The following is a 141942-nucleotide window of genomic DNA, read 5'->3' as shown; positions in this document are numbered from 1 at the left end:
AATTGAAATGGATACGTTTCATTGTTGCTTTATGCGACTGGAGCCTATTTTCACCATCAATTTCCATAAGATTGGTGTGTGAATAGGCCAATACTTGGCACCAATAAACATTGGACAAATGAAGTGAATTTTACTATTTATGATAGCGAATGGCGTAGTTCTAAACGTGTGTGATAGTTGATAGTTCTTAAAGGACCCCTCAGGTTTCTATCTGACAAATCGGCTTGGCTGCTGAGCGATTCGTGATGTTGCTGGTGTGTTCTACCCATGATCCAACAAAGGTTGGACAGTAAGTGTTGATGAATGAATAGCCAGACACATAACTAAATACCCTCACAACCAATTCCGTAACTCCGGAGAACGTGTCATTAGATAGTCCCAACTTGATTAAGCTTCCAGACAATTAAATATGAATCGTTTTAATGAAAGAAGTTGCAACGTGATATCTCGTTGTAAAACGGATCCTTTTTGATAATTTATACGTGTTTGTCATGTGCATCGCGTTATGCATCCGTTTTATCAACCATCTGCAAACAATATGGTGAGACTTATTTAACAAATACATATCATATTCCTCCCGAATGTATTGATATCACTTAATCAATACAAATGGATTAGAAGAACAAATTAATAAATTGCTAAACCATCGTCTCTATCAACACCGCGTGTTAGGAAACGAGATAAAAAATGTGACGTGGATCCCAAACAGTGGTTTGAAATATTGTGACGCCTTCCGCGTGAAGTGTAGAAGAACAACCTGCAGAAAGCAGGCTGCTTCTTATCTTAATACTTAAGTCACGCTCTGTCATAAAGATTTTGTAAACGTTTTGTAATCGTCAAATGTCGAATTCCCTTCCACTGATTTATCCATCTGAAGTAGAAATAAAAGAGACCAGTCACCGCCTCATTTATTTCATGTTTTGACCTATGCACAAGGATTCAAAGTGGCAATAAAATATCCACAAGATTGTATAACAAGGGGGATGACTTCACCTTTCCAATAGTCAACTTGCCCTTTATGTCAAGCAATATTCCTGCAACTCCAGCCTTTGGTGTGCACAATTTGAGTACAATCGAGCATGATTTCAAAGGGCTTTATGCGACTGCTCCTCAAACGTTTTTGAACAGGGTTACAGCATTCAAGGCCTCGGTACAGCTTTGAAAAGGCTTTATGGTAGACATGTGGAGGACCAAACGTATGTTCCATGCAATTCCCTATCACTATAGGATAGACATTCATAATCACTTTCTTATGATATGGTCTGACTCGTACAGTGGACTCTGCTTTATCCGATATTTTTTTACAATTATGGAAAGCAATTTGTCGCTTTTACACAAAAGTATAAGATAGATCGAGATTGCAGTGGTGATTGAAGATCAGTGTGAAAGTATAATTGAAAACATAATGTAGCATGTAAGGATGAAATGTAGTATTGAGAATGAATGATGTGTTCAATGAGATGAGTAGTGAATAAATATCGCTGAGGATTCATTGTGTATAGGGATGACTGAGGTTTCGTAGTGTATTAGGATGGCTGACGTATAGTGCATAAAGATGGCTGACGTATAGTGTATAAGGATGGCTGAATTTGTGTAGTGGATAAGGATGGATTAGGTTGTGTAATGTATAAAGATGGCTGAAGTAGTGTAGTTTATAAGGATGGCTGAAGTAGTGTAATGTATAAGGATGGCTGAAGTTGTATAATTTATAAGGATGGCTGAAGTTGTGTAGTGTAAAAAGATGGCTGACGTGAAGTGTATAAGGATAACTGACGTGTAGTGTATAAGGATGGCTGAAGTAGTGTAGCGTATAAGGATGGCTGAAGTGTAGTGTAAAAAGATGGCTGGCGTGTAGTGTATAAGGATGGCTGACGTACAGTTTAAAAAGATGGCTGACGTGTAGTGTATAATGATGGCTGACGTATAGTGTAAAAGGATGGCTGACGTGTAGTGTATAATGATGGCTGACGTTGTGTAGTGTAAAAGGATGGCTGACGTTGTGTATAAGGATGGCTGACGTATAGTGTTTTAGGATGGCTGAAGTTATGTAGTGTATAATGATGGCTGACGTATAGTGTATAAGGATGGCTGAAGTTGTAAAATTTATAAGGATGGCTAAAGTTGTGTACTGTAAAAAGATGGCTGACGTGAAGTGTATAAGGCTGGTTGACGTGAAGTTTATAAGGATGGCTGACGTGTCGTGTATAAGGGTGGCTGAATTTGTGTAGTGTATAAGGATGGCTGAGGTTGTGTCGTGTATAATGATGGCTGACGTTGTGTAGTGTATAACGATGGCTGACGTGTAGTGTATGAGGATGGCTGACGTGAAGTGAATAAGGATGGCTGACGTTGTGTAGTGTATGAGGATGACTGACGTGTAGTGAATAAGGATGGCTGACGTGTTGTGTAGAACGATGGCTGACTATGTGGCGTGCATAAAGATGGCTGATGTGTAGTGTACTGATGGTTGACGCTGTGTAGTGTGTAGGGGTGACTGACGTGTAGTGTATAAGGATGGCTGACGTTGTGTCGTGTATAAGGATGGCTGAATTTGTGCAGTGTATAAGGATTGCTGAGGTTGTGTCTCGTGTAAAGATGGCTGACTTGGTGTAGTGTATAATGATGGCTGGCGTGTAGTGTATAAGGATGGCTGACTTTGTGTAGTGTATAAGGATGTCTGAAGCTGTGTAGTGTATAAGGATGGTTGACGTGTAGTGTATAAGGATTGCTGAAGCTGTTTAGTGTATACGGATGGCCGACGTTGTGTAGTGTATAAGGATGGCTGACGTTGTGTAGTGTATAAGGATGGCTTAAGGTGTGTAGTGTATAAGGATGGCTGACGTTATGTAGTGTATACGGATGGCTGACGTTGTGTAATTTTTAAGGATGGCTGACCTGGAATGTATAAGGATAGCGGACGTGTAGTGTAAAAGGATGGCTGACTTGTCGTGTATAAGGATAGCTGATGTGTAGTGTACTGATGGTTGACGTTGTGTAGTGTATAAGGATGACTGTCGTGTAGTGTATAAGGATGGCTGACGTTGTGTAGTGTATAATGATGGCTGACGTATAGTGTAAAAGGATGGCTGACGTGTAGTGTATAATGATGGCTGACGTTGTGTAGTGTAAAAGGATGGCTGACGTTGTGTATAAGGATGGCTGACGTATAGTGTTTTAGGATGGCTGAAGTTATGTAGTGTATAATGATGGCTGACGTATAGTGTATAAGGATGGCTGAAGTTGTAAAATTTATAAGGATGGCTAAAGTTGTGTACTGTAAAAAGATGGCTGACGTGAAGTGTATAAGGCTGGTTGACGTGAAGTTTATAAGGATGGCTGACGTGTCGTGTATAAGGGTGGCTGAATTTGTGTAGTGTATAAGGATGGCTGAGGTTGTGTCGTGTATAATGATGGCTGACGTTGTGTAGTGTATAACGATGGCTGACGTGTAGTGTATGAGGATGGCTGACGTGAAGTGAATAAGGATGGCTGACGTTGTGTAGTGTATGAGGATGACTGACGTGTAGTGAATAAGGATGGCTGACGTGTTGTGTAGAACGATGGCTGACTATGTGGCGTGCATAAAGATGGCTGATGTGTAGTGTACTGATGGTTGACGCTGTGTAGTGTGTAGGGATGACTGACGTGTAGTGTATAAGGATGGCTGACGTTGTGTCGTGTATAAGGATGGCTGAATTTGTGCAGTGTATAAGGATTGCTGAGGTTGTGTCTCGTGTAAAGATGGCTGACTTGGTGTAGTGTATAATGATGGCTGGCGTGTAGTGTATAAGGATGACTGACTTTGTGTAATGTATAAGGATGGTTGACGTGGTGTCGTGTATAAGGATGGCTGACTTTGTGTAGTGTATAAGGATGTCTGAAGCTGTGTAGTGTATAAGGATGGTTGACGTGTAGTGTATAAGGATTGCTGAAGCTGTTTAGTGTATACGGATGGCCGACGTTGTGTAGTGTATAAGGATGGCTGACGTTGTGTAGTGTATAAGGATGGCTTAAGGTGTGTAGTGTATAAGGATGGCTGACGTTATGTAGTGTATACGGATGGCTGACGTTGTGTAATTTTTAAGGATGGCTGACCTGGAATGTATAAGGATAGCGGACGTGTAGTGTAAAAGGATGGCTGACTTGTCGTGTATAAGGATAGCTGATGTGTAGTGTACTGATGGTTGACGTTGTGTAGTGTATAAGGATGACTGTCGTGTAGTGTATAAGGATGGCTGACGTTGTGTAGTGTATAAGGATGGCTAGAGCTGTGTAGTGTATAAGGATGGCTGACGTTATGTTGTGTATACGGTTGGCTGACGTTGTGTAGTGTATAAGGATGGATGGCTGACATGCAGTGTATTAGGATGGTTGACGTTGTGTAGTGTATAAGGATGACTGTCGTGTAGTGTATAAGGATGGCTGACGTTGTGTAGTGTATAAGGATGGTTGATGTGTAGTGTAAAAGGATGGCTGACGTTATGTAGTGTATACGGATGGCTGACTTTGTGTAGTGTATAAGGATGGATGGCTGACATGCAGTGTATTAGGATGGCTGACGTTGTGTAGTGTATAAGGATGAATGGCTGACGTTGTGTAGTGTATAAGGATGGCTGACGTTGTGTAGTGTATAAGGATGGATGGCTGACATGCAGTGTATTAGGATGGCTGACGTTGTGTGGTGTATAAGGATGACTGACGTTGTGTAGTGTATTAGGATGGCTGACGTTGTGTAGTGTATAAGGATGGCTGACGTTGTGTAGTATATTAGGATAGCTGAGGTTGTGTAGTGTATAAGGATGGCTGACGTTGTGTTGTGTATAAGGATGAATGACGTTGTGTAGTGAATAAGGATGGCTGACTTTGTGTAGTGTGTAAGGATGGCCGAAGGTGTGTAGTGTATAATGTTTGCTGAAGTTGTGTAGTGTATAAGGATGACTGACTTTGTTTAGTGTATAAGGATGGCTGAAGCTGTGTAGTGTATAAGGTTTCCTGAAGTTGTTTAGTGTATAAGGATGACTGACGTGTAGTGTATAATGATGGCTTACTTAGTGTAGTGTATAATGATGGCTGACTTAGTGTAGTGTATAAGGATGGCTGGCGTGTAGTGTATAAGGATGGTTGACGTGTAGTGTATAAGGATTGCTGAAGCTGTTTAGTGTATACGGATGGCTGACGTTGTGTAGTGTATAAGGATGGCTGACGTTGTGTAGTGTATAAGGATGGCTGACGTTATGTAGTGTATACGGATGGCTGACGTTGTGTAATTTTAAAAGATGGCTGACCCGTAATGTATAAGGATAGCGGACGTGTAGTGTAAAAGGATGGCTGACTTGTCGTGTATAAGGATGGCTGATGTGTAGTGTACTGATGGTTGACGTTGTGTAGTGTATAAGGATGACTGTCGTGTAGTGTATAAGGATGGCTGACGTTGTGTAGTGTATAAGGATGGCTAGAGCTGTGTAGTGTATAAGGATGGCTGACGTTATGTTGTGTATACGGATGGCTGACGTTGTGTAATGTACCGATGGTTGACGTTGTGTAGTGTATAAGGATGGTTGATGTGTAGTGTAAAAGGATGGCTGACGTTATGTAGTGTATACGGATGGCTGACTTTGTGTAGTGTATAAGGATGGATGGCTGACATGCAGTGTATTAGGATGGCTGACGTTGTGTAGTGTATAAGGATGGATAGCTGACGTTGTGTAGTGTATCAGGATGGCTGACGTTGTGTAGTGTATAAGGATTGATGGCTGACATGCAGTGTATTAGGATGGCTGACGTTGTGTGGTGTATAAGGATGACTGACGTTGTGTAGTGTATTAGGATGGCTGACGTTGTTTAGTGTATAAGGATGACTGACGTTGTGTAGTGTATAAGGATGGCTGACGTTGTGTTGTGTATAAGGATGGCTGACGTTATGTAGTGTATACGGATGGCTGACTTTGTGTAGTGTATAAGGATGGATGGCTGACGTTGTGTAGTGTATAAGGATGGCTGACGTTGTGTAGTGTATAAGGATGGCTAGAGCTGTGTAGTGTATAAGGATGGCTGACGTTATGTTGTGTATACGGTTGGCTGACGTTGTGTAATGTACCGATGGTTGACGTTGTGTAGTGTATAAGGATGGTTGATGTGTAGTGTAAAAGGATGGCTGACGTTATGTAGTGTATACGGATGGCTGACGTGTAGTGTATAAGGATTGCACAAGCTGTTTAGTGTATACGGATGGCTGACGTTGTGTAGTGTATAAGGATGGCTGACGTTGTGTAGTGTATAAGGATGGCTGACGTTGTGTTGTGTATAAGAATGACTGACGTTGTGTAGTGTATAAGGATGGCTGACGTTGTGTAGTGTATAAGCATTGCCGAAGTTGTGTAGTGTATAAGGATGGTTGACGTTATGTAGTGTATACGGATGGCTGACTTTGTGTAGTGTATTAGGATTGCTGACTTTGTGTAGTGTATTAGGATTGCTGACGTTGTGTAGTGTATAAGGATGGCTGACGTTGTGTAGTGCTTTAGGATGGCTGACGTTGTGACGTGTAGTGTATTAGGATTACTGACGTTGTGTAGTGTACCGATGGTTGCTGACGTTGTGTAGTGTACCGATGGTTGACGTTGTGTAGTATATAAGGATGGTGGCTGTTGTGTTGTGTATAAGGATGGTTGACGTGTTGTGTATAAGGGTGCCTGAAGTTGTGTATTCTATGAGGATGCTGATGTTGTGTAGTGTAAAAGGCTGGCTGACTTTAGTGTATAACGGTGGCTGACGTGTTGTGTGTAAGGATGGCTGAGGGACTGTTATGTATAAGGAGGACTTGTATGTTGTATATGAGAATGGCTACGATTTACTTATACAGATGACTGCGATAGAACTGAATAACTGTTCAAAGCTGCGTTTAACCAACCCACTCCTACAATTGTACGTAACCAGGAAAATTTGGATTGTCTTTTTTCGAATATGCTGTGGCCTTTATCAATGTCGATATGCCGTAGCATAGCATCTGAGACGTTAAGAGACTGTGTGTAACTGTCCTTGCCGGATTCAAAAGCCACTGTTCAAAGGTGCAACATGCACATATCTGATGTGTACTTGAATGGTTAAATGTGCCCTGGATGACACTGAGTGACATTTACGTCAAGTATAAGGTCAATGTTTGCGTTTCAGTTTTAGATTTAACTTTATTTTAAGCTTCCTTAACATGTAATCTCTCCCTCTTTAAAAAGGGTTCTGCTCGATTCATCAAACTCCCATTTTGAAATTATAAGAACCTACATCCATTAAACTGAAAAACGCATCTGTTCCTTTCAGTTGGTTTACGAGGATAGGTTATGATGGAATTGGTCTCTGAACCATTGCAAGGTCCATAGTGATCTTGTACGAGAGGACCATTTAGACCTCAACACGGGGGTATGTTTGGGGAGATTGTTGCTTTTCTTCATATGTCACATGAGAAAGTTCTTAAAGAAGAAGGTGTACATCGAGAGATGCAGTTTCTAAATAGGTCTGACTTTTTCGTGTATTAATTAAGAATGAAAGTCCAATTCTTTATCAGATATATTTAGCAGTTGCACACATCAGTTTGAAATGTGTCGCTTTTAATTATGTTCAACAGAAACTATGGACCAGTAATTATGATCAAATAAATACTGATTGAATCAAACATGAATATTTATCAATGTGAGTGAGTATGGTTTTACGCCGCTTTTAGCAATGTTCCAGCAATATCACGGCGGGGGACGCCAGAAATGGTCTTTACATATTGTACCCATGTGGGGAATCGAAACCGGGTCTTCGACGTGTCAAGCGAACGCTTTAACCACTTAAAATGCTTGCTTTAATCACATAACTAAACAAGGCTCTTGTAACTGCTAAGTAATTGTTACTAAAACATTTGTCATAGTTTTTGAATACTTTCAATATAAATTCACCACAGCAATACACAAGTGCATTCTCATACAATATTTGCAAAGGTTCTGGCAAAACTGCGTGAATCTATCACACATTTCGAGAATGTATATCTTTAGGGAATCGAATTTGGTACATTATGATCAAACATTGTTCAATATTCAATTAGGAAATCCGACCGCTTCTTTTTTGAATATTCAAGGCAATGTAAGGTGCGTTTTAAGCCGGGTTGATAGACAGATGTGTTTTGATCTCAGGTCATCGTAACAGCTTCATGTGCTAATTGTCTCAGCAAATCAGACGAAGTGTTTTCCTGGGATGATTGGCTATCAGATTTGAGTGTCAACACTGAAATCAACTCGCTGTCGTAAAACTTAAATTGAGTTAGCGTGATGTTTTCAAAAGAATTTTTGTTAAAAGCCGAACCGGTTCTTTGTTTTTGAGGAAGATTATGACTTGTGCATGTGGTTTTTTTTATTTTGTGATAAAATCAAACTTCAACCAAACACTGTGAACCATTATTAATCATTTACATATACATGCCAATGAAAGTTCCATATTTTAAAACAAACCTCTTGGGGTTTTATGAACACGATACATGCTGCTAATGCTTACTTCAACATATGTTATGATATGATAGGAATTACAGGCTTCACGTAACGACACATTTCAAAGTTCAGATGATTTGAGAAACCCTTTATCAACCGTTGTTTCAAGCACGTGCGAATGAAATTATTTTTTGTCAGCATCTTTCATGGGTTAGCTTCTGGGACACCACCACTTGGAAAGAAAGTCTTCACTCGTTCAACTGATGTAACCAATGCGACTTGTGTAAATTACATAATATATAGTGAATGCATTAATGTTCTCTCACACACTGTATACCTGTAAGGTAGAATAGGCACATGCCCTACACAACTTGAAGAATAAAAGATTCTTATTGTTATATAATTGTTCGCTCGTTTTAAGAATGAGTGAGTTGAGTGTAACGCCGCTTTGAACATTAGTCCAGCTATACCATGGCGTGTCAGCTTAATGTGCGAGCCCATAGTGATGCAGGTTTCAGACGTTTACCACTTCGGTGAAACCCACGAGCACGGGTATGGTGCTGACAAACCTAGAACCGTAATCGAGGCGAACCGGGAGTCGAACCAAAGATCATAGATTTCTGGAGTGTCAAAGGGACGCAACTCAGCGAATTGTGGCGTCTTAGACGACAGAGCCACCCGTGCCCCATCCTATTCAGACCCCCCAATTCCATCAGTTAACTTTTGGTACCACCACTTGCCAAGGAAACGTTCATCCTTTTCCGAATCCTCATTTAACCTATGTCATTAGTTCACCCTCGGTACGCCCGTTTACACAGGAAATGCTATCTTTCAGAAACGTCGCACTTTATCGGTTAACTTTTGGTGCGACCACTCAGGAAAATGTTCCTCTTTTAGCTAATATTTCATTTTTCCTTGATTTCATGTCCGACCATTTAAACATGAAGTGCTTACGATCAAGAGCGTCAAACTTCTTCAGGTGGCTGTGTGTACTGCCACAAGATAGAGGTGACTCATGTCGTTCTTTTTCACCAGTTGAAGTTTGACACTCCCACAGAGACAGTAAATGTAAATACTGACACTGTCGCGGAGCGATCACGTCCTCCTTACATCACCAGTCCTTGCTGGTACAGTCGACTTGGCAGTATATACATATATCTCTTTTTCATGAACACCAATACAGACGTGTGCATTATATCTGATCAGTTGGCTTATTGATTTGGAATGTTTCTTTGACAATTGGGATCGGTAATGCTCAACCAATTTTCTTTTACAATTATATTTTTTCACTTATGTTTGATGGAATCAAATACAAAACTATGGTTTAATTGAGTCCAAAAAACAGATCTTTAGCTATTAAAATAATAGTAGTAAAAGTACGAGCAAGCCCCTGGCCCAAGATAATATTTTACCAGATTTGTGTCATTTTTGTATGTATATCTCCTATATAACATTTCGGGTCGAAGACTTGCTCATGTTGAAATATTGGATAAAAGCAACAAAACCCTTCGATGATCATTATAAATCTCTGCCAAAAAGATTGTACGATTCCGACTATATCATAAGAATGTGTTTTGAATCACCCATGGCACCCGTCACAAACACATGCAAAGAAAAGCCTCTTGAAAACCTAAAAAATCAGCCTTTCACAAATTTTATCCTTACCGATGCATTTAGTGTGTTCTCAAAAGTCTTAATTTGCATTTGTTATAATGAGCAAAGTCTTGTTCTCATTCATATGAACATTGTCATTGCTCAGTTCTCAACTTATGCAGATCCTATGGGCCAAATATGACGGTATCCTTGCACGTACTTTATTACCACTGACCTGTTTTGAACAAATCCATTATCAAAAACGGCCTAGCAATTATTCAGTATGCACTAATGTGTGTATTGGTCAATTATTATAGTCGTTCTAGCACACAGGCACACGACTATTCCACCACAAAAATATTATTCCACCAAATGCTCTTGTTACACGTAAAGGGTTGAATCCACCGTACGAAACAATTTCGTTCATTTAAAAAAAAATTAAAACTGCTTGAACATAGTTCAAATTCGTTATCAACACGGTAACCTAAAAGGCATATTATGATAGGTGGATTTCAAAAACAACTCTTGCCTAAATAAACGTGGGCACACGATTAAGTTGATGCTACATAATTACTGAGATAAAGCGATCCTAATTGCTCGGTACCACCAATAATCGATCGGGTAAATACAAGGCTGAGCAATGCCGACAAGGTTTAATATGAGATGGCAAATTGTCATTAACAGTCCGGGCTTTGCGTAACTTGTAATATGGAACCAGCAGGCATGTGATGTGACTTCTGATGTGTGTGACCTCCAAGCGTAGTCACGTACACCTGGGGAATTTACAAGCTTGCTAAGAGAGAGAGGTCAAGGCATCTCCTGCCAAAGGGTTTGGAAACGAAATGGCCTTCGATTCTGTATGTAAGATTCATTAGTGAGTGAGTGAGTTGGGTTTATCGCCGCTTTTAACAGTATTCCAGTATATATCACGGCGTTATGATTCAATAACCACAAGACCTATTCAATTAAATACTCATGAAATTTGCTTCGGAATATTTTCAACACACCTATCATTGTTATAACATCAATTTCCCGTATAATGTAACTATTTAAATAAACAAAGCGCATAATTATATAACATTCCTTCGTATGATACCGTACACATGTTGTTTAAGTGGATAAAGGGTTTAGACATCGTCGAGGCATAAGTACTATTATATTATAAATATTTTGGGGATAGGACATATAGTCAAGAAGTAGGCATCCCCAGAGGTACCAAATGCGCTCCCCTCCTTGCTGGTCTGTTTTTCTATGCATACGAGACAAACGTAATCCTAACTGAACTGGCAAAATCAAAACAACAGAATTTGGGCAAGAAGTTTAACTTACCTTCAGGTATATCGAATCTGACATCGGTCAACAATGGTCAAACAGCCAATTCCCTTCTATTGATTGACCCACCTGGGCTATGAATCTAAGAGACCCGTGAAACCACCTCATCTGTTTCATATTTAGATTAATTCATAATGATTAAGGGTGACAAATAAACTATCCACAAGACAGGAGGGATGACTTCAACCTTCCAGTAGTCATATTCAAGCTGATCCGGCCTTTGGTGCCTACGCTTCACAAATATTGAGATTCAATCGAGCATGTTCTTGCTACGAGTTTGGAAAGAGTGTCATACGACTCTTGCTCAAAAGTTGTTTGTTCAGGGTCATAACAGTCAAGGGCTTAGTGCAGCTTAGTGGTAGGCATGTGAAAGACATTTTTAAATTTGACGCATCAGTGTCCAAGATTATGTCCGATGCGCTCCCCAATTTTGACTTGTCCCATATGTTCCCGTGTTTTTTCAAGTGAAACCTTCATCTTTTAGTTGAAGCAGAATAACGAGGGGTACATGGGGGTTTATGTGTCCTGCGTTAAGTTTTATACCTCGAGCCGGACATTGGGTTTTATGCGTCCTGCCTTTGGTGTGCCCATAAAACCCCATGTACCCCGAGTGATCAGCTTCACCGAATTTATCTTACCGACATGTTTTAATATGACATTCAGAACAAATTCAACATTGACAGAAAACTGCTGTTCGATTGAGCTGAGGTTAGCTTGCGCTATGTCACGTGACTACCATTGACTCGGGAAAAGCGTGCGGCGTTTGCTTTGAAGCGGGATATAAGGGATTTATTCTGCCACTCAGAAATCTACGTGGAGCCTGACTTTCTCGTGGCGGGGTATACGAGATTTATTCCCCCGCTGAGAAATGTATTCCCATCCAAGGCGAGATACACAATATCTTATCAAGATCACGTGTACCAATCAGATCCCATCATTCTGACATGGAAGTATGATAAAGCATCATCATTATTTGATAGTGATTCATAAAAATGACTCTTCAATGGACTCTTCTTTAAGCAGATACTTCTTATCATCAAGGAAATAGTTTTAAATGTGTCGCTTTTATTTATGTTGTACAAAATATATGGACCAGTAATTATGACCAGATACATAATGATTGAATCCAACATGTATATTTATTAGTGTGAGTGAATATAGTTTTACGCCGTCATACGTCATATTCCAGCAATATCACGGCGGGTGACACCAGAAACAGGCTTCACACATTGTACCCTTGTGGGGAATTGAACCCGGGCCTTTGGCGTGACGAGCGACCGCTTTTACCACCAGGCTACCTCACCGCCCCTCTGTTTATATCATTTAATACTTATCAATGTAATTACAAACTGTTATGTAAGATTATGGCAAGTTGTGTAGACATGTAGACCAATCATTTTAATAAAGAAATGAACATATGTGCGTCTGACACGCGTAATTTGACAAATTCTATATAACCAATGATGATGGTGATGATTTTATACCAGCTATAGAAGCGTTCTTTGTAATAATCTCTGCAAAATTGTACATTACGAAAATAACTCTTTAATGTGGGTTTGTTCTTGTGTGGCAAATCCATCTTTAAACTTGCCCAAAAAACTGATGACTTTAACGCAGATCAATTGTTCATAGCCTCATCAAAATTGAGTCAAATCGGCGTTAAACCCTACTTACGTACTAACTTACTATACGTACGTATACTTCATTTGAGGTTACTAACTAATGTCAACAACGTGAATATCAGTTCTTATTATGGACAGTGGCTAGTATGCACAATAATCGAACCACCCAAATTGATTCCTCAACTTAATTAATTCTTCTTTATTGTACTTCAGTAGTTGTAACGCCAAACAGATTTGACGCCAAAACTTTAACATGCGTTAAGCAAAAGAATTCGAAAAGGTTGACTACAAAGAAAGTGATCGTAGACAACAGCAAATCTGACAGAAACTTGAAACAAATCTTTTAAGTCTTAAAATGGGCCGTCGGGAATATATGGCGCAAAGTCCGGTAACTCTTAGAGTGGGAGGATTCCATATCCGGGGGCAGAACAGTTGAAGTCTCGCGGTGAATGTGAAGCCAATAAAACGTTATGTCCCATGCGGTTAACTTGATTACAGATTGTGAATCAAAGTCGGAGTCGAGATGCTACATCTTCAGCAAAATGATTCTAATTCGACTTTCCCTGGGGGTGTCGCTCACTCACGGCTTTGTCTTGTATCCACCAGAGAGACGCCAATATACAGACGGGCAGCGTGCATCCTCGCTACTGGACAACGTCTAAACGAGTAGCGCTTGTTACACAACTAATATTATCAATAAATGGTATTACGAAATTTAACGACTGCACGTATCTTTGTAAGTTGATTTATTAGCCTAATGGTATATATGGACTCTGATGAGATGGTCTTAACAGATAGCAATTGGTTTGAAAACAATGAAAATGATTTTGAAAGCGAGATACTCGCTTCTCAATAATTGACTTATATTTAAGAAGTCCCATCAAACATTAATATCCGGTTATTCGACGTATTATGCTGTCTCCATGATTACCATGCAAATGTTATACATGTTATGATATTTTGTGGTAACAATCACTGACCCCGGGAAAAAACAGGGATTCTTGACCCAAACCAAACAAGACATGAGCAATCCAGAAAAAAATTAAACAATTGATTTGAAGATTGAATCTGACAGTGCTAAATAAGTGATCTTGAGAATGAGTGCGTTTGATTTCAGTTATATCAAGGCGTGTTAGCTTTATGTGAGGCGGGTCTTGGACTTTGACAATTTGATAAAACCCACAAGAACAAGTACGATGCTGATACACCTAGAAAGTAAAATCAGGGTGAATTTGAGATTCGAAGTTAAAATTGGGTTTTAACACCGCGTTCAAGATTATTGCTCTGACATAGCGACGTTACGTTTTGATTAATATTGAAACCCTGTATACACCTTGAGTGTATATATGTGACAATTGGTATGTCTATAAGTAACAGATGCAGTGTCCGAAATAAGCGCCTGCCGTCGGTCCATGGCAAGAAGATATTGTGTCGGGACCGTAGTTTCAAATTTGTTTGGGCCCTCATTTGTCACAATAAGCAGCAGGTTTTTTCTTAAATGATCATGGGGGCTTGAAGAGATTAGTAAGGACCCGCAGCTTCTAAAGTTTGTGGGTCCTGATTGCAGCCTGTCTTTCTTCTAAACACTGAACAGCTGGTGTGTTTATATTTGGCAATAGGTGTGTATAAATATTTAACAAATAGTGTTCACTACACGTATTGAAAACACCGAAAGGTGCCATTTTCAAAAGATGAAATGGTTATTCTTATGTCAGTGCCTGGGCATTTTCTAGGGTTAATATTGGTTGATATTTCATACTGATAAGATCCAATGTCGAAGACGTACCGCGTGTTATTGAATCAACATGGGACCTAATGCTAGATGAAACCCTTCACGATACGATCGCGTTAGGCAACAATCTGAATGGACGGCTAGGCCATTTGTCCGCCATTATAAAGTAGTGAGGATGACACCTAGTACTGAAGACTATAAGAAGGCGGGAGCCTAGCGGAACTAATGAAGCGGTGGACAAAATTAATTCTGATAGTGAAAAATAGACCGAGCAGCCTTCAGAGTCGGTTGGACAGTCGACGCCATTTTCGCAAAAGCCCCATCAAATATTTACTCTCTATCACAGAATTCGCTAGAAGAGCACTCAAAATTTTCCGAGGAGCCACATGGGAGTGCATGACTTAGAGTGCTATTAGAAAGCATTTTGATCATGGACAGACAATATGACGTCATTTCCAAAATGTCGTCTGCCATTACGGCAGCAGACGATGTAAACGAGGGTCGTGTGCACTTCAGTGGCAAAGAGATACTTTTAGATATATCTGGCTATTGTAGAATATGTCAGATGATGGAGATGTTGGTCGGCCCGCATAATTGGGTATTGTGTAAATGAGACTTTGTTTTACGTCCTGCCTCAAATTAACAGACACGGAAAAAAACAGAGGGCCTGCTTCATCCAGGCTGCAGTGTCTTCTGCCAGACAGAACACCCCTATTGGCCGATATTTGTCCGTTGAAATGATTATTATTTTGTCATTAAACATATTGTGCCGAAGGTGGTCAAGGTTTTATTTTGTTTTCTCTCTAATGACATCAAACATGGTCAGGATAGTTTTATTTAGGCCTTTTGAGATTTGATATACACAGTTCCTAATGCACTAATTTTTGCAACAAGCGCCAAGCAACTTATCTTTATTAGCCTGATACAAATCTGCAGCCAGGCATTTGCGAAGCGGGTTAGAATATTTAACTCTATCGTACAGTGCAGGCAAATAACGGCATTTCGATTTCTTGCATTGTTCTCATTTCATCCAAAACCCTCATTTACAAGCTTAGTTTTTCATTTGTTTTCTGGCATTTGATGCCACTGACGCCACTGAAAATTACCCGTGGCCATATTTGGTGTATAAATTTATTACATTTTATCAAATAATGGGTAGGTTTCTCGACAGGATAAAGCCAAGGGATTAAAACAGTATCCGTTGGGGTAATACGGATAAAGATGCAAATATAAAAAGTCAGGTAGGTACTGCTCTCAGTGTTCACAAACAAAGATAGCCATGGCGTCGCCTTTTTCAATCGGCGATCGAGTCGGAATTAACCAACGGGAGTGGGGAGAAACTACGGGGGTAATTATTATCATTATCAAAACAATAGTGTAAGATACTGAAAATTAGTGTCTGCCCGGGACGTAGCTGAGTCATTTTACAAGTTTGGACAACTATTGAGAATTAAAATGCGAAATAATTTAGCGAGGACACTAGGCTAGCGGGATCCATATCTGTGGTTGTAGACCTCTGCGGCTTGGGGCCTTTCCTCCGATTTAAGACAGTTGGATTTAGCCGAAATATGCCCGAATTGTTACCTTGTCTCATGTTGTCGCTGTGTATACATCTGACTCTGCACTTCGCAACGTTATGACAGGATAGGCACATTGTAAACAAACGTAACTTCTAATAGACTAGGATTAGAGTAGCTACCCTTTGGTAAAGGACAGTTACTCTAGCGGACGGACCGATGGATTGCCGCGAAATGCAAGTAGAAATAATATGTGGGGTAGTTGGTATTTTGCCTCTCTGTAGTAACGCCACTGTCTAAAGCCCCCTTTACACAAGGCTGCGACCTTTGTGCCACCTTTGAGCGATCAAAAACTGGCCAGGATGCTCCATGGTCGCCTAAACCCAGAAAATCGTGTTTGTATGTAACTGCTCCAGCAGTTGTTCAGCAGTTAGTACTCGAGTTGCTCAGCGTCGGCAACCACAATGAAACACTGCAGGTACACGCATTCTATTTATAGGCATGCTGAAGAGGCACTACAGGTAGCTCAAAGGAGGCAGAAAAGAGGCATAAGCATTGCCATGGTGTCTCAAGGGTTGCCGTGGTCGCCGAATAGAGGCATGGCAGTCGCCAAAGTCATCGTTCAATGCACGCTGTTGATCGCCCAAAGGAGGCACAAGGGAAACAGAAGCGTCGCCCATGATTGACGGGAAAATATTTCAGCAGAACGCATCTGTTACCTGGCGACCACTGTGCCTTCATTCTGCAACAGCGACAATGCTTGTGCCTCCCTTCTGCCTCTTTTGAGCCACCTTTGAGCAACCAACCTCCTCCGCGACCTTTGTGCGACTGTTTTAAACATGTTCAAAAATTGACGGCGACCATGGCGTTCATGGCGATGCCTGAACCTCCTGTGTACTACATTTGAACGACCTAGGCAACCATTCTGCCTCCTTTGAACCTCCAACGCGACCTGGCAAATTTTTTGGTCGCACACGGGAGGCACAAAGGTCGCCATCCTGTGTACAGGCCCAATAAGAAACAGGTTTCAGTTGGAACTATATTGATAAGTGTCACGGTAAGACTGACAATTCACTGACCTACTCGGGTTTGTCGCCAGGAATACAGCTCTTGTGACAATCTGTGTAATGCAGAAGGCTACAGCGTTGGGGCGTCTTCACATTCCCAGAAAAGTTCTGGGTGGGTTCGCTGCCTGTGCTGCAAGGGGGCAGGGGACCTGAGCCTAACCAGCCTGACTATGCCAGGATCACACAAACCCTCTTTGCTGCATTTGTTTTATAATAATAATAATAATAATACATCTGAAACGTGGCAAGGTAGAAGAGGGATGATCAGTCAGTTTACTTGGAGGAGGAGTTATTGACCATGGAAGGTAAGGCCTATACGTACTTAGGGATGCAGAATAGGGACAAACTCCAGATACCCAAATCAAGTTCAGAGCTTAACGCTCGCAATAAAGTAAAAGCCACAAATACTTATGCTGTACCCGTCCTTTCATATTCTTTTGGTGTTGTTGATTGGACGAAACAAGAAATTCAGGGTATTGACACCCTCACACGAAGAATCATGTCAGACAATAGATCCCCCCACCCTCGCTCTTCCCTCAATCGCTTATATTTACCATTAATTACCATCATTATGGGAGGGCGTGGTTTGATTAACGTTGGGTCTCCTCATGATAGAATTGTTTTGTGTACTTTTGCACACATTTATTTTTCTGATCATCCTCTTGTGAAGCATGTCAAGACTCATGATGAAAACAAGGCATTCCACAGTTCGTAACCGTCAATGTGTGATTTTGCATCAAAATGTAAATATGAAATGTAGATTATGCAATGAATATATTGAGACTGTTCAACACATGATCAGGGGATGCCCAGCTTTGGAACAAACACTGTATCTTTAGCGACTTGATGGGGTGGTCCGATCCTATCATTACCGTCTTCGCCATACTTGTGGTTTTGACAGAGAGGTCCATCCATGGTACGACTTAGAATATGTAGAGGGCAGCATGGAAAATGATAAATGCAAACTTCTTTGGAATTGGCCCGTATTACACCCTCAAACCTATCCATGTGAATAGATCCAATGTAATTATTCCGTCCTTGCTTCAGACACGTACAGTGGTGGCTGGGGATCTATTCTAACCCAGAATCCCCACGAGGCAATTGATAAAACTTTGTCAGTGACACATATATTACACATGTCAGAATCAATAAATCCCTCTTGAAATGTAGTTTAATACGGTAAAAAATCCTCACAAACGGTAACAGAACGTAATTTCAACACATATGACTGGTGTTCGACCATTATTCAGAATGTATTAAAGACTATGAAAGATTGCGCGAAAATAATGACAATGCGTTTTCTTTTAATCGGACGATATTGTAAACACCACATATATGTAACTTATTTGAGAAACATTTTGAAAATTATAAAAGCTGAAGATATACGGTTTACGACAGAAATGTTCATTATATACAGTATAATCCACTGTACTGATAAATAGTTTACATTTTCATGATGTTCTCATATAACTTGACGGTTCAACGAAATAGATTGATACGTTTGTTGTTTGGGAAACTTCACGTCGAGAAGTTTAACAGTAATGGCTGCCTTTCCTGTCACCATATATCCATCCGCGGACGTTTTGAACTATTACGCAATACGAGTTCCTGGAGTGTGTTGAATGGCGGATGCAACTGGTATATTGTGTGGTTTCTTTTCAGGATATGATTGCCACTTTAGAGACAAGTCAACAGATCAGTGTATCAAGCGATTATGTTGGTTTTTTTTCTTAGCTTACATTCGGATTGTCTGAATAATATAAAGATCATCTGATCCGTGGTAAAAATAGGTCTTCAGCAACCCATGCTTGCCGTCAAGGGCGACTATGCTTGTCGTAAGAGGTGACTAACGGGATCGGGTGGTCAGGCTCACTGACTTGGTTGATCCATGTCATCGTATCCCAATTGTGCAGATCGATGCTCTTGATGTCAATCACTGAATTGTCTGGTCCAGACTCGATTATTTTCAGATTGCCCTCATACAGCTGGAATATTGCTGAGTGCGGCGTTAAACAACAAACAAACAAACAAAACAAGCAGATATAATATTAAATAAAATTAAATGATAACATATGTATTGGGTTGTATTTGATATAATGATAAACAAATTTCTCATGGACGTTGTGGTTTACCTTGATCATGCTTCGAGGTTTATCAGCACAATACTCATGCTAGCTCACTCACTCACATTGTCAAAAACAATGTATATGTCATTGAACGGAGTTTGAACCAACGAAGGAAAATATATAATGCATTAACGTGCAAATTTTAGAAACTCAGAGCCAACGGAATTGTTATCGAGTTACTAACGTCTTCCCCTGGCGTTTTAACGTTAATGCCCATGCATCTCATGTTTATATTGGGCAGGAAATACATAAACAAGCAGACTCAGAAATTCACTGCTGTATAGTAGCGTATTACTGAAAACAAAGGCTGTAGTATGACCTTTAGAACACATCATTTACTGTCAACAGAAATGACACAGTCAATAGAAATGAAAGCGCACATTGGACACTCGTTCAATTACTGCAGTGTCATATTATCTTTCATATTGCTATTATCAATGCTTTTGCTGGAAGTATAAAAGTCCAGCGTCATTAAGCAACTCTTATAAGCATTGGTCTGGTGGACTGATCAAAGCAAGGTTCACGACTGATGTGTTGACTGGTGATAATAAATAGATGTGCGATAGATTTCAATGCATTATGAAAGGAGGCTTCATACGTTACAGAGCCTTGTAGTCAAATAAAGCACAAAGCTGTTTTATAAATATACTATGTGCTGAAATATCGGTTCAGGAAGTGACTAGATGTGTACAGACACTGAGGAGGAACAAATCACCTGGCCCTGACAATATTAATAATGAACATGTGATGTTTGGTGGTGAGCTGCTGGTAGGGACGTTAGCACTATTATTCAATGCTATTATTAAACTTCAATACACACCTGCAGCCTATAGACACGGGGTAATTATAACTATTTATAAGGGTAAAAAAAGATAAATAACAATATTATAGAGGTATTACGCTAACATCTTGCCTTAGTAAGCTTTTTGAGAAAATTCTCCTGAAAAGATTAGAAACGTGGACATCCCGAAATGCCTGTAATTTTCCCGATATGTTGCAGTTTGGCCTTAGGAAGGAGCACGGTGCTGTCATGTCGCTATTTACCCTCATCGAATGTGTAGAAAGTTATGTTAACAGGGGAACATGTATCTACACAGCATTTCTAGATAACGAGAAAGCTTTTGATCGAATATGGCACTCGGGTCTCTTTGTAAAACTCTATCATCTTGGTATTAGAGGTGAAATGTGGTATCTGTTACACCACTGTTATACTTCCATGTATGCGTGTGTTCAGTATAAGGGCGAGCAACCTGATGTATTTGCTGTCAGACATGGTATAGGTCAGGGTAGAGTTATCTCAGCTTGGCTTTTTCTTGTGTACATTAATGACCTCATAACTGAGCTTCGGCAGTTAGATACAGGAATATGCATATATAATGTTAGTTTACCATGCGTGTTACTTGCTGACGATACTACTCTAATCAGTTACAGCCCTAAAGGTCTGCAAACAGTTTTAGATACAGTTGTGAATTAAGCATCCAAATGGCGATTAACTTATAATGCATCGAAAAGTAAAATTGTTGTGTTTCATAAAAAGAAGCTATTATTGTGTACGCATGCTTATCACTTTAGGAACTATGACATACCTATGTTTGATTATGTAAAATATGCGGGTGTTGTTCTACAAAGTAATCTTTCTTTCAAATTATATATTGAAGAGAGCTGCACAAAAGCAAGGCGTACTATTAATTCTCTCCTCTCTGTTGGTCTAAATAGTAGTGACTTACATCAGTGTGCAAGTATAAAGATATGGAAAAGAATGATCTTAACAACAAGTTTTTATGGATGTGAATTACTACCTCCTCTGCATGGTAAAGATCATGAATTAGCTGAAAGCACCAAGCGTTACTTTGCAAGGATTGTACAAGGTTTTGACAAACGTTCCCCCACTGATGCCACTATTGCTAATCTAGGACTTTGGAGCATGGTTGGCTATATAGATAAACGTAGACTACAGCTGCTGGGGTGTCTCTGCAACAAACTCATGTGTCTCAATTTGTAAAACTGTTTTCTGCGCAACAACTTCACTCTATTTCTTTCATAACAATAATTTACACAGTTTATGTTGAGTATTGCTTTCAACAGCCAAGAAATATAACCTACTTCAATGTATTTCACTACTTTCGCACAGGGGAATTCCCCGCGAAGACTAAGTGGAGAAAGATTGTGTTAAATGAAATAACTACCCACGAGGAAGAAGTATGGCAATATAAACTGTCATATAGAGCCGATCTCGATATTCTAAAATTCACACAACACTTACTCCTCATGTGTTATACAGCATTGTAATGTTATATCCAGATTTGTGAGAAGAAATATAGTATGCAATAAAGATTGGACCCAGAAGCAAAATATCAAAAGAATGTACAAAATGTAATACTTTTGCTCATGATTATTATCACCATGTCATCTTAGACTGTGAAGGTATACTTTCAGAGAGAGATGTATTCTATTCCACTCGAATTGATAATCTTGATGTTGAAATGTATGTTAAAATAGAGATGATGGAAGCACTCTTTCTTGGTGCAGATAACAATGACATTGATGTTCGATTATTGTGTTATTTGATTATTGAATAACATAATCTTGAAGTTTTGAGAATCTTCGGATTTATCTGGAGGAAATAAAGACATTCATTCATTCATTTATTCATTCATTCATGCATTCATTCATTCATTCGTTACAGAGCCTTGTAGTCTGATAAAGCACAAAGCTGTTTTGTAAATATAAGTAGAATATCTGAATGTACACTACACGCAAAAACGAATACGGCAAATGCAATGTAGTGCAGAGAATTCTCTTTGGTGACTGTGAGATTGATATACTGAACAGCAAAAGAATCGTCACCATGGATAGATATATGAGAAACCTTATTTGTCCAAACACTGTAAACATACTTTGAGACATATTAAAAAGATGAAACTTGGCACAACTGATCATCAAGTTTGAAATGGGCGGTCTTTTTCAATTTATCTTCCCTTCACTAACCCGCTAGGTGCGCTGACCCGGACGGTCCAACCTTAAACTGACGGCGCATGTTGTATGCGCGATACGAGCACTACATGTTACTATGACGCCTATAGACACTTAACTAGTATAACCTTCACCTCTGTCGGCGACGGTCACGCTTGTGTGTGGACAATATGTCTTTTCGCCTAAACAATGATTTATCTATTGCCATGTCCGGAAATAAATGTTCCTTAATTTAATGATACATCAGGGATGACCACGACTGATTATATTGTATAGTTTACCACTAGATCGAAGCGATGCGGTGAAATCAGCTGATCGTTCATCCCAGGTCGCTTTGTTGATGTTTTGCAATCGGTACTGAAAGTGTTGCCCTTGATGTATGAATATCACACTTTTAAAAATTAAGTAGGATTTGTATACGTTCCTATATCTATGTTGCAGCATCGCCGAGCAGGCTACATCATATGCATGCATTTCAGTATGTACAGCGGTGAGGCGATACGGTACGCGAAATGTGAAGGTCTCTTGCAACGTTGCCCGTAGCCTCAATGTTGTGAATATTGACAGGAACACATGTAAGTATTTGTCAGATATATAACAGTGAGCAATGAGAAATGTTCTAAAGAAATTAAGAGTAACAGGCACTGTAACATTACGTCATCAACTAGATATCATGATACAATGTTCAAAATAAAAGAAATGGAAATCACTGAAATCTGTTTTGATATTTAAGGGTTAATTGGTTTAGTTGTTTAAAAGGATTTTATGTATATGAATGGTAGCTGTTTGTTGCCATATACTACCATGATTATATTTCAATATGATCAATGAAAGATATATATTTTTTTGGCCTTTTTTGAATTTTACAAATTAGAAAAAAAATTCAGACACAGAGGACCCTATATATTAGTTAAAATACATATTCAAGAGTATTTGTACCAACTACAATTTTTATAAAATAAAACAATATATTCATACTAATTGTCAATCTCTATAATGTTGATTGTATTAACAGTGCAGTGTCTACATCCAGTTTGCATTGACAATAATCATATGATTGTGACACAGATAAAGCTGATTCTTAACTTCCATTAGGCCTTGCTTTTTATGTTTCTTTGTTCTAAACTGATGTTTCAAATTCCAACATAAACAAATTATTAATGTTATTCTTTTTTCTCTTCACACCAAAAGATATCTGCATTGCACAATGACTCTTATTATTTTATTTAATATCTTGGCATACATGTGCATGTGTACTAGTATTTGATTACACATGCATGACTTTGTAGCAGGCATCTGTTTCTGAACTGAATATTATGCTAATAAAGATAAGTAACATAAAAAAGTATTCTATCAGGTTTGGAAAATCAATCAATTCATTGTGAAAACAATTTCAATTTCTTACATAAGGTACTTTTATCTTGATAAGATCAAAATAGATCCAAATTTAATTGAGGAGATTAAATTATGCAGTCTAATTCATTTCAGCCAGTATGTCTAAAATCCGGTCCCATTTTTCAGGCAATAATAAATGAATGAAAATTTAAGAAAAAATATACCTTGCCTGAGTGAATCAGTCAATAGGCATATTGACTGAAATTTTCAGTCAAAATACATATTGGGCCTGATTATAGACACTGACTGTAACATATGTAAGTATAATCTGTTATATGCAAAAACAAATAACATAAATAAATCCATTTATCTACATGGAATAACTTTGGGGTTTAATTTGCATTTATTTAACCATCAGAAGATTTGATGATAAACTTTCTAAGTTCATATTTGCTATATGATGGGTCTTGAAGTATTGTTGAATGAAAATCAGGATACTTAGATACAGCAGGATAGTATGTGGGTTTGAATTGGAAATAATTTGTCACCATTAAAATAAATATAATGTTACTAAAACAAGAAGATAAAACTATGATTTAGATCTATTTATGCATCATACACATTTTGTGGGGTAGTCAGTATGATTTGATGTTTGTTGGGACAAATCTCTGTAATTTACTACTATTTTAAGAGCATGAGTATCAGAATTCTGTAAGAAATGATGAATCAATGAATTAACACCAGTGATGACGAAGAGCACTTGGGGGACACATGTTATAAGGGGCAGAATAATATGGGTAAATCTCTTATTTCAAAGTATGATGACTGGTATGTATATTGCGACTGAGTAACTGAGTGCTTAATATATGCATGGTAGATGTTCATTTGGCCTATTTCTAAAAAATAATATAAATTTAAATATTCAGATGCAACTTTAATTTTGATATAAAAAGTAACATTTAAAATCAGTTGTTATATTATTTTGAACGTTATTTCTTCTTAAAATATTTGCAAAGGCACGGATGTATACTTACTATATAGATCATTGGTAAAAGCCTGTCAAAGATCTCTGTCTGCTGCCAATGTTGGCGTATCACTAATGTTATTTAATTGAAGTCCATGGTAGTATTTGTTGTGATTTGAATGCTTGAATTGTTGTGGGAAATAACACAAAGGCTGATAAATAAAATGAGTTTGCATTATTTCATCGATGCAATATGTTAGCCCAGACTGACAGAATGCCTCGCTGTTTTCTGACGTAGAAAATACCGTGGCAATATATCATTTTTCATGACGTTTTCCCCGCTATATTCCATAGTGACAATTCGTCTTGAAGTTGAAGACTCAACATATGTTGATATTATAAACTAATAATCACTAAAAAATATGTGCTAGTTAAAAATATTCAGTTGAAAACGACCGTTTTTGAACGAAGGTGCAACACGATAACACTTTAGCTTGGCTCCGTCTCTACATGTCAGTAGTTGTCGCAGCGCGCATTGATCCGGGAACCAGACCGGAAGCGACAGTTTGGACAGTCGCTAATATCATTTCAAAAGGAGAGTTACTGCCCTTTGGAACAAAAAGATCGCCCATTAAAGTGTCAAATATTCTTAAAGTGAAACACAACACTAGTCTCTGAGAAAATGGCATCACAAGTCAGTATCTCGTGTGTCCGCCATATGCATTGATGACTGCCGTGCAACGTCGATACATGGAATGGATGAGGCTGTTGATGAAAGCCATAGGCACTTGAGCCCACACTCTGAGGAACGCCTGACGCAGTTCAGCTGCAGTTGTCGGCCTTGGTCGGACGTACTTCAGCCGTTTTTTTAATCTTCTCCCACGGGTGCTCAATGGGATTAAAATCGGGACTGAGGGCAGGCCACAGCATGGTTTTGATGCCATTCTCCTGGAGGAGGTCTCTTGTTGCTCTCGCAGTGTGGGCACGGGCGTTACCATGCTGAAATTCGTAGTTGGTCTCAATGTACCAAGCTGCTGTGACAACATTGCCTCTCCCTGGACCGATGTTCTGGAAGACCACTGGGCCGACCCTCTGTGCAAGACCACCCCACACCATGTTGCTCGGACCACCCCACGAGTCTCTCTCAACAACACAAGCATCCAAATAATGTACCCCACGGCGTCGACAGTCTCTCTCCCTGCCATCTGCTGTTGAGATACAGTAATGGCTCTCGTCTGGGAAGAGGACACTTCTCCACTGCTGGTGGCGCCAATGCTGGTGCTGTGTTGCCCACTGAAGACGGTCCCGGCGATGACGTTGTGTCAGAATGGGTCCTCGGTGTGGCCTAGGACAGTGGAGGTGTCTGCTCGTCAGTCGTCGACGCACGGTGTCCGCACTAATGTGTCGCTGGTGTGCCTCCATGGTCTGTCGAGCAGTTTCCACAGCAGGAACAAAGCGATCTTGAAGATGCTATCTCACATTCTGACGATCCTGGCGTCGGATGGTGACCCTTGGTCTTCCACTACGTGGTCGGTCATCAGTTGTGTTGGTGGTCTGGTACAGTTGCTGGAGCGTGTATATGGTCCTTACGTGGACTTGAAATGCATTGGCTACTTGCCGGGCGGTTTGTCCAGCTTGAAATCATCCAAGGGCTTGGTGTCGCCGATCTCTTGTCAATCTTGGCATGTGGTACCAATTCAATAACGAATTAATGTTATCCGATTTGGGTGGATTTTTATAGGGCAAGAAATGGGGGAACGCATGTGCATTTCAATTTGCACGTAACTCACGTGCCTAGGGTTGCCATGGCCGTTGCCCTGATGCGTTTGAGCGATCGGTTTTATTGTCATCTGCTTTGTGTTTTTATCATCAAATTTCATTTTTCCGGACAAGGTAATGTTGAATTTTAGAAACTTTGACAAAAATTACCCAGATATTTAAATGACATTTTTTTATGCAATGTTACTTGGGGTGTACTGTTTGTGTTTCATACTCTTTTTCTTCATATTTTCATGTTTGATATATATTTTACAATTTACACGTATCTAAATGTTAATGTTTTTTTATTGGCCGATGTATTGACAGAATCCTCGCTGGAATATAAAAAGGCCAGTGATCCGATGCTCCAGCCGCCAAACAACTTCATATGCATTAAATCGAGCATAAATCCTTACAAACTACCTTCAGTACACCAATGACACCCCAAACCAGCAGATAGGAAATCGAAGCATTTACAGTTCACAGCAGTGGAATACATCATACCTCATCTCGAAGTACAATAGCACATACACATCCAGAGTTCAAGCTTTGCTATATCAACACCACACGGGATGACTGGTATGATAAGGATTTCACCTATTGATTAACTGTTACATTAGGCATGAATAAGTAAACTCAGGTCATTACTGCAGTGTGGTCTTCCCGGTGCCTCGTAGGCTATGTACTGGTGTTAGTGTAGATAGAAACAAAGTTGTCAATTGATTGTGTATTGCATACAGAATGGAGTTAAAGGGATTCATTTCATGAACACGGTGTGTGTGTTGACACATTGGTGATCGATGACTTGACAGAATCACTGCATCCGCCAGCAGGGTATGATCCTTACATTTCAATATTATAAGCTCGATAAACAAATGCAAGAGATGTGCAACTGGATTGTGAATGTATGTTTGGGTGGTTGTAAACAGGTCTTTTAACCATGGAGATCAAACTGTGGTATATTTCTTTGAACTTTAAAAGTCATTAATTGTACTTATCTATTGTGTTACATTGATTTGCAAACAGCATTATTACAGTAACACATTTTGAATGAGTCTATTTTCTGATTTTTCAACAATTATTCTTTACCATAGCAATTGGGTATATAAGCTGAGATGCGAAAGAAAGTATACCTGTTTTTTATGTAATTGAAAATTGAAAGACCCTTTGTTTAATTGTATTATTCATCACTCATTCCTTCAACAGTTTGTATAAAGTAATCGGCTGCTGGGTATTTGGGGGTAAAATAAAATTGGTTCAATGAAGACTGGGGTAAGAAATGAATTTGCAACCACATGAAAGCAAATTTATGGATTTTCAAAGATGAGATTTCTAAGATACCCATTAGCAGTTGTGCACTGTGTGTAATGTTGCTGTTTTTTGTTGTTGTTTTTTAAATTAAAGTTTTTAAGCAGACAAAATTTTAAAACTAAAACCTTGGTAAGTATTCTTTGAGTGTTAACTTAGCGCCAGTACATTCCATGTGTTGGATATAAAATCGCAAACTTAAGATATTTTCAATTAAAAAAGCAAACATAAGATAAAATCTTGTGAGAGGTATAGTTTCTTTTGCTCGTCAGTTTATTACGAAAACCTAATGCCCTGGCCAGATTGCTGTGTTTCATTTGTATCCGAATTGCATTTGGTTTGGGCCCAACTGTATGAATTTTCAAAGAGACGACACACATAGAACCTATGCATGCCACCATTCTATCAAACGTGCACATAACATTTAGGATCAACATACTTTCCAATAAGTGACAACGTCAAATAATCAATGTCAATGAAAATGTTACTCGATGTTTATTAGGAAACTAGAATAATTTACAAACAAACTTTTCAAACTGCAACTGCTGTGAATATATATTTTATGCGAAGGTATCATCATTGTCATCTTTTTCATTATAAACAAGCCTTGTTGCTACGACGTGTGTAGATCAATATTTACTAGTCATCTACAAATGATAAAATATAAAAGTGACTTTTTTCAAAGTTTTTTTTTCATTCTTTTGTCTTTGCATTTTGCGATTTCTTTCTTGAGGCACATCAGTCATTCCAAGGCTTCAGGAGCCTTTGATTACTGTCAGGATTGTATGTGTGTCTTCTTCGTCATTATGTTATTCATTTAATATTATTCACATAATATTTTTTTTCTGTTTTAGGTTTGACAAACGAAATTACGTTACAGTGCCAAAAGCAATGTTTGTTTTCTAAATTGATGAGGACTTTCTCATTTCATTTGACATTTCCTTTTATCTAACGTCATTTTCTTCGCTAATATTCCTCATCGAACAGTTTGAATTTTACAGTATCTTACGACAGTTAAATGTTTCCATTGGAAAACACATTACAAGGAAATCCATAAAAAGGGAATTGTCAGAAAGCATTAAAAACATATTGACTTCATAGATTATGTTTTGGAATTTGCTTTGCCTCAATCTCAAATATGATAAAAAGTGTGATAACTAAACCTATTTAAATGCTTGTACATGGCGTCATATTGACTGGCTCTTAAAATGCATAAATCACATCAAGGCGAATATTGCTAACAAACAAACGCTATCCTCACCCTAGGCTCGCAAACGATTTTGTCAACTGTAAATCCTCTTGAGAAACGAATCAGTTTATGGTGAATCACATACAAGTTTAGGACGGTAAAAAAGTTCAATCTGTTCGATAATATTTGTTTCATCATCTTTTATGGTATTCGTGTAAGTATAGATATGTATGTTTGTTTCATGTACTTCACTCTATCTTGAGAAGAAAATAGTAGTATCGTTAATCTCAAACAAGAAAAAATTGAAAAGAAAGAAAATATTGTTTTTATTGGTATTTTGAAAAGGTACAGTCAATGTGTAAAATGGCAGAAATTTGCACTCAAACAATTTACAGAACGCCTACATATTTCAGTCATTTGTAAAATGACTGAAATATGTAGGCGTTCTGTAAATTGTCCATTTATATTATGATAACGAGTACCAAACATCTTGATGTTTGATTTCACAACCCAGTGACTGAAAATGACTGTATAAAAGAAATAAAAGGCAGGGAACAATAATCCAAGCATGATTAGTATATTATGATGTTTTAAGCCTAAAATTCCTGAAATGGTTTTAGTCAATCTGTCAAATCAATCGAGATATTTTTCAGTCAATTGTAAAATGCCAAAGTTAATCATATTTTACACATTGACTGTAACATGTACGTGTATAGTCAGTTGTATGTTGACAAAACATTTCACCAAGCTGTAATTCACACAAAACTGCACTTAGAAACCATTAAAAACAGTACCTGTAATGTATTGATAGTTAACGCGTTAGGATTACGAACAAACCCGCCTGATAATATTTTATATACTTTTTTATTAATCAGTTCAGTTGAAATTGTTACTTATTTCCCATAATGACACATGAAATGTACTCTTATACTTATAGGTGAATGTTACATAACTATACAAGAGAGAGTAAATTACAGTTGGCAGGTCAGTGTACAGGTATACACATATCAAAAGCAGGTCAGCAGATGGCGACACTAGCAGGCTACATTTGCCATCTTTATAAGGGTCTTCATTAACTTACTGCGCAGCTAAATCCTTACAACACAGTGGTCGGAAATGCTCATGTTCAAAATAAAGATAAAATATTACCTAGACAATGTTTGTCTCCATTTTCTGTCAAACTGTCTTATTGTATTGTCTTTGTGTGCAATTGATTTCTCTATCTGGAATATATCAATAAAAGTTTTCATAAAGTTTTCAAATGACAATTTGTTTTTCTTAATGCTTGATGCATGTATACATACTCACCACCAAAAGAAACGCGAACCATAGAAACATGTAGAGAAGTATATACGTTAAGAAGAGATGTTTCCAAAGTGTACCAATTAATGACAGAACTAACTAAATCAGTTAAGTGTTACTACAGAGTGACTGTATTCTTATCACGATAAGCTGCACGTGATTTCCAAACTTCACACGCTAATACTGCTTGAGACAAATGCTGCATCTCGAGTCATGGATCTGTGAGGTCACATCTGATGTGTTCATGAGCGTCGGTTCACACAACATGCCAGTATGTTTGTGCATCAAACCAATCTCATACCTCTTGAATTTGAGTAAGTCTTTATATATCAACCAACATGGATGGTATTCTCGTTTCTTTTGGCGGCGAGTATTTTTTTGCATGCCGATATGATGTGGTTTGAAAGAATGTTTGTGTTGTATCCAAGTAAAACAGAGCAGTTTGTAAATGTAAATTGTTTTGTAAATTTTGTATTCAAAAACATCCACTTTGGGCCAAAACTGTTAACGTGCTCTCAATCCCAATATATATGAAGCAAGGACTCAGTATCAGTTTCACAGAATGAGCATAGAAGATCATCAAGAATGTTCATTCTTAACTTTGTACATATGATGCGATGAATAAATTAATACTGTAAATCAAGTAATTTTACATCTTTTGTACATCTTCTGTATAAATACATCTTTCCATAATATATCCATACAGAAAGAAATCCATCAAACACAGTATGTGTACTTGTATTGAATGGAATGGACCAGGCGTCGCACAAAGTCCTGTGGGATATCTGTCCATATCTGCTGAAGCATGTTTTTTAAGTTCTTGGCGTGTCTGTGGAACACGTGGTTGACGTCGAAGGCGCCGATCGATCTCATCCCACATGTGCTCGATTGGTTAGAGATCAGGGGAGCGAGCCGGCCAGGGGATGACATTCACGTTGTTTTGTTGAAGAGAATCCTGAAGTCGAGCAATATGAGGCCGGGCGTTGACATGTTGAAAGGTAATACCTGGGCCATGACGACGCAAAAACGGTAGAACAACGGGGCGGATGATCTCGTCGCGGTAGCGCTGTCCATTGAGATTTCCCGGTACACTCGAATCCGTCCATCGCTGTGGGTGAGGTGAAAACGAGACTCGTCAGTGAATAGAACTTGTCCAGTTGTCTTGTCGATTATTGGTTACGCGTGGCCTGCCACTCCGAGGATGGTCTCTGACTGTATTCGTCTGTTGCCAACGTTGCCATAAACACGCACATGTTTTTATACCCATTCTTGGGTAGTGAAATGCATGGGGCTTGCATAATAGTCAACTTTTGCATGGAATGCATGCTTTTCTGTAGCAGTTGCGTTTTTTGTGACTTGATTCCATACATGTACTACAATATTGAAAACCAAACTTTACATGTTTGAAAAATACACTAAGTTATTGGTGTCACAGGAACATTTGTTGTTGAGTAGTTTATGCCCTACGATTACTAGCAAATCCGCCTTATAATGTTTCCAATACTTTCAATTCAACTGTCAACATAAGCCATACCACTCAAATATCTGTCCACTTCGAAAGGTCCGAGTCGGATATGACGCATCAAATGTAGTGTGATGCTATCAATTATACGTTATCCCCAGTGTTGGCCTCTGGTCAGTATGACTGTCTTTTGATAAATAACTACAACAAATTCATGTTTTAGACGAATCGCTAATACGAAAAAACATGAATTTATTTTTAATAGATATCATACTCAGTTTCTATTTTAGGGAGTATCATAGTATATTCGTATAAATTCATAACCTCCTCTCATATGATTTAACTGAAATATTGTTTCTAGTAAATGAACCAATATATAATCTAGATCTGATCAAAACATCTGTTTGAAGAATTTATCTTTGCTCTAAAACGTTATAATCTTACATGGGCGTCATTTTAATGCTTCGGCATCTGTACAATTAATAGGCAAGATTAGCAAGAAAAACCTAAATGTAAAAGTGAAAACCAATATTGGAAAAGTCAGAACACTATGTGTTCACAACATAGCCATGTTGGTAACTTTAAGCGTCTCTGTATGACATCTAGAATTTGCTTGTTCATAGAGATATGCGTTTTAGTCTCTTTACGCTTTGCAGGCAACCGTTCTTGTATGTTTAAACAGAAGTTGAAATCCGTTTATCATGTTTCTCTTGGAACTTAAAGCAGGTGTAACTCTAAAATTTTGACCGGTACCTATGGGAATATCTGAGTCACTATTCTAATGCGACAGAAATTCAAAATGTAACGACCAGAGAGAGTGTCAATATTTCGTAAATTCACATGTATTTTGTGTTAGCTTCATCAATTTGAAACACATTTACATTGTAATGATTGTGCTTGAAACTGTCCGAATTAGGCATGTAGCATTGGTATAAAAATGTTACCTGTAATACGTTACAATGCATTAAATGTTACTTTGAAGATCATACCTCTTGTAATAATCGGTTTAAGGCATTATCCGTTGAAAGGTTTTATATAAATGTGTTTAAAACTCGCCATCGCATTCTCGGATAAGCACTTAACGCTTTTTACTGCTGAAATCATACGAGACAGTCAATGTTTTGTACAATCTGGATTAACCAGCTGCACTTGGCAACGTCAGCGGTGCATCTCGGAAGCACTTACAGCTTGTATCCATGATCAATTTGCAATAATGCATTAATCGTTGTCGAGTCAAGTTCAATAAATTGCTCAAGTCACGGTTATTAAACATCGTTAGTTACACAGTTTCAGCTCCAGTATAAAGGGGATGGGTGTTTTTTTACCCATAAAATAGAAAACTTTTCGCAGTTTTTGGTTTTGACACTAGTGAAAGGATTGTTTAGCTTACTGTTTCTGGAATAAAGCCCTAGATTTATATTTAAGGAGTGAAAATGCACAAATACAAACCTTTTCGACAACCAATGGTCAGAAATCAATGTTCAGTGATCGAAAACTCGTGTAAGGATACAATATTGTCCACTTCACCTGCCTGTAATGTGTATTAATACGGCAGGGGTGTATCCGACCTCTGCATTAAGTGATTGCTTTATCAGTAGTGGGGCGTACTTAAAGGGACGATGAAGCTGCTCAGTGCTCGTAGCGTGCTATGGCCAGGCCCATGCGGACTGAAACAATGAGTGCGGTTTGTGATGCCAGTTTCCATCTCCCTACGGCTACTGAAAGGTTTTAAGGTTGAATAAATTATATGATTTTTTTAAATAATAGGTGAATACGGCCTCGGAGGAAACTTGTTTAAAAGAGACCTAACTTTTAAATGAATGTACATGAAATATTGAATTATTTTTTCTATATTGTATGTTTATGATTTGCTAATTATATACACATATCACTTCTTAGCGCGTAATCGTATTCATGTTTGTGGTAGATGGTGAGGAGATAATATACAATGATGACAACGGAAGAGCACACGCCGCTAGTGAAGGTCAAGGGCACATATTGAGAAAATGTCAACTTCAATTTCACCTCTCTCGCTGTGTGCGTGCGTGCGTGCGTTCGTGTGTGTTTTAATGCAATATGCAATGCGTGAAATTGTATAACTCGTTGTGTTTGTCTGAGTGAATGGTTTTATGGTATTAATTATGTTCCGTACAAATTATCGTACGGTAAAATCGGTGTGGAAAAGCAATGAGAAGGAACTGTAATATTATATGAAAGTTTAAACATTGATCATTAATAGCTTTTGTTATTGAGAAAATAATATTTACTTTACATACAAATAGTTAAATGTTATATATTAGTTTTTTTACAAATATGTAGATTTGAACGGGAGAGTAGATGAGTAAAGGGCTGTACAGTACTTGACATTAATAATAATATTATATACTTCATGTTTATCTACCTTCATGAATGAGCGGAAGATTTTAAATTTTAATTTTTGGCATTCAATATGATTTAGCTTTTTCGCGTCAGCCTGAGTGTAAATAATCGAGTATGCCCCAAGCAAACCAATGGTTGGCAGCTAGTATGAGCATTGATTCATGCAATCTGGTACGATGGCGCATAATTACCGACCTATCTCCACTGTCCTGTTCTTTAACATGTGTTTCTGACGGGTGCCACCTTTTCGCGAACACCTGGTATCATTACTATTTGATACTGAGTCATTAACACATGCTCATGGTAGTCGAAATCGTACAATCGACTCTACTTTATGCAGAGATTTCTATTGGATATGGACCGTGTTTTGTCGCTTTATTCACGCCAAACAACACTCTAACCCGGAATCCCAATGGGCTCTGAACTAACGACTTTTTAATTCCAATAACACATCTCCATAATATATGACATCATAACGACCATGCCTTAGACATTCATCTCGCATGTCATCAACAGAATTAGCCCTGAATTGGCTACATTGTTGATATTTTGATCGTGGGGATATGTGTGAATGTGAATGTTTCCATTAAATATTTAACGTTGGCATGCTTACTACTTTATGCCATAAGCTGTGTGTATGAAAGATTATATTGATATGTCCGCCTGGCAAATGGATCAATGGACTGGACCGCCCCTGTAGTTTAGTGGAGACATCGTCAGCACGAAGAGCTTGTATGTGCTTCGATTCCCTGTTCGCGTCATACCAAAATATGTTTAAAAGGTGTAAAACCTGTAGACCAAGTGTTCTTGCTGTGAACTGTATTGCAAAAATAGGTGCACACATCCACTCACTGTCTGTCCATCTGGTAAGTATCAGTGACAGCTCCAAACACATCCCAAAGTGTATTTCAGTGATTACATCTCTGATAAAATCAGGTCGTTCAACAACTAACTTGTCTAAAAATTCTAATTGCCTAACTTGAGTGTCTCATTGCCCGACCTGAGTCTAATCACCGTGCCTAGAACCCAACATTCTTCCAGCTTGGACCCATAAGGCTCTGTCGACCTCAGGGTACCTGTCTTCCAGATAATACTGAAAAGTGAGTGAGTGAGTATGGTTTTCGCCGCCTTTAGCAATATTCCAGCAATATCACGGCTAGGGACCTCAGAAATGGGCGATACTGAAAAGATGGTACTTCTTGATACCATGTAGGGGTTCGGCATTAAAGGCATAAAACAAGGACTTGTCGACTCTGGGTCAGTATAATGTGTCAGTATAATAGTGACGTATCCAGGTTCAACTGCGGTATGGTATCTCAGTGGGCTGGCTCTATAACACAAGTCCTGACTAGTGCACGCAGTCAATCGAAATATAAATGAAATGAAAACGGCACGTTGAATGTTAATTAGCTGAGGTAAGACTTGGATGTCCGTTAGATATACATACTAGTTACATGTTAGTGAGTTAGCACTATAGAACCGGCATAAATCCGGACCTGAATAAGCAGATACTGTAAACACTGACGTTAAACATCATTTTACCACCCCTCTTGGTTCCGCTAAAAACAGATTCTGATCTTTTGTCTGCCAGCACCACACCATTGGCTCTAGGGTTTTACTAAACTTGTAAACGTCTTAACCCTGCGTCAATGTCATTCAAGTTTCCCGTTGATCTGATGCTACGTGATATAACTGAAATAAGGTTAAAATCGGCGTAAAACCAACTCACTCACACACTCACTCCGGTTGGTAGGTATTGTCATGTGGGCAGCTGTTGATTCAGTGTGGAGACTTACACAATTTGCTAAAGGCAATGACATATAACCCGTCCGAGAAAAGAGGAATGAATTATACTGCTGTTTCCGACAAACCAGAGAGCATGGCAGATTATATTGACAAGGAAGATATCCATTTAAGTATTTAGTTTGCTGAGGAGGATAATCAGCAGAATGGATGTCTGATGACCTCGATTCGATGGATTCCGTGTTAGCGAAGCATTTCCACTTGAGGGAATCTTATCCTTCCAAGTTTCTACAGGGTCCCTTGAGCTTCATATCTCTGAAACTCACGCAGCTGAATCGTGGCATGCTGGATAAACACAAGGACTCCAGAGGTAAATTTAATATGTCAAAAAGCAGCCTCTCCACACACGCCCGCGGGGTAAAAGGCCGGGCGTTCCTTTATGCCTTTATGATCTAGACATTCGAATCTCAAGTGACGCTAACATTTTACAAATCTGAATTGAATTGATGTTCAAAGTCATGCTGGGACAGACTATGAAATATGAACTATCAACAATAAGAACAGTTATTTCTGAAAGTGCAAAGGGTTGCGTGTTTTGACAATCACCTAACGAAAGAAGGATCACAGGAAGGATAAGGTCATGGCTCCGCGGTGTACGTTTTGCAATGACGTTGATGGCAATATAGAAATATGTTGCGCACCGCTTCATCACAGCCCGATGGTGTATATCTAAGAACATGAAGCATATATTATATATTCTTGTATTTTTATATATCGATGGCTTTGCACTTGTCGCTACATTCTTCAAAAGACTACCCATATATTCCTGTCATCGTACCCCGACGGTGTAATCGTTGGGTATCATATCAATCACTGAATAGTCTGGTCCAAGCTCGACTGTTACAGGCCGCCAATGAATGCAACCACTCACTCAGCCACTGTGTTAAACAACAATCAAACAAAATAATCTAAAAGAATTATTTTGATAACATTGGTTGGTTGGTTGGTTGGTTGTTTAAGTCCAGCTATATGACGGCGGTCTGTAAATAATCGAGTCCAGAGGACCAGACAATCCAGTGATTGACGTCATGAGCATCGATCCACGCACGATGACATGCATCAACAAAGTCAGCGAGCCTGACCACCCCATCCCGTTAGTCGCCTCTTACGACAAGCATAGTCGCCTTTTACGGCAGGAATGGGTTGCTGAAGACATAGCTATTATACCCCTGATCTTCACGGGTCTATTTTGTTAACAGGTAGATCGGAGGTGGTTAGATCGATATACAGGATACTACCCGAAGATGTTGTACATGTATTATGAACACTTTCGTAAAATAGAACAGGTCTTCAGCAACCCATGCTTGTCGTAAGAGGCGACTGACGGGATTGGATGGTCAGGTTCGCTGACTTGGTTGAAGCATGTCATCGATCCCAATTACTAAGATCGATACCAATGATGTCAATCGCTGGACGATCTGGTCAAGACTCGATTATTTACAGATCGCTGTCACATAGACGTCATATAAGAATCAAACAAGTTCTTCTACTTAAACATCTCTTGAAGAAGGTTATTCAGAAAGCGGCCTGATATTCATTTTTTGTGGTACGTCCAGAAATACCGGGTTCCCTTAATATGTTTCTTGGCTCTATATCCCCATTCAGTGCTCGTGGGTGATAAGTAATAAGCATCTAAGATCTGAATCCAGATTTCCTCCAACATCAAGCTGACAGGCTGACACAATGAAATACTGTCCAAAGCAGCGTCTGACCCAGCTGTCTTTACTTCTCGATTAGTTCCTTCATGAGCTTGACCTCACCATATCCATAACATGCGTTTTATTTAAGTACAGAATAAAACTGATAAATAAAACTGATATAACATGCGTCCCCTTTCTTATCTACATGTACTTTTCATAATGGGTTTCTAAAGGTTTGAAAAAAAGGTCTCAAGTAAGGTTTTTTTCTAAACCAACAAATATTTAACATTTTGCTGATTATATGATCTTGTTAACTCCGTGTGATATAATTTACATACTGTTCAAAGCTGCGTTTCACGCGACTCGCCCACCCGTGTAGTGTTTTAGTTTTGCACTCAGTTAATGGTCAACAGAGGAATAACCTACAACCGAAATATTGATTCAAACACCGTGGTAAACAAGCAGTTGACAGTAATGTTGACACAGGACACAATTGTCAAGATTAAATGCTTGGTAAGGTTTGCCTTTCTACCCCAGGGGGTTGCTCTTTGTCATCTGCTTCAGTCAGACAACGGAGGACACCTCGGTAACGCTCTTACATAGGGCCGTTCGGTGCAAAGTTCGTGTTCCATTGTGCAAATATTATCAATTAAACTCAATTGAATTTATGTTATTTTTATGAATCAATACTCTGACCGATTCTCTGATAGTTATAAAGTATTTCTTTAGTGTATGCGAAGGCATACTTGAATATATCTGATAACCTTTTAAAATGTTTACTGCCAGTAAACAGATATTTGAATGCGATGGCAAGATTGCATATGTCTGATAACCTTTTAGAATGCTTACGACATGTGTTCTGATATTTTAACAAGATGAAATGCTTGAATATATCTGACAACTATCAGAATGTTTACTACCTATGTGCAGATATTTGAATGCGATGACATGATTGTATATGTCTAATAATTGTTTAGAATGCTTCCACTTGTTTGTAGATATTTGAATGCGATGACATGATTGTATATGTCTAATAATTGTTTAGAATGCTTCCACTTGTTTGTAGATATTTGAATGCGATGACATGATTGTATATATCTTATAATTGTTTAGAATGCTTCCACCTGATTGTAGATATTTGAATGCGATGACATGATTGTATATGTCTAATAATTGTTTAGAATGCTTCCACCTGATTGTAGATATTTGAATGCGATGCATGATTGTATATGTCTTATAATTGTTTAGAATGTTTACTATCTGTACAGAGATATTTGAATGAGTTGGCATAATTGCATTTGTCTGATAACCTTTAGAATGTTTACGACCTGTGTGCAGATATTTGAATGCGATGATATGCTTGTATATGTCTGGTAATACGTAGGATATTTTAGAATGTTTCCAAGTATTCAGACATGTGAATGCAATGGCAAGTAAATATATTTTCCTTGTTTCATACTGTCTACATTTTTTTTTTCTCTCTTTTTTTGGAACGCCAAAAGTAACGCATACAGTAGATGTCGACTTCTTCGGGGAAACACACGGGGACGGACGTGGTGCCGATAATGCAAGGATCGGGTCGAGGATGCGAAGCCACGATCAGTTATAAATTTGCAAAAAGTATATGGCGCCGTGTTAGGGTGTGGTGGTGTTTGTTTACCTTGGTTTCAACCCTGCGAAATAATATGTTCTCTGCTTCTATGTTAGCGTAAAGTTATCAGTGATCAGATAGTTTGTTAAAAGGTTAAGCGATCTGAACCTATCTGGAGAACGCCTAGAAACCTATTCAAGTTCTCTGTGTTGAAACACGCGACGACATTACTACAAGAGACCGACAGGGACAACCAGGAAAGACGAACACGCTTACGTTTCTCCATGTATACCAGTGTCACTGTAACTGCCTGTTCTGACAGATATCCCAGGCCCAGCTCTGCCGCCACAATGTCCAATCGATTCAGATGTCCAGTTGACCGTTGTTGACTTGTTATCAAGAACAACGCCACTGTGCCATCAGTCAAAAGGCACTGTTTGCACGTGAAGGGAGAATTGATTAATTTTACGCAGACAACGATATAATGTAAACATTTTAGTCTGATAGATATTTGACAGATCTCAAGTATCATGTACCACATTCCTGCTTGAATCAAGACACGAAAAAGAGATATACCCCAGGGACAATTTAAAGCTAAGTGTCGAAACTTTTAATTGCGGCAAATAGATTAAAGCCCTCGCAGACACTAACTTCGCGACACTAATATTCGCTACGGGACTGCCTTATTCACCCAGGGTTTTCTATATCCGCTAAAGGTCCGCAGCAAATACCAGCGCCACAGTGAATACGACTGTCCGCCTTTATGTGGTTGTGTTGAATGCTCCATGCGCGTGTTTTCTGATACTTTGAAGCTCATTACATTCCTGTCAAGTTGATATTGTGGGCGAGCAAGAACAGGAATGATTCTGTTTTGTACAGGTCATTTCGGCCCACGTCAAATAGGCTCGCGCATGTTGTTATGATTTTGATGGGAGGGAATTAAAAAGAGATCTTAGAAATTTGGTGTCGCCAGTTACAAGATCTCAGTTAAGCAAAGGTCACTGATGGCAACACTTAATTTGCATTTTAATCAGACTCCAAAAATAATTCCCTTATCGGGGAGCTTTTCCGCGAATGATTTGATGTTACAACGTCAACTTTTTCTGAATCCGAATATATCTGGTAAAGTAAATTAATTAAGTAACTACATTGATACCTTCCATACTCGCTTGATACCTTCCATACCCGCTTGATACCTTCCATACTCGCTTCATACCTTCCATACTCGCTTCATATCTTCCATACTCACTTCATACCTTCCATATTCGCTTCATACCTTCCATACTCACTTCATACCTTCCATACTCACTTCATACCTTCCATACTCGCTTCATACCTCCCATACTCGCTTCATACCTTCCATACTCACTTCATACCTTCCATACTCACTTCATACCTTCCATACTCGCTTCACACCTTCCATACTCGCTTCATACCTCCCATATTCGCTTCATACCTTCCATACTCGCTTCATACCTTCCATACTCACTTCATACCTTCCATACTCGCTTCATACCTTTCATGCACGGTCTTTTCACTTTTATACTCCGGCGAAACCGCATTATCAGTGGTTCATAGTGGGAAAGTCGCAATATGGCTGAAATAATGCCGACGTGACGTTAAATTTTAACTCACTCATTCACTCATAGTGGGAAAGGGTGGTCACTCTAATTTGAATCGGGGGCTGCCTTCGTTGTTTTCGCATTTGCGATAAATAAACGCTGTACATTCGTCTTGGTCCAGCTCTTAAATGGCCATCTGATCCCTACGGTGAACCGTATTCATTATTACAATGTTTGAATACATTGCATATTTATCTTTCCACCCTTAACTTGCAGAAAATTATAAACGTTGCTTGACAATGAAATTAATTACTCGTAAATATTAGTTTTGTCCAAATGTGGATCCACTTTATTTTCTGAATAGAAATGGCTGCAGGTGGGCTCACGATTTAGAAAGTTATCAAATGTTATAGTTAGTTATCATATGTTATAGTTAGTTATCATATGTTATAGTTAGTTATCATATGTTATAGTTAGTTATCAAATGTTATTGTTAGTTATCATATGTTATAGTTAGTTATCATATGTTATAGTTAGTTATCAAATGTTATAGTTAGTTATCATATGTAATAGTTAGTTATCATATGTTATAGTTAGTTATCATATGTTGTTAGTTATCATATGTTATAGTTAGTTATCATATGTTATAGTTAGTTATGATATGTTATAGTTAGTTATCATATGTTATAGTTAGTTATCATATGTTGTTAGTTATCATATGTTATAGTTAGTTATCATATGTTATAGTTAGTTATCATATGTTATAGTTAGTTATCATATGTTATAGTTAGTTATCATATGTTATAGTTAGTTATCATATGTTGTTAGTTATCATATGTTATAGTTAGTTATCATATGTTATAGTTAGTTATCATATGTTATAGTTAGTTATCATATGTTGTTAGTTATCATATGTTATAGTTAGTTATCATATGTTATAGTTAGTTATCATATGTTATAGTTAGTTATCATATGTTATAGTTAGTTATCATATGTTATAGTTAGTTATCATATGTTACAGTTCGTTATCATATGTTATAGTTAGTTATCATATGTTATAGTTAGTTATCATATGTTATAGTTAGTTATCATATGTTATAGTTAGTTATCATATGTTACAATTTTTTTATCATATGTTATAGTTAGTTATCATATGTTATAGTTAGTTATCATATGTTACAGTTCGTTATCATATGTTATAGTTAGTTATCATATGTTATAGTTAGTTATCATATGTTATAGTTAGCTAGTTATCATATGTTATAGTTAGTTATCATATGTTATAGTTCGTTATCATATGTTATAGTTAGCTAGTTATCATATGTTATAGTTAGTTATCATATGTTATAGTTCGTTATCATATGTTTTAGTTAGTTATCATATGTTATAGTTCGTTATCATATGTTATAGTTAGTTATCATATGTTATAGTTAGCTAGTTATCATATGTAATAGTTAGTTATCATATGTTGAGTGTAACATGTACATCTTTGTAGGTTGGATTAGTGCTGATAACCTGTTCTCATATGTCGGCCTCTTTCCCCACGCTATAACAAACAAGTGGGCCCATATTTGTATAGGCCAACTGCAAAGCTTCATTAGGTTGGTATTATGCTGATAGGCAGACTTTTTAGTCAAAGTGATTTCCAGTCATATATGCATGATCGAAACAAGTGGCCCCACTTCATATATTAGGTTGCTTAATAGGTCGCTGACCTTCGTTAGCTTGGTTTACTTATAACTATTTTCTAACATGTGGGGCCACTTCTACCGTCGTATATAGTGAGTGACTGAGTGAACTCGGTTTAACACCGCTTTTAACAGATTCCAGTTATATCATGGCGTGCCAGCTTAATGTGGGAGGAAAGTCCGAAGTGATGCAGGTCTCAGACGTTAACCACCTCGGTGAAACCCACGAGCACGGGTATGGTGCTGATTAACCTAGAAACATAATCGGGGCGAACCGGGATTCGAACCCACAATCATAGGTTTCTGGCGTGCCCAAGGGTCGCAACTCTGCACAGCGAATCGTGGCGCCTTAGACGACTGGGCCACCTGTGCCCCCATATATTGTGAACGAAACAGGTGAACGCACATTTGTAAATCGCTGGGCTTAATTGGGTTGACTGAGTCCTTTAGTGGGCTCACATTTTGTTATATTAATGGTATTTATGATTTATGTCTTTATACATTATTTAGTGTGACGCCACCTGCAGGATAGGCTCACAGAGTCTATGAAGTTTGAATAACGTCATCAGCTGTTTCCTCTCGTTCCATAAAAAAGTTTTGCAAAAAGAGCCACGACGCAAGAAGCTTACTTAAAAGTAAATTTCGAGAGACAATAGCACTTTTGTTTTTTTTATTCCAATATAACACATCAGTCTGATCATAAATGTCGGTTGCGATATGAACCTGAAAATTATGTATACACTTGAATAGAACTCGGATATGATACAAGCCTATGACCGATGACCTCAATTTTTTCCGGGTAAACTGTTCAATAAAAGGAATAACTCGTGAATATTAATGACCCCATGACCTATTGCGATGTTCCTAGAAGTGAGTTTTGCTGTAGTTTCAACGCATTTGTCCGTTCTAATCCAATTAAAAGTCACGATACTTATTTTAAATAGGCAAAATGATAGTTTCTTTAACGTTGTACACATTCTCTGCAGCTATAGCTAGTGCATGTACATGAAGTTTCCAATGTGGACCCACCTCGAACTGGCTCCCTGGTCTAACCAGCGACAATGCGGTTTCACCCATACCCCTTTGATACCCTTGTATACTCGTTATACATCCACCGTACTCGTTAAACATCCACCGTACTCGTTATACATCCACCGTACTCGGTTTACATCGACCGTACTCGTTATACATCCACCGTACTCGTTATACATCCACCGTACTCGTTATACATCCACCGTACTCGTTATACATCCACCGTACCCGTTATACATCCACCGTACTCGTTATACATCCACCGTACTCGTTATACATCCACCGTACTCGTTATATATCCACCGTACTCGTTATACATCCACCGTACTCGTTATACATCAACCGTACTCGTTATACATTCACTGTACTCGTTATATATCCACGTACTCGTTATATACATTCACCGTACTCGTTATACTTCCACCGTACTCGTTATATATCCACCGCACTCGTTATACATCCACTGTACTCGTTATACATCCACCGTACTCGTTATATATCCACGTACTCGTTATACATTCACCGTACTCGTTATACATCCACTGTACTCGTTATATATCCACCGTACTCGTTATACATCCACCGTACTAGTTATACATCCACTGTATTCGTTATATATCCACCATACTCGTTATACATCCACCGTTCTCGTTATACTTCCACCGTACTCGTTATATATCCACCGCACTCGTTATACATCCACTGTACTCGTTATACATCCACCGTACTCGTTATATATCCTCGTACTCGTTATTCATCCACCGTACTCGTTATATATCCACCGTACTCGTTATATATCCACCGTACTCGTTATACATCCACCGTACTCGTTATACATCCACTGTACTCGTTATATATCCACGTACTCGTTATACATTCACCGTACTCGTTATACTTCCACCGTACTCGTTATATATCCACCGCACTCGTTATACATCCACTGTACTCGTTATACATCCACCGTACTCGTTATATATCCTCGTACTCGTTATACATTCACCGTACTCGTTATATATCCACCAAACTCGTTATATATCCACCATACTCGTTATTCATCCACCGTACTCGTTATATATCCACCGTACTCGTTATATATCCACCGTACTCGTTATACATCCACCGTAATCGTTATACATCCACCGTACTCGTTATACATCCACCGTACTCGGTTTACATCCACCGTACTCGTTATACATCCACCGTACTCGTTATACATCCACTGTACCCGTTATACATCCACCGTACCCGTTATACATCCACTGTACCCGTTATTTATCCACTGTACCCGTTATATATCCACGTACTCGTTATACATCCACCGTACTCGTTATACATCCACCGTACTCGTTATACATCCACTGTACCCGTTTTACATCCACCGTACCCGTTATACATCCACTGTACCCGTTATATATCCACCGTACTCGTTATACATCCACCGTACTCGTTATACATCCACCGTACCCGTTATACATCCACTGTACCCGTTATATATCCACCGTACTCGTTATATATCCACTGTACCCGTTATACTTCCACCGTACTCGTTATACATCCACCGTACTCGTTATACATCCACCGTACCCGTTATACATCCACTGTACCCGTTATATATCCACCGTACTCGTTATATATCCTTCTTTTCACGTTTTGTATCCTTTCATACTCATTTGATACCCTACTATACTCGTTTAGTATCATTGATTATTATCGTTTCATATTCTTCCACGCTCGCAATCGTTTAATTATTTACTGGTTCGATAATCTTCCAAACTCGTTTGATATCCTTAATTCCATATTCGCGTAGTGCACTGTCATACCAGTGGATAGTATGCATAATTGTTAATGTCCTTTCCAACTTGTTTGAAACTTTTTTGATATTTTTTATAATTTAATTATCGCTTATTTTGGGGTCCTTCATATTATAGTAGATGGTCACTGATCATTGTGATTCGTAGCTGATGTGTTGAAGTTCCCAACTTAGGAAACCACGGTTTAATATTCTAGGGGTGGGGCCCTGGGAATATTTTGAAAGAATGTTTATTTTTCCAGAAAATACTGGGAAAATGCGTCATATTACTTTAAGTACAAATGTTCTCAAGACAAAAAAAATATCCAGAAAAATATGTTGCGAAAACAAACATAAACTTATCACTTCTTCCTTTCAGAGAAAAGGCTTATGTCGTGATTCAGTGAGCGAAAACATGTTTTCCCAGACAAAATTCGCAACTTTCACGCATAGAAAAGCAACCAATCATACACTGCCTCTTGAGGTCACATTACCGGGAGATATTGGCAGATGTACAGATTGTTTCATTGACTTGCACACCGGCGCACTTATCACTCAGATAGCTCCGCTGAGGATACACATGTCCCTTCCCCGGGAGCACTCGGCAGTGTGAAACCTGGGATTAAAACAAAGATTACAGTAACCGTAAAAGTTTGCTGAATTTTGAAAAAGTTCGACTGTCAATAAAACGACATGTTACCTATTTTGTGGCGAGTGTTCGTGAAATATAATCTGCTGGGCAAAAGACTATACACATGTTTGATGATGTCATTATGACACAAACAAATATTAATTGTCAATGCAAGAGAATAACCAGTCAAGATTATCTGCCGAAAGAGATTAAAATTCAGTGTTAAGGTCCAAATCGCTGAGTAAATTATATAAGGACCACTGGAAATCACACACATAAAACATGAGTATTTATTGCCTGACGCCGCACAACAGCACTCCTGCCATGCGAAGGCGGCTCGTAAAAAATGCTTTCCGATGGTGATGTGTTTGATACATGCATCATAGATATATTTTAGATCTTTAAATTTCAGTGTGTCTGATGCTGATTTAAGCCTAGTAACGTTTTGATCACGTTTATAACGTTTCGGTCGAATTCTATTTTCAACGTTTACTTTCATTTGCTCAGCAGTTGACTTTCGATGAGCTCAAGCTACTGACTGTCATGACGGGAGTGACAGAGCATCTTATCAGCGCATGCGGGTTGACAGTAAACGTAAACAAGCTGTTAACATAGAAAGGTCAGTTCCACCTTTCTATCATCCATAGCGTAGGAGCTGGCAAGGGCTAGACTTATGAAAATATATATATTTCAATTTTGCAATATTTACTCAAAACCAACCAACTGGGATTTAGTTTATGATTTCATAACTGGTTGTCAATATGACGTAAATTTGTCAAAAGAAATCATAATGGTAATATCACCAGGAAAAGATTACAATTTGTATTCCGAACCTTTAAGATTTCCACACAATTGAATCCGGTAACCATTGTGCCATTCTTCTAAAGATGTATATTTCGCTTTGACAGCCCACCGGTTAAAGATCAAAGTGTGGACGCCTATGTCGTAGAGAGTGACCAAAGAGTTCATTTGTTCATTGCACCCTGGGGGTGAAATGTACAATTGATCCACCTGTCATTATGGAGTCCCGGTGTATTATTTATACGCCAGCAATGTATTATGATTTGACAGATACAGACACCGAACATGCCAATCATATATGTGCAATGTACATCAAAGACGTCAATAGTTTTGGGATTAGAGGTAATCCGTCAGTTCGGCCCACCAATGAATTAATCAGCGATGTTGCTCCACGGTACATTACCGCAATCTTCATCTTCAGAGAATGGGACTTGAAACTGAGAGCAGTTAAACATTACGCCAGGCGGCGCCATGTACAACCGGGGATCGCACGTTGTGATCTCTGATGGCACCGTGAATGTAACTTGACGTTAGCCGTGCATGGGCAGACTCGGCGCCCCACCGGTAAACATTGCTGGGCGCGTGTGTGTTACGTCAAATAATTCTTTATTGAATTACTGAAATAGAGATTTCGTCATTCCAATTCTAAACTACAAAACACAATTATTGGTACTTTTATTGCATGCCGTTTGGACAAATTGTGCCATTAAAGGGCGGTTGAAACCCACGGATATAAACGGAGGAACAAAGGAAACTTTTTTACTGTACTTCTTAATTGATTTTGTCGTATGATTATTTTTCAATTGAAAATATCTCAAGTGAGTGATATTCCCCCTCAGTATACAAAATCTTGATCCGCGGGGATCCTGTGGTTCAGCAAAGCGGTAAACTCTCCTCCGACATCAAGCTGGCGCCTGTGATTTACATGTAACAGAAATAGTGTTCAAAGCTGCGTTAAACCAAACTCACTCACTCAATAGCAGTGTGTTCAGAGAAACAGGACCGCCCCCATGGCTTAGTGGTGGCAGCGTCTGCCCGGAGAGCGGAAGGTCATGGTTTCAATCTCCGGCCGTGTCATACCAAAAGATATGTGTTTTTACCTTGCCTGGTTCTCGGCAGTAAGGGGCTAAAAAGGGACCGTCGTCTCGGTGTCATTATACTGGTCTGAGTGGGGTATTCATGTTAAACTGCGGCATGGTATCTCAGTGGGCTAGAACTATAAAATCGGCATTTGTCCGGACTAGTATATGCAGCCAGTCACACACACACACACACACACACACACACACACACACACACACACACACACACACACACGTTCATGTACGTCGTTATATTCTAGTAAGAGCAATTATCTTGAATGCAACTTTAAAGTTGAATTGTGGGCCAGGCCATAGTTTTATCACAGTTAAACCAACTGTATACATTTAACGCTTAGTCCTGAACCCGTTAATCCAGAGCGATATTGTTTAGAAGTCTACATATCTACAGAAATGAATATCCCAAACACTGATTGGTTAATTCAAAAATTTGCTAATAAAGTTTCAACGGGATTTCGCTGTATATGTATTTAACCTACCTTCGTGATGGACAGGCACCTGGACATGGGTCAGTCACAGAGATTAAGACATTTAAAATAAGTCGTTCAGCATGGCGTCCTTGTTAATGGGCACCAATCAATCAATGGTATCATAACAATCACATTAATAGTTGTATTGTTCTAGCACTGCTTACAGTAATCAAATGGTCAGTAAATGCTTCAACATATTGTAACTACTTCTTGTCCGAGTGCATCTGTTCTCTCTGAATGGAATCACAGACACCGTATGCAAAATGCTCCACTTAGCGTTACGACTGCCCTAATGCCCTTACACAGCATGGCCACAATACTAAAATCTCTTTAAGCAAGGGACCTTGTATTTTCCTGACTCTATACTAGGATTCCTCCCATTAGAACAACATGTCAGTGTTATATAACTGAACACTGCCGTAACACTATTCTTCAAATACAATCACCTACCGTTACAGTCGTCCAAGAACAATCATTGAGAATCTCTTATCTAATTTTGTAAGGTCAACGCAAACTACTTGTTAGGGAATGAACGGCTGCAAGTTGATTGTGTTGATGCTCAAGGCACTGCCTTGCCCGGGACCAAATTACATCAAGGAGCTCATCAACTGTTACCAATAAGGACACTGTAAGAACGTAATGTAATTTACTTTGTTTTTTGTCTCAATCTGTATAGTTCACTGGATCGTGAGGGGCGGCCTTTTTAAACCACCTTACATGTTAGCAGCCACAAGTCACTTTGGTACAATGTGCATCCCCATCCCACCCTGTGCATCCTTTATGAAATTCCAGGGCACCGTTCCTCAAAGCTATCTTAGCGCTAAGGTGATCGTTACTCCCATACTTTAACATAGACTTACGATCACCATAGCGCTAAGGTGATCGTTAACTCCCATACTTTAACATAGACTTACGATCACCATAGCGCTAAGATCGCTTTGAGGAACGGGGCTCTGGATCATTCTCCAGACGATGTCTAGACGGTATTTTCCAGGGTATGCACTGAAATGTGGACCAAACCGCCACGGAATATACATGATGTCCTTGGCATTTGAACTTTCAGATTGCTAAAGGCGTTCCGTTTTAAGCGCCTCTGAGCAGATGTGAGGATTGACATATATATTGCTATGCAATTTCATTAAAATCAGATCTTAGTGCTCGCTACCGCCACACGTAGATCTTAGGACATCCCATCACAGACCTTTCATTTGACCAATCAGAGTGTCGCTTACGAAATCGCGAAAATGAACATCCGAAAGTGTTTTGTAATCACGCAGCTTAGAAAAGGTTAACACCAGGCATTCCGAACGACAGCTATGGGCTGTACGACTGATTCTGCCAAAACCATCGTCTATCTCTCGCTTCATTGGGATAAACATTTGAAACTGAAGAGACTTTCTATTACCCGTCGGAGGAACTGCCTTAAATCTCGGCCATCTTTTAGACATGGCACAAGTTTCTTTTGTCAGAATATTTTTGGAAGCTACTCTGGAATGGAAGTCGACAGTTTGAAACGAGTGCCGTAAAGCTCGGGAAAGCTGTTGTCTTATTGGCTAATATCGACTTCCTGTGGAAATATAAATTTCATTGGATAGTCAAAGTTCGCGAATGGTCTTTGTGACATTCTGACTCGTGAATTTAAACCCAGAAATATTCAAGACTGCACTGATTGGAATGCCTTTTTTCTTCATATTAAGTATCTTTTGTATTGAATTCCTTAATAGATTTATGAATGTTTATCAGAACAATTTTCATTTATTTATGGTTTTTGTTCGTGTTTCTTTTACCTTGGGTGTCCTTTTGTCATGGCGCAAATGCAGTTAACAGTTGTGTGCAGGTCTCCCTGTTGTGAAAGTTAACGTTCATGTAGAAAGAGAGTGCCGCGGCACGTTGTGCAAACTCTCTCACTCACTCCTACCCACCAACCCACTCACTCACTCACTCATTCACTTTTACACAGTTTTCCAGCTAACCACAACAAACTTCTTTTTTCTTTTCTTTTTTCATTTTGACTGTTTTTGTTTACCGCAGAGAACTTTTCGAAGAATGTGAAGACTCCTCAACACTGCAGTCTTCTGCATTACCCAGAGTGTCAGAAGCGCTGTATTCCTGACAGCAAACCCGGGTACTCTCCCAATGTCAGTCAACAGATTGGGAGGTACCAAACCTAAGGCTCCGAGAACAATGGGGAGTCGGACAACTTGGTACTTGGGATGCAAGCGTGCCATTTCGAAAGCGAGGTCCGCATATTTGCCATGTTTTTCCTCAATCTTCTGAATTACATAAGTGTCAAAGAGGACAGAAAAATTCATTATTATTATTATTATTATTATTCATTGGAGGGTGTTGGTTGCGGTTTGTCCTGCAATACACTGTGCAGAATCGTGCCAGTATTTGGATGGACAGCTGATCAGGTTTCGAATCCCACATTTTTCCTTATTATGTTCATTGATATGTAAGCACCACACCAAAGTGGCAAATTACCTGCTACACTTTTCTATAGGTGTTAACTTCAAATCAGTAAAATTTTAATTGACACCTATAAGCACGAAATCTCAGCAGTCATGAATAGTCCCCCCCCCCCCCCCCCCATCACCAGTACATACGAGACTCTTCCGCTCAAACAATTTCTGGTTTTCATCATTTTACCAACACAATGTAATTGACAACACGCACCTGTGCGTGTGCATGGACAAATTGAAGCATCAATATTCCAGATTTCACGAGGACATGCTGATTTGTCGTTAGCGTCATACCTTAGGTGGGTCAGCGCAAATTCCGGTATCGCCCAAACTCTAGCAAGAATGATATCTATTTACCCTTCAAATACGATATGAATACTCAACCGGCCTGCATGCTAGATGTGTTTTGTGGGATATTGTCAGGCCATATCATTCACAACGCAGTTAGTGCTAAATACAAATCCGTATCAATCGTTAAACAGTCACTGATACCACACTAATTACTCCCAGTGGAGAAGTCATTAGATCTGAAGAACATTTTACGCCCGACAGTAGAATTAAATGCTCTATTGTTCAGTTATTCGTTCTAAATTACGAACCGGTCCCCTGAGTGACGTCAGCTAAGGGCAACCGTGTGTTGATCCGGTAAGGGATTTCGTATAACGCAAAAGTAGTACTTGTAAGAAGTCCCAGTTGATGAATTAACAATGTATGATCTTAAATATAGTGTACTGGATTATCTTTGGACTAAGGAGTCAGACACGTTAATATCTGGGACAAAACGTGGCATATAATTTGAACCACTGTAGTGACCCAACAATGAAAATAACTTTCCGAACTTTTAGATGGATAAGAATTGTAGTGTGTGTTCTCTACATTACCAAAGCTCTTGATTTTTACTCATGAGAAGAAAATGACATTTACCATTTTTAGCATATTCAAACATTAATCGAAAGGTAATGTCCTCTGGTGTAAGATAGCTTTTGTCCCACACTGTAGAGACTGTCATTCATCCGATGGACCATGTTGCCATATTCCGCGAAAACAGAAACAATAACATTGAACATGTGTATGGGGAAGCATCAAAGTCCTAATACGTTTTGTCGCGTTTCTCATGTCAACTTTGAAAGCTGGAAACTAACATGTAAGACATATGTTTCAAACCATGAAATGATCAGAATGGGTCTTATAAACCCGTAATTGCTCTTAACAGACCAACCGTGACCAACATTTAGTATGTTCTACGTACAGTTGAAAGATAGTGTGTGAACACTGTATTACCAAAGATCTTGAGTTTGAATTTTTTTAACGGTTTTCGATACTGAACAAAATGAACTCTTCGTTTGATGCTCCTTAGTCGAGAAGCATAACTAAATATCAAAACAGGCCTCGCCACCATAAAGGTGTACGATAACGACCCTGGTAATCTCTCATAATAAAATAAGAAAAATAGAAAGCTTTCGAATGAAAGTTATCATATATGTCCATATGAATGATATAGAAGAAAAAATTCAACACTTTGTTCTTACTTAAAACATCACAAAACAAGAAGGTAAAATTAAAGTGTCAAAATTGATTATTTCTCGAGGTTTTTATTCTGATATTTCAATATGAACACGTATTTGAACTTAGTTGAAGGTGAAGTATTCATATTGGTGAAGCATTCATATTTTATCATGGACCTGCCCACAGTTCGATTTTCGAAAAATCAATGATTTTGGCCATTTTCACCTATTTTTGCCACACTCAAGTGTTGATAAAGTCAAAAGATTAAAACATGCAAGTGAGAGATATGAAAGAAGACTGATTAGGTGTCTCAAGAATATGTTCGGTAACGGTTCAAAGATTTTTCTTTTGCAAGTTTTAATTTACCTTGACATTTGCTGTTCCCAGTGTGCCATTGGGTCTTTGCTGATATGTCTAACGTGTATGTTTACAGTCGAAACACATTGAAAAATTAACTAAGCGGCGATTCCATTTGAAACTACACACAGAAATAACCTATTGGAATCCATACAGCAAAACCTCATTTTGATTTGAAAGGAACAGGAGATAAATTCTTGAATTCATAAACCGAACAAAATCTCCCTTTTACAATCAAAAGTAATCTTCTCGTAATAACTGTTTGGACAATCCTACAAACATATAGAACAATATAAGGTGTCTCCTTCACCAACGGCATTGGTCCGAATTGCGTGGTGGGGATGATCTAACGTAGATAAGGCGCGGGTTGATATCATCGTTCGTGTACATACAGGAAGCCCGATGTCTGGTGACGGTGTGGTCGATGGAATATAAGCGTAGGCACCGTCAGCTAACTTACAGATTATTGATAACGGTTCGAAAGCGCATTTCTACTCCCACGCTTTACCCTCCCTCCGTATTTCATCTCATGATCATGTTCACAGACTGCCGCTCAGTCTCTGAAAATAAAACATTCCCAGTGAGATGAGAGATTCCTGATCCTGAAAGAAAAATAATCTAGACTTGCTTCATTTAGTTTTTTTGCATCACAGAAAGGGTTGGGCGGAAGGGAAAATAATATGGTTCAGTGACTGAAAATATTATGGAGTATCATGTTCACTGTGCTTGTGAGTAGCGATAAAAGTTAACAGGTAAAGCGATGGGTTCTCATTGCAGCACACCCAGTTAACACGTAATCGGGGAATCAGTGCTGTGACCACAGATAACGCGAACTGAGGGGATACCCTTGTAGTGATTAGTAGGCAAGTGCACTCACGGGATCTCTTTGAAATGGTCGAAGGAAACAAGTGAGCTCCTAGGTTCTCATTCAAACGGTCGAAGTTAACAAGTATCTAATATAACTAATATCCTCTCACTGTATCAGTCATAGTGAGCGACTGAACTAATATCCTCTCACTGTATCAGTCACAGTTAACAACTGAACAAATATCCTCTCACTGTATTAGTCACAGTGAACAACTGAACAAATAATCTCTCACTGTATTAGTCACAGTGAGCAACTGAACTAATAGCCTCCCACTGTATTAGTCACAGTTAACAACTGAACTAATAGCCTCTCACTGTATTAGTCACAGTTAACAACTGAACAAATATCCTCTCACTGTATTAGTCACAGTGAACAACTGAACTAATAGCCTCCCATTGTATTAGTCACAGTTAACAACAGAACTAATAGCCTCTCACTGTATTAGTCACAGTTAACAACTGAACTAATAGCCGCTCATTGCATTAGTCACAGTTAACAATTGGACTAAAATTCTCCCAATGTATTAGTCACAGTAAGCAACTGAACAAATATCCTCCCACTGTATTAGTCACAGATATCAACTGAACTAATATCATCTTACTGTAACAGTCACAGTTAACAACTGAACAAATAGCCTCTCACTGTATTAGTCACAGTTAACAACTGAACAAATATCCTCTCACTGTATTAGTCACAGTGAGCAACTGAACTAATAGCCTCCCATTGTATTAGTCACAGTTAACAACTGAACTAATAGCCTCTCACTGTATTAGTCACAGTTAACAACTGAACTAATAGCCGCTCATTGTATTAGTCACAGTTAACAATTGGACTAATAGCCTCCCAATGTATTAGTCAGAGTAAGCAACTGAACAAATATCCTTCCACTGTATTAGTCACAGATAACAACTGAACTAATATACACCCAATGTATAAGTCACAGTTACCAACTGAACTAATATCCTCCCACTGTATTAGTCACATATATCAACTGAACTAATATCATCTTACTGTATTAGTCACAGTTAACAACTGAACTAATAGCCTCTCACTGTATTAGTCACAGTTAACAATTGGACTAATAGCCTCCCAACGTATTAGTCACAGTAAGCAACTGAACTAATATCCTCCACTGTATTAGTCACAGTAAACAACTGAACTAATATACACCCAATGTATCAGTCACAGTTAACAACTGAACTAATAGCCTCTCACTGTATTAGTCACAGTTAACAGTTAGACTAATAGCCTCCCAATGTATAAGTCACAGTAAGCAACTGAACTAATATCCTCCACTGTATTAGTCACAGTTAACAACTGAACTAATATACACCCAATGTATTAGTCACAGTTACCAACTGAACTTATATCCTCCCACTGTATTAGTCACAGTTAACAACTGAACTAATAGCCGCTCACTGTATTAGTCACAGTTAACAACTGAACTAATATCCTCTCACTGTATTAGTCATATTGAGCAACTGAACTAATATCCTCTCACTGTATTAGTCACAGTTAACAACTGAACTAATATCCTCCCACTGTATTAGTCACAGTTAATAACTGGACTAATATCCTCTCATTGTATAAGCCACAGTTAATAACTGAACTAATATCCTCCCACTGTATTACTCACAGTTAATAACTGGACTAATATCCTCTGACTGTATTAGTCACAGTGAACAACTGAACAAATATCCTCTCACTGTATTAGTCACAGTGAACAACTAAACTAATATCCTCTCATTGTATCAGTCACAGTGAACAACTGAACAAATATCCTCTCATTGTATTAGTCACAGTTAACAATTAAACTAATATCCTCCCACTGTATTAGTCATAGTGAACAACTGAACTAATATCCTCTCACTGTATCAGTCGCAGTGAACAACTGAACAAATATCCTCTCACTGTATTAGTCACAGTGAACAACTGAACTAATATCCTCTCATTGTATTAGTCACAGTGAACAACTGAACTAATATCCTCTCATTGTATCAGTCACAGTTAATAACTGAACTAATATCCTCTCACTGTATTAGTCACAGTGAACAACTGAACTAATATCCTCTCACTGTATTAGTCACAGTGAACAACTGAACTAATATCCTGTCATTGTATTAGTCACAGTTAACAACTGAACTAATATCCTCTCATTGTATTAGTCACAGTTAATAACTGGACTAATATCCTCTCACTGTATAAGCCACAGTTAATAACTGAACTAATAACCTCCCACTGTATTAGTCACAGTTAATAACTGGACTAATATCCTCTCACTGTATTAGTCACAGTGAAGAACTGAACAAATATCCTCTCATTGTATCAGTCACAGTTAATAACTTAACTAATATCCTCTCACTGTATTAGTCACAGTGAACAACTGAACTAATAAACCCCTCACTGTATTAGTCACAGTGAACAACTGAACTAATATCCTCTCACTGTTTTAGTCACAGTTAACAACTGAACTAATATCCTCCCACTGTATTAGTCATAGTTAATAACTGGACTAATATCCTCTAACTGTATAAGCCACAGTTAATAACGGAACTAATATCCTCCCACTGTTTTAGTCACAGTTAATAACTGGACTAATATCCTCTCACTGTATTATTCACAGTGAACAACTGAACAAATATCCTCTCACTGTTTTAGTCACAGTGAACAACTGAACTAATATCCTCTCATTGTATCAGTCACAGTGAACAACTGAACAAATATCCTCTCATTGTATTAGTCACATTTCACAATTAAACTTATATCCTCCCACTGTATTAGTCATAGTGAACAACTGAACTAATATCCTCTCACTGTATCAGTCACAGTGAACAACTGAACAAATATCCTCTCACTGTTTTAGTCACAGTTAACAACTGAACTAATATCCTCCCACTGTATTAGTCACAGTGAACAACTGAACTAATATCCTCTCATTGTATCAGTCACAGTTAATAACTGAACTCATATCCTCTCATTGTATTAGACATAGTTAACAATTAAACTGATATCCTCCCACTGTATTAGTCATAGTGAACAACTGAACTAATATCCTCTCACTGTATTAGTCAGATTGAACAACTGAACAAGTATCCTCTCACTGTATTAGTGACAGTAAGCAGCTGAACCAATATCCTCCCACTGGATTAGTCACAGTGAACAACTGAACTAATATCCTCCCAATGCATTAGTCACAGTTAATAACTGAACTAATATACTCTCATTGTATTAGTCACAGTTAACAATTAAACTAATATCCTCCCAATGTATTAGTCACAGATAATAACTGAACTAATATCCTCTCACTGTATTAGTCACAGTTAATAACTGGACTAATATCCCCCTACTGTATTAGTCACAGTTAACAACTGAACTAATATCCTCCCACTGTATTAGTCACAGTTAATAACTGAACTAATTTCCTCCGACTGTATTAGTCACAGTTAAGAATTAAACTAATATCCTCCCGATGTATTAGTCACAGTTAATAACTGAACTAATATCCTTTCACTGTATCGCCACAGTTATCAACTGAACTAATTAGTCACAGTTAACAACTAAACTAATATACTCCCAATGCATTAGTGACAGTTAACAACTGAACTAATATCCTTCAAGTGTATTAGTCAGTTAACAATTAAACTAATATCCTCCCATTGTGTTAGTCACAGTAAATAACTGGACTAATATCCCCTCGCTGTATTTGTCACAGTTAACAATTAAACTAATATCCTCCCACTGTATTAGTCACAGTTAATAACTGAACCAATATCCTTTCATTGTATTTGTCACAGTTAACAACTTAACTAATTAGTCACAGTAAACAACTAAACTAATATACTCCCAATGCATTAGTCACAGTTAACAACTGAACTAATATCCTCCCACTGTATATGTCACAGTTAATAACTGAACTAATATCCTCTCATTGTATTAGTCACAGTTAACAACTAAACTAATATCCTCCCACTGTATTAGTCACAGTTAACAACTGAACTAATATCCTTTCATTGTATTCGTCACAGTGAACAACTGAACTAATTAGTCACAGTTAACAACTAAACTGATATACTCCCAATGCATTAGTCACAGTTAACAACTGAACTAATATCCTTCAAGTGTATTAGTCAGTTAACAATTAAACTAATATCCTCCCACTGTATTTGTCACAGTTAATAACTGGACTAATATCCCCCTACTGTATTAGTCACAGTTAACAACTGAACTAATATCCTCCCACTATATTAGTCACAGTTAATAACTGGACTAATATCCCCCTACTGTATTAGTCACAGTTAATAACTGAACCAATATCCTTTCATTGTATTAGTCAAAGTTAACAACTGAACCAATTAGTCACAGTTAACAACTAAACTAATATACTCCAAATGCATTAGTCACAGTTAACAACTGAACTAATATCCTTTTAAGTGTATTAGTCAGTTAACAATTAAACTAATATCCTCCTACTGTATTAGTCACAGTAAATAACTGAACTAATATCCTTTAATTGTATTAGTCACAGTTAAGAACTGAACTAATTAGTCACAGTTAACAACTAAACTAATATACTCCAAATGCATTAGTCACAGTTAACAACTGAACTAATATCCTTCAAGTGTATTAGTCAGTTAACAATTAAACTAATATCCTCTCACTGTATTAGTCACAGTGAACAACTGAACTAATATCCTCTCACTGTATTCGTCACAGTTAACAACTGAACTAATATCCTCCCACTGTATTAGTCACAGTTAACAACTGACCTAATATCCTGTCATTGTATCAGTCACAGTGAGCAACTGAACCAATATCCTGTCATTGTATTAGTCACAGTGAACAACTCAACTAATATCCTGTCATTGTATCAGTCACAATGAGCAACTGAACTAATATCCTGTCATTGTATTAGTCACAGTGAACAACTCAACTAATTTCCTGTCATTGTATCAGTCACAATGAGCAACTGAACTAATATCCTGTCATTGTATTAGTCACAGTTAACAAGTGAACTACTGTCCTCCCAGTGTATCTGTCAGTTAACAATTAAACTAATATACTCTCACTGCGGCTATCACAGTTGACACGTGAACTCATAAACTGACAACCTATGAGTTCATTTGTCAGTTTAATAGTCACTGTTATCTTCTCACTGCAGACGCGTGACGCCGAAGGCCTAGATTCGATTCCCCACATGTGTGCAATATGATTAAATTAGTTCTGCGGTTCCCCGTTAACGATATTACTTGAAAAATAAAAAAGCGGCGTCAAACCTCACTCACTCACTCACCTAATGATTATGTGGTTTGGGGATTTATGTCGATGTTATTTATGTATATGTTTTCTAGTAATGTCAAAAGGAAGTGTACATGAAGAATGAAGAAATAGAAAGCTTGGTTGTTTCGAACGACAAGACAAATTCTTCATTCGCTTTCCATATTTACCTACTTTGAAGTTTTCGTACATTTTGTTCACAGATTCGACAGGAAGGAAAAAGTGAATGTGTGAAAGTATTATCACTTCTCTAGACAGTCATCGAATACGTCATATAGACCAGCCATGTGAGCGGGTAGTAGTACTGAATAGCTCGCTTGAGTAAAGTTGTTGATAAACACAGGGTGTGTGCAGAGCTAACAACACCAACAACAGTAATACAAGCCGTCAACTGTTTTCTTACCCCTGTGAACTCTTCCTCTCTAAGGAGAAGTCTAAAATGTGTTCGCACTTGGATACAACTGAAAATAAGCCTCCTTGAAATATACGTGTGGAGGGAGAGAGACCCGACCAGCTACCTGGTATCCAATCAACAGATTTGTGAAAATGTGGGCCGGCGTATCGTAAACCAAGTAATTGAAACTCCAAAGCACAATTTAAACAATAATGTGTGAAAAATCTTTCAGTTATCATTCGAATTTGTATTTGCAGAAGATGTCGATAGTGCGCATTCAAACCAAACAAGATCTCCGAAAGAGACATCTCTACATGCTCACCTAGTGATCGCTTCTCATAAGGTTTATATAAAGTATCAATGTTACTTTCTTACCGCAATATTATATATTGAAAAACATATTTTCTTTGTTATGTTCACGTACACAGATTAGAAAGCCTCAAAATGCCAGGCCTTTTTTTAGGGGTGGGGACTTTGAGTTTAAAGTCAATAAGTTATGGTGAGAGGGGGAGAGACAGACAGAGATAGAGAGAAAGAGGGAGATAATAACAAGAATATAGACACCAGGAGCCTTTGGTGTTTCCAACTGCAATACTGTAAATATGTATTCTTGCAAGTATAAATATCCATTGTCACATAAAATACACGAGTGTTGGTGCTACGTTGTGCAAGACACTGACAATACTACTTCTGTCATGAGTCTACAGGGCCCTGGTGGCACAGTGGTCTAAGGCGCCGCCATTGGCTTTACGGAGTTAGGTTCCTTAGCGTGCCAGAAACTATGATTGTGTGTTCGAATCCATTCTAGCCGTCATAATGTTTCTAGGTTTGTCAGCACTATACCCGTGCTCATGGGTTTCACCGAAGTGTTAAACGTCTAAAGCCTGCATCACTTCGGGCTTTCCCCCACCAAGCGGATACGCCATGAAAACACAAATTCACTCACTGTAATGACTCACTCACTGTTAATGCAAAGGTCTGGTGATAGGACTTTCACGTCGATCGGCAACTGGGAGTATTGTTCAAACAAAAACGGAACATGTAGTAATTTCATACGTTATTTCCACGTTTGAATTTTGTGTTGATACTGCTGATGTTGCGTTTACATAAACATGTAAATGAAACGATTGGGTGCTGTAAACGCAGAATAAATTTAAAATGTTTCAGTTGACAGGGTTTTTAATAAATGATTGAAAATTGATGATTCTTGACATTAGTACGACGGAATGGGAGGCTGAGTTTCTTCATTCCTTTGATCATATGGAAAACTGGAGTATTGCATCACAGCAATTATATGACCAAAGACAAACTTTCTGCTCTTTCTTCCTTTCCTCACAGGGAACGATGTCTTATTTTATTTTTCGTAATATCCTCCACAAAATGTCTCATATCTGATTGTTTTGGTATTACCACATTGCTACCAAGTGATTTCCAAGTTGAAATGCGAAGGTAAACCTACTAGTACAGAACTTAATTGTGAAATCAGTAAATAACCACACAAGACCAATGAATAATAATTAACACATCATATTGAAACATGCATGCAGGATTATATTTACAGTCATAAGAGTGAGTGAGTGGGTGAGTGAGTTGGGTTTAACGCCGCTTTTAACAGTATTCCAGTTATATCACGGCGTGTCAGCTTAATGTGGGAGGAAAGTCCGAAGTGATGCAGATCTCAGACGTTTACCACTTTGGTGAAACCCACGAGCACGGGTTTGGTGCTAACAAGCCTAGAAACATAATCGGGGCGAACCGGGATTCGAACCCACAATCATAGGTTTCTGGCGTGCCCAAGGGACGCAACTCTGTACAGCGAATCGCGGCGCCTAAGACGACTGGGCCCAAGGGACGCAACTGTGCACAGCGAATCGCGGCGCCTAAGACGACTGGGCCCACGGGACGCAACTGTGCACAGCGAATCGCGGCGCCTCAGACGACTGGGCCACCCGTGCCCCCTACAGTAATAAGAAGCTATACAAGGGCGTAAATAGGTGGCAGCAGCAATACAAATCTGGCCTTCTTACACAATTAAGTGCACTCATAAATGTCCAGAACTTGACACAGTCGAATGTCTTGAGTGAGGGATGTGCTCTGTTCTTGAATCAAGGAATAGCAGACAAATGTCGGCGATTTTATATACGTATCCTGTCCGCGCTGGGCAAGTACATAAGTTTCAAGTAAGTTCCTAAAAGGAGGTCTCGATTAGCTCTCGTCTCGCTCTTACAAATAGGTACGGCCAGCCATCTACAGATTTCGTGAACATCTCGAACCTGGTAGCCCGTAGACAACTGTAAACAAGTCTGTAAACAAACTCCTCACAGCGAAGCTCTCTATATACCGGGAGGGTAACGAAGTTGTCAAATGCTGGGACGGAATTTGGGCTATAAACAAGCACAACTTAGTGAGGTTTGCCTTTATTCTGACACTTGGTTTGTCAGCACCATACCTGTGTTCGTAGCTTTTGCCAATGTGGAAATATTTACGATGTGCATCACTTCGGCTTGCGTCCCAAATTAAGATGATATTTCATACTGTGCAATTCAGTGTGGATCGCGTGGCTGTTAATTATATGCAGGTAGAAAAATATATAACTGCTTGAATTTTGGCCCGTGGCCAGCAGAAATCCCATCGCTGGTGTACGCAAACTCAAAAATTCTTTCTTGTGGTGGTTTATCGACATGCTAATTATTGTTTTTGTCGGAAAATTCCGCGCATCGGTATTGTATTCACACTTTCGACCACTAGTTATTGCTTAGCCAAGTCACATGGCAGCGTTGGACAATATGCCTGTTGTCGCTTACAACGGCGTGATACACTCTAACGCGCGGTCATATTGTTCAGGGAAAATGGATGAATTTTACGACGCTTCTAAGGTGTCTCATATATTTTGATGTACTTTCAAACACGAAACCTATTCTTCAGCAGCGTTTCCCTTGTGTTTTCAACTGAGAGATGGCTCACCGGTAGATTCAAATGCGTTTAACTAAATTTGGAACCAAGTTCACAGAGTGGGATTTCAAACATTACATTTAGTGGGTTTGTTATATATGTGGAGGTGTCGTGGAAATTTTCGCTGTCAGCTGAGGTGGTATTTCAAGTTAAATATAAACAAAATATTGCTTCATGTTTACAGTACAGCACACATATTAATGTTGCTAAACACAAACACACGGAAACTAAAATTCGAAAAAGATTTTCAAAGAAAGTATTTATACCGAGTTAGACAAAACCTAGAATCGGCGGGGCGATCATCAAGTGTAATTTAGGGTGGGTGTTTTACATTGTGCAGAATCTTGGGAAACGCATTGCTGTCATGAGAACAATAACCATACGCACAAACACATAATGACATATGTGTTGCAATAATAATCATATAAACAGGCAGTCAACAGTCATGTAAACAGTCACTCTTTATTGATCGGGGCAAGGTTGGCCCAGTCGTGTTAGGTGCATCAATTCGCTGTGCAGAGTTGCGCCCCTTGGGCACACCAGAAACCAGTGATTATGTTTCTATGTTTGTCAGCACCATACCCGTGCTCATGGACGTCAACAAAGTGGCAAACATACGAGACCTGCATCACTTTCGGCTTTCCTCCCACATTTCACGCAATGATATGAGTTGAATTCTGTTCAAGGGGGCGTAACTCCCTCCTCATTTACTCACTCACTCTTGTGAAGTGTAGTCTTCAGTAAAGTGAACAGGTAGTCTTCAGTTATGTGAACACGTATTCTTCAGTTATGTGAACACGTAGTCTTCAGTAAAGTGAACACGTAGTCTTCAGTTATGTGAACACATAGTCTTCAGTAAAGTGAACAGGTAGTCTTCAGTTATGTGAACACGTAGTCTTCAGTTATGTGAACAGGTAGTCTTCAGTTATGTGAACACGTATTCTTCAGTTATGTGAACAGGTAGTCTTCAGTTATGTGAACACGTATTCTTCAGTTATGTGAACACGTAGTCTTCAGTTATGTGAACACGTAGTCTTCAGTAAAGTGAACAGGTAGTCTTCAGTTATGTGAACACGTAGTCTTCAGTTATGTGAACACGTAGTCTTCAGTTACGTGAACAGGTAGTCTTCAGTTATGTGAACACGTATTCTTCAGTTATGTGAACAGGTAGTCCTCAGTTATGTGAACACGTATTCTTCAGTTATGTGAACAGGTAGTCTTCAGTTATGTGAACACGTATTCTTCAGTTATGTGAACAGGTAGTCTTCAGTTATGTGAACAGGTAGTCTTCAGTTATGTGAACACGTAGTCTTTAGTCATGTGAACACGTAGTTTTCAGTTATGGGAACAGACAGTCTTCAGCCATGGAAACGGGCAGTCTTACGTCATGGGAACATCAATATTAAAATTAATGCGCATCTACTGAAATGCCGTCAATGGCATATTATATGTACACTTCACTCAGTATGTGTTGTACTACTGTTGGAAAACGTTTGAAATCAAATTCATTTGACAGTTTTTCTCCTGGCCCCTCGCATACCTCATCAAGATACAACACAATTCACATTGGAATACGCTGTTCGTCGAGGGAGTGATACAATATTGAAAGAAAAAATAATAAAATTTCTATTTGAAGATTACCATGATGAATGCTGACATACAACGAGTGCTGAGAGACAGACATAAAATCCAAATCCACATTTAAATAAAATAGTTCTTATATAAGATGCCCTTGTATATTTACCAGTATCATTGATCAGTATCTCGTATGTGGTTCATGCGGCAGCCTGGTGTGGTGCCTAAAGCAGTCCGTCCAAGCACTTGACTTCTCAGAGTGAACGACTCTGCAAATACTCTCTTGTGTGTTTTTTGTTTAACGCGGCACTCAGCAATACTTCAGCTGTGTGACGGCGGTCTGTCAACGGCGGTCTGTTTATAATCGAGTCTGGACCAGACAATCCAGTGATTTAAATCATATATATATATATATTATATATGTATGTATGTGTGTGTGTGTGTGTGTGTGTGTGTGTGTGTGTGTGTGTGTGTGTATATATATATATATATATATATATATATACACATATATATAATTAAATTTTCGTTGTGTTCATCGAAATTCCTGCATTCTGATTAGCTGAATAGGTCACGTGTTATTGCATTCATTTCCCGATGAATGTCACTCCAGAGTTCCAAGCGACAGGCAGCCAGCCAGCATAGAACCCCTGCCACAGGCCAGCGTCATGTGACGATTTGTCACATCTTTCACAGTCCATTCAAGATATTGCATATGCTTTTCATCCGTTTCATGTTTAACAAGTCTACACATTTTCATAAACAAATGTCAAAGAATGGTTACGGTTCATTATGAAAGTATGCTAATACGTGAAAATCTACTTGTTTTGGCGTAGTTATCCTTTGTTTACATTGGCTGTACGGCTCCACGTGCTGTCATCGAAGCCCAACGGAGAGCTAGCGATACGATCACTTTGATGCATTAAAATATATTGTCGTGCAACTCACTGTCGCAGTTGTAGTAGCATATCTATATAGTTATGCAAAACAATATGTAAAGCGCCCCCAAATACTTGCATTAGTCCGTTCTATACTGATTTCTGAAAAAGAGCGTTTGTTTACAAACAAGGGAAAAGTCCGGCCACGTGATATGCAAATTAGCCTGTGGCAGTGGTGTTCTGCTGAGTCACCACAGCTCCGGAGTGTGAATGAATGTAAAAAATTAAGCCACGCCCACCGAGGCGCACTACTTTTATTACTGCGGAATGTCGGGGAATCCCAATATTACAGTCGAGGGAAATTCCTTTCTGCTCACGTGTATCGTCATGCACAGGACATGTAGCGACTTTCATGTATATTCATTGTCCAAACCACCCTTTGAAACCGAAGGCCGAGAAGGATGAAACGGCAAACGTGCAGGTTCGCTCGCCTGTTTTTTTCCTGCTCGCCTCGGTTCCACAACTTTCATGTCTTCGGGTTTCATTTCTAACAAGCATTTTTCCAACTGTGATTTCCCGTTTTCAGGGAATTAATGTTTGAATCTGGCGGTAACTGACCATGTCATTTGAAACAGCCGCCTTCTCCCGGACATATTTCTTCCGGTTCGCTTCAGTCTGACTGTTGCAGTTCTTCTCGCCTCTTGCCTTGATTGACAGGTTCTATGAACATTGTTTTGACCCTACTGATTGGCTACTGACTGTATAGGCGTGTCAGGTAATGTGCATAAATATAACAATCACCTGATTCATGTCACGCCACAGTATGCATTCCTACACCTGGAATGTTTATCAATCTCGTCATTTTTGTCTGCTTTGATATATACAACTGTTTTTGGTTAAACTATTCTAGATAAAACATATTTTCATTGTCGAATTTAATTATAAGCATTGACTGTGTATTTTTTTCGGTTCATTGAGGGGTAAATCGAAAAACCGATGTGCAAATTATGCTTGTTGTAAAAGGTGACTACAAATCGAAAAACCGATGTGCAAACTTTTGTAAGAATCCGCTACGCGGATTCATATAGTTTGCACATCGGTTGTTCGATTCATACCTCAATGAATCAAAACAAATACACAGTCAATCCTTAAATATAAAATTGATGATACGATGACATGTATCAACCAAGTCAGCGAGCTTAACCACCCGATCCCGTTAGTCGCCTTTTACGACAATCATAGTCGCCTTTTACAGCAAGTATGGGTTGCTGAGAACCTATTCGATCCCCGATCTTCACGGTCTGGTATACTTGTGAACACTCAGAAATGTATGCAGAACCCAGTTTGCACACTCTCACTGATGTTACAGTACGTTGCCCCAATAGCACAGAACAGTGTGATCATAGCACAGAACAGTGTGAGCATAGCACAGAACAGTGTGATCATAGCACAGAACAGTGTGATCATAGCACAGAACAGTGTGAGCATAGCACAGAACAGTGTGATCATAACACAGAACAGTGTGATCATACCACAGAACAGTGTGAGCATAGCACAGAACAGTGTGATCATTGGAGAGAACAGTGTGATCATAGGAGAGAACAGTGTGATCAGTAGCACAGAACAGTGTGATCATAGCACATAACAGTGTGATCACATCACAATGTAATAGCCTGAATAATGGAAGGGATACAATGAGATTTATGATTAAGGATATCTAATATAGTAATAAGTAAAATCGAGAGATCGTGTCCATAGGTCTGACCTGGTTTATCCTAGTATATTTATGTTATATGATTTTGATATTTGTTTTATTTACAGTGGCAGTTCCCAAGGCAAAAATACATCTTCGCTCAAGACGGATTCAGACATTACCCGTCCGAAGAATCACAAGATGCATTCAGGCAAGACCACTGACCAAGACCGTGGCTGTACAGTGTGACCTGTACAAGAGGAGTGAGATTGTGTTTGAAGAGGACATGGACATAGAGGAAGATAAGGCTGAGGAGACAATCCAGATTACTTCCCCAACACCAATCCTGGTGAAAGAACTGAAATCATATGTGTCTGATGTATTAAGAAGGTCTATAGTACTTGAACCCTGCCACTTCTTCAGATGGAATGTATTCCCTTGATGAAAGAACATTGGGCGTTCTGCCCCAGGCTCGCACCCACTGACCCCAAGCACGGAGGCATGACAATCTAAATGGTGTCACGCTATAGATAGATCAACGGTTACACATTCAAACATCGGTCTTATAAGTATCAAAATCTGTAGAATAGTATGTATGAAATTCCTTTGAAATAGTGAGGAAGCAATGTTGTCAGTTATTTTATGTTTACATTAGTTGCATAGGTAAAGGAGAATTGTTTTGTTACTGGAAACAGTGATGAACTAGGTCACGTCGGCCAGACGGTATACAATGAAGGCAGTCAGCTGTATACACGGGTTAACATAAAAACACAATTACGTTTGGCATTGAATGTAGCCCAGGCCCGTCTCTAGTTTTGTAGTGGATAAATATATAAGCTCTATTTACATCGTGTAGGCTTCATTTCACGTGTAACCATGCCTGCTGACGGATGGAAAGCATATTTGTCTAGTATTTATTTGAATCCCAAACACCCAGCCTCCTTTTCTGGCCCTGCTAAGTTGTATCACATTGCGAAAAAGGAGGGGAAATTTGATATTAGTTTGCATCACATAAAGAAGTGGTTGAAATACCGAGATGCCTTTTCGCTTCAGCGACCTTTCAGATACAAGCTCAAGCGGAACAGAGTGGTGGCTTCAGGCCTCAATGCTCGATGGGATATTGACTTGGCTGATGAATCTAATAGAGCCTCGGACAATGACGGTGTGAAATACTTACTCATAGCTATAAATGTATTTACACGCCCCTTAAAAATAAAACACTGGATGCGGTCATTAAGGCCTTGATCTCGTCCGGGATTATAACCACAGACCTCACAGATCATTGAATGAAAGATCACCCTCAGATATTAATCTGACTAATGAAGCTTTAGTATGGAAGGAACAATACATTGACACTTTGATAAAACCAGTCAAATCGAAAGCTGAAATCAAACAGAAGTCAATGAAGAAACCCTTTAAATTTAAAGTGGGCGATCAAGTGAGACTCTCTCATTTGAGACTTCAATTTCAAAGAGACTATCAAGAAAAATGGACTGAGGAAATCTTTATTATCAGAAGAAGGTTCTATCGTGATGGTATGCCTATCTATATGTTGAAAGATATGGCTGATGATCTAGTCCAAGGTAGTTTCTATGCAAATGAGAGTAGAGAGTAGACAAGCCAGCAGACACAGCTGACTTGGCTGATGCATGTCATCGTATCCCAACTGTATGGATCGATTCTCATGTCAATCACTGAATTGTCTGGTGCAGACTCGATTATCTACTGACTGCCGTTATATATCTGGAATATTGCTGAGTGTGTCGTTAAACAGACAAACATAATTTATTGCTACTTCACTTCTGTTATTAATCCAACATGTCTTTGTGGTGTTAGTCTAGATATTGTTTTAACTGATTGCAGGTCTTTCTTTGGAACTGATCACACTTTATTCATGTTACATATTGCCATGATTACTGTAAGGCATTGAAGAATATTTCTTTTTCACTTGCTGACAGTTTAGGAGAATATTTGATGGATTACAATGATAAGGATATGTCAATTTTAATCGATGCAGCTACATTTACTATAGTAATTATCAGCGGTTAAGAAGGAACATACTTATGAATTGGTTCGTTATCGTCTAGTGGGCCAGCCAAGCTCACAAATTCAAGGAGAGCCAACTGTAGGACGTGTATGTTGGTGAAATTTACTGAGAATCCTTCATGTTGAGTGATGCAATCCAAAGGTTTCTCTCTCACCCCAGCATAAAAGTGGCAACATTTCGACTCAGGTCGGGATGACATAGGCATACAGTTGCCACAGTCACACCTATCAATAAAATTATGATATAGCTAATAATACAAAAATAAATGCAAACCTATCAATTTCTTTATGGTACAGTTCCCTAAAAATAAAAGTATTTCACGTATTTCTTATTTATGGCACACTTTTAAAATTCACACTATAAAAATTCATAATTATTTAACATGTCATGTGTTCCATTTTTGAAAATTTATATTCCACAATAACTATCACAACAGCTTACCAATAGCTATGGAAATTGAATGTGTTATAAAATTGAACTTCGATGCACCGGCAACATTGATAATGTTACACTAACGAATTTAGGGTACTGTGCTAGTACGTGTATTGACTGACGTACGTAATGGTATTTCACAGAAAGGTTGATCCCCATATTCGATCCTTCTGTTGGGTATATTTAGCCAGAAGAAGTTTTATAACACATTTAATAATTAAGGTGAAAAGTCTGACATATTATTTTGAACCGATTAACTTGTAACTCGCGATTTGAGCATTTACTGTCACATATATATAGGCGTGGCTTCGCATATTATTATTGGTCTAACATTGCTGTAATTGTGACTACACATTTTACCGTGACAGCTGAAAGATTGATTCCATATTTAATCTGTTTTCCTGAATATATGGCACGCTAATTACTAGCATACCAGTCTGTGTGAGGCCTATTCAAAACATCGTCGAGATCGGGATCGTCACTGTTTTCTTGTGAACTGCTGGAATCGTCATCAGTATTCTGGTCGTTCTTGCTGCCAGAAATAGGTTCAAATTGAAAAGGTTGTACTTCTATGTCAGTATCTGTATGGGGTAGACCTTCCAAATCCATTTTTGACCTTGTGGGTCGAATTATGGGTGAAGATAAAAGAAGATTTCCGAGAGCGATTCGGCGCGGCACCGTTGCGCAACTTGTGTGTTTTGATGCTACAACTGTCCGGTATGACGTCACACGATCACGTGAATGGCTACCTCATTATCTTACGTAATCGCCAAATGCTTTCGATGATCGTCCGTTTTAGATTGCAAATTCAAGCTATATAACGAAGTGTTACTGTTTCAAACTGCCTTGAGTGTGTAACATAAATACCTAAGTATTCATTAATAGTGAATATAAAGCATTTGTAAAAACCTTTTTAAGAATCCTTTAAGTAAGTGACTTTATTTCATTCTGTGAAATAAATAATAAAGCTTAAAACATATTACACAACTAATTGGTGAATATTTCACAAAATATAACGATACAACTAATTGGTGAATATCTCACAAAATATAACGATACAACTAATTGGTGAACTGAATTTCCTGATAGGCATGACTCAGAAGTTGGGAATGGTTAGAAAATTGATTCAGTTGTGGATGAAGGGACTTCTACCAACTCGAATTGTTTGTGGTATTGTGCATCTTATATCTGAAGGTATTGTAGGCTTCAACCCATTCATGCCACGAGAATCTGCATGGCTTATGGTGAATGTGGACGAGTCCCTTTGTGTATAGAAGCACGTCTGAAAATAATAAAATATTGGATAAGACTACTTAATATGCCCTCCTCAAGATTCCCTAAGAAATGTTACAATATGATGTGTTTGTATGATAGCAATGGCAAAACAAATTGGGTAACCGACTTAAGGAACCTGCTGAATAATTGTGGATTTGGTTACAGTTTTAAATTAGACCATATTGCTTATCCGAAGTTGTTCATAAATGCTATAACACAAAGATTAAAAGATTTATATTTTCAGTCATGGAATGCAACTCTAACGCGTTCACCAAAGTCCCTGTTATATAGCAGTTTCAAGTCATATATCATCGCAGAGCAATACCTTTTCAGTGTTAGCCTTAGAAAATTTAGGGTAGCACTTGCAAGATTCCGATGTTCATCACACGATCTTTTAATTGAAAAAGGTAGATATCAAAATATTCCGAGAGAAAATAGACTCTGTCCACTATGTGACCTAGGATTAATTGAGGACGAGTATCACTTTTTACTAGTATGTCCGCATTATGATGAACTAAGAAAAGTATATTTACCAAAATATTTTCATATAAACCATTGTACATTTAAGTTTAAACTATTACTGACCACTAGCAACATCGAAACCATATGAAATCTTTCTATGTACATATGTCATGCTTTTATACAAAGAAAATCAAGTTTGGAAATTATATGATTGTACCAATTGCTCCTGTAATCATGATTGTACTATAGGCCTGTGGCCTCCTCAGTACGTTGAATAAAGAAATTGAATACAAAGACGATACATGGAAAGCCACAGAGTGTAGGAATTTTAGTCTTCATTTTGGACCAGTGGCACTCAAGAGGAAATTGTCTCATGGGTTGTTAGGTCATTCCATCATGTTTCATGTTGGCATTACAATTTTTATCTAGTTCACAGCTCTGCCCACAATATTGTGATTATGTGGAAGATTTTTCTCATCTTGTTTGTTGAACACTTCCGCTCTCTTTGGATATGGCCAACTGGTGTTTAATTTTCATGCACTTACACATATGGTCAGCGATGTTCGGAGATTTGACCCAGTCAGGTTTCAGGTTTTCCTTTTGAGTGAGTGAGGTAGTTTGGTTTTACGCCGCTTTTAGCAATAGTCCAGCAATATCACGGCGGGGGACACCAGAAATGGGCTTCACACATTGTACCCATGTCGGGAATCGAATTTTCCTATTGAAGACCACCTGCAAGTCATTAAGAGATTGCTTCGAAAGCCAGTTTGTCCACTTGAACGGGTAGTTCGGCGATGGACAGAAAAAAAATATTGTTTATTGGTCCGAATCCAGCATCAGTGATAACGTTGACCCAACGTTGGCCCAACCGACGTCTGACTGCTATCTGGGTAGTTTTCATTTTATGGATATTCTCGAGTTTCTTGAGAAAACAACCTTTTTGTTACTTTCTGACAATATGTGAAAAACAGAAACCCGCACATGTATGGTAATATAAGGGGCAACTACGTGTATTCTTAAATAGGGATGTCATTATAAGTGAATTTGTAACTCGTATCTCACCAAAAGTTGTTTAAATCTATTCCTCTAGATCATATTTTTTATTACTAACATGCAATTGTCTTTCCGGATTCACCTTCGAACTCATCAATGTGCATTTGGCGATCTTATTCCAAAGAATGTAAGCGAATGTATTTAGTACAGTTCACTTGACACTCTTTTCAATGTTTTCGTTTATTATTCACGTTCATGTCGCGATCGCATGTAAGAGTCCACTGAAGACACTGAGATACAAAAGGGCCAAAAGGGCACTGCTGCGTAACCCATTTCAAGAACTAAAATTCCGAATCTAAAATCTAACAGTGTAACAGTTCTCATTAGCCAAAAATGAATATTTGCATTCTGTAGCCACTGAAGACTGTGAGTTCAAATTATTTCATGAACCAATAATTAGTAATGTAATAATTATAATCTCTGTCTTTATATTAGTAGTGGGCACACCCTCTCCTTAGAAGATGTCTTATTGGTAACTACGCCGTAAAAAGTGTTTGATCCTTGTCCGATCATGAAAACATGTTTAAGATTATTAAAGCAAAATGATACAATTTTCGGATAATCAAGTATTTAATGGCTCAATGTGTTTGGGTCGAGCGATATTATCAAAAAGGAATATGTGATAAATCACTTAAATGGTATCACACAATGATAGACATTTCGTTGCTGACTCTTGCTTTATTTCATTGCACTGTGATTACAATCACCAGACCAGACAATCCAGTGATTGACACCATGCGCATCGATCCACGCACTCGGGATAGATGACATGCATAAACCAAGTCAGCGAGCCTGACCACCCGATCCCGTTATTCGCCTCTTACGACAAGCATAATCACTATTTACGGCAAGCATGGGTTGCTGAAGACCTATTCTATCCCGGATTGCTTCGTGTTCACGCGCGAAAGGGACGGGGTAACAAAGGAATGACACCATTTACTATATTCCACAGCTTTCATTAACATGTTGACATTTTGGGATGTTGAGATCCTGGCCTGTGTTATATATATCCTAACGTGTTAGCTAAAACATACAACGCCTTTGTTCCTTGTGTGACTTAGAGGACTAGTAAACTCAACACAGTAACTTCGCAGATGTTGTCAACCAACACTCATGTGGTTAACAACCATTTTTTGTAGAAATATAAGACGCGATTTTCTAACGACACATATTCCTTTAGGAGTAAAATGCAAAATGTTAAGAATGAGTCACTGAAAAACAGTTATGACACAAGGTGTTCTAAGCCAGGCTAAGTCTTTGCCTCAGATGAATAATATACAAAGTTATCGCAAAACCATAAAAGCTCTTAGAATTCTTGTCTGCTAGCTGGGACCTTTATATCGAATTGTGTAGACGCATCAGATTATTTGCATGAGTCTGATAACCCTGATATGATTATTAGGATTAGAATCAAAGTGACTTTTAACTTCACCATAAGAAAGCTCTGACACGTTTTAGAGCAAAACGACCTTTCGGAATTGTAACGGGTGACTGACCTTTAGAACTGTTTGTCAAAACTGAACATGAAGTAGAACACTTAGAAGATTTAGGGGACTGATTTGAGCCCAATATTTTCCCCAGTGTAGTGTGTGCACTATATCATACGTGAATCAGTGGAATATAACATTTGTAGGGAAGCCTTTCAGAGCCATTTGGTTGTTTTGGGGGTTGTTTTTTTCTTGAAATTTCAAGATAATAAGTTGAAATTTCAAGATGCTGAGTTGAAATTTCAAGTTATAATCTTAAAATTTCTATCTTGAAAATTCAAGATAAACATTAAAAAACCAAATAGCCTATAAAAGGCTTCCGCACAGTAGCGTAAGCATTTTATTTTGATGTAGACTGACCCCTTTAATTTGACGTATATAGATCTATCCTTACTTGAATATGTATCATCAGATATATTTACAAATATGTTTCAGAGCAGGGAGGGGAAAAGTCGCATACAAATTTAACTACATATCCAAAACATCATACAAAAGGAGAGTGCGCGAGTGTGCATACTAAATGCCATTTTGGGCAGTAGAAAAAATATACTGTTAATAAAAAAACATGTCTTTCTTTCAAAGTTTATTTCAGAAGAAAGGCCATTGACTGAGCAGTTAGAGTTTTTTTATTTTAACGCTGAATCCACAATATTGAAGCTATTCAGATATGTTAAAACATATTAATGTTAAATACCATGGAACAATTACTGGTATATAGCTGCACTTTTCCCCAAGGGCGTGTGGTTGACTAAATCCTGCTGTGTTATTTCAAATGATACACCTTGGGCACACCAGAAACCTATGATTGTGGGTTCGAATCCCGGTTCGCCCCGATTATGTTTCTAGGTTTGTCAGCACCATACCCGTGTTCGTCGTTTTCGACTGAGACCTACATCACTTCGGGTTTTCCTCCCACATTAAGCTGACACGCCGTGATATAACGGGAATACTGTTAAAAGGGGCGTTAAACCCAACTCACTCACTTTTTGTGTGGTACATTGTTCCTTTGTGTGTGGTATATTGTTCCTTTGAGTGTGGTATATTGTTCCTTTCAGTGTGGTATAGTGTTCCTTTGTGTGTGGTATATTAGATAAACTCCAACAACCATAACAAGTAATTAAAACATGTTTTAGATTTGTAGTGTTTAGGGGCGGTCGGGTGGTTAAAGCGTTCGCTCGTCACGCCGTAGACCCGGTTCGATTCCCGACATGGGTACAATGTGTGAAGCCCATTTCTGGTGTCCCCCGCCGTGACATTGCTGGAATATTGCTAAAAGCGGCGTAAAACCATACTCACTCACACTCACTGTAGTGTGTAGTATGTTTCAAAATTACAAATATTTGTTTCTTATGAGTAATTGAGTGATTTAATTATTCAGGTAGATTTCCACTTATGTAATAACTAAAGATTTAATTCAGAGTTAAAGACTTGCTCTTCTTAATAATTTATCACCTTTTTATTAACCGGACCAAGTTGTTGACCACTCGTTTTTGTTCTTTTTTAATGTAATAGCTTTTCGTCCTGTGTTATTCCCTCCTGGGACGTCGTGCGAATTTTTCTCAAAATCAGTCATGCAAGGTGTGTGCTTCATCCCGCTAACGAGAAGGGTCGTATCCAAAGCAAAGGGTAAATAATTAAAGGTTCCCCAAATAAGATGTGTTACTACATAGCCTACATCAGTGTGTACATTGATTTACATCACAGTATATTTTCATAATGTTTTATTACAATACCCATATACAAATATACACTCAAATTTAGTTAGCCTATCTCACAGTCCCTGAACCACAATATTTTCCCTTTCGTCTAGCCCTAACTGTAATGGTGAAACTTAACATGAAGCAAGTCTAGATTTCCCACAGGTTGTGCTTGTCCCATCTCTTTTTGTTTGTCTAGACTGACTAAAACTGGTAAGGTGCATATGTTTACGTAGTGCGTTATGTGTTATAATTTAATGTCAGTACACATGTCCACGTGGCAAGCCCAACACAAGCAGATGACATCACATTGCTAAGTCCTCTAAACTCCAACCTTCAGACAATGTGAAAACTATAGCGCCAAGTGGCGCTTTACCTTCTCTGCCTCAACGAGCAACATAATCTCCCTCAAGAAGTCTTCACCCCTGCCTACAACAATCATCCTCTACGGCAGAGAGATCCAGAATGTGTCTGAGCTTAAACACCTCGATATAGAGCTTCATGAATCATTTAATTCGTGGAACAGGACAATAGCAGCTTGCTCGAAAATGAAGTCTACAGCATTCGCATTAATCAAACCAGGCTATCACTCTAATGCACTGAGTCCCCTCACCAGTCTCAAGTTGTTCCAGACAATATGCCTACCTAAAGCATTGTATGGCTGCGAGTTGTGGTCAGATTTGTCAAAGAGGGAGCTACTAGCCATTGAACGCTCACAAAGACTAGCAATAAAGATGGCACAAGGACTTCCCAAACATATCAGAACTGACCTATGTAACTCTCTTTTGGGAACCTTACCTGCAGAAGCAGCAATTGATAAAACGAAGCTGTTGTTCTTTGGAAAGCTTTGTCATACAAAGCACACTAATATATCCCACAGTGTCTTCATAACCCGCCTCTTCTGCTTGCAAGAACAGCTGCAGTCCAGTTTCACTTGGATTCATCCCGGATGTCTATCGACTCGTGAAGAAGTACGGATTAAAAGAATATCTTGAAATGTTCATAGACTCTGGAAGGTTTGTGAGTTACATCTCCTGGAAGAAGATCGTCACAGAAGCTATCTTCACTTATGAAAAAGAGCAGTGGGCCTGTAGAATAGCTGCTGATCCAGACCTAAAACACTTTAAAAAAATCCATCCTGAAATCCAGCCTCACTTTGCATGGCAGATTGCCAAACTATTTCCCTTGAGGAAGCCCCTCTGCAGACTAATGAAGCTGTGTGCTTGCTGGAGACCAGGGAAAGAAAAGGGCACCTGTGTCTTGTGTAATGCTGACATCAGTGACCATCTGGTCCACAGTGTGTGCTCGTGTGAGTACCGTTCACGTATACGTGACAGTCTCTGGATTGACATTATAGACTGTAGAAGTGAACGTCAGTCTCCACAGTAAGAATGACTGTGATCTTGTGTGTTCTCTGCTCTCGTGCAGACCTCCACTTCCTCTGCCAGAAGAAGATACAATAAACTATGCAAAGACTGTAATACAGCACCTTTCAGCATTCGCATCAACTCCTGAACTTTAAAATAACATGCATCTAGCCCCCTTAATATTTTTTTCAATATTTTGCCCTGCAGATTGTACTCTCCTTTGGAGCAATAAAAGCTTATATATATAAAGCTTATATATGGGTGATATTTAAATGTCAGTACACATGTCTTTGTGTACGCTTGCAGTTAGGACAGCCTTGTTGGGGTGATACAAATAACTGTCAGGCCTCGGTTTGGGGAATTAGCTATTGGGAGCTAGCCTTGAAACAAGAGAGAAGAGAGCTGTGAGGTCCTTAGGGTTTATTCAAGCAAGTGTCTCATATCATTCAAGTTACATCAATTAATATATAATAGTGACGTACAATGATAATGATATGCGAACACATTGTCCATCTAATAAAGGCATAATAATAAAGGCAATGTATTTAATATTGGAGTATGTGCGGTAACATTATACAACAGATGCAGTATTTACTAGAATAATAACGGTAATGCTAAATAACATTTCTTAACAGATAAATTGAGTAGTCGTAACATTTTAATAGAGCATGTACGGTAGACTGCACAAACTGCTTAGATGAGGAACATGACATTTACTTATGAAAAGACGGTAAACATTAATATTTTGTAGTTTCAGTTATAATTATCACAACTTATAATTTCGGCAAATACAGAAAGTAAATACTTGATCCAAATAAAGATACGAATGTACGCGGTAGAAGATATAGCTCGGTTTTAGTTAGAGTAATTATTAGTTTTAGTGGTGATTACTTTGGTGACTACGGTAATGAATCACCGCGGCTGTGTTGCTATTGACTGCGCGCATTTCCTAAATATATACGGAGCTAGACGATAACAGCTAATGGTGTGAATACGGTAATTGTATGCGCGTTTGAATGTACGTTATTATGAAGTATAAAGGATGACTATAACAGTATTTAAATGACTACGGTAATGGAATTGTGGTATAGGCTGTGTTGTAGCGTATGCAACTATATGAGGGACGGGACTCTTAACAATATATTCAAATACTTACTTAATGAGGATAAAACCTAAGAAATATGGAATGCGTTGTATTATAGCCTATTCTGTAAGCGCACACGGAAGGTAAAGCTGCTCATATAACCTTTGATCGGTGGACTGTCGGAAAATATGGAATAACCGACCTACGTATAGAATATATCTTGCTTGAGTGTTAACTCTAGGAACCGTTTTGTGACTAAGCTACATGTACGCTTCGCTACTGCACGGAAATATAAACTGTATATGCATCTGGTATTTTGAACAGATGATGTTAGACATGGAAGGGGAAAATAATCATGGATGTCGAAATATAGGAGAGAACTATGGGTGCCGCATATTAATGACACATAAACTGGTGGAGCCCACAACGCAATACACTTCAAACAACACTGGGAAGTTACTGTGTATTAAACGGTAAATAATATATATAATGAGCAGTCATTTAGAACTTGTACACAGTAGATTGAGAGTTACAATATGGCAGTACTGATTCAACTTAACTATAACATTTTCTAGACAATAATAACAATGAAATAAGAAGTTTAGTCATAAAATAGGAATATTTAAATGTTTCTTACCTTGAAACAAGAGAAAAGAGAGCTGTGAGGTCCTTAGGGTTTATTCAAGCAAGTGTGCTGAGGACCAACACCCAAGGAGTTATATACCCCCACAGCTCTACTCTTATCACATAAACAATTACTTTGAAGTTGTAATTTCGGTCTCTGTTATCTGCGCCAGGCAGTCCAAGTTGACTACACAAAAGCAGGTGGTAATAGAATAGCATCAGTATTGCCTAACAAGAGTTTATTTTAATTACGGTTTTAGATGATGGGCAAAACCTGCGCCAGCTGGTAACAAAACATTATCAATATGTAGCAGGGTACCTTATATTCTTCCTATAGTTATATCATTATTCATACATCATCATCATAATCATCTATATGTTCAATGTTTGTCTTGTCTACAGTTGAATATCAGTATCTAACTCTTTAAACAACTCAACACCCTTATTTTCAGTCTCTGGGAATCTCTCACCAGATGTTCCCCTTCAACCTTCTGTCTATCTTTCGACATTTTTCACACCTGTAGGGTTTCCCTCAGTCTATTTATATCTTGCATTAAGCCCTTCATTTGATGCTTAATGCAATCTGTCTTCTAATTGGCCACCCTGGTCCTCTACAGGTAGCTTCCTTCCATACCTGACTTCCTCCTCACTTCATGTGCTGCTGTTGAGGAGGAAGGACATTTTCTTTTCTTCAGGTATGGAATGGCCATATTTCAATCTGTTTTCATCTGCTTCTGTCAGAAATTAATATCTATATTAGGGTGCTGAATTAAATTGAATAATATATATAATATCATTTAAAGTAATATTAAATTAGTAAATGGAATATTGATATTATAAAGTTTGCTTGTAAAATAATTAACCACATGGTCTATTTTGGCCCATGTGCTTTTCAAGTATCCTATCGTGAACATACATCAGTAATATAATACTAAAGTTAGTTTTATTATAGTTTATCAATGGCTTTTGTACTTCTATATTTAAGATAAATAATACCTGTAAACTTGCAAATATATGACTTCATGTGCTGCTGTTGAGGAGGAAGGACATTTTCTTTTCTTCAGAGAGTTCTTCAACAGCAGCCACCCCCTTGTAATAAATCAATGATCACCATCAGCCTGTGTCTGTGTTTCCCAACGGCCCGAGCCGGATAAATACCACTACCCCGGCTACAAATAGAACAAGGGCCGGGGCGGACGAACGCGCCGTAATTTACTGTTCGCGTGAATGAGGTTGCCAAGGAGCAGCCGTCATGGTCGACCAGTGGCGATAACAACGAGAAATACTGGTCTAGCGACTTTCGAATTTTAGAATTTCCTAGTTTAATTTGGGTCACTCACTCGGGTCACACAGAGTAAAAATCCGACAAGTACCGTGTAGTGGGAGCTGTTCTCCCCGGGTTCAAAAGCTATATTGAATTTCCACTTGCTGGTTGGTTCCATTCTTTTGGATGTAGCGGCGGATTTTTCGCGGATTTTCGAATTTGATTGGTTTGCCTTTTTGGGACAGACGGGGTATCGTACCGTCTTCTCTCTTGTGAACTCCAACACTTATTTTCACTTGAAAGGTGCATCCCCATTTGATCAAAGTAATTTGATGAGATTGGTTAAAACAACTCTACTGGAAGAGATAACATTGTAATAACATCTTACATGTACCCTGTACTAGGGCTGGGACAGGTAACTCGGGTACCCGGATCGGGTGGGTACTGAGTAGACCCGGGTACACACAGGACTACCCGGACCCGTGGTTAGTCACGTGATATATTGTTTAATGTCAAAAACTATCTAGAACTCTATGGTTACACTAAAGTCACTAATGTTCGCATTTCTTTCTGATTATGCACCCATTCCTTCTGATTTTTCATATGGTTGAATAAAGATGTAACTTTATACATGTATGTTAATACGTTTTGCCAGGGCTATGCTAAAATGTTCGGGTAATAGGGTGGTGGGTACCCGGGTAGTAAATTTGGACCCTGTACACATTTGAGTTTTTACATGTGGCCGTTATATGACGTTTCTATGGCCGTTTTGACTTTTGAGTTTTGAGGTCGTTCTGACACGAGGCCGTTCTGATATGAGACCGTTTTGACTGCCGCCCTTGTTCAACGACCTGAACACGGGTGAACACCCCGACCAACACTCGGGCGGAACCCGTAACACACGCATTTCGGAGGGACCACATCTTTTACCAAAGGAGGTCCCGTGTTAAGCTGAAATTGGAGGCAGTAACAAGGAGAGCAATGTTTGATTTTCCAACTGTTTGATTGGTATTCCAGAAATTGGTGAGTAAATAAGAGAACATACAACTTTATGGATAACAACACCACCCTATTACCCGACCCGTCTGCATGTAGATTCCCACGCCCTGCTCTACTGTCTGTATGCCGTCTACTCGAACCTTGATACCCCATGGGGCAAGTTTGGCATTTACAATATATATATCTTTAACGCACATTAATCGTGTACAATCATGTTTTTAGAGTATTTGTCAGTCTTGTAAAACATGAAGGAAATAAGACAGTAAATATAATATTCAAATCGCAACATAATACATGTACAACGAAAACTAGATACAGTTTAACATTTTTATTTTGACCGAAAATTGGGATCGGTAAACAAGACAAAACCTATTGTAATACCTCTCCTTATATACTTACAACAAAAGTTCCTGTGACATTGAATAAGATTTAGTGCAAAGTTATGTTTTTTACCAAATCTGAAACGATTTCGATTTGCAACAGATAAAAGACTCCTGTTAGTGTTCAAATGGTTTAATTTGCCATACTGACTTCAGAAAATGCGTGATTTAACATTTCAAACCTGTGAGCAGAAATCTAACTGCTATGGGTCAATATTTCTAATTTTACAAGATTTTTTAAATTTATTATTACTCATATCCCCTCGACCAGGAACTAGATAACGCCTGTAAAATCTACAGTTTATGGAATCTTAAGATTTTCTTTTGGCTGCTGATAGTAAATCCCATTTCAAACTTGTGAGCAGAATCTGAATGCTATGGGTCAATATTTCTAATTTTAAGAGATTGTTGACTATATCATTACTCATATCCCTTCGACCAGAAATTGGATATCACCTATAAAATCTACAATTAATGGAATCTTAAGATTTCTTCTTGGCTGATGATAGTAAATAACATTTCAAACCTGTGAGCAGAGATCTAAATACTATGGGTCAATATTTTTAATTTTACAAGATTTTTTAAATTTATTATTACTCATATTTCCTCGACCAGAAAGGGGATAACGCCTGTAAAATCTATAGTTTACGGAATCTTAAGATTTTCTTTTGGCCGCTGATAGTAAATCCCATTTCAAACTTGTGAGCAGAATCTGAATGCAATGAGTCAATATTTCTAATTTTAACCCTCTTGGTGCCACGGGACCATATATGGTCCCTCACTTTTCACACCCGCATAGTGCCAGGGGACCATATATGGTCCCGAGAAAATGCCCTTTTTAAACTGTGAATTTTGATATTAAACACTGAGTGCGCAAAGTCAAAACTATAACCATCATCACCCCAATCATCTTAGGTTTAACATCGTGTAACTCATACTTTATACAATGCTACGGATTGCGAAATATGGCGAGATTAGTAAAGTGGCTACCGCTCTTCTCGGCCTTTTTCTGCCATGTTTGAACACCAAGCGAATGACGGCGAATTTTGATTATGCACCCATGTCACAAAGTTGACAAACACGTAAATATTTTCAGACAAAATCCTTGTTCATAAGAAAAAATATGACCTGAGTGATCAGAAAGACATATTTTTCCCAAATGTATACTTATTCACGGAAATACAACTCTATTCACTCCTTTATGAACAAGTTTTTTTACACGTTTTGTATATTTTAATCGACTATCGGTAATGGCGGAATGGTCGGCACACATGAGAAAACGACAGTGTATATTTCCATTACATTAGAAGTTCATTGAATGAATTTATAACCATCTTCACCCTAATCATCTCAACGTTATTATCGTGTAACTAATACTTTATACAGTGCTACGGATTGCGAAATATGGCGAGATTAGTAATGTGGTTACCGCGTTTCTCGATCTTTTTCCGCCATGTTGAACTTCATGCGAATGAAGGCAATTTTTTATTATGCACCAATGTCACATACACGTAGCTATTGTTATATCAGACAGCCAATTTGAAAAAGAAATCTAATCGGACTGGTCAGAAGGTTTAACTTGTCCCCACTGTACAGTTATTGGCGTAAGAGTACTAACGTTTAGACGGCCACGGAAGTTTTTTGTTCAAGTATTGCATAATTCTTATCGACTGTGTGTCATGGCGATTTAGCACGGCGCTACATACCAACCGACAGTGCAGATTGTCTTTTTGTTTATGATGCTGATTTACAGAAAATATTCAAATCAAAGATATGGAAAGATAGCTATAATCGTTAATATTAAGTTGGTATAGTGTATATTTATGGGAAGGAGGTTCATGATCAAAACCTTAACATTGAATGGCCATATCATTGTACCTTACCTTGAACTTATATTTAATGTTATATTAGAAAATGGAACATTTCCAGATGCATGGTCAATCGGGATAATTGTGCCAATACATAAACAAGGTGATCTAAATAATATAAACAATTACAGAGGTATTTCACTGCTAAGTATATTTGGTAAACTATTCACAAACATAATAAATAAAAGGTTAGTGTTTTGGGCAGATACCCTCAACAAAATCAATGAAGAACAAGCTGGATTTAGATAGGGCTATTCAACTATTGACAACATTTTTATCCTTCACGTTTTAGTTAACAAATACCTCAGTGTCAAGGGTGGGAACTTTATGTGCTCTTCGTTGACTTTGCCAAGGCATTTGACTCAGTGCAGAGACATAAACTATGGAACCTTTTAAGATCACATGGTCTCAGCTTTAAGATGAACAAACTATTGGGTAGCATTTACGAGAATATTAAGGTGTGTGTGCGAAACAATAATGAAATTTCAGAAACATTTATTAGTCAGTTAGGAGTAAGACAAGGATGCATCTTAAGCCCATTTCTCTTTACTTTTTTCATAAATGAACTGGCTGTACAAATAAATACCAACTGTAATTATGGTGTTCAGCTCCATCCAGATATTACACAGATATTTTTACTTTTATTTGCAGATGATATTGCTCTCTTTTCATCAACAATCAAAGGACTGCAGTGTCAAATTAATTAACTTGAAAGTTACTGCAATAAATGGAAGGTAACAGTAAACATGAGTAAAACAAAAGTTTTGGTATTTAAGAACGGAGGTCATTCAGCAAGTAAAGAATATTGGTCCTTTAAAGGACAAAAAATAGAAACTACAGGATTTTATTAATATCTTGGTGTTTACTTCAGTAGAAACCTGTCATGGCATAAACATTTGTATCAAGCTGCTTTACAAGCAAGACAGGTCTTTGTAAGTATCCATAAGAGTTTGAAAGTTTTAGAAACCATTTCTCATCAATCTTTTTTTTAAATATTTGATATAAAGATACTCCCCATTTTGTTGTTTGGAGCAGAAGTCTGGGGTTTACAGCATTTTGATGCCATAGAAAAGATTCATTTATATGTGTTTGCAAAAAGTATTTAGGTGTTAAAATAAACACTTCCAGCTTGGTGGTGTATGGAGAATGTGGAAGATTCCCTCTCTATGTATATTCAAATATAAAAGTTATTAAATACTGGCTGAGACTTATTGACATGCCCTCATATAGATTGCCAAAAAAGTGTTATAATATGATGATAGTTTATGATAATAATGGGAAAAGAAACTGGGTTACAGGTGTTAGAGAATTACTTTTCAGTTGTGGCTTTGGTGATATTTGGCAAAACCAAAATGTGTATTCCAAATCAATGTTTATACTTTCATTAACCCAGAGATTAAATGATATTTATTTACAATCTTGGACTGCATCATTGACTCTAACAAACAAGTGCTTTTATTACAAAATGTTTAAATCAGAAATAATGATGGAAGATTATTTATCAAAAGTTAATGTTAAAAAATTTCGAATGGCTCTTTCACGTTTTAGATGTTCTTCTCACGACCTTTTAATAGAAACAGGGCGCTATGTAAACATTCCTCGTGAAGAAAGAATCTGTAATCTATGTAGTTTAAACTCAGTAGAAGATGAATTTTATTTCTTACTTGTATGTCCAGTGTAATTACACCTTAGAGAAAAATACCTGCAAGCTTATTATTACAGGTACCCTAATATTATTAAATTTGATACACTGCTGTCAAACACAAAAAGAAGTATCTTACAAAATGTTTCCATGTACATATATTATGCCTCTTTATACCGACAGAACCTTAGGAAAGAATAATTAATTAGCCGATGCTCTACCACTGGACCACAGTGTACTAGTGCTCGTTTAACGGGTCATTAGAATCACCATTGACTTGCATGCGTAATTCAGTAAACAATGAATTGCGCATGCGAGTGACGTCACGGTCCGCTCTCCCATTCATCTTTTCTTGAAACCACACCCGCAATTGTTTATGTCAACATGACCGACCAATGGGATTCACCGCTTGAAAAGGTAAGAATTTATGGCTAACCCTTGCCAAGCTTACCCAAATGACCGAAAAGGGGTTTTGGAATGTAGAGACGTGTAAGTTTCCCTAAGACCGAAAACGGGTGTTGGATCGTAAAGACGTGTAAGTTTCCCTAAGAACGAAAACGGGTGTTTGATCGTAAAGATGTGTTAGTTTCCCTAAGACCGAAACCGGGTGTTGGATCGTAAAGATGTGTAAGTTTCCCTAAGACCGAGAAGATAATTGATAACCAATTGTGTATGCATATATATCATCAAATACACATTACTAATCTCTTCAGAAAATGGAATATATTATAGCTCGTTTTCAAACATTCTGCCATGGATATTAGATCAAAAATTAAAATTAGATTTACAAATTATGTATGTACATTGTACTCTCGATTAACGTATGATAATCTATTGCAAATCTTCAACTCTTATTTGATATGTCATCTGAAATGTCAGCAATGAGTAAAATTAATTTTATTTCGTTACAATCTGCAATTTTATTCAAATAGGCTAAAAGACGGTCGGTGATTTCCCGCCGCTGTCAATTTGTCGTCTGGACAGGTGCGAAGGATTTGACCTCGCGTGTTGTGACGTGGATGACGTCACATGAAACAGCTGATCTAATGTTGTGGTAGTATAATGGATACACGTGGTTTCATTTTCCAAATAACAATATTCTCTTTGACTGAACTAGTAGGCATATGTAGTACATCACGATTGAGAAATGTCTACGGCGACCGACGAGTGAATGAGACCGCTTATCATTTGACTAACAGTGTTAGAATATTTGGCGCAGTCAGAGACCATATAATATGGTCTCTGGCGCAGTTTTCTAATTTTGGTATGTTGACATGTGCTTTTCATATCTGTTTGAAGGCTTGATATTCCAAAAACAATAATGTGCATTTAGTTGAGCACAGTGAGAAAGCTGTCAAAATGGATCCAATATTAAACAACCTAGATTTTTAATATTTTAGCTTCATCTATTGGAATCTCGAATGGTTCAATTTATAACATAAACAGTAAAAGTAATTAGATCTAGAACTACTCACAATATATAGATAATCAATTTCTGAAAGACAAAAAGTTTTCAGTGTAAATGTGATTTCGTTTTGATGTTTTATATAGTTATATTTATGTCTTTTTTCACTCTGCATTATCTAAATTACCAAATACTTCGACCAGTGACAGAGTAGTAATTAGATTCTACTTTGTTTTGTATCCTAAGTATGAAATAGATTTTTTTTAGAATATATATCTGTCTAAGAGCAAAATCAATGCATTCTTGTGGGTTGTTTTTCACCATTTTAATTTGTGTATTTCCCTCCAAGCTGTAGTTTAGCTTGGCCAAAATTAAGAAAAAAAGGAAAGACATAATAAACCATTTTTATTAAAGATTTTGCTGGTTAAATTTTCGAAGTTCAATACCAAGAATATTTTTTTCCTTTTATGACAAATAATTCCATTACTTTCATTGACCTACATGTACGATCATTATCTATTTCAAACTTTTCCTTTATTAGAATGGGATGGAATGGGAAACTAGTGGAAATAAACTATCACGTATGTCCTTAAATGTACATGTACATACCTAGCTAGGTGTAAATACACTTCTAAAGTCGTATTTTAAAATGAAATGAATAAATGAAAGAAAAAGTGGCATTTCATGGACTGGCCATACAAGTATATTTTGAGTAAAAGGTCTAAGTTAGGCAGCCAAGTGCGAAATAGGAGCTGATACGAGGATGTATGTTTTCTGGTGGTCATAGTGAAACAATGACATATGGCGCCCGAGTTGCGAGTGATCGATTGTTGAATAGATTTGCTGCCCATGAAAACGTTTCAACAATTTTGATTGAATCTACATGTACTTACTCTTGGGTGGTATTACGTTAGTATAATCTTGTTAATCATTAAGAAATAACAATGATGCCCGATATTGAGCGATGTCAATTTGAGCTTGTTAGGACTGTTTAGCGATCTTTCACATTTTGTCCTTTGAAAATGTACGATGTCAATTACCCCGAAGTTGTTTTTATCACTAATAAAAGAGCACGGGCATTGAAACATACAGGGACGTAACCGGGATTTCTTCAAGATATACATTCCAAACTGTCATTCGTTTTGTGACATAATTTTGGAAACAGTCTGCGTATGAATTATTCACGACCACTTCCGTCAATTTTGTTTTGACGTCAAAAACACGCACAATTTCATCGGGATTTTTTATCGCTAAATATAATTCACGGAATATTCTCAGTGAATGTGTACTTCAACATAAATATCATATGTCTATCACTGTTAGGACATGTACTTGCCAATGATATGAATTATTGGTCATTTAGATTTCAAACAAGGGCGCTTACTTGACTTTGCTTGCCATATTCGGGTGCGTCCATATTACGATTAATGTGGAAAAGTAGGAAACTTATAATAGCAGCACTTTTATCGATGGCTGGGCAGTGCATAGATCTTTTGGATTTGGTGACTTTAGATACTGTTGGAAAGACAATCAACTCGAGTTGCATGTTATACAATTTGGTTACACTGTGTGGTATTACTCACATCCCCTCGACCAGAAGTGGCATAAATGTAATATAAGTTTTGTTTTCTGATGATTGTCATTCACATTTCCAACCTTTGAGAAACATGTACTTTGATAATAAGCTTTGCATATGAAACAACAGTTTTAACAAATGCTTCGCCCCCTTCACAACTGTAATACTAATAGGCTAACTGATCATCATGGAGGGACTGACTGCACAATGTATGACATTGTGCTAGGTCTGTACCTGCCTTGATAGAAACCACAGAATAAAAGTAAAAAGTAAAGGTATAATCACTTACCTTGACGTTCTCGCTATAAAAGCTTCAGCCACTTGGCCTTCAACTGCAAGGACCACACGACCATTTTGATCAAGTTGTGAAGGGAGGATAACTCTTACTGTTGCATTCTCTATTAGTAATGGGTTTATGAAATATATGTTATTTGTCTTAAGTTGGTAATTTTGAAGCCTTTCTAATTATTTCAATCATATTAAATGATATTATTTAGATTCCATATGTATCAGAGACCATAAAATATGTAATGGTCTCTCCATATATATATGAGGACATTTTGCTGGCAAAATGGTTATGAAAGCTGCAATGTATATATGTCAATAAGCTACCAGGAATGGTTTAATGAGTTTCCCAGTTAACTCTCTCACATTCCGCATCTGCTATGCCTTGAAGCAGTTACATGCACCTCCAACATTAATTAAAAATATAGTTGCCTTTATCATTATGTACATAATAATCAAATGGAGTGATTTTGAATAATTGTTACCACAAAATTCTTGCATTATAGTGATAATAATATTTACAAAAAATGACTTTTGGACTTGGGAATACCAACAAAAATACACGCATCAGTTGCCAGAGGGCTGTGAGGTATTGGGGATAGGAATCCCTTGAATTGTACAAATGTAATTGTACCCCTTTTAACTCTGTTGTGTATCATATTCTCTGTTTGATGTTTAATGACACACTCAGTAATATTCAAAATAATAGTATAATTATATTACTGTACATACCCTCCTACATATATGTGTGAACATCATCGCCTATTGTACAATGTCATGAATGCCATGTCATGTTATGAGTGTATACTCCTAGATATGTTCATCCTGTGTTTATGTGTATGAGAAGAATAATTAAAATAATCTTGAAAAATAGCATAACACAAACATCTTAGGAACTTGTATTACCAGTATTACACTTATATCCCCACCAATGAGTGGCATAACATCTTTAAAATATATAAATTAGAGAATAATTTTATTTTCATTTGGCTTTTGCTATTTCATAGGAAAACACTGTGTTCAGAAGTGGCCAAGATAGCTATTTAACAGAAACTTTACTCTATTATTAAACATGTCACCACCTCACAAAGGTTATGATATGATAGACAATTAAATAATACATTTGAGAGTGATATCATGGTTAGAAATTAAACATGGCAATGGGTAGTAATTACAGATAATAAGCAACACGACCATTTTTATCGGAATTACATTTTTTCATTAGCGCTCTGTATAAAAAAGAAGAAATTGTATTCCGGCTTTAGTTCCGCATTACCACTTTTATGCGCTGCTATATTTAGCTACAAATGACGGATATCGATTCAGTTGCACTGTCATTGGCGCACTTTGCAGAACGGATTAATTAAAAAACCACAAGAAGTGCAGATGATTTTGCTCTTATTAAATGTTTGTCAATTAAACTCATAGTTGCATGTGACAGATATAATTCTCTATAGCGTTTATCCCAGTTCCGGTCGTTTCCCACTTCTGTTCGCTACAGGCGTGGCATTTCGTTATGTTGAATAATTGCGTAATTTTGTTGTTTTTGTGTCCACCTCTGGTTGCGATGCAAGCAACACATCTTCGTCTCATGGAATGAACCAGGCGTCGCACAAAATCCTGTGGGATATCTGTCCATATCTGCTCGTGCATGTTTCGAAGTTCCTGGAGTGTCTGTGGAACACGTGTTTGACGTCGAAGGCGCCAATCCATCTCATCCCACATGTGCTCGATTGGTGAGAGAGCAGGGGAGCGAGTCGGCCAGGGGATGACATTCACGTTGTTTTGTTGAAGAGAATCCTTAGCAATATGAGGCCGGACGTTGTCATGTTGAAAGGTAATGCCTGGACCATGACGACGCAAAAACGGTAGAACAACAGGGCCGATGATCTCATCGCGGTAGCGCTGTCCATTGAGATTTCCCTCTACCACTATCAAACGGGGCCTCTGTCTTGCTGTAACCCCACCCAATACCATAACGCTGCCGCCCCCGAACCGATGTTCTTCCATGACACAATGATTGACTTAACGTTCGCCTCGACGTCGGCACACTCGAATCCGTCCATCGCTGTGGCTGAGGTAAAAACGTGACTTCGTCAGTGAAAAGAACTTGTCCCCACTGCATGGCCGTCCAGCGTAGACGCTGTCTGCACCACTGTAGACGTGCTTGACGGTGGTTTCTTGTCAAAATGGGATGTCAGGCGGGTCTTCTGGCGACAATCCCTGCACATCTGAGGCGACGACGCACGGTTTGTGAAGATATTCGTCGAAGGTCGGGGATGCTTCTTGCAGTCACTGTAGCTGGCTGGAATCGATTTCGTAGGTGTGTTGTTCGAATCCAGTTGTCTTGTCGATTATTGGTAACGCGTGGCCTGCCACTCCGAGGATGGTCTCTGACTCACTGCATTCGTCTGTTGTCAACGTTGCCATAAACACCAAATGGACGTTAAATTGTCTTGCAACATCACGTTGACTCAATCCTGCTTCAAGCATACCAATGGCTCGCAGACGCTTATTTTCGGACAGGCTTGGCATTTGGCATTTCGGAATGCTGAATAATTGCGTAATTTTGTTGTTTTTCTGAGTGGTTGTCAGCACGATGCTAAACAATACAAACACGAAAACGTCGGTTTTTTCGTATATGGTCATTTGACTGAAAAACGACGTTATTTGGACGTTTTCAAACCATCGTTTTTCCGTCCAAATAACGTCGTTATTTGACATCGGAATTTACTGAGAGAGAACGATATCATCAAGCTCATTCCTTTCTTGATTGACATTGTCAATCAAGCAACAGCGTCTACCGGTATTTCTACTTCTCAGATTTCATTGGTCAGTTCTCGCGTGTTAGATTACAGGCTCGAGTTTGACGCTGTACTCGAAGCACTTAGCGGAAGTACTGAAATCAATCGTTCTGCGTATGCGGATTGGTTAATGCCTTGTCCATATTTTACGTTCTGTGCATGCGCGACTTCGCGTATTGTTTCCTAGATTTAATGTCACTACTATTTGACAATGATTCATAAACACAGTCTCGTGATAAGTTCGGAATCGTACAATGTCGCTTAAATTTATGGCACGTACTTGATCGGCACGCATTTCCCATTAACTAATACAATAATAACCGTAATAACTTTAGTCAAAATAATTAGAAAAGCGCAAGGCTCAGGAACGTCTGAGTATAGGAAAAGGATTTATAGTTTCGCAAGTTAAATAATCGTCAAATATGTAAATGAATATCAACCGGCTTTTAAAACTTATTTTTGTAGAAGGTGATCTTGTTGTATATTGCCACATATTATATGCATATACATTTTTCCGATAGTGCTTATTTTAATGTTTATAAATAGTTTTAAGGTTCGTCCGCCTATTTGACGGGATTCCCCTTTCCCCTGTGTACATGACACTTAAGCAGTGTCCTGTTACTGTAAACATATTAGTTTCAAATTCCAAACTGGTGATGTCTATTCAGACTAATGCTTAGTCTCTGAAACTGTATAGTTTTGAAAGAAACAAGTAACTCCATTTAAATTGAAGAGGAGCCCCAGTGATATGGGATATTCCGAGATGAACCTATTCTATGGCTATCTAGGCTGCCACCCAAACCGATCCAAACGGGACCCGAAAGCTTATTGTATGCTATATAGTCATATGGAAGTGGACCAGAATTATACATTGTATTCCGGACAATTATGTTCTTGCATTTCCTTTCAGGTAAGGAAAAAAAGACTTAAAAAGTAACATGATCTCTCTTATCTGTCTGTACCTGTGCCCTCACCCCCTGCAGTTTTCCCGTCCCATATTGCCAAACAGGTGACACACAAGGAGGAATACCGCCCCCTCAGCCCAGTTATACTGTACCTAGCACAATATGTTGTGAATACCTAGCCTTGCTGTAGGCAAACATTTTGTAACAGTTTGGCAAACTTTGATATGTAAACAGCAAATATAATTCAGTTTTATTTCATCTTGATATATCAGTTGAATCCCACTTGACCTGTGAAGATCCGGGTCAGTATAGGTCTTCAGCAACACATGCTTGCCGTTAGAGGCGAGTATGCTTGTCGTAAGAGGCGACTAGAGGGATCGGGTAGTCAGGCTCGCTGACTTGGTTTATGCATGTCATTATATCTCAATTGCGTGGATCGATGCTCGTGATATCAGTCACTGGATTGTCTGGTCCAGACTCGATTATTTACAGACAACCGCCATATAGCTGGAATATTGCTGCGGGCGGCGTTAAACAAAGAACAACAAAAACTTATTTTGTGGATACCATAACAATAAATCAACGTGAAATGTTCTTCATGAATCCTTTAAATCATGAAATTAATGCAATAATAAGTCAGCACATTAATGCGAGTATAGAACCCTGGCTTAAAATGCGTCATGACATTTATGAGAGTAGTCTTGCAAAAATCACTGTAGACTCACAATTCAATAATGTAGAATTGGCTGAAAGACGTTCGACCAAATAATATCATTTGCTAACTTCAACTGTTCATCTAATTTCCATTAATGTATGTTACATAGATGATATGTTCATGGGCTTCTCCACTGAATGTACAGTGTGGAGGACTTCTTCAGTGGAGGATTAGTAACATAATTAATGATGATATTATTATGATGTTATTGTCATTTTTATTCCTTCAGATTATTAAAAAAAGTTATATGTTTTCATATTAAACATAGAGAAAGAGGAATGGAGATTGTGGAGATTATTTTTTAGCATTGACATTGTTAACATAAAGATAAGATATTATGTTTTGTTTGTTGTTTAATGCCGCACTCAGCAACTTAATGATATTACAACATACATACATTTAGGTTCAGTTGTATTTTTAAACCTGATGAAGTGATATAAAAATGTTTAGTCGCTATTCTTAAAAGTAAGCATATGTTAGATTTATCAACCAGAAATATTGCACACCAAAGTATAATCATATATCATGACACCATTCTGTGTCGAAGTCAACGATTTATGTATGCTATTGCTACATGATTGATTATGACACGGATACGTCATGATAAAGCAATGTGAAATTGACATTTGATGATATAAGACAGCTATGCGATAAATCGCAAAGAACAAAGAAGAAGGAAGCGATATTTATTTCACGATAAAACATTGTTCTATCATGACGTCATTTATGGAGATTCGAACATGCACTCGCAACTTCAGGACGTCATAAATTTGACGTTATTCGTGAGAGGGAAGTGTCCAGTGAGTTGTTCCCAATAGATGTAGCTGGGGAAGGTACATAAATGCAATGCCCGAACAATGGCATCCGAAAGTGAGAGCGAAATGACAATCGGTATTGGGAGAAAAGGTACAGATAATCGACGAGAAAATTGTGAGGATATGCGGAAAAGCCCAAATTCAAACCCTCCTGTTCATAAAATGGATTTATATGTCCTTGCCGCTGTCGGATTCTATTCAGGTAGTCATCATTATTTAAGTACGGGTAAATATTTTTAAAGCGTGTACTCTTTCCTAATTTAACACCCTTAAAGAGGCTGTACGTAATGTTGATATCTCATATAAGAAATAAACGAGTCGTGGTCGTTGTTTCTCGTACAATAAACTACACCCACTCGCGGTTTGTTTCTTAATTACATGACCATAATCACTGACATTATATCTCATGTTTATCAGTTGACAAAAGCGACATAAGTCATTCCATCATCCTAAGAAACCCTTGCCAAAAGTAGCGCCAACTGCACGACTCCGACAACACCAGGAGCATGTTTCATTATTCAACATAAAAAAAAATGCGAGCTCATTCCGATCCACTAGTGGCACCCGCCACAAACACATGCAAAGGCAAGCCAATTGTTCACCCGAAAAGGCCAGGAAACACACGGTACAAGTCAAAATAGAGAATTGCATCAGACATCATTTTGGTCATTGATACGTAAAAACCTGGAAATGCCGTCTACACGTCCAACACAAAGCCCAAGCCAGGACCCGAATCCTTTAAACCCGCCCAAACAACCCCCTGAGCACGAAGCTTGCCGAAATCCAAAGTTCTGTTAATTACATACATTTTCCCCTAATCTATACTAGTTCTGAAGTAAATCGTATTTACCCGCATGAATCGCCTTATGTCATTTATCGCCGATAAACAGAATATGCACACTTTCTGACAGTAATGTGTGATACGTTACGCACCAAACCTTTACTCTCGATATACATGTTGCTCTTACTTAACTATTGGGCTAACAAGATACGTATATTAAAGTGCCATGCTTTCCTGATGTGCTATCATTCTAATTTGAAATAATGACATAAATAGTTACCACTCATCCTTCAATATTTTTCAAGGTCGGGTTAATCACAAACATATTTGAATATATACAACAGCTATACTTACTTATCTTTATACTTAAAAGCATTAGGTTTGTCTGTCATACAGACCCCTAAACAAATATGTCCAATACAGCCCAAAATTTGGCAAAATTAAGAAAGTCTCTTGGCACCTTTTTATTATATTTTATAACCATTGTTTAACAACTTTTTTTTCTGTAAAATATGTTCATTTCGGAGATTAGATGTCATTCTAGCATCAGGTCTGTGGTACGTTCACTGCATCAGCGTTGACATGAAAACGATATTTACATATATAAATACATACAGAGGAAATGCTTAGCGTTTATCTTTTAAGGAAGAATGTGGGACTTGCTTAATACATACATCTGTGGACATATATGTATGGATATTTGGATGAATATAGATATACCTCCTTATAGATAGTGATCGTAGATGTTTGTAGAACGTGCATGAAGAAAATGGAATAATTATGTGAGTAATCGGGTTAATACCACGTTTAGCAATATTCAGCCATATTGCGATATTGGTTTCCAACATACAAGACGGTCCATGAAATTATTATTTGAATTTGGACCTGGCTTTCTGGTGTGATGTAACACCCAATAATCTCCTGTAGAAAAAGAGCTAAAAGCACGAATAAAGATCACGAGATGAAACATATGTATACATCTGGACATATATTTTCGTAGTATTACTACGTTAGTAGTATAGAACGGGTCCGCAGAAGGTAGTTTTGGTTGATCCGGTTGATCCAGGCGGATGCGAAGGTGATTGGCTCATCCAAGTCACGTGTTCGGATAGGATGACCCTAAATAGACAAACCGTACCCGTCAGCCCAGTTTGAATTGAGCGCGCTTGACAACTGACGTGGCCTCGTCGTTTAACCCGCGCTCGCTAGAGCGTGCGACCTGGTTTGATGAATACAAGGTGTGTGTTGAAAGTACATCATACCACAATAGAGACGGGTTATGTCAACACGACATACGCCGGGTAATGTAGGGAAAAAAATGTACGTCTAGCTGGATCAAATTCATCTTGTACGGTCTACACGTTGTACGCCACGAACGTTAGACAACCTGTATGGAAAAAAATATATAGACAAAATAGATAAGACTTCACAATCAGTAAGCTAGCAGTGTCGTTTAATTACATTTAGCGCGCAAGAACGAGGTAGTCACGTCACCCTGCATTGACTATAACGCTGAAGGCAGCCGTATTTCGAATCACCCCGCGCTGCGTACTATTGTGAACCATTTGTAAAGAATTATTCAGCCCTGTCCCGACTTGCATAATTGATGTTTCAACGCTAGCGTTTTCTTTAAACGCGATGACAAATAAGCCCTACGGTTTGAGTTTTAACCGTGTAACATGATGTGCACAGTTTTACTTCAGAACGTGCTATTTTGAAAATAGATAGAAAACTGATAAGTACATGTACCAGTGTGACGACACGAAGCTAGGTTTGTTGGGAAAGTGATGGAAGCAATCTATAGGACATTTTCATGTTTACAATACTCACCCTTAATTCGAAGAGAGAACAGAGTTTATCATGGAAAATTGTTTGACGAGGAAAATGTTTTATTGGAAATATATGTCGAAGCAGGTTTATTCATAGCTAATGCATAGCAGAGAGACTAAGCGACCGACCGCCCATAACAATGTCAACATACCCCGGCCTTACAATTAATGTCAACATACCAGCCTCGCCTGAAGCTTCCCATTCATAAATTGTGTGACCAGTGTCCTGTATTTATGATATGTCAGGGGAGATGTGTTGTACATTTGTTATTTTAAAAGGGAGTTATTTCAGAGAGGATATATATGGGTATTCCCCTCATTAAACTTTTCTTTCGTTGGTGTCTATTAAACGTATCCGGTATTTAATACATTTAAGTGATGTAGGGAAGTATGTGCGTGTATATGTTGTACCTATATCCGAACACGAATGTATGACACCTTTCAGTTAGATCAATTGCGGTTCTAACCACGACACGCAACATGACTATGAGCGTTGTTAGCAGATCATATTTATAAACACATCGTAAATGACAGATTTCTGATGAATGAACTCGCCCGCACACATGTCTATAGGGTTATGTTCGCCCGAACTGTAAACAGTGACACATTTTATAACAGGAAGGGTGTGTGGAATGCACTCGTCCTTGTAAGGGTAAAATACGCGTTTAAACTCACCATTTAAATGATGATGACATTACTTTTTAGATGAAATGGTATCAGTGAGTGAGTGAGTGAATTTAGTTTTACGCCACACTCGGCATTAGTCCAGCTCTAGGACGGTGGTCTGTCAATAAACGAGCTTGGACCAGACAATCCAGTGATCAACAGCATGAGCAGCGATCTGTGCAACTAGGAACCGTTGGCACGTGTCATCCGAGTCGGCGAGACTGACCAACCGATCCCCGTCTTTCGCGGATAAGCATGGGTTACTGAAGGTCGATTCTATAACCCGGGACCTTCACGGGTGTAGTATGACGAAGACTATATACTAATATGCCAAAAACTGAGAAAAAAAACAAACAATTCATTCATTCGTATCATTTATTGATTCGAGTCAATCGGTTCCATACAAAGCCGTCATATACGAATGGACAATAGTATTCACTCTGGAACATTATTTAGTCACTCATATACACATGCTGCTGCTGCTCGAAGGCCCTATTGTTTAAACAGCGAGTCAATGTTTTGAAACACATTTCGCACTGTTGAATGTTTCCTTTTCTACGCTGTTTTAAGGTTGAATGGTTGTCTATAGTCTATGCTTTATCCATTGCTTGTAACGATTTCCGTCCAGGAGGTCCCAGTTTCACCATTCCTCTCACGTAGAGGGAAATTCGGCGTTTCTTATCGTTCAAACCCCTCAGTTTATGAGGTGTTTTCAAAATATGAATCAAACTAGACGCGTGGCGTTGACTCGGCATTCTCTTCTGACTGTTAGACTGATATAGTAGTGATGGGTATTTATGCCTAATCGTTCTGCTCAAGATCATCATCCTCCTCCTCGTCATCACCGTCGTTATCCTCTGCAACGCTATCAGATTCAGTCTCACTTTCTATTTCCGGCATATCCATCAAAGGCAGGATCTCTTTCATCTTGGGTTTTAGGAGGAGTTTGATTTTATTTTTGAGAACGGATTGTTCCGTGGAAGGATTCATGTCTCCCAGGTTGTATAGCATGTTTTGAAACAGAGGTGCCTCTTTAAAGTACGTGGTATATTCCATCGCATAGTTGAGAGTACTACGCACTAGATCCTCCCACCTCAGTTTCAATCTTCTCTCAATCCATTCTTGCGTTCGTCCCTGTCGCTTGTACTGTTTTTTCTGCAGTTTCATCTTGTCATGAAACGTATCGTACACCTGCTTCCAGATGCGTTGTAAGCCTACATTTTGCCACTCCTCGGCTTCCATATTAGTGAATGTTGACTTCCCACGTGGAGGTTTGACGGCAAGACCACTGCCTTTCTGGGAAGAGGCTAGGTCGTCAAAGTCACTGTCATCGTCATCACTCTCGAGTCTGGCACGCTTTCTCTTAGGTTGAAGGCTATTGGCCGGACACCAGTGTTTGATATGTCGCTGTAGATCGTGCATGTTATCTATCAGCACCCCGCAATCTGCGCAAGCCGTGGCCATAGTCAATGATGTCTCACTACTTGTGTCTGAATCGGTTTCAATTGGAGTGAGCTGATGTTGGGGCAATCTCTCTTCTTGTGTCAGAGGACGATCCAGAGATTCTGTTGTAGTCAACTTCTCCCTATGCAGATCAGGTTCAGACTGTGCTGTTGTTCTCCTGTTTTCCTCATTTATGAGGTTAACATGCAGTCGATCCTTATCGTTGGTGGTAGGTTTTAGATCGATGGTGAGTTGTCCATAGGGTGTTTCAGCAACCTTTCCATACATAGCCATAGAGTGATCCATATGTTCGGGGAAAATTCTACGAGCGAAGAGTTTGATTTGCTGGTTATCTATGGGGGAATGAAACAGGGTGACATAATGCGCGTTCAAAGCAATGTCTCTCGATTCCTTACCTCTCGGAAACAGATTTTGTATCAAGAGAAAGATCAATACATTCTTGTGATGTGAGGTTTGAGTAAACAGCCGCGAAATACGCTTGTTGTGCTTTGCTTCGGCCAGGAAATCATCCAGGACCAACACGTTCTGTTGACGAGCATCAAAGTAATCCTCGTCCAAGATATCGTAGGGAATTCCTTTGACAAAGGTCAGCTGAGGCAGCTGCTCACCGAGGTCCTTATATAATGGCTGCCATTGAGTATAACACCAAACGATGCGGGTAGGTTGGGGTTGGATCAGGCCATGCCGGAGAACATGAGAGGTAAACACAGACTTTCCACAACCACTGGGTCCCACGACGAGCGCATTTGAGGGAATCAGGAACTTGAATTGTTCTCGAAGATCAGATATACATGGTAAATGAGGCAGCCACGAGTGGACTTGTGATGGCGGCGGCGGCGGCGGATGTGCTTGTAACGGCGGGTTGGCTTGACGCAGCGGCGGCGGTGGGTGGACTTGCGGCGGCGGCGGCGTTAGCGGGTGGGCTTGTAATGGCGGGTGGATTTGCGGCGGCGGCGGCGGCGGTAGCGGAAGCGGTAGCGGATGGGCTTGCGGCGGCAGCGTTAGCGGGTAGGCTTGTAATGGCGAGTGGACTTGCGGCGGCGGGTGGGCTTGTAACGGCGGCGGCGGTATGCTATGTTTATTTTTCCTGTGTCGTAACATGACATCTCTCCTTGAAAATATTTTTTCACAAAGCGGACAGGTGGCAACCCCCATGGTGATCCAATACGTGTGCGATTAGAGGGTATGAAGCTTTCTTTTATACCCTTGACTCTGTTGACGCTTCCAGGCAGCAAGTGCCCGTTCCACCACAGCATTCACCTCCGACACATGTTGTATTTTCACGGGTTGGGGTGTTGTCTTCGATCCCTGTTTGGTTGTCATCGTTTTCATTTTAGGTGTTACCTGTCTCTTCTTTGTCTTCAGCGTCGACTTTTTGGCTGCTTGTGGTTTCTTTCTCTGTTGTGATTTTCTCAACGTAGTCTTCCTAAATATATCTCTAGGGTCAAGTCTAATCTCTGGTGCTTTCTTTATGTTGTTCACGTCCAATCCGTTTGCTGGCGAGAGTAAAACTGTTTGTCGGGCTACACTACTGTAGAGTTTATACTGTCTTACACGTGCAGGGAATCTTGGAAGACACTCTTTTCTTCACAGCACACTTGTGAGTATGTTAAAAAAGCGATAATATTAGTATATAGTCTTCGTCATACTACACCCGTGAAGGTCCCGGGTTATAGAATCGACCTTCAGTAACCCATGCTTATCCGCGAATGACGGGGATCCATTGGTCAGTCTCGCTGACTCGGATGACACGTGCCATCGGTTCCTAGTTGCACAGATCGCTGCTCATGCTGTTGATCACTGGATTGTCTGGTCCAAGCTCGTTTATTGACAGACCACCGTCCTAGAGCTGGAATAATGCCGAGTGTGGCGTAAAACTAAATTCACTCCCTCACTGATACCAATACATAACCCTATAGACATGTGTGCGGGCGAGTTCATTCATCAGAAATCTGTCATTTACGATGTGTTTATAAATATGAACTGCTAACCACGCTCATAGTCATGTTGCGTGTCGTGGTTAGAACCGTAATTGATCTAATTGAAAGGTGTCATACATTCGTGTTCGGATATAGGTACAACATCTACACGCACATACTTCCCTACATCACTTAAATGTATTAAATACCGGATACGTTTAATAGACACCAACGAAAGAAAAGTTTAATGAGGGGAATACCCATATATATCCTCTCTGAAATAACTCCCTTTTAAAATAACAAATGTACAACACATCTTCCCTGACATATCATAAATACGGGACACTGGTCACACAATTTATGAATGGGAAGCTTCAGGCGAGGCTGGTATGTTGACATTAATTGTAAGGCCGGGGTATGTTGACATTGTTATGGGCGGTCGGTCGCTTAGTCTCTCTGCTATGCATTAGCTATGAATAAACCTGCTTCGACATATATTTCCAATAAAACATTTTCCTCGTCATCCTATCCGAACACGTGACTTGGATGAGCCAATCACCTTCGCATCCGCCTGGATCAACCGGTTCAACCAAAACTACCTTCTGCGGACCCGTTCTATACTACTTACGTTAATTCATCAGTATATATGTATTTTGCGCAAAAGGATATTGTAGGATCGACGCTGACATGTGCATATAACCTATTTCCAGTGCTGTAATATTTCATTCATTTGTCTTTTGATACATATCGATAGGAACATGGAGAGTCTGTCTGAAGAAATAGAGACATGCATGGGATCTTTTCAATAGTTGTACTTCACGGTTAGACTAACGCTTTGTCTCTGAAAATATATTATTTTGGTTAAAACGAGAAACTATATTTAAATTTAAAAGGTGACCAAGTGAGATGGAAATTTCAGCCTGAACCTGTTGAACATCTAGGCTTGTTTCATTTGGGGCTATAGCATTGCAGTAAGGCCTGGGCGGAAGGGAAAATAATATGGTTCAGGGACTGTGAGACAAACTACTTCACGGTCTGTATCGCCGTCGTGATCTTTAGAGCTACGAAATTAGAGCCATCTGAGACAGCGACTCGACACCTGTTTGCACTCATCAGGTACCAATCACTACTGTCACTACTTCTCTCTCCAAACGAAACACAACACGAAAAATGTCAGAAGTGTATATTTTTAATCCTTCTAATTTACTATTAAGATACATGATTTAACTTTAAAGTAATTTTATGTATCTCATGTTCAAAAATGTATTGTAAAATGCTGGTACCGTTTTGTCGCCATTGTTTAGCTTTTGTGGAGTTATTATGAATATAAAATACATGTCTTGAAATATGGACCTGTAAAAGAGTTCACCATTGAACAATATGCAGTCAAACCCATTTAATTGGCGTGTATGGATATATTATCCATTTACTTATACACACTTATTATGGACATATACAGAATTTCATTATACCTGATTATTAAAAAAAATACCAGTGAAGAACCGGGTTAGAATAGGCCTTCAACAACCCATGCTTGTACGAAGGCGACTAACGTTTTCAGGTGGTCAGACTCGCTGGCTCGCTAATTCAAGACGTACATGTATCAGGTTGAACTTTTACGACAGATATAACTTGGTAACCGCTCCCTAACTGTAACACTAACTGAACTTTACGTCTTTTATACACATTTGTGATGGGGCGACAATGCGACAACGAGACATATTTTGACATTGAAAATGTCGCGTTACGGCATTGGCGCCCTTTTGTAAAATAAAGAAAAAGATTATTCAAAGAGCGACAATGCGACAATGCGACAAAATGTCGCGTTGTCGAATTGTCGCGCTTTGGTTAGTTTTGACACGTTTTGCTTGTTTTTGTAAGGGCGCCCATGCGACAATACGACAACGCGACAATGTTCCTTCCAAGATTTCATAGTGACCCGTGCAAATAAAACTGAGTTATGAAATAGAGGTCTAACATGCCAAATAAAAGATAAAATGTAAAAATGCGCAACAGCAGCTTCTGATTTCATAGCTCTTCAAGAAGGATTATCAACAATGGGATGGGTGATGAGTTCATCTGCATGTCGAGTCTATACGCTGTGATTAACAATTATGCTCTGAGTCAATACATTTTGTCAAATGTATGACATGTATTACAAGTACCTGTAGGAACATATTGTTTATACTCGTCAATGTCTTTGACGGACAATATAATTTACATGCTCGGTGCCTTGACTTACTATTAGCTTTAATAGGCCATTCCGGTATAAAATAGTTCCCCCAAAAGCGAGGAACATCTGTTTTAGTTTGTTTACAAGAAATGTATACCAAAAATATCCTCATTAGATGAAAAGGCCTGTTAAGAACTACCTCAGTAAATCAATCACAATGACAGCGCGTCGTAATAAATTTACATCAAGTACAAGACGTCAAAATGGCCGAAACGATAAACGTGAGGAGATATATTTCCGAAGTTGTTAATGAACCGGTGGCGATTTCAAGCCTTTGTCACCACTCATCAATTGGCCCATCATTGAAAAGTGATTGTAAAGATGTGTCAAATAGATACTAAGGTAAATTCATAGATTGCTGTAGATTGTCACTACGATAGTTTGGATTTTTTTGGTGTTTTTTTCTCTAGGATGGGTTTTTTCCCACAACGTAAACTATCCATGGAATACACACACGTTTTCATCGATAGTCTTAGTGTGTCCGATTTCACTGGTAGCGCACAGTCGTTTTAAGAATCACTAATGGAGCTAATATTTCACGTGATGGAAATTTCAAATTATATCACATCAACATGTATATTAGCCCTATGGATTTTTTTCTTTTTTATTCTCTCTAAAAATCAACCCCTCCAGCATCTGAAAAAGAGTATATAGAACTAATTACCGATGACCGTTTCCACATAAAATATTTTGAAGACATTAATTAAGTTGAAAATGGTAAATTAGGCAGTATTTAACTTTTATTTTTTACCAATTAGAATACAATATTGATATATTTACTTTTGAAGATATACTTACAGGTATGTAATATCTTACTGGAGGAGTTTTTTTCAATTTCTCCACGAGCTGAAAATAAGAGTTTACAGAACTAAGTATCGTCGCATTTGACTGTTTTATTTTACATGAAAAGTGTCTGTATTATTTTACATACGAAGTAACTGTTTTATAGTACACGAAATGGTTTAGTTACATGAAATAAGTAAATAGTCAGAGGTAATTAACGTTAACTTTTTGACCCATTAGGATTCGCGATGATGATAGTAAAAAGGGCGTTCTGGACCGGAAGTCGGGGGAGCCGTCACGCTCCGTCGCAGTGGTAAAAAAAAATACCAGTTGAGGTATGATACAATCTTTTAGTATTTTATTTGAATTTACCTATCAGTTGAAATGTTAAGTCATCGAGTCATATCATATTCTATTAGCATATGAGTCGAATCATCACATCACACTATTATCAACTGTGTACTCTAAATATTGATAAAACAAACAAACGCACCAGATACAGTTCAAACATTTATTCAACAATCATATTTTAATAGCAGTACATTTTATATCCATTGATTACAGCACACTATATTCCAACACAATGCATTTTTTATATCATTTTCAATGCAATAAGACATATATAGCAGTATAATACATACTGAACAAACATAAATCATTGAGATTATATATTTGGGTATTTTCATGAGTCATGTAGCATCATATTCAAACAGAAGCTTTTACATCATAACATGGCTGTGTCAATTTATCTTAATACATCATACACACAAGGAACGAAATGGTTTCTAAGACTTGATTCTATAGTGTCCATGAGCTAATGTGTTTACCCCATCTTCCAAGACATACTTTTTGTCATCAAAGGGGGAAAGGCTAATTTTATTGATTTGAACAGTATAAAGCTGATGGTTACGACTTTGAATTTGGGTCATCTGGTGTCTAAATTGAGTATGCGTCATGAGACAATGTTTGTACAGTTAGAGGGCGTTTATCGGTACCTGGTGCAACCCGAACTCCGAAAAGCCGTGGAGAAGGGCTACGACATTGTTAAAATTTATGAAGTGTACCACTGGCCGGTAACCACTCGTTACTATCCCGAAACCAAGACCGGCGGATTGTTTGCCAAATATATCAACACCTTCCTGAAGATCAAACAAGAATCTTCGGGTTGGCCTGCATGTTGTACAAGCGAGTTGGACAAAAGTGAGTATGTGTCCAAGTATGAAGAGTAGGAGGGCGGAAAACTGGATCCATCTCAAATTGAGAAGTTCACAATTTGTGCGATAGGGCACCTTGGTTGAAGAAAAAGACTGAACTCTCCGACGTGAAACCTGCTATTCCTAAAAGCGCTATTTCTTGGAGTCCCGATGCCATTACCGATGCTAACATACTGTGGTGGGAAACTCAAAGTTTAACCCCCTTCGAACCCTGTTCCAGTATTTGTATATCGGGTCCTACAGGTAGCGGTAAGACGCAATGGGTGTATAGACTGTTGAAAAGTTTAAACGGTATGTACGTCAAAGATCCACCCAAGAAATTGTTATATTGTTACGGCGTCTACCAACCCCTATTCGACGAGATGGAAAGATAAGTACCCAATCTGAACTTACATTCGGGGTTACCCACGAAGGACGAAATAGAAGACTTTGCGGACGGACAACACGGGCTAATTATACTGGACAATTTAATGTTACAAGTGCTGGATTCCAAGGAGATGGAGCTGCTATTTACTCAAGGGTGTCACCACAAACGGCTCAGCGTGATTTTTATCATGCAGAACCTATACGGTCAAGCTAAAGCCGCTCGAACTATCGCTTGGTATCTCGTCTTACTCAAGAATGTCTGAGATACGTCTCAACTTATGACTTTGGGTCGACAACTGTTTCCCCCGGACGAGGTGGTGTGTCGGTGGAAGCTTACACAGACGCCAGGACGATAGCGTACGGTAATCTAGTGATCGACATGTCACCTAGGGCTGACGATAAACTGAGATTGAGAACTTGTATCTTCACGGGCGAAGATCCGATCGTATACGTGCCGATGGTATAAATAGAAGGGATAACGAACGATGCTCGTCATTATGTGGAAGACTATCCAAGCGAATGTTTCGTTTCTGAAGCTGCTACTACAAAGCGAATCTACGGCTCAGAAAAAAGCTTTGCTAAAGTCAATTACTTCAGAACAACTCAAGACTCTGACAGAGATTGTGTATATTTTACTTCATTCGGATATTTAACTGTCGAAAGACAATTTGAGTAAACTCAAACGACATAAAACAGTCCTACGCATGCTGGGAAATAAGACTACATTGGCTAAAAAGAAGAAAGACGTTTTGAAAAAAAGTTTCAACGTTGTCACCCTCGTACTCGGTATCGTAGCCCCAATACTAAAGAAATTATAGAACGATGCAGCTCAGTACGAAACATATACTTCTGCCTATGGAGAAGTACGAAAGATTGCGTCAGTGTGCAGAAAGACAGCCCATTCTACAACAATGACAACGACAAGACGAATGACAACCCATTCAACAACAACGACACCCACAAGACGAACGACCAACCCCTATTGACAACAGCCTCGTACAATACGGAGATGGTGACGACGATACAAGTCAACTGAGTATCGATTTGATTTTGAGCACTCTACCCAAACCCTACCGTCAGCGAGGATCGGCTCTATTAAAATTCATACAAAGGGATCCAGATCGCGAGCTCTCGTGGAATCGTAAAGGACAATTGCTTTACGAGAATGAGGTCGTTCCCGGGAGTCACATCGCCGACTTACTCAAAGACTCTCAATACCTGTACAAGCGACTTAAACCTAAAGGCCTGGAAGAGTTTTACAAGGCTTTGAAAAGGATGCACGTACCCCGAGGGCTCATCGGGAATCAACAACGATGGGAGGCTGACACTCACACGGCTACAAAACCACCCCCCCCCCCCCCCCCCCCCCCCGGTATTCCCGACAATAGTATTGAGAAGAAAAAGAAGAAGAAGAAAACGTTTAACTGGATCGCTTTGTAGATTGTATTTGTATAACTTATAGTGACACTTTTTAAATAACTCTCTCGTCGTTGACATTATTTCTTCTGTCATTTTATCTGTTTAAGAAATAAGACGTGAGACTTCTTGATCCTGGATATTTAATCGCTGTACGTCTTTAAAATTGGTATGATTTGAGGTTAAACAAATCCGAGTTCTCTCCCTTACACCATTGGTTTGTACGATAGTGTTGATGCAGGAAGAGGCGCTCGTATAATCACCATATAGCGATTACTTCCGATGTTTGTATTTTTAAATAGATTTTAGTCACTCTTTTTAAATAACTCTCTCGCTATTGTACATTATTCCTTCTGTCATTTTATGTGTGCGAAAAAGGCTCGATGTCAATATATTTGTATACAATCGTATATTATCTTATCGTATTTTTGTTATGCACGAGTATGAATAAACTAGCTCGTTAATACTATAGAGACAACAGGACAGGGTGCCATATCTCCCATCCGCTCTTCTCTGATGGGGAGCTTGTATTGGCTAGCCGATTAAAGTTTCATAGTCTATTTTATTGGGAAAACTATACAAAAACTCGCATGCAGAAATAGACATAAATAGGGTTACATATAGAGTCCCTTAAGGGGAATATTCTACCTCTGTAAAATGATACCTAAGTTTTAAATACAACGATGAAAGTGACGATAAGCAAATTTATACACAAAGTCATCATTAACCCTCGTATGCGACGTAAAAAGTTCCTGTACGCGCTTTACCGAATAACCTCTGGTTTTTAACATAACGTACAGTAAAGCATACCGTCCACATGTACCGCTGTCATTACTCTGCAGTTGTTTCGTATTATAAGTGTAACGTTTGACATTCCTCTCCAAGAAAGTCTGAAAGCCGTAGTACGAGGGTTTCTCTCCCAAACTAAAAAAATTCACCGCGTTGGGGGCTTTCTAACCACACGTCCACCCAATGTTAACCAGTCTGCGTTGAATCTTGATTATTGACGATAAATCCTCGCGGATAAGAGGTGATGCTATTGGGCATTTGGTCAGCAGTGATCACGTTAATGTTATGATATCTAGTCACCGGATCCGAGTTCAGGGCGCACAGTAGCTGCAGAGTGTTTATGGTGTCGCGTACAGAACGTTCCTAGCTTCGTCGATTTCCAGCAGGAGATTGTCTTCCGAGTACACTATACAGTTGACCGTCTCTGAAAGCGCCGTCTTGAACTAAGGTCAAAGCGCAAAGCAGCCCTTTTAATGAGATCCATGTAGTTTTCTTTCAAGTGTTCTGGTTCCAACGTGAACCCATGGAAAAATTGTATCTGGTTATATCTGATCCAAGGTGTTCTCGGCCTTCGAACAGTCTCTCGTAGGCGGTGACAATCTGTCCCGAACTGAGGCTCAGAGGCTGGGAGGGAAGAGACTCTCCGTTGACGTCGTACATGGCAAAGTTAAAGGGTTTTTTCGTATAATTTCCATTAGCGGCCTCTGCCGATACCAGACACACGACCACCTTGTTGGTGAAGGGATATTTAGCGGTGGTCTCTCCCAGCATCCTCGCATGCCTCGTGATGATGTTCATGCTGGGTCGCCCTTTGCAGACGGTCAGGTAAACGTCTTGGAGGACGACTTTGTAGTCAAGACCCGTTTGTCCCGACATGAGATTAAACTTCTGTCTCGTCGGGTAAAGTTTGAGCTGGAGAGAGACGCCGTTCAACAAGTACCTGTTGATATCCATGAAATCTTCGCACAAGGACCCCTGCATATCGACGGATTTACTCATTTTGGAATAGGTGTTTCTGTGGACCAACCCGGAATTAATACCCGCTATAGGATTCGTTTCATCTGAGTCTCCGTCGTCTTTATAATACAACTGCGCTTGAAGAGAGGACTGTTTGGTATCGTTGGAAGCGTTCAGGATCCTCTTGTGGTAACTTTTGTAGGGGTACAGATTGCTGGAACTCGTAACGAGTTTCCCGTTCAGCGTGAGATCCACTTGCGACCATAAACTGTGAAGCCATAAGTTGACCGGGGCTACTTGCTCATCCTCGACTAGCGATTTTCCATCAGACTTGGTTATTTTGGCTCTCACGTACAGTTTGGTGCGTTGAAGGTCGATGTAATCGATACCTTGATTTGATATATTAAATTCCACGGGGCTGGTATCCGTTGTAATCTGAGAGGTCGGTCTATAATTCACGTAATAAAATTTCTCTACGCCGGTAAACGTAGGCGGGGTAGAAAACAAATCGAGTTCGTCGGCTACCGCTTCCACGTACGGATTAGTCGTATAGGCTGCCATTACTTTTTGTTGGACAAATTATCGCACAATTTCCGTTTCTTCGTCGCAGGAGGTGCTTTACAAGATGTGCTCACTTTGCGATTCTTCGAACGACTGACAGATTTTCCGTTCGTCCGTCCTTTTATATGCTTTTTTTTCTGAAGCTCGTTCAAGGCTTTGGCCTGTTCGACGATTTGTTGGGTCGGTGCGACCAAGTTTACTTTCACCTCGTCGTTCGTTTTTTCCTCCTTCCACTTTTTATATTCAGGATCGTAAACTCCAAAGTTCTGTCCACTGACATCATCCCCTGTCTGACATCATCCCCTGTCTCCGCCCTCCTCTCATGATTGCCACGTAAGGGTCAAGCCTACCTTCCGCTGACAACTTGAAGTAGGGATACCCCTTCTTGGGGTCTGGTACGTAAAGTTTATATCCCATCGGTGCGGACATGATGACACCTCAAAAGTCTAGCGTAGAATGAAGATATCCGCGTATTTACGCTCTTTTTATAGCCGTTGTTAACTTCTTTTATCCGGACACCTTTTTTAAAACCAAAAGGGGAGCGGTTTTAAGTGTAGCGTTACCGTTACTGCCCCGTTCAGAAAGGTAGCTAATTCGCCCTCGCTGTCCCTTATATCCAGATCGATTGTCTGTAAATCTTGTACCCTCACGTCGATATATTGGTGGTGTAAAAAGTCGAAAGATCTCTTATCACCCGCGAGGCATACTGTTCTCAATAAGGGTTGCTGGCTTTCCCCCACGTAAGACGAATGGCATAGTGACGAATAGACGTATACATCGCGACAGTCCGTTCCTTTCTCCACTCGCCAACTCTTAAAAACTATACGAGATAATCCTATCACCCAGTGTCCGTCGAGACGAATGGCCTCGTTGAGATTGACTCTAAACTGATACGGTTTATTATACGTCGAACTACCGTCCGTGCTTCTCAACTTGATGTACTTATCCATGCTTCTTGATTTTAGGGTTAGGTTGTAGATATCCCAAAGAACTGCTCAGTAAGGCCGTCCACAAGTTGGAGTTTCCTTTATCCAAAGACAAGTTGACGAAACACGCAATCACTACGATGTAAATGATAATAATCTGCGAAAAAAACACCGTTTCAGTCTTGGGTACCTTCTTGCCCAACAATGACCAGCTTTCGTGAGACGGGACGCGTCTGAGAGGTTGTGCTTCGACGGTGTCTTCCATCCTTATGGCTGGATATTGGGTTTATTCATCCTTATATAGTTTTACTTCCGATTCGGGAATCCAAGAGTTGTACTTTTTCGGCCAATGTAACCACTTCACCAACACTTCTTTCTTCTATCGTCGCAGTCTCGTTTTTTTACACCTCTTGAATTTGATACTCTTGATCGAGATTTTCGGTCACTTTTTGAAGTTCGGCGGAGTAGAACGTTCCCTCGATAGGATCGCCACCCAATCGTTTATTTGGTACAAGTCATTGTATTGAGACCAATATCTGCTGATTACGGTAGAGATTTCCCCAGACCATTTTTCTTGGTATTCTCTGTCGAAAGCCTGTCTCAAAAGACTCACTCTCACTTTGTCGCCCACCTTGAAGGTAAACTATCGTTTCATATACTTGGACGGCTTTTTTAACTATTTCAACTTGATCAAATACTGACTTAGTGTGACTTCACTCTCATTGTCTTTATTAACAATCGCCGGCGTTTGTTCTAACATTCTGTGTTTAGTATGATTGTAACTACGGACTACTTTATCGAGAACGTCCACATATCTATAAGTAATATAAAGTTTTTCATCATGTATCGATACAACCGTATCTTGATCAATTTGATGACTCGTTCGGCATAAGGCGATTTTGTTTCTTTTAAAGTAAACAATTGATGTATATCTTTCGACCTGAGGTATTTTTTTACCTGATGGTTCTTATACTCCGACCCCGAATCCGACTGAAACAACCTCGGATGTCGAGACTCTGTCTTCCATAAGGAGGTCAATGCTTCGACCATGTCTTTCCCCGATTTCGATTGGATAGCGATTACCCACAAATACCTCGAGAACAAATCTATAACAACCATTAGGTATTTCACGCCGTCATTGTACTTGGCCAATGACGTCATATCCATGAGATCGGATTGCCAATGGCTTTCTAGTCCTTCCACCGCGTACTGATTACACGGGCACTTCCTTCTGACCTGATGTGTCATAGTATACATCTCTTGACCCCTCAACCATTTCTTGATACGGTACAATCCGATATTGAATTTACCTTCAGCCTTTACAGCTTCGTACAGTTTCATAGGACCGGCATAACTCCCCGGATGTTCGGGATCGTAATAGATAGTTTCGAGATACTCTTCCCATGGCGTCATACTGGCAACTGACTAACGAGTGCAAACATGCTACTATTTATACTACTTCAAAAAATGACGATACATATACATGTCTACATTTGATTCACATTCGAACAGTAAAATAATAAGTATACATTTCCCCAAAAGGTTCACAATAGTTCCGGTTAACAACCGAGATTGCTTATGGCAAACAAATCTTTCCCAGCGTCCTTTCTGACGACTCCTACCATGTTTAGGTAAGAACAGTCCGGTGACCACTTCTCGTGTTCTATCCAAGGATCGTCCGTGCTCGTCCATCCCTTCAGACGAATGTCGCACTTGAAGCACATACACGTGTCGCCTTTGTTCTGATAGACGAGTCCGGCGTGAGCCATGTCCTTAGCCGATTGTTTCATTTGAATAGGCCACTCTTTGAACGATGCCAAACGGTTTTCGAACGAAGACCAGTTATTCTTAGGAGGTACTGCGTTACAATTACCGTCTCGTCCAGAGGATAATATCCGCACACGTCCATGATACAACAAACACGTCTGCACGGTCCGATGTCTATGGGCTGAATCACTACCGTTCTTCACAACGCCTGCTATAGCGTAATGTGAGGGGGAAAACACTCTCTTCTATTCTTAGAAAGTGATGTCATTATCTTATTTTATAAACGTTAAAAACACTTGGTATTTTTAGATACAGGATGTACCCCCGGAATTGTCACGCCCCACTCAAAAGTTATAGTCGGAAATGTCTCTGACAGATTTTTACCAGTTCATGTAGTGGTTCGGATTACAGAACGTGCACCTGAGGGCCCCTACCTGATTTTGGTGATCCTCTTGCATGATACAAGGTACTGTCGTCTCGAGTTCTGGGACGTAGTCTACCATCACCCCAAAACACTCTTTCAGTTTCTCCCACTGGTCCAGCCTAAGAAAGATACCTTTCTTAGAGGGTTTCACAACCTTATCTTCACAACACCACCACCAATGCCGTATATCCACACCAGCAAACTTTGTGTCAACCTGTACATATGTATTAGCACCCAGATGATAGAAGATCTTCTTGTCTTTTCTCTGTTTCAACAAACTGATAGTCTCGTCCACATGACTGGCTCCAGTCTTCAACTCTAACCACTGCATCAAGTTGATTTTAATCCCTCGCTCAGTCGGAAAGGACCGTTCTTTGTCATTTTCGTATTTTCTGATGTGAATATGAAGTTCGTCGCCCTTCCACGTTTTGGCTGTGACAAACACGCCATTGCCGATATCTAAATGACATCTCGGAGTCGAATCAAAGCGTGTAGCCATGTTGAATGAACGTCTCGACTGGAAATAACGTGTAAAGCATAACTTCTCCTTATATAACGTCTTTACACCTAAAAATAGAAAACGGAAGTAATGACGTCATCGCTTCCGCCGGAATTTTCCGGCGAAGAAGCGTTTACACGCGAGGGGTAGCGTCCCGGAAGTGGATGACGTCATACCCATTGTTCACCATTCATGCATATATACAACATTTACATCATTTCAAGAATACAGTCACGTGAAAAACATCATGTGACCCACCTCTCGTCCTATGGAAAAGCCGTATATCGTGTAAACTTCTCATTACAAATTAGTTACTGTTATAACCAAATGAAACACAACCCATTATCCGATAGAGGTAACTGTGCATGGCGGAGGGATATGTTATCTCAATAAACTTGGTAAAATGGTTTGGTTTGACTTCTTGGCGCGTGTCTGAATTCCATTAACATGTTACATATCCTAGAACTGACTTATCAGCAAATCTCGCTGCACTGCGCGCGACAGATACTAGAGCAAGGCATGCCAGAAATACGAAGCCTAATGCTTCCGAAAGGAAGTCTTGGGCATCATGTGCGTCGGGGGACCAGCGCCATCTGATTGGCCGTTTCCAGTCGTACAAGGCGGAGCAAAAAGCATCGTTTTTCCGTCCATTTTACGCTTGAACGCTTTTCTGGACACTTTCTAGACACTAACCAATTAATCAATTTTAATGAATTTTGAGTCGTTTTTCCGTCCAATGACCATATACGGAAGAAAACGACATTTTCGTGTTTGCAGTGTAAAAGTCAACTTTTGCATGGAATGCATGCTTTTCTGTAGCAGTGGCTTTTTTGTGGCTTGATTCCATACATGTACTACGATATTGAAAACCAAACTTTACTTGTTTGAAAAATATACACTAAAATATTGGTGTCACAGGAACTTTTGTTGTTGAGTATAGTATAGATTCATATTCATCACACTGACAACATATTTATTCATTTCTATTCAAAAGTTCACCACTGATCAAACTTTAAGGTTAATATCAAGTGTATCTGGTAATGCTTTGACTTTGATACCAAATTTATATTTCCAATTATCTAACATTTAACTTAAACAGTTCAATTTCAAAATCCAAAGTTTATATTTTACTTGATATTCTTTTCAGTCAATACTTTTGATATTTGCACTGATACCTTTCTTACTTTACCTGTGTCAGACTCTATCCTCAGTACTTCTTTTTCCATGCTGTTCCTGCTATCTTTCCTTCGGTGTGAATGTATCTCTCTTCAGCAAACCACTAACACGTTTACCCTAAGTATTTTGTCTTGTCTTGTGTTGTTTCTTCATTTTATCATATACCATATCCCATCTGAGCTTCATCACTACATCAGTCATAGCAGATTGTTTGTTTGCATTATATGAATACCACCAGTGACTTATGCTGATGTCTTGATGTCCTCAGTATCTCCATCAATTGCATATTTATTATCTCAAGTAACAGTGTATCTGTGATGTGAGATATTTGTATAGTTTCCCCCAATATGTACATGTAAGTTACATATGTGACAGTGGAGTTCAGTCAGTATCTACTGTTACATTTACATACTCAGTTGTTGCTGCATCTTGACTTATTTCTTATAGTTGTCTGGTCTGTAGTTCTTACTGTTACTACTTGTATCTGGGATGACGCCACAGTTGATGTCAGGTTAGTTTCACCCGCAGCCCTTGCTTCCTGGAGGATTTCATTTCCATTGGCATCATCTGGCTAGTGTTTCATTTTACCTGACCCACGGACGTACATACATTCTATATACGTCTTTGCCTGACCTCAGTACATGCATTAGTCGTTCTTCAGGTGACCACATCCTGACTGTTGTGTCAGGCTACTTGCATTGCTATTGAACTTTGCTGCTTACCTGGGGTAGTGGTTAGTTCCCCTCAGTTGTAAGTCTACCCATATCACAACATCTTGTATCCTTACTTTTGTAGGAGCCCTGCACTTGGTTTCCTAATACTTATGAGTTTTTGCACTTTGTGATCCCCTTCCATATTGCCCTCGGTTCATAGTATTGTTGTTGGATCCTTGTTGCCTTTTAGGAGGTTTGTCATACTTGTTTATTATACACATCATCATTGTTCAATCGGTTAAGGGCAAAGGGTGATGTGAAGTACAGTAAGTAGTGCCTTGAAATATTGGGGTGTCGACGTGAAAATGCTCACTCTGACACCGCCATATTCAATGCCATGCGGAGAGCAGCCAAGGGTTCTGCTGCAGATCTTCTCAGTGGCTTCCCTGCTGAGGCTCAGGATATGGCTGAAATATTGCCGATGTGACTTTAAATATTAACTCACTTAACCCTGCTGAGGCAACCAATGATTCTGCATTAGAGCATTTGGACATTGTATTTGGCAATCTGATGCCTGGCGAGACGGTCACGGAGCGCTTTTACACAGCTCGCCAGGAAATATACGATTCTGCTTCAGCTTGGAGTTGTAGTTTTCTTGATTTGATATCAAAGATCGAAGTCTCAGGAATGCTCTCGACAAATGCTGCCATGACCTTGCTTCGAAGCCGTTTCTGGGTGGGGTTGTCCCAGGATGCTTTGAAGCAGGCAACTCGTCATCGCTTTGACTCTGGTCTCGAGTACAGCCAACTGCTGCTTGCTGTAAGAGAGTTAGATATCTATACCACACAATTATCAGATTATATTTATATAATTTGAATTATTACACAGATTGTTCAACTAGTTTTTGGGAAGGGGCCTCATTTCAAGCACCAGAAGTTGTGCAAGAGGTTCTCAGTTTGACTACAATATATGAATATTTCACGTGTATCAACATAACAATGCACTTTAGCAACTGCTAGATGTTTTGACCTACATTATGCGTATCTAGCCTAGATAATATTGTACTAACGATAAACAAAAACTCCAATACACAAATTCCAAGACTACTTTAATTATGGATTTCCTTTTCTTTCACAGAATTTTCACACACAAAGCTGAGTTTGATCATTTGATCCACACTTGTCCCATGTATATTTTGTTCGGGGAATTTGTATACACTTCGCGCACAAGTTTTAAAATACAATCTGGGATCCCTTTCCCGTTTTGTCCACACATTTCTTTTCTAAAAATGCAACAACAAAAAATCAACTCATCCCAAGGTCGTAACCCTGATCACGTGGGTATTTTGAAGGAATCTTGTGATGACGTGAATGAGGCTGTGTGTATTACATTGTTGAGATCAACTGACCAGGAAGATTGTCAAGGCATTGGCAATATGACAGATGCTCTTCATGGATGGAGAAAAAATTCCTCTGAGAAAAACATTGTTGCTTCGAGACCAAACATGTGTTGATGCCGAATTACTTTACAAGAGACGATGATCTGTGAAGTCAGCGACCTGAATAAGCTTGAAGAAAATAATGTTGAAATCCATGTTCACGCACATGACAGAATTAATGTGAACAATTATTTATCTGAACAGCATTTCGAAGTATGTGTGGCTGTCCGTATTTTTTATCCATTCCGACGTGAAATAATATAAAGTTTTCGTGTCTCATTTTTTCCTGCCGCTGTGGAAAACTGCGCACCGATCTAATAAAAGAAATACTTCCACATCTACCATTGCACCGTCATAAAAGAACCAGGTCAACTTTATCCTTCTTCAGTTGATTATTAAAAATTCGTTTCCGAAGCAAAGCGACTCGATCTACATCATATACGTGTATTAATTCATAGACTAGATTCTGAGTGTTTAAATTTCTTAAAATGTCATAAAATAACATGCACAAATATTGAAAGACATTTTTTAATGTCATTGATTAGTGTCCATTTTTTTCAAAATGGCGTCAAGTTTTCCCGCTGTTGACGGATCGTCTTGAGACATAATAGAACTTGAAACTTATGTTCAGTGTTATTGCCGTGCTGACAAGCGAGAGAGACGAGCTGCTACTTACTTACTTACTTACTTTGGAGATTTAACGTGCGCTTTCCGACTGATGCGTATTTCGCACACGGTGACGAGCTGCTTTCCACGCCCCTTATTTATACCCGTAACATACCCAGGCTAATTACCTCCCTTAGCCATTGCATACCGCTAAGGAGAAAGCAGTTTCTCTCTTATTCATAATGCACTCAACCGAGAGAAACATCATGGATGGCCTTTCGCAAATTTCCGAAGCCAAGCGAATCGATCTACATCATATACATGTATTAATTCATAGACTAGATTCTAAGTGTTTAAATTTCTTAAAATGTCATAAAATAACATGCACAAATATTGAAAGACATTTTTTAATAAGTCATTGATTAGTGTCCATTTTTTTCAAAATGGCGTCAAGTTTTCCCGCTGTTGACGGATCGTCTTGAGACATAATAGAACTTGAAACTTATGTTCAGTGTTATTGCCGTGCTGACAAGCGAGAGAGACGAGCTGCTACTTACTTACTTACTTACTTACTTTGGAGATTTAACGTGCGCTTTCCGACTGATGCGTATTTCGCACACGGTGACGAGCTGCTTTCCACGCCCCTTATTTATACCCGTAACATACCCAGGCTAATTACCTCCCTTAGCCATTGCATACCGCTAAGGAGAAAGCAGTTTCTCTCTTATTCATAATGCACTCAACCGAGAGAAACATCATGGATGGCCTTTCGCAAATTTCCGAAGCCAAGCGAATCGATCTACATCATATACATGTATTAATTCATAGACTAGATTCTAAGTGTTTAAACTTTATTTTTAAAATGTCATAAAATAACGTGCACAAATATTGAAAGAAATTTTTTAATGAGTAATTTATTTCATTTCGTCCGCCCGCCCTCTGGTTAGTTAAGGCTTGAGGGGAGAAATACATAAAACATATATGGATGGCCTTATGCAAATTGCATGCCAATCAACAGGGAATCTGGGTCATTGTGACCCTCCAAGCTTCACGGATAGGGGGCGGTCGGGTGGCCTAGTGGTTAGAGCGTTCGCTCATCACGCCGAAGACCCGGGTTCGATTCCCGACATGGGTACAATGTGTGAATCCCATTTCTGGTGTCCCCCGCCGTGATATCGCTGGAATATTGCTAAAAGCGGCGTAAAACATACTCACTCACTCACTCACTTCACGGATGGAGTGACTTCGGCACGAGGAGCTTTCGGACAATTGCGACTTTGCCAAAACACATTGCTACTGGGCAATGAAAACATGTGGGTGGGTGTTTTCATGACGTCACCCGTTTACGCATTAACCAATTAAATTTGTGTGTTAGCATGACGTCATATTGACCTGTCAGATCACTCGCAAAAGCTCCTACCGCAGATGCCCCTTGAACGACATTTTTACTCTTTCAGGTTGTAGGCAAAGCCCCAACATGAACAACAGGCACCCAACCCAAAAGGCTTCGGATCGAGCAACCGTAAGCACAATCTTTGACTGCACATTGATCCTAGGAACCCGAAACATAATGTTACGCGGGACTACACAATGAAAGAAGGGTACACTGGCTGTATGTAGGTATCTGTTAAACCAGATAGGACAATGTACACCAGGGCTGGATACCTTTTACACTATTTTACAAGACAACACGGCATACAGTACATTCTAAACTAGGCGCCCAACACACGATCTAATTACGCTATACATCAGATGCGGCTTAATACACCTGTTACCTGATACAAAAGTTTACAAGGGGATACACCAGGAACATATGGTACACGTGACACCTGATACACAATCTTACAAGGGCAAGCACAAGGAATATATGGTACACGTGTTACCTGGTACACAATCTTACAAGGGGATACACCAGGAAGATATGGTACACGTGATACCTGATACACAATCTTACAAGGGGATACACCAGGAAGATATGGTACACGAGATACCTGATACACAACCTTACAAGGCGATACACAAGGAAGATATGGTTCACGTGATACCTTATTCACAATATTACAAGGGCATACACCAGGAAGATATGGTACACGTAATACCTGATACACAATCTTACAAGGGGATGGACCAAGGGGATACACCAGGAAGATATGGTACACGTGATTCCTGATTCACAATCTTACAAGGGCATACACCAGGAAGATATGGTACACGTGATACCTGATACACAATCTTACGAAGGGATGCACCAAGGGGATACACCAGGAAGATATGGTACACGTGTTACCTGGTACACAATCTTACAAGGGCATACACCAGGAAGATATGGTACACTTGATACCTGATACACAATCTTACAAGGGGATACACCAGGAAGATATGGTACACGAGATACCTGATACACAACCTTACAAGGCGATACACCAGGAAGATATGGTACACGTGATACCTTATTCACAATATTACAAGGGCATACACCAGGATGATATGGTACACGTAATACCTGATACACAATCTTACAAGGGGATGGACCAAGGGGATACACCAGGAAGATATGGTACACGTGATTCCTGATTCACAATCTTACAAGGGCATACACCAGGAAGATATGGTACACGTGATACCTGATACACAATCTTACGAAGGGATGCACCAAGGGGATACACCAGGAAGATATGGTACACGTGTTACCTGGTACACAATCTTACAAGGGCATACACCAGGAAGATATGGTACACCTGATACCTGATACACAATCTTACAAGGGCATACACCAGGAAGATATGGTACACGTGATACCTGATACACAATCTTACGAAGGGATGCACCAAGGGGATACACCAGGAAGATATGGTACACGTGTTACCTGATACACAATCTTACAAGGGCATACACCAGGAAGATATGGTACACTTGATACCTGATACACAATCTTACAAGGGGATACACCAGGAAGATATGGTACACGAGATACCTGATACACAACCTAACAAGGCGATACACAAGGAAGATATGGTACACGTGATACCTTATTCACAATATTACAAGGGCATACACCAGGATGATATGGTACACGTAATACCTGATACACAATCTTACAAGGGGATGGACCAAGGGGATACACCAGGAAGATATGGTACACGTGATTCCTGATTCACAATCTTACAAGGGCATACACCAGGAAGATATGGTACACGTGATACCTGATACACAATCTTACGAAGGGATGCACCAAGGGGAAACACCAGGAAGATATGGTACACGTGTTACCTGGTACACAATCTTACAAGGGCATACACCAGGAAGATATGGTACACCTGATACCTGATACACAATCTTACGAAGGGATGCACCAAGGGGAAACACCAGGAAGATATGGTACACGTGTTACCTGGTACACAATCTTACAAGGGCATACACCAGGAAGATATGGTACACCTGATACCTGATACACAATCTTACAAGGGCATACACCAGGAAGATATGGTACACCTGATACCTGATACACAATCTTACGAAGGGATGCACCAAGGGGAAACACCAGGAAGATATGGTACACGTGTTACCTGGTACACAATCTTACAAGGGCATACACCAGGAAGATATGGTACACCTGATACCTGATACACAATCTTACAAGGGCATACACCAGGAAGATATGGTACACCTGATACCTGATACACAATCTTACAAGGGCATACACCAGGAAGATATGATACACGTGATACCTGGTACACAATCTTACAAGGGGATACACAAGGAAGATATGGTACACCTGATACCTGAAACACAATCTTACAAGGGCATGCACAAGGAACATATGGTACACGTGATACCTGATACACAATCTTACAAGGGGATACACCAGGAAGATATGGTACACCTGATACCTGATTCACAATCTTACAAGGGGATACACCAAGAAGATATGGTACACCTGATACCTGATACACGATCTTACAAGGGCATACACCAGGAAGATATGGTACACGTGATACCTTATTCACAATCTTACAAGGGCATACACCAGGAAGATATGGTACACGTGATACCTGATTCACAATCTTACAAGGGGATGCACCAAGGGCATACACCAGGAAGATATGGTACACGTGATACCTGATACACAATCTTACAAGGGCATTCACCAGGAAGATATGGTACACGTGATACCTGATTGACAATCTTACAAGGGGATGCACCAAGGGGATACACCAGGAAGATATGGTACACGTGATACCTGATTCACAATCTTACATGGGGATGCACTAAGGGCATACACCAGGAAGATATGGTATACGTCATACCTGATACACAATCCTACAAGGGCATACATCAGGAAGATATGGAACACGTGATACCTGATACAGAATCTTACAAGGGGATGCACCAAGGGGATACACCAGGAAGATATGGTACACCTGATACCTGATACACAATCTCACAAGGGGATGGACCAAGGGGATACACCAGGAAGATATGGTACACCTGATACCTGATTCACAATCTTACAAGGGGATGCACCAGGAAGATATGGTACACGTGATACCTCATACACGATCTTACAAGGGCATACACCAGGAAGATATGGTACAGTTGATACCTGATTCACAATCTTACAAGGGCATACACCAGGAAGATATGGTACACGTGATACCTGATTCACAATCTTACAAGGGGATGCACCAAGGGATACACCAGGAAGATATGGTACACGTGATACCTGATACACAATCTTACAAGGGCATTCACCAGGAAGATATGGTACACGTGATACCTGATTCACAATCTTACAAGGGGATGCACCAAGGGGATACACCAGGAAGATATGGTAAACGTGATACCTGATACACAATCTTAAAAAAGGGATGCACCAAGGGGATACACTAGGAAGATATGGTACACGTGATACCTGATTCACAATCTTACATGGGGATGCACTAAGGGCATACACCAGGAAGATATGGTATACGTCATACCTGATACACAATCCTACAAGGGCATACATCAGGAAGATATGGAACACGTGATACCTGATACAGAATCTTACAAGGGGATGCACCACGGGGGTACACCAGGAAGATATGGTACACCTGATACCTGATACACAATCTCACAAGGGGATGGACCAAGGGGATACACCAGGAAGATATGGTACACCTGATACCTGATTCACAATCTTACAAGGGGATGCACCAAGAAGATATGGTACACGTGATACCTCATACACGATCTTACAAGGGCATACACCAGGAAGATATGGTACACGTGATACCTGATACACAATCTTACAAGGGGATACACCGGGAAGATATGGTACACGTGATACCTGATTCACAATCTTACAAGGGGATGCACCAAGGGGATACGCCAGGAAGATATGGTTCACGTGATACCTGATACACAATCTTACAAGGGGATACACAAGGAAGATATGGTACACGTGATACCTGATACACAATCTTACAAGGGGATATACCAGGAAGATATGGTACACGTGATACCTGATACATAATCTTACAAGGGCATACACCAGGAAGATATGGTACACGTCATTCCTGATTCACAATCTTACAAGTGGATGCACCAAGGGGATACACCAGGAAGATATGGTACACCTTATACCTGATTCACAATCTTACAAGGGGATGCACCAAAGGGATACACCAGGAAGATAAAGTACACGTGATACCTGATACACAATCTTACAAGGGGATGCAACAGGAAGATATGGTACACGTGATACCTGATACACAATCTTACAAGGGCATTCACCAGGAAGATATGGTACACGTGATACCTGATTCACAATCTTACAAGGGGATCCACCAAGGGCATACACCAGGAAGATACGGTACACGTGATACCTGATACACAATCTTAAAAAAGGGATGCACCAAGGGGATACACTAGGAAGATATGGTACACGTGATACCTGATTCACAATCTTACAAGGGGATGCACTAAGGGCATACACCAGGAAGATATGGTACACCTGATACCTGATTCACAATCTTACAAGGGCATACACCAGGAAGATATGGTACACGTGATACCTGATACACAATCTTACAAGGGGATCCACAAGGGGATACACCAGGAAGATATGGTACACGTGATACTTGATTCACAATCTTACAAGGGCATACACCAGGAAGATATGGTACACGTGATACCTGATTTATAATACTACAAGGGGATACACCAGGAAGATATAGTACACGTGATCCTGATTCACAATCTTACAAGGGGATTCACCAGGAAGATATAGTACACGTGATACCTGATTCACAATCCTACAAGGGCATACACCAGGAAGATATGGTACACGTGATACCTGATACACAATCTTACAAGGGGATGCACCAAGGGGATACACCAGGAAGATATGGTACACCTGATACCTGATTCACAATCTTACAAGGGCATACACAAGGAAGATATGGTACACCTGATACCTGATACACAATCTTACAAGGGGATGCACCAAGGAGATACACCAGGAAGATATGGTACACTTGATACCTGATTCACAATCTTACAAGGGCATAAACCAGGAAGATATGGTACACCTGATACCTGATTCACAATCTTACAAGGGGATGCACCAGGAAGATATGGTACACGTGATACCTCATACACAATCTTACAAGAGGATACACCAAGAAGATATGGTACACCTGATACCTGATTCACAATCTTACAAGGGGATACACCAGGAAGATATGGTACACGTGATACCTGATTCACAATCTTACAAGGGGATGCACCAAGGGGATACACCAGGAAGATATGGTACACGTGATACCTGATACACAATCTTACAAGGGGATACACCAGGAAGATATGGTACACGTGATACCTGATTCACAATCTTACAAGTGGATGCACCAAGGGGATACACCAGGAAGATATGGTACACTTGATACCTGATACACAATCTTACAAGGGCATACACAAGGAAGATATGGTTGACCTGATACCTGATACACAATCTTACAAGGGGATACACCAGGAAGATATGGTATACGTGATACCTGATTCACAATATTACAAGGGGATACACCAAGAAGATATAGTACACGTGATACCTGATTCACAATCTTACAAGGGGATGCACCAAGGGGATACAACAGGAAGATATGGTACACGTGATTCTTGATTCACAATCTTACAAGGGGATGCACCCAGGTAAGATGAAATGGGGTTTAACGTCGCGTCCAAGATTATTACACTTACATAGCAACGTGCATGCACGTCTGTGTGTTTGTGTGGCTGCTTGTACTAGTCCGGACTGATGCCGATTTATAGTGCTAGTTCACTGAGATACCATGCCGCAGTTTAACATGAATACCCCACTCAGACACAGTATACTGACTCCGAGCCGACCAGTCCTTGTTTTAGCCCCTTAATGCCGAGCGCCAGACAGGGTAACAACAAGTACCATCTTTTAACGTCTTTTGGTATGACGCGGCCGGGGATCGAACCCCGGACCTTCCGCTCTCCGGGCGGACGCTCTACCACAAGACCACGGAGGCGGCGATGCACCAAGGGGATACACCAGGAAGATATGGTACACGTCATTCCTGATTCACAATCTTACAAGGGGATACACCAGGAAGATATGGTACACGTGATACCTGATTCACAATCTTACAAGGGGATGCACTATGGGGATACAACAGGAAGATATGGTACACGTGATTCCTGATTCACAATCTTACAAGGGGATGCACCAAGGGGATACACCAGGAAGATATGGTACACGTCATTCCTGATTCACAATCTTACAAGGGGATACACCAGGAAGATATGGTACACGTGATTCCTGATTCAAAATCTTACAAGGGCATACACCATGAAGATATGGTACACGTGATACCTGATACACAATCTTACAAGGGGATGCATCAAGGGGATACACCAAGAAGATATAGTACACGTGTTACCTGGTACACAATCTTACAAGGGCATACACCAGGAAGATATGGTACACTTGATACCTGATACACAATCTTACAAGGGCATACACAAGGAAGATATGGTTGACCTGATACCTGATACACAATCTTACAAGGGGATGGACCAGGAAGATATGGTACACGTGATACCTTATTCAGAATCTTACAAGGGGATGCACCAAGGGATACACCAGGAAGATATGGTACCAGTGATTCCTGATTCACAATCTTACAAGGGCATACACCAGGAAGATATGGTACACGTGATACCTGATACACAGTCTTACAACTGGATGGACCAGGAAGATATGGTACACGTGATACCTTATTCACAATCTTACAAGGGGATGCACCAAGGGGATACACCAGGAAGATATGGTACACGTGATACCTGATTCACAATCTAACAAGGGCATACACCAGGAAGATATGGTACACCTGATACCTGATACACAGTCTTACAAGGGGATGGACCAGGAAGATATGGTACACGTGATACCTTATTCATAATCTTACAAGGGGATACACCAGGAAGATATGGTACACGTGATACCTGATACACAATCTTACAAGGGCATACACCAGGAAGATATGGTACACCTGATACCTGATTCACAGTCTTACAAGAGGATGGACCAGGAAGATATGGTACACGTGATACCTTATTCATAATCTTACAAGGGGATGCACCAAGGGGATACACCAGGAAGATATGGTACACGTGATACCTGATTCACAATCTTACAAGGACATACACCAGGAAGATATGGTACACCTGATACCTGATACACAATCTTACAAGGGCATACACCAGGAAGATATGGTACACCTGATACCTGATACACAATCTTACAAGGGGATGGACCAAGGGGATACACCAGGAAGATATGGGGGCGCATATCCTACACCACGAGATCTGACTTGGTTGTGGTTCAGGGAAAATTGACAGTCGCTACATGAATCAAATTCTCTAACCTCCCCATCTTCCAATCATTTTTCGCCAGAAGGAGCTGTTTCAACAGGACAACGCTCCACCACACGAAGCTCGTGTCACGGTAGACTACCTTCATAATGCCAACATCAACGTATTGCCCTGGCCGTAGAGATGTCCAGATCTCAACCCAATTGAACACCTATAGGGTGAACTTGATCGACGTGTACGTTAACATCAGAACACACCGCAGACACTCCCACAACTGGCCAACGCGTTACATTCATGCACTTATCCACTCATTGCCGAGGAGATACAGAGCCGTGATTGCTGCCCGGGGCGGTCACACAAGATACTGAGTTCAGCTCAACCTTGTGGCCTTATTAGACATGACAATGAACAGTTGTCAATGCCTTTATACAGCAACAACATGCGACTATCGAGCTCCAAAATTCCATATTTGTATCTATGATATTAAATTAAATATATCGACTTTATTAGGTACAATAAATTTACCAAAGATCTACCTGTGCTTTTCTTTTTTTAAAGAGTGTATATGATACAGTTATTGTTCGGAAGGGGCCTGACCCACAATCTTACAAGATGATACACCATACAGGGCATTGTATCTTCATTACAGTCTTGAAATGTTATACATCAAAATAAACCCCACAAGTATATGTGTGTACACCAACAATCTCTCTGTATGTCTGTATATCAACATTCTCTTTGTATATGTGTGTATATGAACCATCTCTCTGTACATGTGTGTATATGAACCATTTCTCTATGTGTGTCTGTACACCAACCGTCCCTCTGCATGTGTCTGCATACAGACTATCTCTCTACATGTGTCTGTATACTAACCATCTCTTTGTATATCTTGTGCTTGCTTGCTTTCCTTGCAGTCATGTCTGTTTGGTCACATATACACATAGGTCTCATTTTATTCAGTTTCAGACTCTGACGTCACAACAGAAATTAAAGCAATGCCTGGCTTTGCTAATTGCCACAGTACTTTGTGGAACGGTAATGCTGTCCTTTTTTAAGCCGACTGTAGTATGGGCGGTGTTTCAGAGAGACAACGAATCCCACAACGAAGGAGGAACCATTAATAAAAATGTGACAGTATCGACAATTGGCTACAAAATGACTTTTAATAGTTCAAATCGTACTTATCCTTATTTCTACAAACCAATCTCATTTCATTCTTCGGAAAAGTACAGACAGAAGACGTCTTACAGCGTGAATTTCAACCATGGATACCATCCGGTAACAGGCACCAAGTCGAAGCTCATCCTGTTTTATAATCCTCCCGGATGGTTCAAACCGTTTCAGAAATTTTGTCCACAAGGTTTACAAAAATGTCCACAGAAACACTGTGAATGTTCCTTTCATCCAAAGCACATGGATAAAGCAGATGTTGTCATCATCGACGCAGTTGATCTCCAGTACAGGACGCCTCCAGCTAAACAAACCAACCAAGTATGGACCTTATTCGGATTAGAGTGTCCAAACTATTACCCAAGTCAGTTATACCAATCAGAGCAATGGCGCCATGTGTTTAACTGGACCATGACGTATCGTCTTGATTCGGATGTCATCTTGCCTTACAATATCCTTTTAGATCAGCAGCAACCAACACCAAGAGCTAACTTTACTGAAATTGCTCAGAATAAAACGAAGTCAGTCCTTTGGTTTGTTAGTAACTGCAACACACCCTCCAAACGGCAACAATATGTGAAAGAACTAGGGAAGCATATAACAGTGGACATCTATGGCAGATGTGGTCCATTGAAATGTAGCGGACAGAATTGCGATGTTCTGTACAACAAATATAGGTTTTATTTATCCTTTGAAAATTCATTTTGCATTGACTACGTCACAGAGAAGTTGTATAAAACCTATTCTCACAACATTGTTCCTGTCGTTCGGGGAGGTGCTGATTATGATGTCATGATACCAAAAGGAACGTACATTAATGCAGCGGACTTTTCAAGTCCAAAAGAACTGGCAAAATATCTTATATATCTGGAGAAAAACGTCACAGCCTATGCTGGGATACTGGAAAACAAATCCAGATATAGAAATGATAACAGGGAAACGTATGAATCTGCATTTTGTGACATTTGTGTGAAACTTCATAATTTGAATTCATATCATCAACAGTATAATGATAGTGGTAAATGGTTGAAACAAGACACCTGTCACCTACCTACGGATGTTTGACCAAACACATTTCATTATGGCGGTGATTTATTGACAAGTTTTTAGCGGGTTGCAATTTGAGTGGTTACTGAAATGAACATATCGTACAGAAAAAACAGTTGTTCAGTTATCTTAATAAAAATATAATAAAAGGGAGCCCAATGACTCTCTTCATTTCCTGATACTGCAGTAATCTAGACTTGCCAAACATTATAGACTTGCATGGACTTTATTTGATATATATTTGTATCAGGGTCTGTAAGACAGACTCTGTTCCTTACTACATACTCAAGTAGTCCATTTGGATGATGAAGCATTACAAACTAGATTTTGTGAAGTTGAGGCTATATTGAATGGCAGACCGATTACAGAGTTAACGTCTGATCCAAATGACCTGACACCTCTTACACCAAGTCATCTATTATTTCATACAGCTGGAGAAGTCTTACCCCAGGGCACGTTTCACAAGGATCACAATATTGCGAGACGAAAGTGGCGTCGAGTACAGTATCTTGCCGATATCTTCTGGGGAGTACTTACCGTTGCTACAAGAAAGGCGAAAGTGGTTACCACCAAAGAAAAATGTATATGTTGGGGACATTTTCCTTCTGATGGATTCCTCACCAAGCAACATGTGGGCTATGGGCAAAGTAGGAGACATTTCCAGATAACAATGACTTTGTTCGCAGTGTTAAAGAGAGAACCAAGTCGTCCGAACGTGTTTGTCTCATTGATAAGCTGTGCTTACAGTTGGAAGAAGACTGAATTGTAGGCATAGGTCATTGTGATGACTTTTCAACTTATATCAAAGTAGACATTTGCTTAGAATCGACTTTCCTAGTGCAATTGCTGTCTGTTGTTGCAATTCTGTGACTATCAGTGAACATTTGGTTACCAAGGTAACAAAGTGTCTTCGAGGGAGACACATTATTGATTGAGTGGACATTTTCATATGAATGTATTTCTCCATGAATCAGTATTTGGCCTGTTGTGTTCATATTCGTAATTGACATCATTCACTCATCCCAATTAGGAGGCCAGAGTGTTACGGCCAAAATGATTAATTTATTATTTGGTATTTATATGTTTCTCGTAAGATTGTCCGAGAATTGCTATAGTTAACCCCAGCGCATATAGCCGTGATTTATTGTCAAGCTTTTAGCGGGTTGCAATTTTAGTTGTTACAAAGGGGAAAAACTGCGTGGATGTGGTATGTTTTATTTTGGAAGTATGTCGCCTGTCTGCCATCATGGCTATGTTGGTTGCATTTATTTGGAAGAACAGATGGCAGTCTTTGCTTGGAAGCATTTTGTGTTTATTATAATTAATTTATCAGCAGCACTTTCTATAGTATTCAGTCACGTTATGTAGTCTGTATTTTCACATGGCTTTCGAAGCTGTTTGCTGCATTCAAAACTCGCTCCCTTTGCACGAGGTGTAAAAATAGATTTCGCAACAGGCTGTTTTGCGAGGGATTTTCAAACTTATTATTTAACAATAAAAGCTTATTTATAGAAATCCTGGTTATACGAGCTGACTGACATGTTTCAGTTCTGTACTATTCCAAAAATATAGACTTTGTAAACAATATGTCTTTATTGGTGAAGTTTAATACATATTATTGTAATAGTATCACAATGTAAAATAGAATTATGCCATGCTATATTTTCCATATTATCTTATTTATTGAAGTCAATCTGACACAAGTGTGACTTCAACATGTTCAGCAACTGTAAACTCTATGAAATATTAACTAAACTTTAATATCATGTACATGCAACTGATAAATGAGCATGTTGAGAAGAAATATAAACTTCTACAGTCGTGCTTGTTTTCTGAATTGACTATCCCATCTCCTATAAAAAAGAATAGTTATAAAGTTGGAAGAATACAAATATATCTGCGATGACTTGATGCTGGACTTTAAGATAGAATTAGAGTGCATATATTTCATTATACTTTTTTATATTTTTCACAAATTAAACTTAAACTAGGAAATCCTAAAATTCGAAAGTCGCTAGTCCAGTATTTCTCGTTTTTCGGCCATGACGGCTGCTCCTTGGCTGGCTCATTCACACGAACAGTAAACTACGTAATCATAGATAAAGTCGGCAGGTACGTCCGCCATGGCCCTTGTTCTCTTGATAAATGTTTTGTTACCAACTGGCGCAGGGTTTGACCATCATCTAAAACTGTAATTAAAATAAACTCTTGTTAGGCAATACTGATACTTTTCTATTACCACCTGCTTTTTGTGTAGTCAACTTTGACAGCCTAGGGAAGATAACAGAGACCGAAATTACACCTTCAAAGTAATTGTGAATGTGATACGAGTAGAGCTGTGGGGGGTATATAACTCCTTGGGTGTTGGTCCTCAGCACACTTGCTTGAATAAACCCTAAGGACCTCACAGCTCTCTTCTCTCTTGTTTCAAGGTAAGAAACATTTAAATATTCCTATTTTATGACTAAACTTCTTATTTCATTGTTATTATTGTCTAGAAAATGTTATAGTTAAGTTGAATCAGTACTGCCATATTGTAACGCTCAATCTACTGTGTACAAGTTCTAAATGACTGCTCATTATATATTATTTACCGTTTAATACTCAGGCACTTTCCAGTGTTGTTTGAAGTGTAATGCGTCCTGGGCTCCTCCAGTTTATGTGTCATTAATATGCGGCACCCATAGTTCTGTCCTATATTTCGACATCAATGATTATATTCCCCTTCCATGTCTAACATCATCTGTTGAAAATGCCAGATGCATATACAGTTTATATTTCCGTGCAGTAGCGTAGCGTACATGTAGCTTAGTCACAAAACGGTTCCTAGAGTTAACACAACTGTTTCAAGCAAGACTTATTTTATACGTAGGTCGGTTATTCCATATTTTCCAACAGTCCACCGATCAAAGGTTATATGAGCAGCTTTACCTTCCGTGTGCGCTTACAGAATAGGCTATAACAACGCATTCCATATTTCTTAGGTTTTATCTTCATCAAGTAAGTATTTGAATATATTGTAAAGAGTCCCGTCCCTCATATAGTTGCATACGCTGCAACACAGCCTATACCACAATTTCATTACCGTAGTCATTTAAATATTGTTATAGTCCTCCTTTATACTCCATAACAACGTACATTCAAACGCGCATCGTTTAAGTATACAATTACCGTATTCACTCCATTAGCTGTTATCGTCTAGCTCCGTATATATTTAGGAAATGCGCGTAGTCAATAGCAACACAGCCGCGGTGATTCATTACCGTAGTCACCAAAGTAATCACCACTAAAACTAATAATTACTCTAACTAAAACCGAGCTATATCTTCTACCGCGTACATTCGTATCTTTATTTGGATCAAGTATTTACTTTCTGTATTTGCCGAAATTATTATGTTGTGATAATTATTACTGAAACTACAAATATTAATTTTTACCGTCTTTTCATAAGTAAATGTCATGTTCCTCATCTAAGCAGTTGGTGCAGTCTACCGTACATGCTCTATTAAAATATTACGACTACTCAATTTAGCTGTTAAGGAATGTTATTTAGCATTACCGTTATTATTCTAGTAAATACTGCATCTGTTGTATAATGTTACCGTACATACTCCAATTTAAATACATTGCCTTTATTATTATGCCTTTATTAGATGGACAATGTGTTAGCATATTATTATCATTATTATGATTGTACGTCACTATTATATATTAATTGATGTAACTTGAATGATATGACACACTTGCTTGAATAAACCCTAAGGACCTCGCAGCTCTCTTCTCTCTTGTTTCAAGGCTAGCTCCCAATAGCTAATTCCCCAAACCGAGGCCTGACAGTTGTTGGAATCCCCTCAAGGCTGTCTTAGCACTACAGGCATCATTGTGATTCACGCAGCTGAGAAAATAAATTGCCCAGTCCATTGATAGATATGTTTTATCATGATCTCATAATAATAGTACAAAAATAATTGTGACCAACCCCCTACCCCCATTCCCACCCCACGGAGGTCTTACAGTGTGTTTTATTGTCAACACACCTTCAGTGGGTCCCCACAAGAGGCCAAACAGTGTTTATAATTGTCAACATATCTCCAAAAGGGCCATGCAGTGTTAATAATTGAGAACAAATCGCCAGTGCGTTCCAACAAGAGATCTTGCAGTTTTATAATTGTCGACGTATCTCCAGTTGAGGAGTTATATGGCTGTCCAGTTGAGGAGACACATGGCTTACGAGTCGACACGGACAGCTGGAGGAAACGCATGGCTTACCAGTAGACAATAGACAGCTGGAGGAAACGCATGGCTTACCAGTCGACAATCGACAGCATGAGGAGACACATAGCTCTACCAGTCGACAATAGACAGCATGAGGAGACACGTGGCTGTTCCTTTCGACAATAGCCAGCATGGGGAGACACGTGGCTTACCACACGGCAATAGACAGGATGAGGAGACACATGGCTCACCAATCGACAATAGACAGCATGAGGAGACATGGCTGTACCAGTCGACAATAGACAGTTTGAGGAAACGCGTGGCTGTACAAGTCGATAATAGACAGCATTAGGAGACACATGGCTTACCATTCGACAATACACAGCATGAGGAGACACATGGCTTACCAGTCGACAATAGACAGCATGAGAAGACACATGGCTGTACCAGTTGACAAAAGACTGCATGAGACACATGGCTTACCATTCGACAATAGACAGCATGAGGAGACACGTGGCTTGCTAGTCAACAATAGGCATGAGTATACACATGGCTTACCAGTCAACAATAGACAGCATGAGGAGACACATGGCTGTACCAGTCGACAATAGACAGCATGAGGAGACACATGGCTGTACCAGTCGACAATAGACTGCATGAGACACATGGCTTACCAGTTGACAAATGACAGCAGGAGGAGACACATGGCTTACCAGTTGACAATAGACGGCTGGAGGAGACACATGGCTCTACCAGTCGACAATAGACAGCATGAGGAGACGCATGGCTTACCAGTCGACAATAGACAGCATGAGGAGACACATGGCTTACCAGTTGACAAATGACAGCAGTAGGAGACACATGGCTTACCAGTTGACAATAGACAGCATGAGAAACATGACTGTACCAGTCGACAAAACACAGCACGAGGAGACAAATGGCTTAGTAGTCAACAATAGACAGCATGAGGAGACACATGGTTGTACCAGTCGACAATACACAGAATGAGGAGACACATGACTGTCCTAGTCGACAATAGACAGCATGAGGAGACGTATGTCTGTACCATCCAACAATAGACAACATGAGACACATGACTGTACCAGTCGACAAAACACAGCATGAGGAGACAAATGGCTTAGTAGTCAACAATAGACAGCATGAGGAGACACATGATTGTACCAGGCGACAATAAACAGCATGAGGAGACACATGACTGTACCAGTCGACAATAGACAGCATGAGGAGACGTATGTCTGTACCATCCGACAATAGACAGCATGAGACACATGACTGTACCAGTCGACAAAACACAGCATGAGGAGACACATGGCTTACCAGTTGACAATAGACAGCATGAGGAGACACATGACTGTACCAGTCGAAAATAGACAGCATGAGGAAACACGTGGCTGTTCCTGTCGACAATAGACAGCATGAGGAGACACATTGCTCTACCAGTCGACAATAGACAGCATGACGAGACACATGACTGTACCAGTCGGCAATAGACAGCATGAGACACATGGCTTACCATTCGACAAAAGACAGCATGAGGATACACATGGCTTACCATTCGACAATAGACAGCACGAGGAGACACATGGCTTACCATTCGACAATAGACAGCATGAGGAGACACATGGCTTACCATTCGACAATAGACAGCATGACGAGACACATGACTGTACCAGTCGACAATAGACAGCATGAGACACATGGCTTACCATTCGACAATAGACAGCATGAGGAGACACGTGGCTTGCTAGTCAACAATAGGCATGAGTATACACCATGGCTTACCAGTCAACAATAGACAGCATGGGGAGACACGTGACTGTACCAGTCAACAATAGACAGCATGAGGAGACACATGGCTGTACCAGTCGACAATAGACAGCATGAGGAGACACATTGCTCTACCAGTCGACAATAGACAGCATGACGAGACACATGACTGTACCAGTCGACAATAGACAGCATGAGGAGACACATGGCTCTACCAGTCGACAATAGACGGCATGAGGAGAGATGAATGTACCAGTCGACAATAGACAGCATAAGGAAACGCGTGGCTGTACCAGTCGACATTAGACAGGAGATGCAGTACATTATATTTAAATTCTCTGAAGAAGTCGGCCCGGGAGAACTGTAGATGGCTGAGAGGTTAAAGGGTGGGTCACGCTACCTTTAGTCTGTGTCTGGGAATTAAAAAATAAATTCAACTCAAATCTAGAATGTCTCATCTCCTGAAATTAAACATTATTCTCTACTTTGGCTCTATTTGGATTATATATCCAATATATATATTCAAATGAGATAACTTTATTTCCTGGGGCTAAATGTTGAAGTGCCTGGGATGAAGGGGTCGAGTGACGGAGACTTGCAGTCAGTCAATGTATTGTAACCCATATGCACCTTGGCCCACGCTGACTGAGACTCGACGTACTCCATTGTCCAGAACGCGTGACCTCAGGCATTGCCTTCCAAACCACAGAAATAAGCCATGCGCGGATCATTTCACAATTACTTGTATCGCGTGTACTGAAAACTGCCAGGGGCAACGACTAACAAACGGTGAGTGATATCTGTGCTAATGTTGCGGGGTTTCAACGATATTTAATTTGAGCTACCTGATAAGTGACCTTGGCTTGCCAAGTTTTTATACATGTTCATCTCATGTTTTCATATTTGAAGGATAAGGACTGTTCATTGGTGAGATAAAGCACGACTCCGGGGTTATGGTCGAGAAAGTAAGACCGAGGCAAGAGCGAATTTAAGCTCCGAGGTCTCACGTTGGCGATACCCGATTGTCGAGGTCTCACTTCCTCGACCCCAACCGAGGAGGACTGCTTTATCTCACTAATGAACTGTCTAAAGCAAGAAATACCACGGAAAAAATAAGAAAACATCGATCTACCTTATAGTGAAGTAATACAGTGTGTCGCGGTATATAAGGAATTCGAATAAAGCGTGCGAGGGCAAAAAACAAGTTCAGCCTTGGCCAACTTGATTCCTGACGCGGAAATTTGACCGACTTTTTATCGCCTGCCCCTGTGGTTCAGTAGGAAAACAGTGGATCACAAAACTAAACACAATATGTGAGGCTGGAGATTCGATTCCCATCATTCATAATGAAAACTTCATTTCATTTCTTCAATGATAGAACACTGGAGGTTTAAAACAAATTTTATCTACGACTCAACTCATCAGGTGTCAGTATGAAAAAGTAAAACCTCGTACCAGGTTTTACTAGGAAAAGGTTAAGCCTCATATCCAGGACGAGGTCCTACTACTTGTGCGGTGTATGGGTGTGACATATGTGCGTGTCTGTCTCCAGTTTTTGTACTTGTGTGCTGAACATGTACTTTGTTTTGTTTTCTCTTTTAGCTTTATAAACATGTTACTAACAATAGTACATAATATGCACTGGATGTACGCACACGCCACGCCACGCCACGCCACGCCACGCCACGCCACACCAACGCCATTATAGCTAAATGAACATGTTATTAACATTAGCACATATAAACTGCATGCATAGATACACACACATAAATACGCACTAGTAGACCCGTAAAGATCCGGGAAGAATAGGTCATCAGCAATCCATGCCTGCCGAAAAAAAGCGGCTTTGGATCGGGTGGTCAGTCTCGCTGATTTGGTTGATGCATGTCATCGTATCCCAATTGCGTAGATCGATGATCATGTTGTCAATCTCTGGATTGTCTTGTCCAGACTCGATTATTTACAGACCGCCGTCATATAGCTGGAATATTGCTGAGTGCGGCGTTAAACAATAGACAATCAGACACACTAGTACATCATATAGCACAGTAAACAATCATAGTGTGGGAAGAAAAGGTGTTATCATTATAAACAAGGTAACATATTATTGTAAACAGGTGCATTGTTTTAAAGTACAAGACACATTCTCTCTCTTTAATTAAGGTGTACGAAAATGTTATTTTTGAGGTGAACGGCTTGACAATGCAGAGTGATCCCCGTCGCCATGGACACAGCAATAACCACAAACACGTCTCAATTGTGTGTTGGCGGTATTGTATAGTCAGTTCACTTGTCTGGTCACTCGACCTGAACTTGGTGACGTGTATCCGATGACACAGGCAGAGATAAGAGCTCAGTATACCGGGCTGTTAGGTTTGGGATATCGGTCCTTCTTCAAACACAGGAGTCCATCAGTCGGTTCACAACACTTTACATAAAAGTGAGGCAACCCCCCAACCCCCCCCCCCCCCCCCACCCCCCCCCCCCCACCCCCCCCCCCCCCCCCCCCCAGCCCACACCCCGTATATACTGCTCGTAGCTTGTATTGCACATGCACAGATATAAATCGATAAATTCAATACAGCCTTTGAACCCGATTGTGTGACCCGATTGATTGAGTGCCGTCGTTTCCCAACAGCTTGCTGCCAGGCACTGTTATCATGGACACATTGGATTTAAAACATTGCAGTCGTGATATAGCTAGGATAATTCATAGTGGCTTTAGAAACTCACCCACGCCTACACGCTAGGTGTACACGAACTCAAGAAACACATATCTCACCCCTACAAGGTGCACTATAAATAAACACAGGACACCCGTATCTCAAAACTACAAGGGAATACACTATACATAAACACCAGACACCCGTATCTCCAACCTACAAGGTAAAGCACTATACATAAACACCAGACACTCATATCTCAAACCTACAAGGTAAAGCACTATATATAAACAACAGACAATCATATCTCAAACCTACAAGGTAATACACTTAACGTAAACACCAGACACCCGTACCTCAAACCTACAAGGTAAAACACTATACAAAAACACCAGACACCCGTATCTCAAACCGACAAGGTATTGCACAATACAATAAACACCAGACACCCATATCTCAAACCTACATGGTAATACACTTTACGTAAACACCAGACATCCGTATTTCAAACCTACAAGGTAAGACACTATACATAAACACAGGACACCTGAAACTCAAACCTACTAGGTAATACACATTATAGTAACACTAGACATCCGTATCTCAAACCTACAAGGTAATACCAATTACGTAAACATCAGACACCCGTATCTCAAACCTACAATGAAAAACACTATACATAAACACAAGACACCCTTATCTCATATCTTCAAGGTAATACATTTTACGTAAACACCAAACATCCGTATCTCAAACCGACAAGAGAATACACTATAAATAAACACAGGACTACCATATCTCAATGCTACAAGGTAATGCACTATACATAAACACTGGACACCCGTATCTCAAACCAACAAGGTAATACACTCTACATAAACACTGGACACCCGTATCTGAAACCTACAAGGTAATACACTATGCATAAACACAGGACACACGTATCTCAAACCTACAATGTACTACATTTTACATAAACACAAGAAACCCGCATCTCAAACCTACCAGGTAATACACATTACGTAAACAACAGACACCCGTATCTCAAACCTACAAGGTAATAGACATTACGTAAACACTAGACACCCATATCTCAAACCTAAAAGGTAATACACTTTATGTAAACACTAGACACCCGTATTTCCAACCGACAAGTCAATACACTATACATAAACACTGCACACCCGTATGTCAAACCTAAAAGGTAAAACACTTTACGTAAACACCAGACACCCGTATCTCAAACCTACAAGGTAATACACTTTACGTAAAAATTAGACACCCGTATATCAAATCCTACAAGGTCAAACACAATACATAAACACAGGACACCCGAATCTCAAACCTGCAGGGTAATACACTTTCCATAAACATTAGACACCCGTATCTCAAACCTACAAGTTAATACACATTACGTTAACATCAGACACCCGTATCTCAAACCTACAAGGTAATACACTAAACAAAAACACAGGACACCATTTCTCAAAACTAGAAGGTAATACACTTTACATAAACACCAGACACCTGTATTTCAAACTAACAAGGCAATACACTTTACATAAACACAGGACACCCGTATCTCAAACCGACAAGGTATTGCACAATGCAATAAAGAACAGACACCCGTACCTCAAATCTACAAGGGAATACACTAGAAACACAGTACACCCGCATCGCAAACCTACCAGGTATTGCACAATACAAAAATCACAAAACACCCGTATCTCAAACCTGCAACGTAATACACTTTATGTAAAAACCAGACAACCGTTTCTCAAACCTACAAGGTATTGTACAATACAATAAACACAGGACACCCTTATCTAAAACCTACAAGGTAATACACTTAACGTAAAAACAGGACACCCGTATGTCAAACCTACAAGGTAATGCACAATACAATAAACACCAGACACCCGTATCTCAAACCTACAAGGTAATACACTATACATAAACACAGGACACACGTATCTCAAACCTACAAGGTAATACACTTTACATAAACACCAGACACCCGTATCTCATACCTACAAGTGAATACACTTTACATAAACACTAGACATCCGTATCTCAAACCTACAAGGTATTGCACTTTACGTAAAAACCAGGGTTGAGATATGTGTTTCTTGAGTTCGTGTACACCTAGCGTGTGGGCGTGGGTGAGTTTCTAAAGCCACTATGAATTATCCTAGCTATATCACGACTGCAATGTTTTAAATCCAATGTGTCCATGATAACCAGTGCCTGGCAGCACGCTGTTGGGAAACGACGGAATATAGTTGCAATCAAAGATATGTCGAGAATGAATATCATTTTTTATTAATTTGTAACCCTTATGATGATAACGCTTCAGTATTTACCCCAGAAGTATTTTGTACATCCTACTCTTGCTAAATTCAACATGCTTATGGCGGTAAACAATAACACTGTTATTAGAAATGTTGCAACTTTTATATACCATGCTATGAATGTTAGACTCCAAACACTAAGCCTTTAAATGTTAATGATGGACCAAATATTGTTCCATTGGCCGCTGTCCTACACATGTACATGAATAAAGAATTGAATACATAAACACCAGACACCTTTTTATCATACTTACAAGGGAATACACTTTACGTAAACACAAGACACCAGTATCTCAAACCTACAGGGGAATACACTATACATAAACACAGGACACGCGTATCTCAACCCTACAAGGTAATACACTTTACGTAAACACCAGACACCTGTATCTCAGACCTACAAGGTAAACACTATACATAAACAAAAGACACCCGTATCTCAAACCTACATGGTGATACACTGTTCATAACAGAGGTCACTCGTATCTCAAACTTACAAGGGAATACACTTTACGTAAACACCAGACACCTGTATCTCAAACCTACAAGTTAAAACACTATAAATAAACACAGGATACCCGTATCTCAAACCTCCAAGGTAATACACTTTACGTAAACACCAGACACCCGTATCTCAATGCTACAAGGTAAAACACTTTACGTGAACACCAGACACCCGTATCTCAAACCTACCAAGTAATATACTTTTCATAAATACAGGACACCCGTATCTCAAACATACAAGGTAATACACTTTACATAAACACTAGACAGCCGCATCTCAAACCTACAAGGTAAAACACTATACATTAACACAAGACACCCGCATCTCAAATTTTCAAGGTAATACACTATAAATTAACACAGACACCTGATTCACAACTGTACAGGTTGATACAGGTTGATTACCAATTAGATAACCAATTCACAATAGTGCAGTATGATACACCAGATATTGAAGAACGATACCTGATTCACAATCGTACATGGTGCTGCACTAGGTATTCATGAACACTACATACCCTGTTCACAATAGTACAATGTGATACACATAAGTATACACGAACGATACCTGATTTACAGGTGATTCACTGGCTCTTCGTGAATACTAGATACCCGATTCACAATCTTACAAGGTGATTCAATAGGTATACATGAACACTTTGAAAACCATCGTGACATCATTCCATGACGTCACAATCGAATGAGAGAGAGAGAGAGAGAGAGAGAGAGAGAGAGAGAGAGAGAGAGAGAGAGAGAGAGCTATCTTTCAGTGAAGGGGCCACCGGCCCATTATACAATACGTGATATCAGAATTAGACAATTTCAGTGCCAGTGAGAAAGTTATTACGCTTTTTTAAAGCAAGAAATATAAATTTAGCGGAAGCATTAATTTTGCATGGGTTTTTAGATGTACGGAGTGATACAAATTTATCAAAAGTTACATTTGTGTAAAAATAATAAGGTAAAACGCCTCAAACTGTCATAATATGGACATTGTAAACAAAAATGATATTCAGATTCAACTTCAGGTCTTACACAATATCGACATAGTCCCTTAGCTCTAGGTATATTGTACTTCCTTCCATTTTCAATTAGCAAAGTATGACCAGAACATCTAACTTTACTCAAAGCAATACGATAGGCACTTACTGAAATGCAATCTAGATAATTTTCCAATACATTATATTGCTTAATACAAGAATAAAAAGAAAGTTTAGAGTAAGTTCTTAAACTGCTAGACCGCGGTTGGTTTTCTATATCAATACATCTAATTTTAAAATTATCAATAAAACCAAAATGATTTACTCCTTGACTATCCCAAACATGGCCAAAACCATATGAATAAAGAAGTTGCTTTACTTTTAATGCCAGTTTTGTTTTGTTTGTTTTTAACGCCGCACTCAGCAATATTTCGGCTATAGGACGGTGGTTTGTAAATAATCGAGTCTGGACCAGACAATCCAGTGATTGACATGATCATCGATCCACGCAATTGGGACACGATGACATGCATCAACCAAGACAGCGAGCCTGACCACCTGATCCCGTTAGTCGCCTCTTACGACAAGCATGGCCGCCTTTTGCGGCTGGCATGGGTTGCTGAAGACCTATTCTAGTTAGCTGTATATATTTACACTAAAGACACTGAAACCGTATCACATATGTCAAAAGTCATCGATAAAAGTTTAAATCTCCTTGGCAAGTGTTGATATACTTGATACCAGAAGACAGACGTGTTAGAACCGTATAATATATGCGACTAGTCTCTGACCAGTTATGTGGAACAAAGTGGGTATTTATAATTATGCGTAGATACTGGGCTGTATTCTGTATAGTTTTCATCTTTAGGATACGTCAGGCAATGGAAAAACAATGTTTATAATGTTACCAGTTTGGCACAGGTTCGGAAGGACTGAGAGGTTCTATAGGCACAGGGTCTTGTATCGTTGCTTAATTGTCTAGTGTCAGAAATGCACTACGTGTTAAGATATATTAATATTGTGCATTTCTGACACTCATGATATTAATTGATCTTGAAATATTTAAGCAACGACACAAGGGCCTGTGGTGTGAGGGTCACGATCTACAAAGCTACCGTTACTGTACTGAGGTAAAGTGACTGTTGTTGTGCTGCTAACATCCCTGCAAGTTGATCATTTTAGGAACTGATTCTGAAGAGGTACGCATTCATTTATGGCGTATCAGATAATACATATTCGTTCTCTTTCTCAGGTTCCGACGATGCAACGATTACAGCGCATCGCAGTCGTTGTCAGTGGTATATTGTTTTGTGGAATGGTTGTGCTGTACTGCAGTGTGTCATGGCAGGATCCAGTGAGGCGGATGCCGCTTCAAGCTGCCGTTGTGAACTACACAATCGACAGTCTGTCGGATACAGACCTAGCATCGCTCAGAGCAGACAATAACATTAATGACACAACCAGCCCATACTCCAAATTGGTTGTCAGTGCTTCTAAGAAATTTCCATATTTTTACAAGCCAATTTCATTTCACTCCACTGAAAAGTACAGACAGAAAGTTTCCTTCAACGTAAATTTCGAAAATGGACACCACACAGCACATGGAAACCAATCCAAGATGATACTGTTTTATAACGCGCCGAAATGGTTTAAACATTTCAAGGATTTTTGTCCACAAGGTTTACAAAAGTGTCCACAGAAAGGCTGCCAATGTTCATACGATCCCACGCAGATGGCAAAGGCAGATGCTGTTATCATCGATGTAGTGCAACTTTCAGACAACATTCCACCTGCCAAACAAGCTAACCATGCGTGGATCATGTTTGGCTTAGAGTGTCCTAAATATTTTGAACGTCATTTCTACCAGTCCCATCAGTGGCGTCGTATGTTTAACTGGACCATGACTTATCGGCTAGACTCGGATGTTGCCTTGCCTTATCGTGTTTTCTTACGCAAGGCACCACAAAAATCAGCTAATTTCACTAAAATCGCTTTGAAAAAAACTAAATCGATTCTTTGGTTTGTAAGTAACTGCAAGACTCCCTCCAGGCGCGAAGACTACGTCACCGAATTACGCAAGCATATACCAGTGGACATATATGGGAAATGTGGTCCCTCGCAGTGTACTTATGGCAGCGATTGCCAACAGTCATTTTTCAATGAATATAGATTCTATTTAGCGTTTGAAAATGCTTTGTGCATTGACTATATCTCTGAAAAGTTGTATAAAACCTATTCTCACAACATTGTTCCTGTCGTTCGGGGAGGTGCTGATTATGATGCCATGATACCAAAAGGAACGTACATTAATGCAGCGGACTTTTCCAGTCCAAAAGAACTGGCAAAATATCTTATATATCTGGAAAAAAACGTAACGGCTTATGCTGAGATACTGGAAGAGAAATCCGGGTATACACATTCCAATATAGGAACGACATATGAATCTGCTTTCTGTGACATTTGTGTGAAGCTTCATAATGTGGAGAAATATTACCAATACTATTATGATAATGTCCGCTGGTTACACGAAGGCACATGTCACAATCCCAACGACGTTTGACAGCCTTTGTTTAGGGTATATCATATTTGCCCAAACCCTGCCATCTTCTATTTAAGAGACACTGTGCGTGTATGGGAGGCACGGGTGGCCCTGGCATGCACAACTTCCGCCTTTCCTCCCACAAATAAAATGACAAGCCGTGATATAAGTGAATACATTTACAGCGGCGTTAAACACAGCTACCTCACTCACTCACGTTCATGTCTCTGAAACTTTCATTACTTATCCATAAGGTACACCGGCGGGCAAAAGAAGGTGTACGCCCAAGTTTGATGTGGAACTTTAAGTTTGGAGTGTTTCGGCGCCCAGTAACGTATTGATAACTTTTGTAATTTTGTGGTCAAATCCAAGTGTATCCTTCCTTTGCCCGGCAGTTTATTATAAGTTCATTTCAACCACTTTGTAAAATTTGTTTTTTATGCCTTTTTCGTGTGAGGTTGACTCGAAACTGTATGTCATATAATAATTTATTTATCATGTGTGTATTTGTATGTTTAAGTTAGAATAAAATAAAACATATTCCTGTCTAACAGGTCACTAAACGAATGACTTATGATAACATTTACTATTGGGTCACAGTGCCGACCGCACCAGATTACTATAGCATAACATTGGTGAGAGATCAGTTCAAATCTCTAAATATACAGGAATAAGAAGACAAATAGTCCAATGCTGACAAATCCTGTTTGAATCCGGGGCAGCTTCCCAATGATCATTGCTTGTTGCAAGAGCTGATTAATGAGGGGGTTGCAGTATGGAGTCTTGCTGATGGCACACATCAGGAATTTTAACTTAAACTGTATGTTGGTTGGTTGGTTGGTTGTTTTGTTGTTTAACGTCGCACTCAACAATATCCCAGCTATATGACGGCGGTCTGTAAATAATAGAGTCTGGTCCTGCCATCCAGTGATTAATGTCATGAGCATCGATCCACACAATTG

At 39.3% G+C, this 141942-nt stretch overlaps 3 protein-coding genes and 1 long non-coding RNA gene across 8 annotated transcripts; 1 reads left to right on the top strand and 3 right to left on the bottom strand.

The window, feature by feature from the left end:
• Nucleotides 1–76407: 76407 nt before the first annotated feature.
• LOC125378625 lies at nucleotides 76408–79331 on the bottom strand. The gene is made up of 2 exons (XR_007220413.1): nucleotides 78709–79331; nucleotides 76408–78446 (listed from the first exon to the last, which is right to left on the bottom strand). It is a non-coding gene; the product is annotated as an uncharacterized LOC125378625 (long non-coding RNA).
• Nucleotides 79332–79744: 413 nt separating this feature from the next.
• Nucleotides 79745–141537, top strand: LOC124152513 (alpha-(1,3)-fucosyltransferase C-like). 5 transcript variants are annotated; one of them, XM_048394357.1, is made up of 4 exons: nucleotides 79745–79999; nucleotides 102286–102380; nucleotides 116295–116359; nucleotides 139694–141537. In XM_048394357.1, the coding sequence occupies exons 3-4, from the start codon at nucleotides 116315–116317 to the stop codon at nucleotides 140999–141001; spliced, it is 1353 nt and encodes a 450-aa protein (XP_048250314.1). In that variant the 5' UTR covers nucleotides 79745–79999; nucleotides 102286–102380; nucleotides 116295–116314; the 3' UTR covers nucleotides 141002–141537. The 5 variants fall into 5 exon arrangements, with proteins under 5 accessions (XP_048250314.1, XP_048250313.1, XP_048250315.1 ...); XM_048394358.1 differs by lacking the exon at nucleotides 139694–141537 and adding an exon at nucleotides 124684–129698 and having other exon boundaries at nucleotides 79749–79999; XM_048394356.1 differs by lacking the exon at nucleotides 102286–102380.
• Nucleotides 106326–107348, bottom strand: LOC124152541. The gene has a single exon (XM_046525504.1). The coding sequence runs from the start codon at nucleotides 107346–107348 to the stop codon at nucleotides 106326–106328; it is 1023 nt and encodes a 340-aa protein (XP_046381460.1).
• On the bottom strand, nucleotides 109823–111010 carry LOC124152515. The gene has a single exon (XM_046525477.2). It carries the CDS (start codon nucleotides 110962–110964, stop codon nucleotides 110422–110424), a length of 543 nt encoding a protein of 180 aa, XP_046381433.2. The 5' UTR covers nucleotides 110965–111010; the 3' UTR covers nucleotides 109823–110421.
• Nucleotides 141538–141942: the final 405 nt, after the last annotated feature.

This window comes from Haliotis rufescens, unplaced genomic scaffold (assembly GCF_023055435.1).
Source record: "Haliotis rufescens isolate VD_foot unplaced genomic scaffold, xgHalRufe1.0.p SCAF_13, whole genome shotgun sequence".
Taxonomy (NCBI): domain Eukaryota; kingdom Metazoa; phylum Mollusca; class Gastropoda; order Lepetellida; family Haliotidae; genus Haliotis; species Haliotis rufescens.
This window is presented reverse-complemented; position numbering and strand designations above follow the sequence as displayed.

Bases quoted from the DNA above. Each gene is read 5' to 3' on its own strand.
- LOC124152513 (XM_048394356.1), top strand. From the start codon at position 116,315: ATGAACAACAGGCACCCAACCCAAAAGGCTTCGGATCGAGCAACC. The intron at 116,360-139,693 runs GTAAGCACAATC...TCTCTTTCTCAG, and splicing joins AGGCTTCGGATCGAGCAACC to GTTCCGACGATGCAACGATT.
- LOC124152541 (XM_046525504.1), bottom strand. From the start codon at position 107,348: ATGGCAGCCTATACGACTAATCCGTACGTGGAAGCGGTAGCCGACGAA.
- LOC124152515 (XM_046525477.2), bottom strand. From the start codon at position 110,964: ATGGCTACACGCTTTGATTCGACTCCGAGATGTCATTTAGATATCGGC.